Source organism: Neofelis nebulosa, chromosome 3 (genome assembly GCF_028018385.1).
Source record: "Neofelis nebulosa isolate mNeoNeb1 chromosome 3, mNeoNeb1.pri, whole genome shotgun sequence".
Lineage (NCBI taxonomy): Eukaryota > Metazoa > Chordata > Mammalia > Carnivora > Felidae > Neofelis > Neofelis nebulosa.
In genome coordinates this window covers 50,092,670-50,218,516 of record NC_080784.1, presented here as the reverse complement: position 1 = coordinate 50,218,516, position 125,847 = coordinate 50,092,670, and the positions used below count along the sequence as shown (strand labels likewise).

The following is a 125,847-nucleotide window of genomic DNA, read 5'->3' as shown; positions in this document are numbered from 1 at the left end:
TGAGTTGTTAAGAGCTCCTCACATACCATGGATATTATCCTTTTATGAGATAGGAGATTAGCATATAAGTTTCTTGAGGTCAGAAACCTGTCTTAATGTTCTCTTAATCCCCCCAAGCACCTGACACCTACTGGATGTTCCATGAATGCTCACAAAAGAATGATCACAAAGTGTGGTAGGTCAGAGGCAAGTTGAAACTAAGTTTGCAAAAGGAATGGGAAGGACATTTTCCAGGCAGGCTCAAGACCCATGAGCTCTGGAGGGAAGCCAGGAAATTAGGGAGCCTCCTGTTACCTGGAGATGAAGAGGAGGGCGCAGAGAGTGAATCAATTCTTGGTCTTTATTTAAAAGAAGGCAAGGAGAGTCCCACTCCCCAAACATCCCCTGAAGCAGCCATGCTTGAAGGTCAGGCGATGGGAGGTCAGGGGGACGGGGAGAAACTGGGAGAGGGCAGTCCCAGGGCAGGTGGGCACGCACCTGGGCATCTGAAAAACCCTCAAGGGTGACAGGAGGCAGGACACAGTACACAGGACTGCTGTGCCCAGACACACGTTAACGGGGGCCCTGGAGTCACAGACAACTAGCCGGCAGGTGGAAGCTGTGAATGACCGAAGGCCTGCCCTCTTCAAGAAACATAACATTTCAGGGTTTCTCTATTTCCTGGGAAAGAATGTGGTGACTGTAGGTTCGGGGAAGAGGGCTGCCGCAAGGAGATGTAGAGATTTGCGTGCTCTTCCTTGCATGGGGTTGTTGCAGGGATAAAGGAAGGAAGAGAGTGGGGAGCCCTGCCTAGATCCAGGCTCACGGCTGTGGGTGGGAGCAGCTGTGGGTGCCGTGGCAGAGGGCCCGCGGAAAGAGGTCTGCTCCCCATCGGGCCAGTGGGGACATTGAGCCTTCAACCTCCTGGAGGTGGACCTGAGGGATGGGATGGGGTTCGCTCAATTTATTCTGTTTCTGCTTCAGTAGAACACCTTCTCCAGATACGCATTCAGGAACATCCCAGTAGGGTCCAGCTTTTCTCGGATGGCACAGAACTTTGTAAAGGCTGGATACATTTTCTCAAAGTCCTTCCGGGTACAGTTGTGGGCCTGTGGAAGCAACCAGACACAACAGACCTTGTTCCCTAGAGCTGACGTTTCAGTGGGGCTGCAAACAGGCAGCCTTGTGTCTGTATGCCTGCACACGTGACCCTCCCACCCCCAGGCACACACACGCGTGAATGCGCACACATGTATCCACTTAACCGCACATGCGTGCATGCATACAAAATGCATGTACCCATACCTACACATGCATGTGTATGTGTGCACACATATGCTTGCACACACAAGCATGCATGCAAGTACACACATAATGTAAAGACCCAAACAGAAGAGAGGAAGTTCTTGGAAGGTAAAGACGGAAGGTGTTACAGCATTAACATTAAACTCTGGATTCCCTTTACCACCCCACAGCGTGACAGTGGAGAGGGCTCTGCCCCCAATTTTATTGCTAACTAGTAAGTCCCATCACTTCTGAAGACTCTCAGTTTCCCTATCTGTTAAAGAGGCTCACTGACTCCTGCCTTACTCTTCTCACAGAGGTTTCCATGAGAATCGAAAAAAATGAGAGATGAGAAATTTCTCTGAAAACTCTCAGGGAGACTTCATGGAGTACAATCACTGAGCTATTGGAACATGAATGTTGGGGGAAGCTGGGCCCGGGTCAGCTTCCTTCCTGTGACTTGCTTAGCCCTTGGATCCCAACTTCTGAGCCTTGGTCAGGCAGACGAACAGGGAAGAGAGGCGCCCTCTGGTGGGCCCCAAGCTCACAGCAGCTGCCAGGCTGATGGCCCTGTGAGCCACTCCCTGGCAAATCTTACCTTGGCCCAGTGGGGCCTGCCCCCGACCTTCTTCATGATGGTCTCGTAGGCCAGCCAGTAGTCCAGCCGTGGTATGTCCTTGCCATAGGGCCTGGTGGGGAGCAGAAGGAGGTAAGGCCCTGGCCCTGCCCTGAGCCCAACACAGGGCTCAAACTCACGAACCATGAGATCACGACCTGAGCCGAAATCAAGAGTCAGGTGCTTAACTGACTGAGCCACCCAGGGGCCCCCTTCTCTGCTTAACTTAAACCCGGCTTCAGAATCCTTCTCAACACAGCATTTCAGGCTGTCAGAACCATCAACTAGGGTAGGCACATGAGACGGCATGCAATTGCCGTTGCATGACATCCATCTCACAAAGGGTGGCTATTCACATGAACGTTACCTATTGATTAATATGAATTATTGTAGTACTACGGGGAGGAAGTGGGAGTTGTAGGAACGCAAGGAAGAGAGACTATTTTCTGCTGCCAGGATCAAGGAAGTCTCGCTAGAGAGGGCAGCATCTGAACTGGCCTTGAAGGAGGGTCTTTCTCAGCTGAGGGGCTGCCTCCCCCAGCCCCACCACTCCCAGCGAGCCAGTCACCTGTACATGATGATGTTCATGTAGCAGCTGTCCCTCTGGAAGCAGGGGCTCAGCAGGATATCATCCCCCCGGGTGAAGCGCACCTCCACGGGAAAGTGGGCCACCATCTTGGGGTGGGTCTCCAGCACGGCCTTCAGTTCCAGCAGTGCCTCCTTGGTCTTCTCTCTGCACGCAGCCCAGGGGGGCAGAACCCGGGCCTCGGGAAAGGGCCTCTGGGAGCCATCACACGAGGCTCTGCATGCCTGCCCCCCTCCCCCAGGAACGGGGGGCTCCCGGCTTCTAGGAGGCCCACGCTTAGCAGTTGCTCTCAAAGTCCTCCGCGTGGAAATGGAGCCTGTGAGTGTCTCTGCTGGAGAACTGCCTCCTGCTCCTGGTCCTGCCCTGAGCCCCCCACCCAGTCAGGGGCTCCTCTCAGGTGTCCGGCCCCAGCTGCCCCACACCCCTGGCCTCTTCCTTTTCTGACAGAGTAAAATCAGTCTGATTGCAACACTTGCGCGTGTTCTAATATTCCCGCTGGGAGAGTGGTGCCCCAGCCCTTGAACACTGTAACAGAGGTCTCGCCTAAGCCCTGGGCACCGCTTCCCCCCTGTTCCTGGAGAGAGACAGAGAGGGGACCATTCAGAGAGAAAGCTGGGGCTACAGACCTCACCTAGGTTCTTACCTGGGCTGCCGCCCAAGGCAGAGTCCCAGCCCCTGGCATGCTAGGTGGGCGCTGCCCCTCGAGGGACTGAATGTAGGGGACAGCTCTCCAGAGCAACAAGAAGCCGGGCAGGAAGCCCCACACTCCGCGCCCGAGCCTGCCGTGACCCACCTCCGGGTTGCTGTCCCCGCAGAGGTAGAACAGCTTGGCACAAGGGTGCCGGAAGGGGACTCAGCCTCCAGTTTGCCCCCTACTCATAATGGATAGGTAGGACCAGGAGCCTGGTTGGCAGAGTACGCATCAGGGCTGCGTGGGGCACCCTTGAAGGGGGTCCCTTGGACACTGACCACCCCCCCTGCAGCCCAGCCGGCGCGGCCCCTACCTGGGGATGGCCCAGTCCTGGACGTGCTGCTTGAAGCGGCACTCATAGGTGAAGATCTCGTGGCTGAGGTTGCTGCTTTCCCTCTTCCTCGTGAACAGGAGCCAGAAGAAGAAGCGATTGATCCAGCCCACGAGGCCTGGCAGGAAGGAACTGGAGGGGGCAGGGCAGAGGGATGTCAGTAATCACACAATCCAGCATTTAGTGAGTGCCGCCTGTGTGCTTACAAACCTTGTGGCAGGGCGGGGGGAGGGGGGGAGGTTCCGTCCAAACCTCTGCCACTCCCGCTTACCTGCGGCTTGGAAACCTTCCTGGGGATGCAGATAGCATTCCAAATCACCCTCCCAACACTTCCAGAAGCCACTTCTGGATCGCCCCCATGCATGCCACTACCCTCCTAGTGAGGGCTAGCTGGTTTTCAGTGTTTGGGGTTTTTTCCTTCTTAATTGTGGTAAAAAAAATTGCCTAACATTAAATTTGCCGTCTTAGCCATTTTTAAGTACGAGGTTTAGCACTAAGTGTTACGTATATTCACATTGTTGTGCAAGGAATCCCCAGAATCTCACAAAGCAAAACTCTGTCCCCAGTAAACAAGTCCCCAATTCCCCTGCTCCCCCTGCCAGCCCCTGGCGACCCCGATTCTACTATCTGTCTCTATAAATGTGACTGCTCTGGGGGCCTCACGTAAGTGGAATCATACAGTATTTGCCTTTTGTGACTGGCTTATGTCACTTAGCATAATGGCCTTAAGGTTCATCCATGTTGTAACCTGTGCCAGAATTTCCTTCCTTTTTAAGGCCAAGTAAGATGCCATTATAAGTGTAGACCTCATTTGGTTTATCCACTCCTGCACTGGACACTTGGGTTTGCCTCCACCTTTTGGCTATTAAGAATAATGCTGCTGTGAACATGGGTGTGTAAAAATGTCTTTAAGACCCTGCTTTTTTTTATATATTCAATATAATTTATTGTCAAATTGGTTTCCATACAACACCCAGTGCTCATCCCAACAGGTGTCCTCCTCTGTGCCCAGCACCCACTTTCCCTGCCCTCCCACCCCCCCCGTCAACCCTCAGTTTGTTCTCAGTTTTTAAGAGTCTCTTATGGTTTGCCTCCTTCCCTCTCTGTAACTTTTTTTCCCCCTTCCCCTCCCTCATGGTCTTCTGTTAAGTTTCTCAGGATCCACATAAGAGTGAAAACATATGGTATCTTTCTCTGCCTGACTTATTTCACTTAGCATCACACCCTCCAGTTCCATCCACGTTGCTACAAATGGCCAGATTTCATTCTTTCTCATTGCCAAGTAGTATTCCATTGTATATATAAACCACGATTTCTTTATCCGTTCATCAGTTGATGGACATTTAGGCTCTTTCCATAATTTGGCTATTGTTGAGAGTGCTGCTGTAAACATTGGGGTACAAGTGCCCCTATGCATCAGCACTCCTGTAGCCCTTGGGTAAATTCCTAGCAGTGCTATTGCTGGGTCCTAGGGTAGGTCTATTTTTAATTTTGTGAGGAACCTCCACACTGTTTTCCAGAGTGACTGCACCGTTTGCATTCCCGCCAACAGTGCAAGAGGGCCGCCATTAAGACCCTGCTTTCATGGGGCACCTGGGTGGCTCAGCCAGGTGAGTGTCTGACTCCCGGTTTCTGCTCAGGTCATGATCCCAGGGTCAAGGGATCGAGCCTCATGTCAGACTCTGCACTGAGCGTGGAGCCTGCTTGGGATTCTCTTTCTCTCCCTCTACCCCTCTCTTGCTGTTGCTCACATTTTGTCTAAAAACAAAAGAAAACAAAACAAAACAAAAAAACAAAAACCAGAGAGAGAGAGAGAGAGAGAGACCCTGCTTTCAATTCTTTTAGAGACGCACCTGAAGAGGACATCAGCCCCGAGGCTGGTTATAGGGGCCTGTCCAGTCATCCCACTCACGAACCCAGCTCCTGCCAGCTCGGGGTCCTGGGAGCTGAACTGGCTCTAATCATGCCAGCTGTAGCGTGTGCCTCTCCTGGAGTCACTCAAGACTCCTGGTAACGAGGCTTAGTTTGACTTCTCCCTCCCGGCGGGTAGCCTCTTGTTAGAGCCACGCTCCCCAGAGGCCTGTCCCTGGTCTCATCCCGGCCGCCTCATTGTCTGTCAAAAATCCTTTCCAGGTGCTCAGAGCACCTCATGGGGGTTACAGAGAACAGCAGACCCAGACCCTTGCATCTTGCCACGTAGTGTGGGCACCAGGAGCCTTTGTGAGAAGGGAGGGAAGTGATGTCTAGTCAACAACCCAATTGTTGCTAGCGGCTCTACTTTATGTACTTGCAAACCACAGCTCAGAGAGGCTGAGCGATTTACCCAGAGTCACACAGCAGGGAAGTGAAGGTATGGATCAGAGTCCAGGGCCCCTTGAGTCCAAAACTCATGCTCTTTCCATGGCCCCAAGCTGCCGAGTTTCCGGGGACTCAGAAAGGGTACATGGGTACTTGCTTCAGGGGCGGGGTAGGAGACGGATGCCGTCTGTCTCAAGGCAGATGCTCTCTGGCGTCTTAGAGGCCAGCTGGCTGTGGTGGGGCTTCCACTGGCCCCCAGGAGTAGGGCTGTTCTAACCACAGGAGCTGAGCTTGGCCTAGGCCCTGGGTCACCCCCAGGGACCTGTTCCCAACCGACAGCCTGCCTTTCTGTCCTGGTCAGCTATGGCCACCGTCATCACTCCCACAGTGGACCACTACTAAACTCCTCAAAGACAGGCACCAAGCCTTTAATGTGGCATTTCTTACACAAATATCTAGGGGCCTCCTCTAGGTGCCAGGCATTGCTTGGGGCACTGGGGATCAAGTGTGACAGGACAGGCAGGGTTCCTGACCTTGCAGGGACACAGTGAGTCTTACTGTGAAGTAGCCGTTAAACCACCAAGTACAATCTGTTATTCACCATTCATTCCCGCACCTCCGGCACACGGCTGAGCGTGCACCCCAGAGCTGCGGGGATGAGTCTGGGTGGATACGGTTTCCAGAAGCAGCTAAGCCAAAGCCCCACGGGCTGAACTCAGAGGCTGTGGAGCTCTCACAGAGCACCCACTCGGGCCAGGAAGTGGCAGCGGTGATTTAGAGCCCAATTTATTTGCACGCTCACTGGGATCGGGCTCCACAGGCACACGCACATAAAGCTGCCGAGAGGCTGTGATAGAAGCTAGAGGGAAAGCCTGGTGGGGCATTTTCCACTCTCACTCTCACCCATAATCTGCTGGATCGTGGTCCCCAGGCCGGCTTCCTCCTTGTCCTTTGCCTGCCCAGATGCATTAAGTCCTGTGTTGAGTTTCTCTCTCCTAACACCTTCCAGGCAGTTAGTCACTCCAATGTGAGTCCCATCCGTGCACCTGTAGCTCCCCTACCCTGAGGAGACCCGATGCCAGGTGCCAAAGGTCTCAGCCACGTCCAGGACCGACAAGAACTCCAGCTAGTTTCCCAGGTCCTGTCATCAGTGCCACCTTTGATGGGCTCTTATGCCCTTTCAGTAGGCAAGGATTTCTTATGAAGACACCGTCCCAAAGGTAAAACAACAAACAGCTAAATTTCACTATACTAACATTAAATACATCTAACACTAACATTTTTTTAAAAGCCATAAAAGTGAAAGACAGAACAAACAGGGAGGTATTGCAGCCCAGAAACAGAGTGCTCAAAATATATACATAGAACCCTACAGCACAATAAGAAAAAAATACCCACCCAATTTTTAAAAAGAGCAAAATACATGAACAGGTGCTTCATAGAAGAGAAATCTAAAGGATCAATATACTAAAAAACCACACAACCTTAAAGGTAAGCATGGAAATAAGAATTAAAAACCACAGTGAGATACTATTTAATACACGTCACATGAAAATGTAAAATTTCGATCTCGACCAGCTTGTGGGGCACAGAGAATCTTACAGTGTGTGGTGAGGTCACTGGGTATAGCCACTTGGGAGAAAAATTTGATCTGATAAGCCTGAAGATACTCATGCTCGATGACCCAGGAATTCCACTCATGAGTATACTCAAGACAAAAAAAAAAAAAAAAAAAAAAAAAAAAAGCATCAGGAGCAGTGGTTGAGAATCCTCACAGCAATTTGGTTTGTAATGGCAAAAGAAAGAAAGAAAGAAAGAAAGAAAGAAAGAAAGAAAGAAAGAAAGAAAGAAAGAAGAAAAGAAAGGAAAAGAAAAGAAAAATGAAAAAAAATCTTGGAAATAACCCAAATACCCATTATTAGGAATATGGATTAAAAAAAAAAGAATATGGATAAACGCATTGTGATAAATGCATACAGTGAAAAATGACTAATCATTATTCATCACAGCTATCCATATCAACATGGATAATTATCACTATCGAAGCTGAATTACAAATTTCTGATTTCAGGATTCATAAAACTAAAATATAAATAAAAGCAAGGGAGTGATAAACATAAAGTTCAGGGTAGTGATTACTTCTTGGTTACCCCTTGGAGAGTATGGTCTGGGACTTCATAAGTCCATTCCTGGGGTGCCTGGGTGGCTTAGTCGGTTGAGTGTCTGACTTTGGCTCAGGTCATGATCTCGCAGTTCGTGGGTTCGAACCCCGTGTCGGGCTCTGTGCTGCCAGCTCAGAGCCTGGAGCCTACTTCAGATACTGTGTTTCCCTCTCTCTCTGCCCCTTCCCCGCTCATACTCTGTACTCTCTGTCTCTCAAAAATGAATAAAAGTTAAAAAAATTGTAACATAAAGACCATTCCAATTGTACTCATGTTGTTTCATTTCTTAAGCTGGTGTGGTGGTAACCACGTGGATGCTTATTACATTACTCTTTTTTTTTTTTTTTTAAGAGAGAGAGAGAAAGAGTGAGTGGGGGAGAGGGGCAGAGGGAGAGGGGCAGAGGGAGAGAGAGAGAGAGAGAGAGAGAGAGAGAGAGAGAGAATCTTAGGCAAGCTCCACACTCAGCACAGAGCCCAATATAGGGCTTGATCCCACGACCCTGGGACCATGACCTGAGCCGAAATCAAGTCAGACACTCAGCTGACTGAGCTACCCAGTCACCCCACGTTATTCTTTATATTTTAATATGTTTTCTATATTATTTTGTATGTATAAAACATTTCAAAAAATTTTTATATCATGTCATTCCATGTCTTGGCTGGATATAAAGTTACCATTCAAGAACCCATGAAACCTTCCCCATCACTGAGAGTTACGTATCTACCAGCAGACATGGAGTCTGAGCATAAGCCTAGATGTCAGGCTGGGAAGGGGGTAGAAAACAGGACATTATGAGATTTACATCACTTGGGGGCCAAAGAGTGGGACGCGGGCACTGGCATTTTATAAAAAGCTCCCCAGGTGATTTGAATGTGTAGGCAGGGTTGAAAATTCACTGCCCTAGACCCTAATTTACATGCATAAAGGCCAGGGTGTTATTCTTTTGGTGGACCGCATCCTCAACAGCACATGGCAGATGCTGGAAGAAGGTACCTTGCATTCCTACCTGATCCAGAGCAGGAACTCCAGTAAATAGAATCCAATGGCATAGTCCCAAAACCAGTTGGCTGAAGAGGAGGGGGGCTGGGGAGAAGAATCTGTAATCAGTTCAGGGCCAGAGCTCAGCTGCTTTCTGACCTATTATCATAGTGTCCCCCTACAGGGAGATGTGTCCAAGAGTGGCTGCATGTGTGTGTAGAGGGGGTGACCCACCTGCCAGGACAATCGAAAGCCTCACTTCTTGGTGACCCAGCCAATTTGCATGCCCCACCCCTTTCGTTTCCTGCATATTTATGTCTTTAGGTATGTTTTTATTTTGCACAAGATGACGATGTGCATCTGTCCCTCCCCTTCTGAGCCCCGGAGGCAGGTGTCCAGCGATCACCATTTACAAACCCCATGCCAGCCCTGTAACACACAGTAAGTGTCATCGCTTTTGCCTGACGTGGCCCATCTATGTTCATCCTAGGTGATGGTTTTGTGTTTTTCTGCTGAGAAGTAGCTCGTTGGCTAAGGACATGGAGGAGAGACAAAACTGTTGCTTTCCTCACCTGTCCAGGTGGGGGTGGGCAAGACAGGGGCGTTGGAGGGAAGGTGGAGGTGGTCTGAGGGATAGCCCAGCTGCCTGGTACTCTACCTCATCCTATCCTGGCCTCCCCACACCTCTGCTCCCCTCTCCCGCATCTAGGCTGTCCCCTGACCTCACTCCTGCACATCCCTACCTGTGGTCACATTAGACCTTTACTGGGCCAACTCTCCTTCCTCCTTCTACCCTGCCGCCTCGCCTGCTTCTGTCCTCACACTCAGTGATGCCCACCTTCGTTTTCCCTCTCACACCTCACTGACCACCTGGGACAAGGACAAAGGTCAGCCACCCTGGGTTCTGCAGGCTGTGCATGAGGACGGGAATGATGCTGTCACTACCTTGTTGGTGTGGTCCTGGTAGATGACGCTGACATTCTCGCTGTGCGGGAACCAGAGGAAGCGGAAGTATTCGGATTTCTTCAGGTGGCTGTCCAGGTTGTCGAGAACCTGACCTCGGCAGAAGGCAAAGGGAAAGACGGCGTGGGTCCAGGCTGATGGCAGGAAAGTACTGGAAGTCAGGGCCTGCGGGTGCCTCAGTTTCTCCCCAGCAAGAGAAAATACTTAAAATTGTCCTAGCATCGTCAAATGGCATGGAATGTGGCTTGTAATAGGCTGGACATCAGTGGTCCTTTTGCATGGTGACTTCCCCCAGCAGCTTAGAGGATAGAGATGGCTTCTTATTTGTCCCGGCTTGAACAATTCCTAGCGGTATGAGTTTGGGCAAGGTACCTGACACCTCTGTGCCTCAGTTTCCTCATCTGTAAAAGAGGACTAATAATAGTACCCCTGTCAGGACTGGTATGAAGATAAAATGCGCTAATGCCTAGAAAGTGCTCACGATGGTGCCACGAACATGGTAGGCACCGCATAGGCATAAGCTGTTGCTGCTGCTACTGCTATTATTACCCTTCCATTGTCATTCACTGTCACCATCATCGTCCTTTATCTCCATACTGCCTAATACATCACAGGTCCTTAAAGAAATGAACAGGAGAGGGGCGCCTGGGTGGCTCAGTCGATTGAGCGTCCGACTTCAGCTCAGGTCATGATCTCACGTTCCGTGAGCTCGAGCCCCGCGTCGGGCCCTGTGCTGACAGCTCGGAGCTTGGAGCCTGCTTCGGATTCTGTGTCTCCCTCTGTCTCTGCCCCTCCCCTGCTCATGTTCTGTGTCTCTCTGTCTCAAAAATAAATAAAAACATTAAAAAAAAAAAAGAAATGAACAGGAGAATCTTGCTCTAATATGGCTCATTATTGCACTCCTAGAGATGAGATCACGGAGCAAATCATGTCTCCCTAAAACCCATCAAGCAGATACAGGACAATTTCTGAGCCAAAGGGTAGACAGATTTGGTATTTGATGGGAGCTGGGGGTTGGGGAAAAGCACCACCGGTCTTGGGGTGAGTTCCGGGTTCGAGTCCTGGTCTGCAGCTTACCAAGCTGCACAACCTAGGAGGAGCCATGTACCTGAGCTTTGGTCTTCCCGTCAATAACATGTGGGCACTGGTGCAATGAAATAGATAATCTACATCAAAGCCCCCAGGACAGTGACTGTCATGTGGCATGTGCCTGAAGAACAGTATTGGTTCTGGATTTGACCAACGCTAGCACACACACATCTAGTGTTCCTGTCCTATCCCCCCGAAGTCCCTAGCTGTGACTTCCAGAAAGTCCTTTGAGGCCTCTGGGTAGCATCTCTCCATCTGTAGAATGAAGACAGTAATACCTCTCCTTCCTTCCTTCCTTCCTTCCTTCCTTCCTTCCTTCCTTCCTTCCTTCCAGGGCTGTTGTGAGGAGCAGGGGAAATCAGGGGTTTGAAAGCACTGTAAACGCAACATGTGAGGGAGGGAGCAGGAAAGACAGAGGAAAAACAACAATAACACAGCAGCTTACTGACCAAATGCACTGTGGGGAATTGGGCACCCAGCAGAGAAAAATGGCCGGATCCAATCACGGGTCAAGACGGTGTCCAAAGAGGTTGGTACGCTTGAGGGAGAACGGCCATTTCCACTGTCTGGCCAGGAAGGAAGGTGAAGCCAACATGAAGCACTGAGATGAGCCCCTCTAGAACTTACATGTGGGGTGTCTGAGAGCAGCAGAACTTTGGAATTCTGGGTCTCTGCCACGACTGTCGGGGAGGCCCCCTGACCAGCTCACCAGGGCATGGTGTAGCCGGGGATATGGAGACGGGTGGATGATTGTTGCATTCCAGTGATCTGCCTGTCGTCTTCCCCCTCTCCCACCCCACTCCAATCTGTTGGTCACCCTGTTGTATTTCTGCAAATGCCTCCCCAGTCTTCTCCTGAGACCCATTGCTGCTGCTGTGAGATAGTCCACACCCTTCTTACCCATCACCCGTACTCCTGCATTCGCCTCATAATATGCCCCCTTTCTCATCTCTCCAGACAACTTCTACAGAGCATATGCAAAACACAGCTCAGAAATCCCCAGCAGCTCTCTACTGCCTAAAGAATAAAGCTCACACCACTTAGTTCAGCATCCGGGACCTCCGTCCACAAACACTGTCTGATACAACAGCCCCTGTCCACAAGTGGCCATTGAGCACCTGAAAAGTGACTTATCCAAACTGAGATGGATGTAACTTAAATGCTCCTCATAAAGCCATCTCCTCCCCTTCTAAGTGGCTTCTAATTATATTGCATCCATCCCAAAATGACACTGCAGCTCTTGAAGCATCCGTCTCTGAAATTGGTCAATAGTCTCTTATAGGTCAGGGACTATCTCGTCCATCTTTGGTCCCTGCCAGCACAGAGATCAGCAAAATTTTTCTGTAAAGAACCAGACAATAAATATTTTAGACTTTGGGGGCCCTATGGTCTCTGTGGCAACTATTTAACTCTGCCACGGTAGCATGAAAGCAGCCATAGACAATACATTAGCAATGAGTGTGGCTGTGTGCTAATAAAACTTTATTTACAAAAACAGGCAGTGAGCCAGAGTCTGCCTGCAGGCTCTAGTTTCCCTTGCCTTAGAGCTGCTGGCACAATGCCTTGTACAGAGAATGCCGGAGGACACTATCATTCCTTATTTGAAGAGAAAGGCCTTTCGTGCCATGCTGGAGGCTCAGGAAAGGTTGAGGAAGAAACTCCAGAGCCCCTGTCACTATCACTTCCATCCTGACAGGGCAATGGACCCATGGTCCACAGGACTCTCCCGTGAGAAGCCTCTGGGCAGAGCTGACGTTCCCCTGGGAGAGCCAGGAATACAGCCTGGTGACTTGGCCTGGAGGGTGGGGCTGGGACACTGGAAAGGAGAAAACCCCCATCTCCTCACGTTTAGCATCCTGGGCCATCCCACTCTATTGCCCAGAATCCAGCAGCAAATGTAATGGCGCCCTTCTCAGCTCTAAGAGGTTTATGTCCAGCCTTCTTTTACCTAGAATGGAGTGACGAGAGTCACGAGAGTCACCCCATTACATTTTGTGCCTCTGTCCTGACACTGGTCATTCTTTTCCTCCCACAGTAAAGAAACAAGGCATGTCTCCCCCCCCCCCCCACCCCCGCCACCACACACACAAAATTATAAGCTTCTACAGGCACGAACTATGCACGATTGAGCTCTGGACTCTCCATTACCCCTAACTTAGCACCAGGTTGGCCGCTGGATGGTGGAACAACCTTGGGCCCCACCCCACTGTGGATTAAACTCCTTCAGCACCCACAAACCACCCTAACTGGAGGAGGACTGTTCCTAGGATCCTTGATATGACTTGTGTCTCCTGGGAGCACCATCATAGACCTTTGGGTCCCAGAGGAGTCTCTTCCTTGACACATTACTGGCATGAAGGGTTCTGGCAGGTTCTGTCCCTCCAGATTTAGTCCTTGTGGCACTGCTGAGTTGGCTCCCGGGAACTGGCTCTCAGGCTTGTGAGCAGAGGGTTTCCAGTGTGATAGCCGGGGATTACCTGGCATCAGCTGACGGCCACCCCAGACAGTGGTCGGCATCTGGAAGCTGCTGACAAGGACGGTGACACACTGGGACCAATACTGCTTCCTGGGGCGCTGCAGGAGGGCTGAGGCAACAGCCAGCTGCACTCATCACATCTCATTATGGTTTGGGTGACATAAAGGGCAAAAGGTTGACAATAATTTCTAAAATCTTCATGCCTTCTAACCGGTTGTGATTCCATGCCGACCCAGCTGCAAGAGTCAGAAATGCTGAGACTTTGTCAGAAGAGCTGTGAGGGTGGCCTCTTTCTAGGCACCACAAAACTGGACAAGACTTCTTTCCAGCTCTAGAAACTGGATTCAGTTCTAGAACTGGATTCCAGTTCTAGAAACACTGATTCCAACTCTCCCTGGGGTCCGGGAATGACCCCTTCCCCTCATGTGGCTTTGAACAGCCTTCAGAAATCATGAGGCGATGTATTTAAGAGAATCAGTAATGGGAAGCACAGACTTGACAGACCACCGCACAGCACAGGTGGGAGGAGTTGGTGAAAATCCCAGAAAAAGATGGATTTTTAATACATTGCCAACCAACCGACCTTGAGTAACCTTGTATTGAGCACTGCCATGTGTTCTGTGGATGCTGGGGAGCCGGAGGCCTCAGATAAAATCCCTGCCCTCCAGAATGCTAATCATCGAGTAGCAAAAGGGAGGGGGACCGTTTCAAGAGACGGTGGCAAATGGTCATGAGCAAAACAGAGTAACCAGCACCTGTCACCTGGAAAGTCAAGCAGTGACTCAGATTCTGGGATCTACTCACAGAAGAGGTGTCAGGAGGTAGCATTCTCTAGAAATAAAGCCAGTGGGGGTTCCTCTCACTAAGGCCATTAAGAAAGCAAGGGCAGGGGGTTCACCTGCTGTGTTGCCTTGAGTCCTGGCAACAATCCCATGGGGCCAGTCAAGCTCTTATCCTCACCACACACTCAAGGAATCCAAGCTCAGGGGAGTGAGGAGATTTGTCCAAACTCATAGAAGGCCAGTGAAGAAACTGGGCTTCAAACCTGGTGGTCTGACTTGGGAGATATGTTCCAGCTTCTACACCGCACCCCTCATGATGGGTCCACTTGGGTTCTGTTCCCAAGTTCAGGGCTGGAAGGCCCATGATGGGGATTTCATAAACACACGCCACACAGAAGGCAGGATATAGGAAAGGAAAGAGGAGAAAAGGAAAGGAAAGAAATGTAAGGGAAGGAAAAATGGTGGCCCCACTAGCTTTTCACACCTAACTTTATGTACAAGAAGCAATTGTCCTTCTTTGTCCTGGCTTCCTAACTCTCACTTCTCGAATGCTCCTCAGGAGCCCGGGATCAGCCAACCTGGAGGGCGTGGCCATCAGGGAAAAGCCCATGCCCAGAGAGGACACGATGCTGGGGAGCTGTGTGCAGGCCCGATGTAGATGCAAACACTCAGGGCAGCATGGTTTGCACCCCCAGGGGAGGTGGGGCAACTTCCTATGAACCCGAATGGTAAGAAGCCACGAGCAGGTACCCCGATGCAGGAACAGGAGGGTGCGCTGTCTTCCTAATGGTTGTCAAAATCGTCATGCCTCCTGAAGGCTACATCCAATTATTGTTCCTTTTAGAGTTCAGGAATCCTTTTAGATTAAAAGCTTAATCTAAATCCTTTTAGCTTTAGATTAGATCCCAGGCCAAGCAAGAGTGGGGAGAAGTTGATCTAATGATGAGTTTCTGATCCTTCCTCCTCCTCCGTGGGCTTGTTTCCTTCAAGGGGAGCAAGGCAGCAGGCCCGTGTTGTGGATGTGCACATCCTCTTAGCTTTTCCTCCTCAGTATTCACAGCCTCTCGAAGGTGCCCTTTATTAAAGGCTACTTTGCATGGAGAGAGCAAAAGCAAATGGCAGAGGAGGCCATTTATTGCCCACACCCTTTGGAATAAATCACAGGGCTGCAAATGCCACCAACCCTCTGTCCTTGTTTATGGCCTGCAACTGTGGCGAAGGCTGTCGGCAGGGCATGACAGAAGCTGCTGGGCCTCTCGGGGAGCCGAAAGGGAGGGATCCACAGAGCGCTTGCTGACTCACAGCGTCCTGCTCCGTGAGCCCTCTTGGGGTGAGCTGGGGTCTATGTCGGAGCAGTGGGGGTGTTCCCACAGGGCTCATGCCTCTCCTCACGGATGATGCCAGAGGTGACCCTCTGCCTTCAGGGTGTGGCGAGGAGGTGGGACAGCTTTGTGTCCAAGCTCTGCACTCACTTCCGGAATGTCAGAGCTGAAGAAGACCTTGGGGGCCACCAACTTTGACCCTACTTTTAAAAAATAAAGAAAATGGCTCCCCCCAAATGGGAGGGATTTGCTCAAGGTCACACAGGGTAGCAGCCCAGCCAGCCTCGGGGGCCCTGCCTCCCTCCCTGGAGCCTTTTCATTACATCTTGTTGAGTGTTTATTGCTGTGTAATTGTGTGTGTGTGTGTGTGTGTGTGTCTACTTTGTCTTTTAGGGGAGGAAACTGCAATTGCTACCTTCAGGTGTCATCACAGCCTTTCAAAATCAAAGAAGTTGAGGGGGTGCGTGGGTGGCTCAATCGGTTGAGCGTCTGACCCTTGATTTCGGCTCAGATCATAATCTCATGGTTCATGAGATCTAGCCCTGCGTCAGGTTCTGAGCTGACAGTGCATAGTCTGCTTGGGATTCTCTCTCTCCCTCTGTCTCTACCCCTGCCATGCTCGCTCTCTCTCTCTCTCTCTCTCTCCCTCCCTCTCAAAATAAATAAATGAACATTAAAGAAAGAAAAAAGTTGGAAGCTTTGAGAAGAATGTGGCGCATTGGCTAGAGTCACCTGGAATTTTCAAGGATGTCACATCCAAGTTAGAAGTCTCCGTGTTGAGATAAGTTGGAGGCAAAAAAAACTCTTGAGCTCTGGACAGACACAGAGGCCAGCCAGAGTGTGTGCGTGCACGCACATGCCTGTGTGAGTGTGTAGGGGGAGGATGGCCTGAGATCAGCCTCCACTGGAACCAGGACTTGGCCATAATCAGTCTCAGTCAATCTCAGCTGGGTCAAAGGAAGAGCCGAAAGAGGACAGACCAGGTCTTACGAGACCATCCATCCACTCAGCCACACTATCCTGGTAGGAACCTGGGGGCCAACCCTACTGGCAAAAAAGAAGCAATCTCTTTATCTCTGGGTCAAAACCTTCAGCTTAACAAGTTCTGCCCTACATGAGAGGCAGAAGAATAAATTCAACAAAAAAGCACATTACAGCCCCTTTCTGCTTGAAAGTGCTCTGTCCTGCCCATCTCCCCTCCTCGTTGGTGATGCTCACCTGTCCCTCAAGCTGCCTCACACTCCACTGAACCATCCTCACCAAGGTCAGCTACAGCCTTCCGATGACCAGACCAGTCAACACCCTGATTCCCCATGGCATTGAACCTTGTTGACCTCTCCATCCTGGACACCCAGTATCCCTTGCCTCTGTAGCCCTCTCTAACCCATCCTCCTAGGTCTCCTTCTTGGCACCCTTTCCATCCTCTCATCCACTCCCTTCTCACCCAAGCCCACTCTCTCTGGGTGACCTTGCCACCCTGCGACCAATCACTTAGGGGACTGATGACCCTCACTTTGGGCTGAATTGTACCCATTCACATTCACATACTGAAGTCCTAACTCCCGGGACCTCAGAATGTGACGACATTTGGAGACAGGGACGTAAAACAGGTAATTAAGGTTAAATGAGGTCATTGGGTGAGCCCTGATGCAATATGACCAGTGTCCTTAGAAGAAGAGATTAAGACACAGATATGCACAGACAGGAGACATGGCAAGAAGACAGCCATCTATAATCCAAGGCGAGAGTCCCCACAAGGAACCAACCCTGTAGACCTCTTGATCCAGTCTGTGCTATTTGTTACTGCAACCCTAGCAAATTAATACAACCCCTCAATCTGTATCTCCAGCCTCCGCCTCCCGCCTGAGTGCCAAACCTGCAAAGCCAGCTGCCCTCCAACACCTCCACCTGAGGCACCTCAAACTCGAGTTCCCACCCCAAATTCATCATCTTGTTCCCCACACCTGCTGTGCCTCCTGGACTCTCCACCCCGGTGGTAGGGCCACCATTTTTGCCTCCTGCCTCCCACTCCACCACTCCGCGCTCAGCTGCCAAGTCGTATTGGTCCCTCATCTCAAACATCGCTTGAGGGGCACCTGGGTGGATCAGTCAGTTAAGCACCCTACCCTTGATTTTGGCCCAGGTCATGAGCTCGTGGTTGGTGGGACCGAACCCTGTGTCGGGCTCCATGCTAACAGTGTGGAGCCTGCTTGGGATTCTCTCTCTCCCTCTCTCTCTGCCCCTCCCCACTACTCTCTCTCTCTCTCTCTCTTTCAAAATAAATAAATAAACTTTAAATATCGCTTGAATTTGTGCCCTAAAAAAGTGGACTTGGCTCTGTATTTCAGTCCCTTGGGTATCTCTCCAGGCTACGCCTACTCTACGTCATTCTCTTCTGAATCTCCCTCACAGTACTGACTCTGGTCAAACATCTCTCTGCCAGGTTCCCTTTGGACTTGATGGTTGTTCTGAACTATTTCTTTGGCTCCTGGCCAGGCCATCTGTCCTGGATAATGTCTTCAGTTTCAAGCCCTGGAGCAGGCTGCCTAGTCTGTCACTCCTGGAGCCCCAGCTCCAAGCTTCATTAGCCATGTCAGCATATATGGTTAACCTCAGAGTGGAGACCAAAATGGTCTCTCTTTGTAACTTATCCCTGCATGCATTTCTATAATTCTCTGTCTGTTAAAAACGCTTTAACTGAGGAGGGCTGGAATGCTTGGTTCAGAAGCAGTAGGGATAAGGGAAGTTGGGGGCTCTGTTTTCTCTTCTCAGCCAGTCTAGGGGCAAGAGAACCTTGAGGGGTACAGAGGACAGAAGGTGGGAGCTGCCAAGGGGGGAAGAAGCAGGCTGTCTCAGAGTCTGCTGAGGAGAAGAAAGGGCTACCCGGCCTGCCCAACTGCAGCCGGAGAAGAATGCTTGAGCTGTATCTCCGTGGGGGTCCCTGCCACATCCTGCTGCGGGACCAGGATGGAGTGGTCACCCCACTAAGAGGTACAGAAGGGAAAGGCCGAGAAGATGAGAGTGCAGTGGGTGCTCAGAATGTTATTCCATGGCCTTAGGAGTTAGCCCTAGAGTCATACAGGTCTCAAATGCCGACCCCACAGCAGGCCTCAACCAACATGCCTGGCATTGGCCAGAACGTAGAACACTTTTGAACCCTACTTGGAGTGAACAACAGGTCTAGATCTGCCATTTAGCACTGGTCTGGGAGAGATTGTAGCTGTTTGAGGCAGGCCAAGATGGCCCCAAAGAGCTCAGAGTCTGGGCTGGTTCCAGGCAGAGTCGTGTGGGCAGGCCAGACCCTTGTGGGGCTCCCTGGCTTAGCCATAACTTGTCCCTGTCACACAACTCCATGAATGTCCTTGTCCAGAACTAGCCCTACTTTCTTGGGCCATGGCTTCTTGCAGTTCACTTGCCAATTTTGTCCCATTAGGCTCAGTATTGGTACTCCAGGTGTCCATGCTATACCCCCTTAGAGCCATGGAAGCACTTTCTCACCAACCAGGAGTTCTGGGGATAAATTTCCACCAAACACCATGCCTCTGAGTAGGGGGCCTTCTGGATTTAAGGCCTTTTCCTGGTCTTCATGCATTAGACATTTTGGTTCTAGAGAGCAATGTTTCCCTTTTATCATTGACTAGGTGCCGTGGGGGGAATATTTTAATACTGAACTAGACACTTTACATGTGTTACCTGATTTAATCATCAGATTCAATACTTTAAGGTAGATATTATTAACTCTCTTTTTGGATGAAGAAATCAGGGCTTAACAAGGTTACATGGCTGGCTAAGGTCGCAGCTTAGAAGTGGCAGAGCCAACGCTCAAGGCCAGGTCAATTTGATCACAAATCCCACCTTAACCATGTTGGATCAGTACTGCTTACATCACTGACTGTTCCATCTGTACAGAGGGTCTACTCATATCAAATGATAAGGTGACCATAGAGGAACTCAAAGACCAAGGAACTCGGACCTGTAGATTTGAGTCCTTTAGTGACTACCAGGCATAGATCCTGCCCACAGGCATTTCACAGGACTGCTGCATGTTATCCATTCATCCATGCATCCATCCATCCATGCATCCACCATCTATCCATCCATGCACCTGTCCATGCATCCGTCCACCCACCCATCCATGCACCTGTCAATCCATCCGTCCATCCATCCATCTGTCCGTCCATCCGTTCATCCATCCATCCTTCCACCCATCCATGCATCCATCCATCCATGCATCCGTCCAATCCAGTCATCCAGCTAGCCAACCAAGCATGCTTTTCATGCATTTATAAAAGATTGCTATCGATCAGAAGCCATTCTTTCTGCCCTCCATCATCTAGATCCACATCCCCTGCATGTGATGACCTTAGGCACCCAGCCAGACTGAAAGTTAGCCCACCCACTTTGCTGGGAAGAAGCCATTATAAAGGGAATCCTGGGCACATTTCATGGCTCAGTGTATTTGAGAGTCAATGCCTTCCCAGGGGCAGTCAGCACCCTATCTCCTGTGGCAATTCTCTACCTAACCTCCTTTCTCGCCCGTACCTCTGTCACCCCTTGCAGTTCCTCTGAGCTTCACCGATCTGCTCAGAAAGGGTTCTGGCCACAGTATCCTTGGGCCAAGGAAGAGCTGGCAAGGTCAGCCCACTCCCCCATTCAGGGGGCCTGCAGAGCCACAGGGGGTCATCAGTGGAACACGGCCCACCTGTCCACATCCTCCATTTATTTCCTGAGGTTGAGCGGTGGCGAATAAGAAAGCAGTACCTCGTCCAGGGTTGAGGGGAAGGAGATCTCCTGCAAGTGGAACTGAGGCACACACTGCAGGGTGATGGTGAGGATGACTCCCAGGCAGCCCAGGTGCACCCGCGCGGCCTGGAACACCTCCGCGTTGCTGGACTCGGAGCATTCAAGAATGGTCCCATCAGCCGTCAGCAGGGTCAGCGCCACCACCTGGCGGTGGGAGAAGAGTCACTCTTCAGAATCTGGGTGGGTATTTCCTGGAGACTTCGGGTGAGGCCCTCCCTTCCCTGTTTGTCCTTGGAAGTGAGGCCAGGTATCACTTATCCCCTGAAGGCCAATGCCACCTGGCCACAGGGGACTGGGGAAAAGAAGGCTAGGTCTGGGCAGCATCGGCCCTCAGCAGGGAGGGGCATCCATTCCATGAGATTCCACGGGAACTCACCACTGCCTTGCCTGTTTGCTGTGGGGATGCAGCAAGGCTCCCCTCTGTGCAGAGGACATCAAAGGTGAGACAGGGCCCCAGTGAGCCGTGAGGTGCTGGTTAACGGTGCCTCGCAGGGCACCTGGGTGTCTCAGTCGGTTAAGTGCCAGACTCTTGCTTTCAGCCCGTGTTTCGTGAGTTCGAGCCCCGCTTTGGGCTCTGTGCTGACAGTGTGGAGCCTGCTTGGGATTCTCTGCCTCCCTCTCTCTCTGCCCCTCCCCTGCTCACTGTCTCTCAAAATAAATAAACATTAAAAAAAAAGAAGAAGAAGACGTTAAGAGCCATTAAAAGAAAGGTGCCTTGCAAAGGAAGGGAGGATATGTGTGCATCTGGGCTAGGGCTGTCCCCGCTGTCCCAGCACAGCCCAGGGGCCAGGGGCCCTTGCAGCCTCTCTCTGCCTGTTGCTCCTCTCGGGCACCATCTCAGCCGAGCTGAGAGTTCATCCTCTCTTTCGGGGACCCACTCATCTCAGGAACAGATTCTTGGCCACAGTCAGAAACGTCAGTTTCTGCAAAGGGTGGGATACTCAGCAAGAAACGGATGATTAACTCCAGTCTCTCACCCTTGGCCCCATTTCCAAAGGAACCCTCTTTCATTGCTGTTTAAGTACTTCTCCACACTCTGCTACCTGCTAATTTGAGTGGAAATTGCTTTCGACATGTGTGGCTCGGGGTGAGAGAACAGAGAAAGCCGAACTAATTCTAATTAGCAGAGACTGTGGCCAGAGGGGAGAAATTGGCAGAAATGGGGCGCGTTGGCCATCGGTAGGCGTGAGGACGTCAGAATGATTTCTATAAACACCAGATTTTGTCTAAGACCCAGAGCCGTAAATGACAACTGGCTAGTGAAACCCCTCAGCAGGGTCCAGCATCAAACAAAGACAGGCACTGCTTTACCAGCTGTGTGACCCTGGGCATGTGATTCAACCTCTGTTTCCTTACCTGTAAAATGAGGGCAATAACTATCTCAGAGAGACTGTGTGAAGTTTCCAGCCGAGCGTCTGGTATACAGTGGACATTAAAGATGTCAATCCCCTCCCCCGACCCATGCCATCGGCATAATGCATAAAAGAAAACAGCAGCATTCTCCCACTGCTTTTCCTGGGGCTGGTCCTGCTCAGCTGAGCTTCCCAAGAGAAGGAGCCAGTAAATCTCACGCGCATCTTGATTTGTGGCCACTAAGAATTATTCCATACTGTGCTGACCATTTTTTAGAAACTGCCATCAGCCCTGGATAGCAGACCACGACTGTGGCCTAATCTGGGGCGGGGGGTTGGCTGTTGTGCTGCCTGTCACACCCCATTACCACTGGGCTCTCCTGGGCATGGAACCCAGCTTTCGGGGGGAGAGGTCATGGCATGTCCACGGAAGGCTCCAAGCACCTGGGAATCGAGTCCCACCAAACCCAGTATGCTTTGCTGCAGCAGCTCTTACCGATGGGAAGAGAGCAGCATGATTACCACAGGGCGCTCAGTGTTTCCCCTTCCCTGGCTCACGCCCTTCCCTCCGGATGCCCCTATCCTGCCTGGGGAGTCTCTGGGGCTCTTGTGGTAGAAAGAGGGAGCAGAGAAGGAAAAAAGCAACCAGAACCAGTGCACAATGGTGATGAGAAAGCCAAGTGATGTTTTAAGGAAAACCATGAACTAGGTTTCCCTCGCGGAGTTGGAGAAAACAAATACAAAGGAAAGTGAATCCCTTAGAAATTGCTTTGGGCTGTTTTCTTCTGATCTCAGACCTGCTCTGAGACTGGAGCACAGGGGACCCAGCTCCCAGAAGTCACATTCAGACAGTGCTTGCTGGGGTGTCCGTCTACCTCAGCACGTCGTACAGGAGAGAGCCATACACCTGGCTAGCTGACTTAAGCGATCTGTGTGGTCCAACCCCCAGCCATGCTGAAATTTCTTTTATAGCACAGAGGGTGAGCTCCAGAAAGAGCCCTGTCCTACAGGCAAAACCCACCACTGACATTTATTGAGCACTAACTGTGTACCCTCTGCTAAGCACCCCAGATGCATTGCTGTTGTGACCTTCCCCATTTTCCAGGTGAGCAAACTGAGGTAGCCTGAGACAGAGACTTCACCCAGGCCACACAGACAGTAGTGGTAGACTGGGATACAAAACCCAAGCCCTAGTGTTTAGCCATAATGCTCCAGTGGCCAGAGGCCCCATGGCCCCTGGGGCGGATGAGCCCTTGCAGGTGAAAACACATGGTGAGCTACCCGCCCCCCCCCCCCCCCGGGGCACAGGGGATCTCCTTCACCCCTGACGGGGAGCAACCAGCCTCCATGCTTCATGGCACTTCACAGCCTGTTTCATGGCACACAGCCGGGCTTGTTGGGAAGTCCCTCTAAATACTGAAAGTTAAAAAAGTTTGTCCTCCAAACGGCGGCTTCTGACACAAATCACGAACTGTCCTTGGCTCGGCCGTGTATTTAACTTCTGCTATCTCATATCCTCCTCCTGGGTTGAGGATTATTCTCTCCAGATTACAGATGAAAACAGGGATGTCCAGAGGAGCAAAGAGCTTGCCTCCCTGCACATACCGAGCACATACTGGAGGCAGGTTTTGAACGCAGACCTGAGTCGACAATCTGTATTCATAACCAGTTCCCCAAACCAGATTCTTGTAAAGTTTAAACACTGCTTTTCAGGGGCGACTGGGTGGCTCTGTCGGTTAAGAATCCGACTTCGGCTCAGGTCATGATCTCGCGGTCTGTGAGTTCGAGCCCCGCATCGGGCTCTGTGCGACAGCTGAGAGGCTGGAGCCTGCTTCAGATTCTGTGACTCCCTCTCTCTCTGCCCCTCCCCTGCTCGCACTCTGTCTCTGTCTTTCTCAAAAACAAATAAAACGTTAAAACTTTTTTTTAAAAAAGAAAAAACCCTGCTTTTCAGTGAAGGTCAGGTACAGATCCAGGCCCACATGTGCTGGACCCCACCCCAGGTGGCCTCGGTCCCTGTCCCGGCCCCTCCTGATTTGCTAACCTGGAAAGACCTCTTGCCCTGTCTGGCTCCTGGCTCAGACTTTCAGGGGGGATGGAACCTCTTGCCCTGCTTGCCCTTTTCCACAGGGTGGCCAGGAGGCTCCTGAGAGGCAGGGGTGCCCCAACATGCATTGTGCCTCCTTCATCACTTGTGTCTGTGGGGGATGAATGAGATTTAGAGGAGATACTGTGGCTGGAGGGCACCTGCCAAATCTGTCAGAGGGGGAGAGCTGGGGTGGCTCTGAGGCTTACAAGGAGCAGAGCAACACTGCCCATGAAGCCCCTGATTTCCCAGGAGCTTCGGTGAAGAGGCCCCATCCCATCCCCCATCTCCCCCCCACCCCTCCACCCCCCACCCCCTGCCCCCGTCCCCGGCAGTCAGTGGAGCAGAGAAGCAGGGGACTTACCAGGGTGGGTAGGATGCCATGTTTGATCCCTGTGTTGTGTGTTCCGGACCCAATGACGCCCCCTGCAGTCACGTCTGACACGGCTCCCAGGCTGGGCTCAACAGGAGGGGCAAAAGGGACACAAGGAACCAGTCAGGCTCCCTTGAGATAATTCCCACCCCCTCCACTGGGTTGCCGTGGGACGCTCCTCAGAGCAGAAGAATAGATGCATCTCTTGCCCGGGTTCTCGCTCCGAATGTACCATGACTTAGCTTGTCTGACTTGTTGGCCTTTCTCTTCTCTGAGCCTCAGTTTTCTCATCACAGTGACCTATTAGAGAAACTGGTAGGAGCGTGGCTCACTCAGCTCTGCCTGCCTGGCTCTGGGGTTTCCGCAGCATAGAACATCCCCTTCCTCTGTCCCCCATCTGCCAACAAGATCTTCACCAACCAAAGGCCCAAATGCACCTGCTAACACCTCTCTAGACCCAGACTGTCAAGGCCTGCGAAGTCCCTGAGGGAGTGAGCTGGTTCAAACAGCTCACACAGCTGTCCCAGGAAAGTGTGAGCATCCCTGAGCCGTCAGGAAAGGAGGGGGAGGAGACTGTATCACCTCCAGGCTCAGAAACTGTCAGTGGTGGGGGGATGGGGGGGCGTCTGGGTGGCTCAGTCAGTTAAAGCCTCCAGACTCTTGATTTCAGCTCAGGTCATGAGTTCGAGCCCCACTTTGGGCTGTGTGCTGACAGTGCAGAACCTGCTTGGGATTCTGTCTCTCTCTCTCTCTGCCCCTCCCCTGCTCGCTCTCTATCTCTCTCTTTCAACAATAAATAAACATTAAAAAAGAAAGAAAGACGGGGCGCCCGGGTGGCTCAGTCGGTTGAGTGTCCGACTTCAGCTCAGGTCATGATCTCGCGGTCCGTGAGTTCGAGCCCCGCGTCGGGCTCTGTGCTGATAACTCAGAGCCTGGAGCCTGCTTCGGATTCTGTGTCTCCCTCTCTCTGTGCCAGTCCCCTGCTCGCTCTCTATCTCTCTCTCTCTCTCAAAAATAAATAAAACATTTTTTAAAAAATTAAAGAAAGAAAGAAACAAAGAAAGAGAGAAACAAAGAAACAAAGAAAGAAAGAAAAGAGTCAGGGGCTCCTCGGGGCCCCCATGATAAACCCACATCTCTCAGCCCGGACTTCTGGGCCTTGGAAGGAATAATACCAGAACTGTGCATGCACAGGAAGGACCAGGGTCCTGAAGGGGAGCAGGACCGCTCTGGAGACCTGTGCTCTGGGGGCAGGAATTAGAAAGATGTGCCCAGATCTCGGGGTGAAGGAAAAAGAGTGGCTCAGGAGTTCAAAACTCTTAGTTCTTAAGAGTGTTCTCTGAGACATCCCAGCCCTAGCTTAAAGGAGAAGGCAACTGATGTTTACTGAGGGCCCCCTGGGTGCCCAGGCAATGGGTGCCTTGTATGCTGAACGATATATCTTCACAATAGCCCAGCCCCCCTCAGTTTATACTGAAGGCCTGGCTCTTCAAGGTAAAGCAATGTGCCCACCCTCTCGCAGACACAAAATGGGAGGCTGAGGATTTGACACGCCCTGGCTCTCAGCACAGACCTGGGGCCCCTGAGGCAGGCTGGGCCCTGCCTCCCAAAGACGCTGGAGGACACCTGCTGTTAATGATTAGAAAGTCTAGTCTCAGACCTTCCTGTGGATGAGACCTGGGGGCTGTCCTGGCAGAACAGGAAGAGGACAAAAACAAAACAAAACAAAACAAAAAAACACAAAAAAATCCTTTCCAGCCTACCCGTACCCACCCACCTCCACCACCTTTGTGTCTAGTCTTGTCTCTTTGTCCACATTAGTTGGGTTACTTCTGAAAATACCAGAATCTTAAAGAGGACCATAGAATCCTGCCCTAGGGACATCTTCCAACGTGTGGAAAGGCATAGCTCAAAGATGTTCATCACAGCATTAGGTAGACCAGTGAAAAACTGAGAACAATGCCCAGCAAGGGGGTGGTTAATCGAATTGCAACGTGTCTTCTCTTCCCCATGAACTTTACCGGACAAAAAAGCAGTTCGGAAACAGGCTCGTGACCCCTGTGTTAAGAGAAATAAACTGGATAAAAGTGAGGCCCTCAGGGAGAAGGGTCAAGGAAGGAAGGATTAGACTCTGACCTCTGAGGGGCTGGAGATAACAAGCCAAGGGGAAAGGTCACCTCCAGAATCTGTGGAGCCAGATGACAAAGCCAGGTGAACAAGAACTGCCATTTAGTGAGCTCCTTATGTGGGGCATCTTTCACTCATCCAGTCCTCCGAGCACCCTGCTTTAAGACCCATTTTCTAGATGAGAACACTGAGGCCCAGACGGGTCAAGGAACTTGAAGCAAGATGTATGCCCAGGCGACCTGCTTCTAGAGCTGGGGTCTCCACCTTGCTGCTGTCCTGCCTCCTCTGGTTCACCACACAGTGGAATGTTCCAGAGCCTTCCAGCTATGTAAGCCACTTTGCCTCAGACCCCGGTTTCTTCATCTGTAAAAGGGTTATATTCCTCATCTGTCGAGCACCCAGCGTGCAGCCTGATAGTGTGGGGCTTCCCTTCACCCCCCGGCCACAGACACTCCTGAAGTTCCCACAGCACCCTTACAGCTGTCGACCTAGGCTCCCCTGAGGCACGCAGGATAGGACATCCTGACTCCTGAGTGGCAGAAGGGCCCATGCGGGCAGTACTGGAGGAGGACTGGGTCCCCAGGGAGGACAGGGACATATTATAAGCAGGGCGCAGAGATGCTTCAGAGTCCAGAAGCTAAAGCCCGTAGTTGATAGACCATGTCTCTTCCTGTGGTCCTTGTCACAGATTCTGTCCCACCATCTGCTCATAGGTCCCTGCACGCCCCCCACACTCTCCCCCTTTTGGACTTCTCTCTCTTTAAGTGCTACCTGTTTTCTTTCTTTTCTTTTTCTTTTTTTTTAACTTTATTTATTTTGAGAGAGAGAGAAAGAGAGCAGGGGAGGGGCAGAGAGAGAGGGAGAGAGAGAGAATTCCAAGCAGGCTCTGCATTGTCAGCACAGAGCCCGATGTGGGCCTTGAACTCACAAACTGTGAGATCATGACCTGAGCCGAAATCAAGAGTCAGACCCTTAACCGGCTCAGCCACCCAGGCGCCCCTCCCGCTCCTGCTCACAACGTTCCCTCTGCCTGAGTCCCTCCTCTCCTCTTTCTTTCTGGTTTCTTCCTGATCATCGTTTAGGACTCAGTCCAGGGGCCCCTCCTACAAGCTTGCTGATTCCCATCCCTCACAGCGTCCTCTGCCTGCCGAGGCTGAACCCAGGGCCCCCTGAGAGCCCTGAAGTGTCCCAAACACCTCTCTGACATTGCACCTATCGTCCTGCATTATGCTTAACACTTTGTGTGTCTGTGTGCCCCTCGCCAGCAGCTCCTTGCAAGTGGGATCTGGGTTTTATTCATCTTTGCCTCTTCAGGGCCTGAGCAAGACCTGCACATGCTAGACGCTCCATAAATGTTTGAGTTGCCATGATCTTTGGAGAAGCAGAAACAGGATGGTTTCCGGAGTAAAAGAGGTGTAGCGATGCCTCAGGGCCTGTGATAAGAGAGCTAAGGCAAACGGATCACCCCCCCCCCACCCCCGCTCCAAGACAAACCACAGGCTTCCATGCGTGCAGTTTCCGGTTGCAAAGAAAGTATATCCAAAATACAGTCACCTTTTTCCAATGGTTGAAGTTCTACACTTAGACATTCAATCCTTTGGCTTTGTTTGCCACCTGTTTCAATGGAAAGCCCCTGATCTTAAACCTGAGCCATCGCCGACTCCTCGTCCGGACGGAGAGAGGAGTGCAGCCACAGGGAGGTGCCCCAGGAAGTCAGCATGCCCTCCCATTCCTCCACGCTTTTTGCACATTCTTCTGTCTGGGTCCATACTGTTGTTCGTTGCAAGTTTTAAGAAAAATTTAATCCAGGGGCACCTGGGTGCCTCAGTCAGTTAAGCATCGACACTTGGTTTGGGCTCAGGTCATGATCTCATGGTTCATCAGTTCGAGTCCTGCTTGGAGCTCTATGCTGACAGTGTGGAGCCTGCTTAGGATTCTCTCTCTCTCCCTCTCTCACTGCCCCTTCCCCACTCGTGCTGTCTTTCTCTCAAAATAAATAAATAAACTTAAAAAAAAAAAAAAAAAAGCAGCTCTTTCTGCCCACACATCCTGGCCCCGTGCTTTAATAAATTCACCTTTTTTGCTCTCCCCTCCCCCACCCCCCACCAAAAAAAAATTTAATCCATGGTTTTCGTGCCCCTTTACAAGACTGTTGCTTAATGCTTGGCCCATCTTTGGCTTGTTTCTTTCTATTCTCACATGAGTCCCTGACCTCATGGGGGATGAGGAGACAGAAACCCCCTGGGGGAGGAACAGGGGTCCAGAGGAAGAGGATGCGCCCTGGGAAGTGTTTCTCTCTCTCCTGCCAGATCCTTGAGTGTCCGGCCAAGGCCAGGGCAAGGGGTGGTGGGCAGTGTTGGCCCACCAGGAATGGAAGAGCCGTTCTTACTTGGACAAGGCCAGGCCATGCTTGCCCAGCTGTGGGTGCAGGTCAGACAGGAGAATGCCGGCCTCCACAGTCACCTGCTGCTTCTCTGTGTCCACCTGCAAGAGACCAGCACAGGCTGGGATGAGCTAGGCTATCGCCCAACCTTCACCCAGCAACCACATTCCCGTGAATATGAGCACGTCTGTCCCTGCCTGTGGTCAGCTCAAGTCACCTCTTGCTGCAGGCAGCTGAAGGGGGCGTGGGCAGAGCCCTGGAGTGCTGGGGCTGTGGGAATACAGTCATCCCCCCTTATCTACAGGGGATAATACGTTCCAAGACCCCCAGTGGATGACTGAAGCCACATCTAACACTGAACTTTCCATATACCATATTTTCCCCATATGTTTACCTATGATAAAGTTCAATTTATAAATTATGCACAGTAAGAGAGTAACAACAATAACTAAAGATAAAATAGAACAATTATGACAATATATTGTAAAAAACATTACGTGAATGTGGCTTCTGTCTCTCTTAAAATCTTTTTGTACTGTCCTCAGCCTTTTTTGTCTTGTAAGGATGTGAGATGATACAATGCCTCCGTGATGATGAGATTAAGTGAGATAAAGGACTTAGGAATTGTGACCTAGGATTAGGTGACTGTTGGCTTCTGATAATATGTAAAAAGGCAGATCATCTGCTTTCAGAGGGTGGTTGACCTCTGAAACCGCGGAAAAAGAAACCACAGATAATGGGGGGACTAGTGTATTCTGTGTAACCCCTTCTTCCCACAGGGGAGGAAGTAAAGAGCAGGGAAAAGAAGGGGTTCACTCAAGGTCACTGCCATAACTCCACTTACTCCCAACCCTGCCCCACCTGGACCAGAAGGTAGGATTCCTGGATGGTCGTGCATAATCACCAACTAAGGAGGGCCTATTCCTACAAGGGCTTGATTCTACCAGATGGAGTCCCAATTCTCCACTTCTTCTCACCGGGGAGGTCTGAGGCAAAGACTGAGGACTGGAAGGGGACAGAAGTTCCCTGCCACGCACAAGAAGGGTTCTAGAAGACCCCTGGCAGCCCAGGGAAGTGGGAGCAGACTCTGCTTTCCCAGGGAGGAGACTGAAGTTCAGGGACTTTAAGTTGCTCACCCAAGGTGACACAAACATCGGTGGCACTGAAAGGAGAATTTACATCTGTGGGACTCCAAATCCCAAGCTCATTCGACTGACCCTGAACACAGAGCTGGGCAAAATCAATTGTTGGAGCCCAATCCTCACTAATTAGCAATCAGAGTTCATTACTGCCATGACTGACATCTTGACCAGAACATTTTCTATGGGGTGGAGACTGTCAGCCTGAGCAAAGAAATAAATAATAGAGAGAAACCTAGAACTTCGGCCAGCAGGGCTGGGGGGCAGCGGGGGGCGGGGAGGGGCGGAGGTTATTTGGCAAAAACTACAGCTCAGGGGAGCTGGCCCTGTCAGGAGAGAAGAGGAGTCCTGCTGATGTGCAGGGTACCTGTCTGGCCTCCACTTCCTGGCAGGTGCCTGACAAGTGCTGGCCGAAATGCATGGACAGCATCCCAGCACAGCGCTGGTGTCAGACCCCTGAGTTTGTGCCCAGCTCTGCTACTGATTGGCCGTGTAACCCTAGGCAAGTCACTTGCCCTCCCTGATCTTGTTTCCCCATATGTAAAACTAGCTAGATGTAAATCCTTCCGGTCTGGGACTGTGAGTCCACCTTTGGGGATCTGATTTGCCATTTTTGTTCTAGAGAAGCAGAGAGGAGGCACTGGCAGGAGGAAGGAGACGGACGTTCTCTCTGTGGCCACAAGGAGGCGCATACAGCTGCCGAGAAGCCTGAGCAAGCCCAGGGAGGGCTCCGGGGAGGGGTGATGGTGGGCAGGTCAGAAATTGGGGTGTCACTTTGGACTCAGGGGCAGGGAGGGGATCGGGCCTGGGGGCAGAGGCTAAGGAGTTTCCGCCCGAGGTCTGGGAGGGAGGCTGAGGCTGGGGGAAGCCGAGGGCTCTGAGTACCTGCAGCACCCGGTTCATCTTGCCCATGTGGATCATGAAGCCATCGGTGCAGGCGATGTCCGAGGGTGAGTGGCCACCTCCCACCACCTTCACCCGCTTGTTCTGCTGCCTGGCCAGGGCCAGCACCTGCCGAGGCAATGCTGGAGTCAGCCGGGGGCCAGAGACCTGGCAGGGCCTGCAGGGGTGTGGGCCGCCCAGGCTGCCAAGGCCCCTGCCCGGCTGGAGGCCGCTGTGCGGTCCAGTCCGGGAAAGAGAGCCAGGGTGAAGAGCCAGGAAGTGAGCGGCACGCAGAGCGGAATCATGCTAAGGTGGGACTCCCATGCCCCTTCCCTGCTGCGGCTGGGAGCTCCTCGGTGGGCATACCCGATCGCACTCTTTGCCGGCACGAAGCTTTCTGAGGGCGCCCCAGTGCCTTCAGAGTAAGGTCCCAGCTCCTCATCCTGGCCTACACGGGCTCAGCAGCCTCCCGGGCTGGAATGAAGGCTGCTGGGGTGGAAGTGGCTTCCTTTGACTTTGTAACCGTGTCTCTCCCGGGCCCAGCCCTCGTCTCTAGTGATCACGGAATGAATAAATTAATTAACAAATGCATGGTATCACTTACATGAATCCATTCCCTTTTACCCTCACATCCCTGCTCCAAAACCTCACATCTGCTACCCGGAACACTGGCCTTACTCACAGCGTGTACCACAAGGGGTTCCATGAGCAAGTGACACTGGGAAGGGTTCTGTCCTCCCTAGCTCCTTTCTCCACCCACCGCGTACATGACATGTTTAAGACTACAAGCTCTACAGTAAAGAAATCTGTTTAACACCATCTTCTGTGAGCTCCCTTGGCCACACCACCAATTTTTATTTTCACCTGACCCTACTAGCCCTCCGGGGAAATGTCAGCCTGCAGCGGCCTCAGCCTGTTAGGAATTCACAGTTGTGTGGGCCAGCACAGCTTAGAACGGCCTTGATTTATGGCCATATCAGCATACCTCCAACATTTCCCTCAGCTCAGAGGAAAGCCAGTTGCCTCGGCATTCAAGGTCCTCTAATCCTGCCTTCCCAGCCTTGCTCTTCTGCCCTCCGCCCACTCATCCCCTCCAGGCACTTGGGTCCCCGTCTCTGAAGCTTCTGATGGCTCCCCGGGCAGGTTCTTCACTTTCTCTTGCTCAGTGCTCTTCCCCTGCATGAGAAGCTGGAGGCTTTGAATCAGACAATCCCTGTGGGACTCCTGGCTCTGATGTTTATTAATATGGGAAAACGACAAAACCTCTGGTAGCCTCAGTCTATCCATCTGTGAAATGGAGATAATAATCACCATGTCTCAGAAGAGCATGGAATTGAAGAGAGACTAGATATGCAGCACAGCGTTCTGACTTAGGGTCACTTCACGGGGACTGTATCGTCCAGACTGCTGTTCTCCGAGTGCGCTCCCACACACACGCCCGTGCACACACTCGCACACACGCGCACGCAGAGTGAACTCCTCCCTCCTCGGTACCCTACTGGCGCTGGTGGAGCGGCACCTGCGTCCTCTGGAGCTAGTTGCATGCATGCTTGACTGAGGTGCAAGCCTTTAAAGGGTCTCTACGGTTTGGGTCTGGTCCATTCATTCATTCATTCATTCAACAATGATTTAAGTGCTTTCTGTGGCAAGGGACAGTGCCGGGTGCTGAGGATACAATGGGAAACAAGCCAAGCATGGTCGTACATCCTTATGAGAAGGAGAGCCAGAAGCATGAACATGTTCAAGTCAACAAAGTAATTGCAAGTTAGGAATATGCAACGAAGGAAAGAAACAAGGGGTTGAGACAGAGACCGCTGGGGACAGTGGTGAGGTGGTCTTGGAATCCACTGAGGAGCTGAAGTTTACCCTGAGCCCTAAAGGAGGAAAAGGAGTTAGTCATGTGAAAAGTGAAGGGATAGGCATTCTGGCAGTGGGAACAGCAAGTGCAAAGGCCCTGGGGTAGGAAAAAGTTCGATTTGTCTTATGAACAAAGAATGAACCAAGGCCAGGTGATGCATGGCCTTGGGGAGTCAAGTTAGGCTTTTACTCCACAAATAATAGAGAGCCTGTGGGGGCTCCTGGGTGGCTCAGTTGGTTAAGCATCCAGCTTTGGCTCAGATCATGAGCTCAGGGTTCATGGGTTTGAGCCCTGCTTCAGGCCCTGTTCTGACAGCTCAGAGCCTGAAGTCTGCTTCGGATTCTGTGTGTCCCTTTCTCTCTCCCCCTCTCCCACTTGTGTTCTCCCTCTCTCTCAAAAATAAATAAATAAACATTAACCAGTGAGCCTGTGAAGGGATTTAAGCAGAGAGTAGCCCAGTCCAACTTACATTTTAAGAAAATTACTTCTGCTGAGGTGGAAAGTGCATTCAAAGGACGTGAGAATTGAGGCAGGGAGACGGGGGCCATGGCCGCTGCAGGTCATGGTGAGTGAGGAAGGGATGGCGGAGTGGGCATGGAGATTGGCAATGGTGCTGAAGAGAAGGGGATGGGTTCTGGAAGCTTCTGGGGCAAGACTTGCTGACTGTGGATAAGGGTAAAGAAAAGACAGTGACCCACTTCCTGGCTTCCCAGGCGCCCCATGCAGAGACAGGGGTAGAAGAGGGTGGAGTCAACAACACAAGAGACTCAAAGCACTGGAAATGTAGTCTGGGGCACGTAAGCCTGTGATGACCTTGAGACACACAACGAGAGAAGTCACATGTGAGTCTGCGGCCAGAGAAGAGATCTGAGCTGGAAATGAAATGCTGGCAGCCATTGGTGGCATGGGAAGGTGTAACGTGGAGCTGTAGCAGGGGAGTGGGGGCCAGGAGCCCGGAAATTTTCAGGCTTCATGGAGCTGTCTCCTGGCCGGCAGCTCTGAGGTGGGGGTGGGGGAAGGGCGACCCAACTTCCTGTCTGGGGCAGGGACACTCACCTCTCTGACCTCCTCCACGGACGTGGGCTGGTAGTACATTTCTGGGCAACAGCCGTAGGTCCTAGCCCAGTTTTGGAACTTGACTCCTTTGTACCCATGGACCTGCGACAGGAAAAGAGCTGGGTCATCACAGACATGTGGCCGCGCGCTGCCCCGACGGCCATCCCGGGCTCCCGCCAATGCAGGATGGGAGGCCGGGGCCGGGGCGCTGAGCCAGGGGCCGGTGGGAAGATTAAACGGACGTCGGAAGCTCTGAAGCTGCGGGACTTCCTGTTTGTTCTCTCCCTTGACCCCTCATGGCCACGTGGGCAGAGCACACAGAGGACGCTGTCCATTCTTAGCAGAAACGATGGGGCTCGGGGGTGGAGCCCGAAAAAGCAGGACTCAGGGCCCCTGCTCCTCCCCCCACTCCGTCCCGGGCACCTCTCTGAGGAACCCGGCAGAAGGCGTACTCCGGTCCAGCAGGGACGCTGGGGAAGGGGTTGCGCGAGTGGGCCTGGTGGCCCAAGAAGGACTTGGAGCTGGCCTTCAGCTCTCCTATGAGGCTTCTCCCACCAAGAAGGGCCAAGTCTGGGGGACTCCACTGCAGCCTTTCTGGCCTCTAAACCAAAGCAGGGAGCTCTGGGGATAAGACTCCCACATGTTGGATATGAGCTGTGTCCCGAGCACTGTACAAGATCCGTACACGTGGTACCTTATTTAGATCTTACAATAATGCCACAAAATCGGTAATACTACTCCTATTTTCAGGAGCAGAAACTGAAGCCCAGAGAGGTGAGGTAACTTCCCCAAACACACACAGCAATCAAATGAAGACACTAGAGTCCGACCCAGGCCTCCGTCTCTTCCATGCTTTCCCCAAGACCCCAGTGCCGCCCCTAGAGCCTCAAGTCCAATGCAAGAGGGTCCCCATGGCCTCCCCCAGGCCCTAGACTTGACCTAATTCTGTCCTCCCTCGTCTGGCCCGTGGGCCCAGCCTGAACGCAGCCCTGCTGGGCTGACGGGCTGTGCCGTGCGATCCTACCATGGCTCTGGCGGTGGGTCGGTGGCCTTGGCAGACTGAGGCTCCCTCCGGGAACAGAGCACGGGGCAGCAGTGTGCAGAGACGAGGTGGGGCGATGGTCCGGAGCGGAAAGCACAGCGGCCTCCGAGCACAGGGCTGACTCTGTATCTACTGCATACCGAGGGGCTTCGGGCGGCAAAGGTGGGTAAACAGTGTTGCGACAAGCTCCACCCGGACAGATAGCCAGATAGCAGCGCAGGCCCTGCCCCCTGCCCCCTGCCCCGGGGGCCCTTCTCAGGCAGCGAGGTGGAAGAGAGGAGTTTAAGAGGCAGCTGTTCTGTCCCTGGACGCTGCTTGAGCTCTGACCCCAGCTCTGGGCATTCTGGACCCAAAGGACCCTACAGCTTCCAAACGGGATCCTTAATTCCATAGGTCAGCAGAGGCTGTGACGTGGAGGGTCTGTGGGGGTCTTCATGCAGGGGCTGCCTTGGTGTCCCCTTGGAGGAGGACACACGTGGCACCCCAGGGCAGGTGCAGTCAGGATCTGTGTTAGCTCATCTGTCCGACTTGGGGGATGAATACACCGAGCCCCCCATCACTACAGAGACAGGACAGGAGGCTGGTGGCTGTAGCACCGGGTGAGGAAGGGAGATGAGGGACCCTCTGCTCAGGCACTCTTCCAGCAGAGGCCTTTCCCAGGCTTTATGGGTTCCTCCTCCAGGCTCTGCCTGTTAACCTCTGGGAACCTCATTTTCCTCCCCAATAAAGTTGGGGCACTTTTGCCGAATTCTCTGCGTCGATATAAAGGTGAGAACAGATCTATGAGGAGCATGGGACCCAACGGGAGCTTGAGATGACAGCAAGCTCTTGCATCTGCCCCGACCATGAGCTTGCTAGTGGCAGGATTCTCCGGACACGCCAGCCCGAGCTGGTGCCTGGCACGGAGCCAGCGCCCCAAGAGCATTTGTGCAACAAACAATCCTGGCCTGTCAGATCTCTCCAAGCCAAGGGCTGGTGTCTGGTGCGAAAGCAGGGGAGGAGGAAAGGGCAGGCTGAAGGAGCGGAGCTAGGTCAGAGATGCGCCCAAAAAGTCCTAGCAAGGGGGAGGGTCAGAGGCACACCCGTATCCCCCGGAGCAGGATTTCCGCGAAGCTACGTAGTGCGTGTGCGTGCGTGTGTGTGTGTGTGTGTGTGTGTATGATTGTACCCCCACCCCAGATGCAAATGTACAAGTATGAGGTAGGGGTGCAGCGTGTGCTCTTTACAGGGAAAGCCTGGCTCAGGAGGTACCCCTGTTTACGGTGACTCGGCAGCTCAGTCATGGAGAGGGGAGTCCCAGGGCCACAGACCTGATCCTTTGGGGAAGGGCTGTGTTATAGGCTGAACTGTGTTCCTCCCAAATTCCTATGTTGAAGCCTTAGCCCCCAGCACCTCAGGATGTGACTGTATTTGGAGAGAGGGCCTTTAAAGAGGTCATGAAGCTAAAGTGAGGTTGTCAGGATGGGCCCTGATCTAATATGACCGGTGTCCTAATAAGAGGAGCACACAGAGGAGAGGCCATGAGAAGACTCTGGAAAAGGCAGCCGTCTGCAAGCCAAGGAGAGAAGCCTCAGGAGAAGCCACCCCTGCCGACAACTGCTTGATCTCAGGCTTCCAGCCTCCAGAACTGGGAGAAAATAAATCTCCGCTGTTGAAGACACTCAGTCCGTGGTAGTTTGTTAGGGTGGCCCGAGAAAATTAATGCCTGGTGTCTACAAGCTCCTGAGGCTGAGATCTCCACGGGGGCCTTCGCGCGAGAGAAGAGCGAGGCCTGGCTCTTGCCTCTGAGCCCGGTTCACTTGGGCTGTCCCTGATGGGAGACGCAGGTCCTGTGCCCTCCGACGCTGCCGGCTCCACTGTCTGAGAGGAGGGAGCCTGGGGGACCTCCCCATAGGGTCTCAGACAACCTGGCTGGGAAGGGCAGGGCTTGGTGAGGGAGAGAGTGGTTGGAGGCCTTGGGGCTGAGGGGTGGAGAAAGCACCTGGTTGGCCACTGTCCCAAAGCCCTGGAAGGAGGCCCATGGCAGGGAGGGGAGGCGAGCATGGAGGTTCACCCCAAATACATAACTTGTTTCCCACTCACCCACAGTCAGACCCAAGGTCTCTCCTTTTGGAGAACGCATTCTATGCTGAGACCTCCTGGAAGCCAGGCGCTGTGGGGTGTGGGTGGGCCTGGGCTGTGCCCTGGAACTGCCCGAGGGGCTCCCTTCCCTCCTCTGTTGGAAGATTTCCCAGCCTGGAATCACGCACCATTTTCTCTTTGCCTCTTGCTACTGCCCTTGAATGGAACGCTTTCTCCCCTATCCCCGCCAAGCCAGTCACATCAATTTTGCCAGTTGCCTTTATGGAGAAACAGAAAATGACATGAGAAAAATATAAACATCAGCAAAAAGTATCAGTTAATTTAATGTGCAATGCCACCATCCCGTGATTAAGGTGGATGGGTTTATTGCTTATTCTTTCTTGCGTGAAGGACTCAGCTGGTTCAGTAACTGCTGAGTCTTAATTTTTTCTAACGTTTGTGGACAAGGGAAATTAATGCTGCTGTTTCAGTGGTCATTGAAGCTTTTTTGACCTTTTCCCCTCCCATACTTGATAATCAGTCAGAGTGAGGTCCTTAATATACAACTTACATGTGGTAACTTAACACTTCTTTGAAATAGTGTGAATATCTGGGAGAGTGTTTAATGACTTCTGATCTGCAGATATTACTTTCTTGTGCTACTAATTCAAGTTCACTCAATACACACGGCAAAGAAGGATGACACAGTCTAAAACGCCCCCTGCTTCTCAGAGTTGAATCCAGGATAATTGATGGAGACAAAGACCAAATATCCATCTCCTCAATCTATTCAAATGGCAAAAAAGATGACAGTTTGGCGGCTTCTCTGGAATTTTCTTGAGTTACATAAGCCAAGAATTGTTTCTGTCTTTGAAATTCTGACACAAGCCAGTCACACCGACTCTCCCATGCTGATACATTCTGCCCCATTCTGGGGGGTTTGGCATGAATATCATGGAAAACAGTGACGAAGTGCCTAAGAAACACAAGGTAGGTCTTAGCCAAGGTCTTTAAGCTAGGAAGTTATTTTTTAATTGATTAAAAATGAGTTTACAAGGGGCACCTGGGTGGCTTAGTTGGTTAAGCATCTGACTCCTGATCTCAGCTCAGGTCTTGATCTCAGGGTCATGGGTTAAAGCCCTGCATTGGGCTCTATGCTGGGCATGAAGCCTACTTAAAAAAAATATAAATAAATAAATAAATAAATAAATAAATAAATAAATAAATAAAATAGAATGAGTTTATGACCCATGGGAGAAAATATCTGTAAATCATATATCTTACATGGGATTAATATCCACAATATATAAAGAAGTCATGCAACTCAACATGAAAGCAAATATTAATTAAAAATGGGCAAAGAAGGGGTGCCTGGCTGGCTTAGTTGGTTAAGCATCCAACTTTGGCTCAGGTCATGATCTCGCAGCTAGTGAGTAGTTAGAGCCCCACAGCAGGCTCTCTGCTGTCAGCACAGAGCCCGCTTCAGATCTTCTGTCCTCTCCTCTCTCTGCCCCTCCCTCAAAATATGCCCACTCTCTCAAAAATAAATAAAATTAAAAAAAAAAAATGAAACCTTCTGCATTGCCGATGGGAATGCTGTTTCGTGTTTGGTGCAGCCACTGTGGAAAACAGTATGGTGGAGCCTCAAAAAATTAAACACAGAAGGACCACATGATCCAGTAATTCTACCTCTGGGTATATACTCAGAAGAACAGAAAGCAGAGACTCGAAGGGATATCTGTACACCATGTTCATGGCAGCATTTATCCACAGTAGCCAAAAAGGTAGAAGCAATCAAGTGTCAATCAACAGATGAACGGATACACAAAATGTGGCATCTCCACAGACTGGAATATTGCTCAGCCTTAAAAAGGAAGGGATATCTGACTCACGCTACAACATACATGCGCCTGGAGGATCTTCTACTGAGTGAAATAAGCCAGTCACAAAAAGACAAATACTGTATGATTCCACTTATATGAATTAGCTAGAGTAGTCAAACTCATAGAGACCCAAAGTAATGGGTTGCCATGGGTTGGGGAGAGGGAGAAGTAGGGGTTCGTGTTTAATGGGTAGGGTCTCAGTTTGGGACAATGAAAAAGATCTGGAGGTGAGTGGAGGTGAGGATGGCAAACAGAGTGAGTGTATTTAATGTCACCGAACTGTGTACTTGAAAGTAGTTAAAATGGCAAATTTTAATGTATATTTTACCACAGTGAAAGTGAAAAGAAAAGTGAGCTCACAGGAGGAGTATAAATGTCATTGATATTCTTTCAAAAGTAGGTACCAGACTCAAAACCCTTATATGTACATACGACAAAATGTACTTAAGTAAACCAACAAAGTGATCCCACTCATACCTCATAAATACCAAAGCTGGAAGCCTCCACGGTAACTGTAAATCCTTCAGCTGTGTTATTAAAAAAAGTATTGCATTTCTATTTTACGCAGCAGACACCCACTGAATGCTAACAAAGATTCATAGATGACTAGAACCGGGAGGGCTTCTCCTTCTGAATTTAGTTCTATTAGCAGATATTCCAGGAGTCTTGAAGAAGAGTCCCCTTCCTTCTTCCTCCCTCCCTCCCTCACTCCCTCCCTGCCTTCCTGTCTCTTTTATAGGTTCCACACCCAACATGGGGCTTGAACTTATGACCCTGAGATCAACAGTCACATGCTCTGAGTCAGCCAGGCACCCCCAGTCTTATTCCATCAAGTCTTGGCATGGTGATAACAGTCATGCAATTGGCCATCCGTGTCACCCAGTAGGGCATCAAAGTCAAGAATCTGAAATCCACTCATTTATCCATCCATTCATCTGTGCTTCCATTCTGTGATTCACTCAGCAAACATCGAATGGGCATCTACAAAATGCCAGGCATCTGCTGGGTTAGGATCAAGGATGAGCACCTAGCTAGGTAGTTGCCCATCCTAAAGGCCTTACAGTCTCATGGGGCAGACAGTTCACAACTGGGTGCAGTAGCCAACACTTGGGAGAAACTTCTACAACTGCTAAGAAAATATTTTATCATTTGTTGCCAGATGGGATTCCTTTGAATCGTGAGGCATGGTATTTCCCACCCAACTCCTGTTGCATAAACCTTTGAGGTTCTGACCTAGATATTCTAGCGATCTGTTTTGTATTTGTGCTTATGGTATTGTTGATGTGAACAACATGCAGACTGGCTTAGAGTTACTTCAAGGCCTAACACCAGGGGTTCATTGGACCCCAAGAGAGACAGAAGTAGTTTTTTGTCCCATCTGTTCTAACAGACTCAGAAGACATTTCTCCTGGGAACCTTGGATACTGCTAGTTGACAGCCACTAAGGGTGAGGACAGAATTTGTGAGCGACCATAATCCCCTCCGGAGAGAGCTCCATCACCCCACTGATACGTGGGTCTAACAGAGAATATGGGGTCTGCTGTGCCTCTTTTTGAGAAGGCTAGTTCCCTTAGCAGAGGTCAATACATTTGTTATTTAAGTCCTTTGCAGTCATGAAATGAAAGTAACATTGTATAATTAAAAGAACTTGAACACACTCCCAGCAAGTTGTACTTAAACCGGCATCTGAAAAATCTGTCTTAATGAGGTCAGTCCCCTTTGCTGCCAGAGCTACAAGCAGCTGATTGATGCGTGGGCCAAAGCTCTCCAAGGCAGTGGGGAAACACGTTTCTAGTGTTTTCGTGAATAAACTGAAGACTCTTCCAGTCTAGGGTCCTTTATGACCCTCTATCTTGCATGACTGGTTATATTTTTGTTGCAAATCTATGGACCTGAGTCATTTGACCCTTATTTGAGATTGAACATACTGTTTTAGTAACATATCTGGCTTACATGGTCATTTCCCCAGGTCACGAATTTGCCATTTATTTTATTATTAAAAAAAAAAATTTAATGTTTATTTATCCATTCTTGAGAGAGAGCACAAGCAGGGGAGGGGCAGAGAGAGAGAGGGAGACACAGAATCACAAGCAGGTTCCAGGCTCTGAGCTGTCACAGGGCTTGAATCCACGAACTACGAGATCATGACCTGAGCTGAAGTCTGATGCTCAACTGACTGGGCCACCCAGGCGGCCCACTAATTTGCGTTTTAAATGGGCCCTTTAACTTTCAGATCCAAAAGGAAGGAGGTGGTGGTGGTGTGGCTGGAAATTTAAAGCCCACATAGGCCTTGTCCTAGGATAAACTGGAAAGCTTACAGCTAAAACTTCCACAGCGTTTCCTCGTGCCGGGTGCAGTTCCAGGTCCCTGCATCCATTAACTGATTTGGTACTCACAATCACCTAAGAGTCTGGTACTATTCATGTACCCTTTACAGCTGAGGAAACTGAGGCACAGGAAAACCTTTCTTTTTTTTTTTTTTTTTTTTTTTAACATTTATTTATTTTTGGGACAGAGAGAGACAGAGCATGAACGGGGCAGGGGCAGAGAGAGAGGGAGACACAGAATCGGAAACAGGCTCCAGGCTCCGAGCCATCAGCCCAGAGCCTGACGCGGGGCTCGAACTCACGGACCGCGAGATCGTGACCTGGCTGAAGTCGGACGCCCAACCGACTGTGCCACCCAGGCGCCCCAGGAAAACCTTTCTTGAGGTGACACAGTAGAAAGTGACGTATCGGGAGTCTCATCCAGGGAATCTGACTCCAGATTCAGAAAGGAGATTTTTGGTAGGAACTCAGCCTTTGGGACCAGAGTGAGCCTGAATCTAGGCTCTGCCTCCAACCAGCCAAGTGACCTCGGGCAAGCTATCGGAACCTCAGCCTTCCCATCTGTTAAATGGGAAGAAGAGGTGATATATAGAAGGCTCTAAGGCACCAGACATACTTAATGATAGCAGCTAATGTTTCTAACCTTTCCCTTGCCTTCTACACACACAGACACACCCTTTTTTGCCAGGTTAATTTATACTCCACATAGTTCAGCTTAAAGATACCACCTCTGCCCTCAAGCCCTCCCTATAGAATGGACAGCGAGGGAGGTGCACAGACACCTGTGAGCACACCGGTCTCTGGGGAAGGGAGAAAAGGCACACCGGCCACTCCGGGGACTTGCTGGAGGAGGTGGCAGGCGGGAGTCCTGCAGGCAAAAAGACCCATACACCGGGGTGCAGGGTCAAGGAGAATTGGCAGGGTGCATGCAGAGACTTGAGGGGCAGTGACTTTGGAGAGCATTTAGGAATCTGGGAGTGATTAGGGCAGGCTGGGGGTGAGGGGCCTTTATTTGGGGACAGTGGGAGGCCCTGATACGTTCAGATCAGACTTTGTGCAGGGAGACCAGTTAGGAGGCTGTGCTGCAGGGCTCTGAGCCAGAGGCTCTGGGCTTGGAGCCGGTCAGTGGGAGGGGCAGGGGGGCACAACTGGAGGGGACAGATCCAGTGAGATGCAGCTTCTGGATGTGGCTGAGGAAGGTACAGCCGGAGGGAAGTTCTGGGTCTGCTCTGAGACGCATGGCAGCTGCTGCCAGACATGACCATTCAAGTTTATACTAATTACAATTAAAGGAGAAATTCACTTCCTCGTGCTCATTTTCCACATTCAAGGGCTCAGGCCACGTGCATGTATGTGAGCATACTGTGTCGAGGGCACGTGGCTGCTGCACGTGGCCGACGGCTTCTCCGTCCAACAGCACAGAACAGACCATTTCTCTCATGTCAGAAAGTTCCACTGCACAGGGGCGTCTGGGTGGCTCAGTTGGTTCAGCAGCTGACGCTTGATCTCAGCTCAGGTCACGATCTCGAGGTTCGTGAGTTCAGGCCCCGCATCGAGCTCTGTACTCACAGCGTGGAGGCTGCTTGGGATCCTCTGTCACCTCTCTGCCCCTCCCTCACTTGTGCTCACGCTCTTTCTCTCAAAAATAAGTAAATGTTAAAAAAAGTGTTTTAAATAAAAGAAAAAGAGAACGTTTCACTGGACACCGCTGCTCTAGATCATGCAGTGCCTCAGAGACTCAAGAACAGAAGGACACACACTCAAAGGCGACAGACAGGACTACCACCCTCGCTCTGCCTTCCTCCCAGAACACAAACGCCAGCCTCACGGAATGTTTGAGCTTTTATTAGACCAACGAGTTCCAATCTCAGCTGATGTGCTTCAAAATTAACGGATTTTGCTGCCGAACCGTGATTGGTCAAAGAGAAATCACCCCTGGCCATCCCGCGTTGTCCCCTATAGAACACTGTAAGCCACTTTTTTTTTTTTTTTAATTTTTTTTTAACGTTTATTTATTTTTGAGACAGAGAGAGACAGAGCATGAACAGGGGAGGGGCAGAGAGAGAGGGAGACACAGAATCTGAAACAGGCTCCAGGCTCTGAGCTGTCAGCACAGAGCCCGATGCGGGGCTCGAACTCACGGACCGTGAGATCATGACCTGAGCCGAAGTCGGCCGCTTAACTGACTGAGCCACCCAGGCGCCCCTGTAAGCCACTCTTAAGAGAGAAAGTAACACCTTTATACCTGGAGAATGAATCAGATGTGATTTTTCCTGTATCTAAAATTATGTCAGATTTGACTCTCTTCATTTAAAGGAAACCACTCTGCAGAGTAAACCCCCTTGGAATGATGCTGCCGGTTACAAGAGGTGCCGGAAAGACTTCCTCTGGGTTCCAAGCCCAGCAGAGGAAGGGCTTGCAGGCCTGCTGGGGGGCTGGTACACGCCATGCCCTAAAGCTTCGAGACCACTGGTGGGTCCCTGGCATCCGTCTCCAGCCACTCAATGAGGATCCGATTCACCTCGGTGGGCCTGTAAAGGAAATAGAGGGCAATTCACACCTGTCAGGACCCACTCACCGCAGGCATGTGAGAGCAGAGGTGATGAAGTGAATGGCAAGGCCAGGAAAACCCTTATTGGAGGTAAACAGGAAGTCCCGGTCTCCCCGACCCAGGGGTCTCCCCACCCCCGCCACATCTCCTTACTTCTCCATCTGTGTCCAGTGTCCGCAATCCATAATGTGTCCCCTTTTCAGGTAGGGGATCTGGAAGAAACCCCCTCCCCCCCCCCCCGAAAAGTAAGTGGCAGAACACAGGTGGCTCTCGTTTTAGGTTAGTGCTCCCCACAGGCCACCCTCCCCGAAAATCCTTGCATTATTTAAGAAAGGAATGGGCATTCACTGAACTCCTACTATGTGCCAGGTAGTCTACGTGCATCGCCTTCTCTAACCTTGACTGTGATCCTATGGGGTAAGATGAAGGCTCAGAGAAGCTAGGTAACCTATCCAAGGTCACACAGAGTGGCTGAGTGAAGATTCAAATTCAGGGCTGACTTGTTTGTACTCATCGAAAATAAGTTGCTTCTCTTTAGAATTATCAGGACACAGCTTGTTCACTGTCTGGAAAACGCCTGGTTGTTCGGCTCTCGCCACACAGACATGACTGAGTCCCCCTCTTTTGGACCCTGAACCCCCACAGTGGGTCACCGTAGCAAGCCCCAAAGAGGGAGAGGGCGCAGCAGCACCGCCCTTGGCACATGCAGGCTCCCTCCCGACACGAGCCTTGAACTGTGCAACCCGATGCAGAAAATGCTGGGGGGGGAATGCGGCTTTCCTCCCAGAGGCGAGGACGGCCCCTTCCGGGCCTAAGCCTCAGCAAGGTTAGCAGTCAGTGGCCAGGGCGGGAAAGGGCCAGGCGAAGAACTGGAAATTCTACAGAAATCTTCAAGGGTTGGTGCTAGAGAAAACGAGCCCCGCCCGCCCCGTGGGCTCAGCCCCTCCGTCAGCTGGGTCCAGGGCCCACCAGAAGCATGTCCTTGGCAGCGTCCCACTCTACACACTGTCTGCTGTGCCTGATGATGCCAACGAAGCCACAGCCGAGTGCGGACGGACCGCTCCAGGCAGCTAGCTAGGCAGGATCCGATGAGCCAGCCCAGCCACCCCACCTGCAAGCCTCCCCAGTCCCTACCAACCTCCACGCTTGTGGCAGAGTGAGCTTCCAAACTGCAGGTTTGTCACCTGTCAATCCCCTTCAATGGCTCACGCCTATGGGCCTACAAAGCTCGGTCTGGCCCGGTGGGCTCAGCAGAATCTTCCAGTCTTACAGGGCTCCTACCATTCTCTCAGTAAGCCCTGCATGCTTCTTGCCTCTCACCCTGTCTTCTGTTCTCTCTGCGGGGCAAGCATCAGTCGTTCGCTAAGGCCAGACGCAGTGGTCAGCACCTGTGAAGACCTCCTTCCCTACCGAGCCCTCTTCACCTCTCTCCTGCGTCTGGGATGAACTGCAGGACAGCGAGCTCCCCAAGGGTGGGGTCTGCATCTCATTCACCCTTACCTTCCCAGAATCTAGCACTGTGCTAACACAAGTGCCCAGTAAAAGCCCATGAAATGAATGAGTGAATGAATGAATGCATGAGTGAGTAAAGCACGAGTGAGTAAATGACACGCTACATCAGTGTAGGGGAAAGAACGCATCAGTCAGGACTGCTGCTCCTATGAGGTGGCAGGGATCCTACTGACGAAGAACCAAGTGCTTTACCGGATCTCTGGCTTGTCCCCAGCTGCCATCTTTCCTCCGTGAGGCCTGCGACCTCTCCCGGGAAGCACCGATGACCCCAGTGCAGGACTGTTGGCTTACCCAGTCCTCCATATGCTTGGACATCTCCGGAGTGAGCACGACGTCCTTCTCCGCGGTCACCATCAGAGCCGGAATCAGGATCTAGGGGAGGGTACCAGGAAGCAGAGGCAGGCAGAGAAGGGACGGAACAGTCCCTTCTTGTGCCCCTCCATAGCTGAGGCCTTCCCTCTCCCAGGACAAGGACAGGGTACTTCATTTCCCTGCTTTGTGGCTTCCCCCACGATTAACATCCCCCAGAAAGACCCCCTGTGGTGCTGCTGTGGTCCTGGCTTTGTTTCCCCAGGTTTTGCACTATTACTGGGGATCTAAGATGATGGTGTAAGATGACAGAAAATACATAGGTTTGTCTCTGCCCCTGTTCCTGGCACAGGGCTCCTGAAACCCTTGTACTTTTCTAGGGGATAAGAATGATAGGAGCATCTCTTGTTCTAATATTTGGTCTTTTGATCCTATCCTTGCCTGACACAGGGTTCCTCAAACCCTTGTAAGTTCCAAAGTGATAAGAGCACCAGGGGTATCTTTTGTTCTACTGAGGGGACTCTGGGTGGGCTCCTGGGTGGGGACTGGATGGGGCTGGTCACCACAAAGACGAAGCCGTGATCAGAAGCTTAGGCTTCTCAGCCCCACCCCCCATTCTCTAGAGAGGACAGAGGGGCTGGAAATGGAGTTAATAATTGATCGTGCCTACATGAGTAAGCCTCCATTAAAATCCATAAAACCCCAATAGGATGGGGTTTGGGGAGCTTCCACACTGGCAAACACATCTACAGTGGGAGGGGTGATGTACCCCAACTCCACAGGGACAGAAGCCCAAGAAGTGCTTGGGCCCCTCCCAGACCTCACTCTATGTATCTCTCCATCTGGCTGTTCATCTGAATCCTTTGTCATCTACTTTAACAAACTGGCAAACGTGTCTCCCTGAGTTGTGGGAGCCACCCTAGCAAATGAATCGAACCTGAGGAGGGAGGCATGGGAACCTCAGAAGCAGAGGTAACCACCTGGACTTGTGATTGGCATCTCAAGCGGGGCGGCAGGAGGGTGGGGGCAGTCCTGCAGGACCCAGCCCTTACCTGTGGGATCCCATGCTATCTCCAGGGAGACAGTGTCAGAACGGAATTGAATTTTGGTGATGCAGAGAATTGCTCGGTGGAGGAAAACCCTCATACATCTGGTGACCAGAAGCGTGAAGTGTTTTGTGTTAAGAGACACACAGGAGGGTAAGACTAGGTTTTTCTAAGACGAGTAGAGTCAGCAGTGTCGTGACCCACACGGGTTTTGTGTGCATGTGTGCGTAGAAGTAAGAACACTTCTACTGGCCCACTCTTGTGTGTCTGGTATTTACAGAACTGTAAGAAGAAAACCATAGGTGTCACTTGGGCCAGGCCAAGTCATTAAACTGGAGCTTAATACCTAATTGCAGTTTCAACCTCCCCCAGAAATGTCTTAGCTGGTTAGGCAGGAATTTATTGATTAGCACCAAGGAGGTAATCTGTCACATGGGTTCTCCCCTTACCCCATAGGAAGCTGAGGGAATGTGCATAAGACCCCTGCTCTTTCCCCTAAGGGAACGTGACCTTGCCTGAAAAAATGGTCTTTTTTCTTTTGCTTATACCTTTCTCACCCCACCCCTCCTTCCGAAAAACCCTTTCGCTTTGAGCACCCCTCTACTTGCTAGAAAGGATGCTGCCTAATTTCATGAGCCATTTAATAAGGCCAATTGGATCTTCAGATTTACTCAGTTGAATTTTGGTTTTTGACAGAATGGAATAGATGGCACCAGAAAGGAGGAAAGATGCCTTGGATAGAGATCAATATTCCTTTTCTTTGAATTAAGTGGATGCTTTAAAAGGTCAGCCAAGAATCCAGGAAGTGAATGGGTCAGCCACAGCTGTTATCAGCCCAACATGAGCGGCAGCAGAAAGGACTTCACTTTCATCTACTGACAGATAGGACACTGTGGGGTGGAGAAAGCCTCCATTTATCCTCTTTGTTCTCCCTCCACCATTATAATTGTCAAACAGCTTCGATTTGTCCCTGGTTAAGGGACTTTTACTGGTTTTTACCAATGTACAGAACTGCATGCTTCTCACTGCCAAATGATAAAGGACCAGCGATGTTCAAAAGTGATTTTGTTGCTACATGATGGAACTAGAGTGTATTACGCGGAGCGAAAGAAGTCAGAGAAAGACAATCCTATGATTTCACTCATTTGTGGAATTTAAGAAAACACATGAACATAGGGGAAGGGAAGCAAAAGTAAGAGAAAAACAGAGATGGAGACAACCCATAAGAGACTCTTAAACACAGAGAACTGAGGGTTGCTGCTGGGGTGTTGGGTGGGGGGATGGGCTAAACAGGTGATGGGCATTCAGGAGGGCACTTGTGATGAGCACTGGGTGTTATACAGAAGTGATCAATCACTAAGTTCTACTCCTGAAACCATGATTATACTACGTGTTCACGAACTTGGATTAAATTCAATAAATAAATAAATAAATAAGAAAAAAAAAAGGGAATAGGTTGAATGAACACCAACAAAAAAGTGGTTTTATTGCTGAAACTAATCCTAAGACTGCTATAAACTCCAGAATATTCCCAGGCAAAATGTAAACTGGTTGTGGGGGCATGAGAGGAGGTGGGGGAGAAGGAAGATCTGAAAGGTATCTGTAGAAGAATGGGTTTCCAACGTTAGCACCATTGGGGTTCACCTTCCCAAAGACTCTGCCATTATGCACCTGCATGTTGCAAGAGATTTTGCCTACCAACGCATGGCTTTGTCATTTTTGTCAGTCACAGGTGAGGGAGTCAAAGATAATGGGCCTTCATTGAACTACTACTATGTGCTAGGAACTATTCCTGTCATTCCCGTAAGTGGCAATGGAGAACAGAGTGGTTAAGTGCCTTACCCAAGGGCACACAGGGATTAGATCCCAGGCCAACCTGCTGCCCAATGTGCTCTTAACTATGTTCCATGCTCTACTGCCTGACCCCATGAGGTCAGCACCTCATCTGTTTTTAGTCTTGTTTTCTTTTGTTTTGAGTGAGTGAGTGAGAGAGAGAGAGAGAGAGAGAGAATTTTAAGCAGGCTCCACCCTCCATGCGGAGCCCAACATGGGGCTCGATCCCAAGACCCTGGGATCATGACCTGAGCTGAAATCAAGTCAGACATTCAACTGACTAAGCCACCCAGGCACCCGATGGGCCTCATGTATTTTATCTGCCATCGTATCCCTAAGGTCCACCATAGTGCCTAGCACGTAGAGGGTGTTCACATTCCAGTGAATTGATGAGAAAACTAGGGCTACTGAGTGAACTGAGGAATGCAAAAATGCAATTTCCCATAGGTTCTTAACTTTTTAAGTTTATTTATTTTGAGAGAGTGTGCATGGGAAGGGCAGAGAGGGAGAGAGAGGGGGAGAGAGAAAGGAAGAGAGAGAGGGAGAGAGAGAATCCCAAGCAGCCTCCACACCATTAGTGTGAGGAGGCCGACATGGGGTTCGAACCCACGAACCTGTGAGATCATGACCTGAGCTGCAATCAAGAGTCAGACGCTTAACCGACTGAGCCACCCAGGCTCCCGGGTTTTCAATGTTTTGAATGTAAACTATGGATGCCGTTACAGGTTTCCCCGGCTATCCAAAGGTGGAGCACTCCTGTGAAAACTCCCGTAAGCCAAAGTGACGTAAAGTGAAGAAGCAATCACCACTAATGTATAAGGAAAAGTGTTTGAACACTCCCAGACCCTCCAAATAACCTCTCAGGCATTTCTGATGGAAACATCTTGCTAACAGATACACAAAACAGACCAACATAAAGCCCAGATGCTCAGAGACACGGTTCAAGGCTATGGCGGCCTGATGCTGAGATGCTGAGGGGAGTTCCTGGAGAAGGGGCTTGGCGGGGCCGCTCTCGCTTGCGCACTGCCTCTAAAATGAGTCGTTGCAAAAGAGATGCTGGATGCCTTTTTTCCCACAGGTGAAAATCCTCTTTGGATTTCTTTCAGTTAGCGAAAACAGCTCCGAATGGAGGTCTTTCGTAAAAGCGATCTTTCAAAAAAGTGGGGCACACCTGTATTCCCTCTGCACATGAACCCAGAGATTGGAAACCCACCTTCTGCTTGACTCAGGTGGACTTGGACAAAGGTGACACAGCCAGAGGCTAAAGCCTGTGTCTCTGAAAGTGCCTCAGGCTCCTTCTGTGAAATGGGGGCTCTGTGTGACCCTCCTCACCTCTGGGAGTCATCCTGGACCATCTGCCCTGACCTGGGGCGCCATCAGGAGACGTGGGCCTTCCACATGGATGCCGCGGGCACCCGGAAAGTCCCCTGCTTTGCCCGCATGACACCCTCTACCATTCCAGGGAAAGCATCAGTGAAAGCCCTAGTCGAGGCACTCACTTCCCCCTTGAGTGGAGGGAGGGGAAGGGCAGAAAGGAGGACAGCAAGTCAGTGTGTCCTGCCCATCCCCCCAACTCTGACCAAAGGGCAGATTAACTGGGCCAATGAGAAGCCCAGGGGCGGGGCCGGGTGGGGGGGCAACCACCCTGAACCAGCACTTACCTTTCGTCCCAAACCTGTGCAGCCCCACTGCCAGTTTACTTCCACGTTTCGATACCAGTTTAGGGGACCCCTGGGGGTGGGGACGATCAGGGGAACAAAAACAGGAAGGCTTTTAGTAGATGACTATGGTACAGACCCCACCGGGAGCCAGCTCTGAACAGAGGGTCTTCCCAGTGGGAGCAAAGGTTTCTGCAGGGGAGGGGAGAGGACGGAGCCCAGGGGTCACATCTGGTGGCCCAACGCACTTGCCATGTTTTAACGAGCAAGGCCTAGTGCCAGCATTCAGGGCTCGGCTGAGAGGGCTGCCAGCCTCCGAAGTGGGCTTCCGGAAACATGCAGAAACTGGCCCACATTCTCGGGGGGGGGGGGGGGAGGGGGGCTGCTGGGTTAGATCACGGGGAGCTCTGTTTAGTGCTCTCACCATCCAGAAGCCGCTCCCTTGCCCCGGGGAACCTACTGAAAAGAAACTTCGGGAGGTGCCCTCCTTCCAATGGGACGTAGAGAGATGGCTCAATGATGCCTCTCTGGACAGGTAAGGATGGCCAGGGGCTGTCCCTGAACACTCTCCCAATCCTCAATACAAACGCAAAACCCAACAACCTGAGAGAGGTCTATAACCCTCCTCTGAAGATGTATGCAACGTCTGGCTTTTGTGTTTTTCTGAAGAAAGAACCCAGAGCTGTCAGCTGCTTCTCTCAGGGCTCATGATGGAAAAAAAAAAAAAAATGTTTTTAACTGTCTGTTCTGAGGGGGCCCATAAGCACAAGAGGGAGGAAACTGAGTTATCCCAAACTAGAGCAGGTGGCGTATTTTCAGGAGTGAGCCTCCCGACACTGGAGGGGTTCAAGCAGAAACTGGCCGAGCATTCGCAGGGGGATGGCTGGTCTCACCCTGTAACCCTCTTTGCTGATCATGTCTCTTCGCTGGTTGGGGCCCCATTCTCTTTACCTGAAACCAGACTTCTTGAACTGCTGCACATAGAACTGGATGTCCTCCTCGGTGACGATGTGGCTGAGGCTGGGCTCCTCTGGGGTTCTCACAAAGAGTCCTCCTGCAAAAAGCCACTTGTCTGCTCTCGGAGCTCTGGGCCAGGCACCTGAGTTCTAACTCCAGCGTGTTCCCAGCTGACGTTGGGCACCCAACTGCCTCTCATGTCATATCTGAACTCACAGGGAAGGTTCTCATGCTCCTTCGTTCACTCTTTCTCTCCTCCTTCTCCACAGTGAGTCCATCTCCTCCCAAGCTCTAAATCCATGCCCTGTCATCTTGGAACCCAATATTATCACACACAGACCTCCCCTTCCAGGACAAACCATGTCCCTCTCCTTCAGAAACTCACAATGTAACTCCAAGATGACCCTATTTCTCGTTTACCCAGGCCCTACCAGCCCTTCCAGCTACCCTCTCCCCCAGACTACACCTTTTCTAAATAGTTTAACTTTAGATACCCCCACTGACTCTCAGAACTCTCGTAAATGTGTGCTGATTTTGCTCTCAGCCCAGAGGAAGATCCAGGGCAGGCAGCAGGCATTCTGTTGCCTTCTGCGCGCTCACGGTCCTTTGCAGCATGGAATCCTATCTTGTTTTCAGAGGTGTGCACTGTGTCCTGGCAGTCCCCGGTCCCCATGACGGTGACCTTGTGGCGACCACGGGCATCCCAGGGGCCACTGCTATTTCACAGAGGACAGTCACAAGGGCTATTAACTTTGGCACTTGAAGAGGGATGACTCACTATTTTCAGGCTCTTGAAGCCTCCAAGGGATAGGAACTGGGCGAGGCAGGCTTTTGCGAGATGTATCACAGGGGTACGTGATCAGAGTGCCTCCCCCGCAAGGCTGGCGCTTCTGGCTCGTTCAGCATCTCCGGAAGAGCCCCCACCTGCTCCCCTCACTTTACTAGTGCTATCTGCTGCCCTAAGAGACTGTGGGCTCCCTGAGAGCAGTGATCATGCTCTGTGCGTCTGGATATCTGCCCTGCCTCACATCAAGCGTGGGCTCCCAATGCTTGGGGAATGAAGGCATGAACAGGTGCATGAAAGAGGAAAGAGAGAGAGGGAGGGAGAGTGGGAGGGGGAAGGTGTTCTTGAACAGTGAGAAGACCTTGGCCTTCAGGGTAGGAGGACTTTAAGCCCAGCCTAGCCACTCTGAACGAGTTCCTTAACTCTTCTGAGCTCCATTCTCCTCATCTGTAGAACAGTGATAACAAGGGGATTTTTAAAGGATGTCCTGAGGACCATAAATATCTAAAGGGGGCTGGGCCAGTGTTGGATGCACACAGTAGGTGCTCAAACAAGTGGCAACGATCATCATCGTTAATGAAAATATAGGTGCATACTGGCAAGGCAAGGTTCTGTGGGAGCAGGGCTGGATCTGGGAGCCGCAGGATGAGCTCCAGACGGTTCTGGGCTCTGACTCTTCACTTACATACAGCCAGGAGGGAGAACAAGGATGGTCGTCATGTGGGGGTACTGGAAATGACAGCAACACTGTACAGGGATGGAGGGAGGGCCAGTGGATTATGACAGAGGGGTTCTGGCTTGGGGGGTCCAGCCTGACTCCAGCCCCAGCCCTGTGTGCACCAGGTGATCCTGCAAAGGTCAGTTCTTATCTTAGGTCTTGGTTCCTTATCAGCAGAAGTGGGATTACCCTGATGAGCTTTAAGAGTCCTCTAAGCTCTTGCTGTTTAAGACCTTGGGCCCAAAGTCCCCTGGGGGAAAGGAACCAAGGCCCAAGGCTGTGTGGTCAGCCCAGGGCTAGGGTGAGCGCTAGTCACCAGTGGGGACCCATGTTAAGCAAGTCACCGTTCAGAGCTAGTGGGTGGCTGCGTCTGCTCATAGAGGTCAGATGGACACTCGTGTCACGTTTAACTGATTCCTGCCGTGATCCTCCCATCCCCCTTCCCTCCTAAGAACCTCTCTTACCCATTTCGCGGACTCTGCTCACGGAGAGAAAAGCCTGTATGGAGGAGAGTTAGAAATGTCATCGTGGGGGAAGAAAGGAAATATGCTGGAACGGGTCATCTGTAAACCCGGTCACAACCAAAGACCTACAAGTGCCATCAGGTTACACAAACATACTAAACTCCCAGGAGAGCGAGACACATCCTCAGGGGTCAAAGCAGAGGTGGCTAACGGCCACGGCTCTGTGCCAAGGCTGCCCCTGGGTGCCTGCAGGTCTTGGTAGTGTAAGAACTTGGGTTGACACAACCAATGGGAACAAGAGATGAGACCTGAGATCTATGATGGGCGGGAAGTTAAAAATGAGACACTCTCTGGGGCGCCTGGGTGGCTCAGTTGGTTAAGCGTCTGACTCTTGATTTCAGCTCAGGTCATGATCTCATGGTTCGTGAGATCAGGCTCCGAGTCGGGCTCTGCACTGACAGCGTGGAGCTTGCTCAGGATTCTGTCTGTCTCTCTCTCTCTCTCTGCCCTTCCCCCTCCCCAAATAAATAAATAAACATTAAACAAAATTAAAAAGAGAGATACTCCCTGCCCCTCCACTATGAATCCAGTAAATCTGCAGTCTTCAGTTAAGGGGTGGACTAGAAAAAAACCCACCCATCATGCAGAGCAAACGTGAAGGGCGTTGTTCCATTTCAGTTTGGTTCTAAGAGGAAACCATGAAAAGGTCTCCGAGGAACTCATGGCTGTAGGCCTGCCTTCAGAGGTGTCTGGATTTGAGTTTGCTCTATCTGCGTGATCTGGAAACCCCCAAGACACAAAGTAAACAACAAGAAAAGTGAGCCTAGGCTGGTAATGCCACCAGGATGCCAGGCAGAAGCAGCAAATGTGAAAGCACAGGACAGTCTTTTCTCAATCCCAGCTGAAGCAGACTGGTGCAGATTCAGTGCTGCTGAAGATGAGCTCACAAAGCAAAATGGTAAAACTCTCTCTCTCTCTCACACGCCCCATTGCAAGAGACAGCAAACATAGCAAACGGTAAAATAAGAGTCTTCAAGAATATCAAATAATAGAACTTGAAGAGAGAGAGAGAGAGAGAGAGAGAATGAAAAAGTGAGTATACTTAATGTTAAGCACTAAAGACATAAAAGAAGGAACTAGACAAGAATAGAATAAGACTGTATCATAAGAGATCAGAATGATTTGAAAAAGAACGACATACAACTTTCATACAAAAAAAACAAAACAAAAACCCCGTTCATCGACATTAAAAAGAAAACTTCAAAGATGTATTCAACTACACATCAGATACCACTGAATACAAGAGGGCAGACCTCAGGCTGATTTTTCATAAGCAATGACAGAAGCTTCTACCTGGTGCTGGAAGCCGAGCTATCCCAGCCTGACGGCAGGGCCCCGGGCTGTGGACGGATTGGTGATTGCAAGGCGGCCCAAAGCTTCTTGTAATCCCGCTTTTAGGTAATTTGGCCTTAAAACTACCTGGGGTATTGTCTGTTGGGGAATTGCCCTCGGCAGGGCCCCTGGGAAAAGAACCATTAGGGAAGAAAATAAGGTTCTGCAAGAAATTGTGCTGCCTTACGTTTAGCCCTTGCCATCCCCTATGGAGACTCCTCTACTTACAGGAAGGATAGCCTCATACATTTGCCAGCAAAGAGGGCCTGTAAAGGAGAGATATATGGGTTTTGAAAGCCTCACTCGGGCAACTAAGGAGTGTATCTCTGGGCACAGGTGACTTCAACCCCTAGGCCCACCTGGCCCCCGGAGGCATTCCAGATGACGACTGAAGCTAGTTGGTTAAGGTACCTAATGGTTCATTAGTTCCTAGGTGCATTGTCTCTCTGAGAATGTATGAGGCATGGGTTTCTAAAGCTTTTTCAGCCCCTTTTTTGGCACCTCGGACGGAGGCAAACACATTGTTCTTCTGGCCTCATGTGCTTAGGTCATGTCCCTAACATCACCTTCGACTTGAGGTGTTGAGAAATGGAGGGCCTTTCATGAGAACAGCAAAGCAAATGCTTTGTAGATTACAGATAAATGCAGATGCATAATGGAATAATGTAAGAAATTAACCTATAATCAAAGGGCATGTGGGAAAGTTAGAGGAAAATCACCGTGTTATTTCTTAAAGGTTGTTTACACATAGGAACATTTTCAAAATTAGGTAATGTTAGAAAAACATAGAAGACGTATGCCAGAAGGAAATCACTAGCATATATAATGCCACGTTTACTACAATAAATCGGCCGGTTCAACACACTGCTGTTGTCTGTGCCCATTTTTACTTTTTGTTTTTATGTTAGTTTTTTATTTTGGTTTTAGTTTTTTATTTTAGTTTTGTTTTATTTTCACCAACGTCGTTCTTCCTTCGGGAACCCCTGGTTGCTGGAGCTGGTCTCCGGCAACCCGGAATTCTATATTTGCATGAACTATTCTACAAGACTGAAAAGCAAAACAGAAATATTCTCAGGCCAAAAAATCGTTTACTATCAACAGACTCTTACAGAGACAACTACCAAAGAAGGTCCTTCAGGAAGGAAGAAGTTGAACTAAATGTAAAGGGGCAAGATGCCAGCGGGGACCAGCAGAGGAGCCGGCAAACGTGGGGACGTCTCAAGGCACTGACTGAACGACGGTGGAGACAGTGACAGCAGACATGAGACAGCAGGTGGGGATTATGGAGTTAAAGCATTCTGGGCCCCTTTCCAAGACAAGGGTTAGTGATGTCAAGTGATTTGGGACTTTGATAAACAGTTGTGCATGTGAAGCCGGTAGCGGCAGGTCATGGCACAATTTCTGAACTGTTGCCATTATAGCCCTTCTTTGATCTTTAGTCTCAAAGCCCTACCTGTGTGTGACAGGGAGGACGTAACATTTCCCAGTGATGAGGGGAGCGATAGAGTGAGGACCTCGGTCACCCTGACTACACCTGGTGGAAGGCTGGGGAGCCTGGGTAGCTCAGTCTGTTAGGCACCCAACTCTTGATTTCGGCTCAGATCACGATCTCATAGTTCGTGAGTTCAAGACCCGTGTGGGGCTTTGCACTGACAATGGGGAGCCTGCTTGGGATTTTCTCTCTGTCCCTCCCCACTTGCACTGTGTCTCTTGCAAAATGAATAAACTTAAAAAAAAAAAAAAAAAAAGGAAAGAAGGCCAAGTTGCTCATTTCCAGACCCTGCCATACCCCAGAACCCCGCCCCCTCCCAGGGTTACATTCCAGAGGCCTTTGTACCTCTGCAGCTCCCAGCTCCACCCCCATCCCCACCCAACCCTCACCTCATCACTTGCTCTGAAGAAGCTTTTGAAAGTCCGGCTGAGGTTCTGTTCCAGTTCAGCCTCAGCCACTCCCTAAAACAAACAAGAAATCAAAAGGAAGGACTCTGCAGAAATCCTGAACCCGAGCCCTCCCCCATCCGATTGACAGCCAGAAGCCCCCAGCCTCTGTCCCATCCAGCCCAAGTTTCATCAGAAGTGCATTAGTTTGGGTTTTCACATTGAAACACGTGTTTAAAACAAAAAAAAAAAAAAAAAAAAAAAAAAGCAAGCTTGAAATAGAATACAAGATGCTCACAGTGGTTTCCCTGGGAGGTGGGTTTATGGATGTTGCTTTCTTTTCTTTTTACGTTTTTAAAAATTCCTACAATGAGAACGTCTTACTTGTTACACGTCCTTTTATGGGAATGGGGGAGGGCTGGACAGGAGTAGGCTGGGGGTGAGAAGGGACCGGTTCCAAGGATTCCAAGAAGCCAAAAATTGTTCCATTCATCCATTCATGCATCTCATTTTGCTGTGGCAACTTCAGAACCAACTTCCTTGAGGTGGGCCTAAATTATTACAGACTGACTGTTATTCCATGCCCACGGACTGTCTCCCAAAGGACAGGACAGCAAGGTTGCCTTGTTAAGAGCCAGGACATATAGCCCTTGTGGTGACAAATTACCAGGTATCCCCGTTCATGGGAGTGTTGTCACACAGAATGCCTCACCTAACACGGTGCTCTGGTCGTTTCCAGGTCTCTGGCTTGTGCACAATTGGATTAGTTCTGACTTGAACTTGCTTCATCAGTTCCACAGATATTGGGCCCCTTCCCCAGCAAACAGGGCTAAGAGATGCTAATGTACAAAATAGAGGTCCCAAGGGCGGAGGCGAGGGTGGGGCATAGACTAAGGTAGATGCTGGAGGTGCCAATACATGCTGGGGTCGGGGGAAGACATTCTTGCTGGGAACTCTGGGCCTGCATCCCTGTCTCCCCACCTCCCCTTCCTTCTGACCCAAATCCCCCACCCGGGGGCATGTCCAGACACTAAGACGGCGTGGCAAGGGGCTTTAAGATCCATCAGTAGATGCTGATCTGCTAGCTAGTCTCTCAGGACATGATTTTCTTAGGGCATAAAAGGAAAATTTTCATCCAGTCTTTCTTTTCCGGAAATTGAAAGCCCTTGGACCTGAAAGCTCTTATAAAGCCTGTGTCAAGAAAGACAGCTGTCCCTGAGGCAGGGATCCACCGGGGGCAACTGCTCCGAAGGAACAAAGATCCTTCCCCACACGGTTCTGAGGAGACCATGTGGCAGGACACGGAGAAAGAGTGTGGTGGGGTGTCTCCATCCATTCAGGCTGCCCTAACAGAACACCATAAATCAGGGAGCTTATAAACACAGACATTTATTTCTCGATGTGGAGACTGGGAAGTCTGGGATCAAGGTGCCTGCAGATTCAGTCTTTCTGGCTCATACCCGGCCATCTTCTGTTTGTGCCCCCACATGGCGGAAAGGGCGAGGGTACTCTCTCTGGAGAGGGGGCTCATCCTATTCATGAGGGTGCCATCCTCCTGACCCAATCACCTCCCAAAGGCCCCACCTCCTAATTCCCTCCCACTGAAGATCAGGATTTCAATCTGAGAATTCGGGGGGAACACATTCTGTCTACAGCACAGTGCCAATCTACTTTCTCCTCTTCCTTCCCAACTGCTCACCTGAATGTACCCATACACCATCTGAAATGGACTACAGAGTGTTTCTGAATGGGTGCCCTTACCTTCTCACCTCCCTGGTTTAACACACTGAAAATTCCACCAAGAACACATCGTTCTCTCAGTGTGGCCTTCAAAGAGCCTTCAACACCTGTACCCAAAACTGCCTCTTCCAGGAAGTCCCACCTCCTGCCATCCCAATAAAAGAACTCTATTCTTGTTGGATCCCACAGAGCTTTAACATGCCCCCCTTGGGCCACTTTGAGGCAGGGAAGCATCCACTTGGGAGCATCTGTCACTGTTCCCAGAAAGGAGGGTGCCGTAAGCCGGGTCTCTAAAGCCTTCCAGTGACCAGCAGCCCTCCGTCCTGCACACCGTAGAGGCCCCGCTACAGAGCGCTTCATTTCTTCTGCACGGCAACCTCGTGAGAGCTCCCAATTTGTGAGAAGGCAGCACACACGGAAGGAAACATTTATCATCTGCAGCACTAGGTCTGCGGTTTGAGATTTTCTGATGCCAGCAATGCCAACGTGTTCATTACAATCCCCTCACATTTGTAAGATTCGATCACGACGACGAGTCAGTCGTGACCTTCTGCTCCGCTGATGAAGGCCAAGGCAAGAATCAGCCGTGGAAGTGCATTTTAAGGGTGGCTAAAAGCCCTGCTCAGCCCCACATGTCACACGGATCATTTTTATTTATTGGGAGCCGCTCTCATCCCAGAAAGAGCTGCTGTTCAGGAGCCCACGGTTGGGGCAGAGTCTCCACAGGCGCAGAGCTCTGGACAAGGCTCTGGCCCGCAAATGGCCCTGAAAAGAGCAAATGGATGCCAAATGGGTCAATAAAAAATCAAAGGGATCAAAAAGGTAAATAAGTCTGTCAACCCACATGAAAGTAAATCAGATCAACAGAGAGTGAGGACAAAGGTGAGGGCCAGAAAAGGGGAGAGGACAGTAACATTTGTACTCGGGTTATGTGCCCTGCTGATACCACCTGACTCTGATTTATAAAAGGTGACACTGTATTTTTAAGTCCCACGGACCAATGACAAGATTCCCGCCTGCCCGCTGGATGGGGCTCCTCCCTCTGTGCTCCTGAGCAGAGGTTAAAGGATGGACTCTGGAACCCAGCAAACAAGGCTTCACGCGCCAGTCCTGATACTTAACTAACTGGGCAACTTAATCTTCCAGAGCCTCAATTTCCTTATCTACAAGTTGGGAGTTTTGTAAGGATTATACGAGATCATAATGCCTGTTTTTTTACAAAGTCTGACACACAGGAGAAACGCCAGTGAATGGTAATTTTCATTATTATTAGTATCTCCATCAAAAAAATGATTGGATTGCATCAGCAATGTCTGTTTTTGAGTGCCTGGGTGGCTCAGTCAGTTGAGCAACTGATTCTTGATTTCAGCTAAGGTCATGACAGCGTGGAGCCTGCTTGGAATTCTCTCTGTCTGCCCCTTCCCGGCTCCTACTCTCTCGTCTCTCAAAATAAAACATTAAAAAAGAAAGAAAGAAAGAAATGTCTAGTTTTGGATCTGGTCTGCTCATGAACCTGTGAGTTTCTTCTAGACACACAAGGTATCGTCTTCATGTTTTTGGTCCCATGGCCACAACATGGTTAACAGTAGGTACCCAGCAAAGGCTGGGTTGGGTGGGAAGGAGAAAAAGAAGAGCGGAGAAAGAAGAGGGGCAGGAATAGGAGAGAAAGACTTTGGTGGGAGTGTCTTCTAAATGATCGTGGCTTTTATTTTTCTGCCCTGCACTGGGAGTTCACCCTCACCGAACAAGGTAAGTCAGCCCCAGCTGGAGGGAGAGCTGAACTGTAAGCTACTGAACGAAGTCAAACGACAGAATCAGATCTCTTGTGACCCAAAGTTACCTCGGGGGCAGGAGAACTGATGACCACTCGGGGTTCTAAAAGAAGCTCCTAGAACAAAGCCTTTGGAACTCCGTGCAGCCTGGAGCTCTGGCTCAGAGAACTATGAGGCTGTTCAAGGCCGACCTCTTATGGTGTGGGTGGTGAAACCCACCTTGGAGAATGCATCAGAATTTCTTGGCCTTTCTTACTAACCACCTCCCCCTCCTCCCCTCTCTTTATTTTAAAGAAATCACAGAAAGTCACAACTACGAGGAAACTTCTAATTCTCTTCTCCCTGCTTTCTGTGCCTTCATATCAGTATCCTTGGCTTTGTCCTTTCTCCTGAGATGTATTTCCAACTGTCAGATAAACACATCTGTGAGGCTATATCTTGTCATACTCTTCAATGTGATCATTAAAATTAATCTGAAGAACCAATGAAGGAAATGTAATCTCTGGTGAAATATATTTTTTATTCGTACCCCAGTGTTATCGCCCCCGTCCCCCCCGCCCCCCGCCAGCCCCCTATAGCAGGTTGAAGAGTGGCCCGTAAGAAGGTTATGCCCAAGATCTAATGCCTTGTACCTGCGAATGTGACCTTGTTTGGCAATGGAGTCTCTGTGGATGAAACCATCAGGATGTCAGATGAGTGACAGTTACAAGTCAGGGGCGCCAAGGGTTCCTGGCACCACCAGAAGTGAGGAGAGAGGCACGGAACAGATTCCCCCTCACAGCCTTCAGAAGAAACCAAACCCAGTAGCACCTTGATTTCGCACTTTAGCCTCCAGAACCATAAGAGCATATTTCTGTCGTTTCAAGCCACCAAGTTTGCGGTAATTTATAACAGTTAGCCCTGGAAAAATAATACACTACTTCAGGAAGTCTCTTGATTTGGGGGGTGGGTAAGGAGGTAAAGGGACTAGGGCCTACGTAACCTCTGGCTTCATGGGGGCGGACGCCCCGCCCCCCCCACCCAGTGGCAGGATGACAGGTGTGCGTTGGGATCTGGCTCCCGAGATCTCTTCACCTGCCTCCACCCCCAGTTTCCTCTCCGTGCACGTGTTTCACTCGCTGTGAGAGGAACCCCAGAAATGGAGGTTACAATGAAGAAGACCCAAGTTTAGTCTAGACTTTTCTCCCGAGTGTTGGCAGGGGAGCAATTCTCAACCACCTCGTGGGCCAGGGAGGTTCCTACAGCTGGCCACGGCAGCCGTTGTCTTGAACTCAGATGTCCTCACAGAGACATCCTCCCCTTGCTTCACGACCCAGTGGGATTCCTCCTCTCTAATCTCCCCGTTTGTTCCTTCCAAGGGGTCCAACAGGTCTTCCTCGGAAGATGCACTTAATTGGGTCTATTGTTTCATTGCTGAGACAGTGGATACAGCCACTTAAATCAAATGGCAAGCCCTCAAAGCCTGAGCTCAGGCAGCCTCTGTCCCCACTCCAGTCAACACTAGAAGCTGCATGTTGTCGTGCCTCTGGCCTTTTGATTTTTTATTTCTTTTTTAATGTTTATCTACTTTTGAGAGAGAGAGAGCATGAGCAGGGGAGGGGCAGAGAGAGAGGGAGACACAGAATCCAAAGCAGGCTCCAGGCTCCAAGCTGTCAGCACAGAGCCCAACGCGGGGCTCAAACTCATGAACCGCGAGATCATGACCTGAGCTGAAGTCGGACGCTTAACCGACTGAGCCACCCAGGCGCCCCTAGAAGCCGCGTCTTGGAGGGAAGAGGGGAGCCAGCATTTCTCCCATCAGGGGCTGGGGCCGGCAACTCTGCTTCACATTCTACCTCGGTAATAATTGCGCAGATTCCCCTGAAACTCTGGGGCAGGGTTTTCTCAAAGTAAGCCAGAACACACGGCCGGCTGGGGTGGTTGTCCCTGAGGTGCAAAATGCCACCCGAAACCTGGGCAAAAAGAGAAAAGGGTTACTTTTCATGTTCAGCCAGGCACACAGGAGAGAGAGGGGGTCAGGCCCCAGAAGGTCCGTGAGAAGAGCCGAGGCAACTCTGAAGCCACTTCCCCCCCGGGTGGGTTCCTCTACTCTTTGTCGAGCCCAGAAGAGGCCATCTTACAGACGAAGACCCTCAGGTTGGAGCGGGACCTCCTGCAAAGCCAGGCCCGTCATGAATGGCCGAGCTGGGGATGAGAACTCCAGACTTCAGACCCTCAGTGTTTAGCTCCTCTTACTATAACAGAACACTACCCATTTAGGAAAACGAAAATAAGGGGCGCCTGGGTGGCTCAGTCGGCTAAGCGGCCGACCTTGGCTCAGGTCACGATCTCGCGGTCCGTGAGTTCAAGCTCCGCGTCGGGCTCTGTGCTGACAGCTCGCAGCCTGGAGCCTGTTTCAGATTCTGTGTCTCCCTCTCTCTGACCCTCCCCCGTTCATGCTCTGTCTCTCTCTGTCTCAAAAATAAATAAACGTTAAAAAAGAAAGAAAGAAAGAAAACGAAAATAAAATGCGAATAGTTTCTTCCACGGAAGGCACAAGTACTAAAACCACGACAGCAAAGGCTTGGCGAGTAAGGCAGCACAGAGTGACACTTTCTTTTAAACGTATTGCTCAAGGGGCATCTGGGTGGCTTCGTCAGTTGAGCATCCGACTCTTGATTCCAGCTCAGGTCATGATCTCAAGGTTTGTGGGTTTGAGCCCTGCACTGGGCTCCGCGCTGGCATCACAGAGCCTGCTTGGGGTTCTCTCTCCCTCTCTCTCTCTCTGTCCCCCCACCAGAATAAGTAAATAAACTTTAAAAAAAAAATGTATTATTCAGGGGCACCTGGGTGGCTCAGTTGGTTAAGTATCCAACTCTTGGTCTTGGCTCAGGTCATGATCTCACGGTTTGCGGGTTTGAGTCCCACGTTGGGCTCTGTACTGATAGCATGGAGCGTATTTGACATTCTCTCTCCCTCAAAAAGAATAAACAAACTTAAAAAATTAAAAAAAAAAAGTATTATTCAGCTGTGAAAAACAACCAAAATAATGTCCTTCCATGGGGGATAAGTTAAATAAATGATGGTCCACCCGGACTGTGAAGCACAAAGCAGCCTTTACAACGAATGAGGTAAATCTGTATGTACCGGCAGGAAAATCTGCCCACGATCTAGTAAATGAAAAAGCAGCACGATTCCACTTATACAAAAATTACATGCGCACTCATATGCGCCCATGCGTGCTCCCTCCCCGCCCCCACACTTAAAAGCATATTTAAAAAAAAAAAAGTCTGGGAAATACTCACGAAACTATTCATAGTCGCTACTTCTAGATGAGTGAAAAGGGATTTAACTCTTTATTTTACACAACTCAGTACTTTTTTTAAAGTACTAAGCATAAATTATCCAAAAAAGAAATGCAGGAACAAATCACCAGCTGTCCCTGGAGCCTGGCAGCCGGGGAGGGGGGTGGTGGTTACTATGTGTGTTCTGGGGATTAAGGGAGACTGGGGACACTGTGAGGGAGAAGAGGAATCCTTTGTGCATGTGGGGGTGCCTTTCCACCAGGCAAAACCATCTCTTCTCCACCGCTACCTGTAATTTCCTTTCCCTACATTTTCTCTCCATTACCTAGTTTCTCAGCTGGTTACAGACTTAAAAGTGGGCCCTGGTCTTTTGCTCCAGCTTCTACAGCCTCTTAGCTTGCTATCTGGTTCCAGACACCCACACCCTCGGTGGGAAACAAAGGCAGAAGGAAATGGCAGATAAAATTAAATTTCCTTCTAACCTGCAGCCCACTGGCAAATACTTGAGGCAGGCAGAGCAAAACACTTCTCCGGGAACTCCTTACGGTCTCAATGCTAAGGCTTTGCTAAAGGGCAAAACCACCTTAGCTTGACAATAGCTAGGCCTCCAGTATCCTGGGAGTCTTCTTTAGCATATGAAAATCTCCCTGGAAACTTCCTCTGGACTTCACCTCCCCCAACCCCATAGTATATACCCAGTCTCTCCTCAGGGTCCGGGGCAGCTCTTCCTGCCCACGGGTCCCGTCCCCGTGCTTTAATAAAATCACCTTTTTGCACCAAAGACGTCTTCAAGAATTCTTTCTTGGCCATCGGCTCTGGACCCCGTGATCCCCACTATCACCCCCCAAAAAACCTCATCAACACCCACAGGTGTCGCCACACACCCTTTTCCAAAGAAATAAAAATACATTCTACATTATACTGTTAAGGAGGAGTAAAGAGGGACCAGTGTTGGGAGGTGGAAGAGGTCATGCACTGACCATGTGCTGATTTCGGGGGCAGAGGGGCTATAAAATATTCCTAGGCTAAGAGAGGACCCAAAGAACCTTAAGGACTAAAACATGGAGCTTGTCACACTCAAATTACCCAGCCCATTCTATTTGTCTTTGCTGCCCAGAGCTGCCTCCCCCCCTTTCTAACTATACAAACGCAAAGCCTATCATCTCTTTGCTGAGAAAAAAAGAAAAGCACACCTTTTAATTTTAGTCTCCGCCAGACTTGACAAATTTGCAGGATTAGACAGAAAACACAATGGCTCAGGGTTCAAAGGGCCAGAGGAGCTGAATCTAAACTTGGAGTTTACCTAAGCCACACCCAGCAAGCCATTACAAGAGGTGGGAGGGATGGGCACCCTGTGGTCCACACTGTAGCCTTCCTTGGGCTGAATGCATCCAGAGTGACCTTGAGGGCTCATGGTGACTCCTCCTGGGCTGCCCAGTGGTGGGGACAGGTTTGGAAGGAGAGACGTAGGAAGGAGGGGGTTCTGGCACCCATCCCTGAATTAAACAGGCAGTCTACACATCATGCTTTATTTACTGGCCTAAATTCAGCTTAAGTTTGAAACCTATTTGAAAACCATCCAATGAGGCACTCCTTTTTCAGAGGAGGAAACTGAGGGCCAGAGGTATGAAGGGACTTGCCCCATTGCTGAATAGGCTTGGACACGCTGGCAGGACCCCCGGGCATGGTTTCTCCTTAAGACCCAGTGTTGTGCCTATCCAGTCCAGCCTCAGCAGCTGAATGTACCTCAAACCCACTTCCTGGGTGCCTTTCAGTAGCCAGATCACTGATTTATATTTAACATTTCCCTACCCGAGAGGCTTTGTTCTTAAGAACAAAACCATTCTCCAAACTCTTCCTACAGATTTTTTTTTTAAATGTTTATTTATTTTTGAGACAGAGAGACAGAGCATGAATGGGGGAGGGTCAGAGAGAGAGGGAGACACAGAATCTGAAACAGGCTCCAGGCTCTGAGCTGTCAGTATAGAGCCTGATGCGGGCCTCAAACTTACAGACGGCGAGATCATGACCTGAGCCGAAGTCGGATGCTTAACCAACTGAGCAACCCAGGCGCCCCTTTTCCTACAGATTTTAAACCCAGCAGCAACAACATAACAGTGGAAGTACTGATTTTTCCACAATGACTGTAAGAACCTTTGAAACCAAAAACTTTGCCCTACAAAGTCAGTAGGCATCTTTCCCCACCGAGGTCACTTTTGTCAATCAGGCCTTGGAGCTTATCTTGGTCTGCTGCTTCCCACTCTGTTGGGATGAGCGGGGCACACACAACAAAGTCCAAGCTCCCTCCCAGGGTGGCTTAGGGGGAGGCATGTAGGCTTTGAAGTCAAAGCTAGGTCAAACCCAGTCAGGACCTGGTCTTGGACCAGTCAGTGATCTCCCAGCGCCCCTGTCTGTTCAGCTGAAAGACAGGAGAACACATAGTGAGCTTGTGAACAGAACCGCTTGGCGGGGCGCCTGGGTGACTCAGTCGGTTGAGCGTCCGACTTCAGCTCAGGTCATGATCTCACGGTTCGTGGGTTCGAGCCCCGCGTCGGGCTCTGCTCTGACAGCTCAGAGCCTGGAGCCTGCTTCAGATTCTGTGTCTCCCTCTCTCTCTGCCCCTCCCACACTTGTGCTCTCTCTGCCTCTAAAATAAACATTAAAAAAATTTTTGAGAAAAGAACCACTTGGCATACGGAGCTTAAAAAAAAAAAAAAAAAAGGAATAACCACAACCAAAGTGTCCATGGAAGGATGAATGGTAAACAAAATGTGGTCTTACATGCACAATGGAGTATTATTCATTTTTAAAAAGGATGGAAATTCTGACAAGTGCTACAACACGGAATAATCCTGAGGACGTTGGGGCACCAGGGTGGCTTACTCGGCTAAGTATCCAACTCTTGATTTTGGCTCAGATCATGATCTTGTGACCGTGGGATCGAGCCCCACGTTGGGCCTCATGCTGAGCATGGAGCCTGCTTGGGATTCTGTCTCTCTCTCTCTCAATAAATAAATAAATAAACATTAAAAAAATAATAATCTTGAGAATGTTAAGCTGAAGTGAAATAATCCAGACACAAAAAGACAAATACTATAGGCCTCCGCTTCTATGAGGTACCCAGAGTAGTTAAATTCAGAGACAGAAAGTGGAATGTTGGTGCCAGGAGCTGGAGGGAAGAGGGAATAGGGAGGGAATCAGTGTTGCTTGGGTACAGAGTCTCGTATCTACAAGACGAAAAAGTTCTGGAAATGGACGGTGGTGACGGCTGCACAGCAAAGTGAATGTACTTAATGTCATTGATCTATACACTTGAAAAATGGTTAAGATGGTTAAGTTTTGGGTTACGTGTATTGTTAAGTAGCAAAAATTCAACCAAGTATATTCTGAGATCTAATTGGCTTTATTAATCGGTTCATGAATCGGGCAGTATCCCGTCTAGCAAGCAGAGGGGAGTTTCAAAGGGCAACAGAAAAGGAAAGGTTTTTAAAGGTAGAGAAGGATGGGGCGCCTGGGTGGCTCTGTCGGTTAAGCAGCCAACTTTGGCTCAGGTCATGATCTCACGGTCCATGAGTTCGAGCCCCACGTCGGGCTCTGTGCTGACAGCTCAGAACCTGGAGCCTGTTTCAGATTCTGTGTCTCCCTCTCTCTCTGACCCTCCCCCGTTCATGCTCTGTCTCTCTCTGTCTCAAAAATAAATAAACGTTAAAAAAAAAAATAAATAAAAAAGGTAGAGAGGGAGTGGAAAGCAAGCAATTAGTAGCAGAGAATCCATTGTTTTAGGCAAGGGGGCCCTTCTACGGGGAATAGAAGGGGACTCTCAGTGATTTCCTCGTGCTGACCAGGAAGTTCCCATGTTGACTAGTTAAAGGTTGAAACTGCAGTCAGGCTGGGTATTGAGTGTTGGTTTAATGACCTGGAGACTTCACCTAAGGGATGCCATTTTGGGCTCGTGGTTTTCTTTTAAACAGCATTTTACCACAATATTAAAATTAATGAAAGGGCGCTTGGGTGGTTCAATCGGTTAAGCGTTGGACTCTTGATTTCGGCTCAGGTCATGGTATCACGGTTCGTGACTTCGAGCCCCATGCTGGGCTCTTGGCTGACAGCACGGAACTTGCTTGGGATTCTCTCTCTCTACCTCTCTGCTCCTTCCCAGCTCATGCTCTTTCTCAAAACAAATAAACATTAAAAAAAGAAAATACAAAACAATGCTACTATTTTCACTAAAGTTTCTAAAGAAAATATTATAAAAAAATAAGTGTGTTACTTACATCAACATGGGCACATTATTTTTTTTAATGAAATAAATATTTTAAATATATATATATATATATATATATATATATATTTTTTTTTTTTTTTTTTTTTTTTTTAATGTTCCTTTATTTTTGAGAGAGAAACAGACCACGAGCAGGGAAGGGGCAGAGAGAGAGAGACACACAGAATCCAAAGCAGGCTCTAGGCTCCCGAGCAGAGAGACACAGAATCCAAAGCAGGCTCTAGGCTCCCGAGCTGTCAGCAGAGAGCCGGATGTCTGGCTCAAATCAACAAACCAGGGGATCATGATCTGAGCCGAAGTTGGACGCTTAACTGACTGAGCCACCCAGGCACCCCAGTTAAATATTTTAAAATTTCAATACCTAGTAGGGCAAATACCAATAGATGTAACCCACATTAACTAGAGCTCTTTGAGATCCTTAATAACTTTTAAGAGTGTAAAGGGGGCCTGGGACCAGAAAGTTGGAGAATCACTGCAGTGCAGGGAGCCTATCATCGGGAAGCCAGTCAGTGCCCTCCTTGATCCGCTCCAGCAATCCCAGACCTGAACAGCTGCCCAGAGGTCATTCACTGAGGAGGATGGCTATGAGTGCCTACCATCATCTGGAAAATGGCTAGATTAGCCCCTTCCCTGGACTGGCAGCATTAGCGTCACGTAAAATGATGCTTAGAAATGAGAATCCTTTGATGCCAACACAACCCACTGAATCAACACTCTGGGGGGTGTGGTCTGGCGATCTGTGTTTTAACTAGCTTTCCGGGGGATCCTGATGCAGGCTGACGTTTGAGAATCGCCAGGCTAGAGAATGACAGAACAGGAGCTGTCAAAGCTGGGATAACCTCCTGGGGCACTTGATGTACATGAATCACCTGTGGGACCTTGTTAAAAAGTGGAGTCTTGGGCGCGCCTGGGTGGCTCAGTCGGTTAAGCGGCCGACTTCGGCTTAGGTCATCATCTTGTGGTTCGTGAGTTCAAGCCCTGCATCGGGGTCTGTGCTGACAGCTCAGAGCCTGGAGCCTGCTTCGGATTCTGTGTCTCCCCTGCTCATGCTCTGTCTCTCTCTGTCTCAAAGATAAATAAACATAAAAAAATTTTTTTTTTTTTTTTTAAGTGGAGTCTTGTTGGGTAGATGGCAGAAGGGCCTGTGAGTCTGCATTTCTAGCAAGCGCTCGGGGGATGTCGATGCCGCTCCCTGTGCCTCACCTGAAACACCAAGCCCTTTGCTCCAGCAGCTCCTAGCTTGTACTCTATTCTGAAGGTTCTAATGGAAGCAAGGCAGGAACTCCTTCCCTGGGAAAGTGCATGCATACATTAAATTATGCGGGCAATTTCAAGGTGTTCCAGACCTTCTGAAACTCACCTTGAGGACCGCTGACTGCTTCATTAGGAAGTCTCTTACCTCAGGAAGTCTCTTATCTTGTATGATATTTATGGGAGATAAAGAACTTGCCTGGGTTAAGCACATCTCATATGCATCTTCAGCCATTTGTCCCCTCAGGCTGGTATGGGCCCCCCTCCCCCCTTCTCATATCCACCCACACAGATCCCATTTATCTTCCAGGTGCCAGTTCAAATGCCCCTCCTTTGGTAAAAAGTTAACTGTTTTCTTAGGAGTTCCCAGAGTAAGCTATGCCTCCATTACAGTCCTTTATGTCTGCCTTTTAAACGTTTATTTTTGAGAGAGAGAGAGAGAGAGAGAGAGAGAGCACGAGCAAGCACGAGTAGGGGAAGGTCAGAGAGAGGGAGACAGAGGATCCGAAGTAGGCTCTGCGCCGACAGCAGAGAGCCTGATGTGGGGCTCAAACTCTTGAAGATCATGACCTCGAGATCATGACCTGAGCCAAAGTCAGACGCTTAACCGACTGAGCCACCCAGGCACCCCTATGCCTGCCTTATGCTTCAGTTATTTGTTCACTTGCCGGTTTAACCCTGAGGTTGTTACTCGTCTCTGCAACTGGCACCTAACAGGAGATGCAGAAGCATTTGCTACATGAAATAATGCCTGTTGATTCTTCATCAGAAACACTAGCCGAAACATTTCTGACATTTACACATGTATGTAATGTTCGGGCCCTTCCCCCCACCACGGGGCACCTCTGTTTTACAGCAGACACAAGTCTTCTTATGCATGTTGCATTCAAAAGGAGGAGGAAGAAAAAGTTGAAAAGGTAGAAGAGAAAGAAGCGGGTGTGAAAGCCCATGTCCTCCTCCTCCCTCGGGATCCCCCATGTGGTGCAGCCTGGCAATTGGGGCCCGGGTGTCAAGGGTCTGGTGCCCACACCAGAGGCATGGGGTCTGGGTTAGGGAAGAAGGAAGAGGGTGAGAAGGAACTAGGAAGCATGGGGTGATGGCGATGGAAGGGCCTGTGGGGTGGGGTCCTCTGGGCACACAGAAGGCCACGGGAGGGGGTTGGGCTCTTGGGGGTGGGTGCCAGGCAGAGCCAGAGATTGAGAAAGGGTCAGATAAGAGACCAAAAAAAAAAAAAAAAATCCAGACACCAGCTTCCCAATTCTGGGTAGGGCCCTGTTCCCTCCCCAGTTCCCAAAGGCCATGGCAGCTGCCACCGAGGCAGCTGAAACCAACACTTTGTTTCTCTCCCCACCTCAAGATCCTTCTCCAGTGTGAGGTGCACAGGGGCCAAGCAAACACCTGGGAGAGGTGGCAGGCAGTACATCACACCTGAGACCAGAACTCGGTCGGACCTCTAGTCCAGCTGGAAGAATTTTCACGGGGCCATCTATGGCAATGAACCTACGAGGATTCTCTAAGACTTTCGACATCAGCTACAGGCTCCGGGCGTATTGGCCGGTGCACAAGGACACTTAAACCTCCTTCCTGTCCCACTTGCCCAAGTCTCCTTCCAAACAGGGCAATTCCCACAGTCCCCAACCTTCCCCTTCACTGTCTCCATCCTGTCCCCACCCTCCTGCTTCTCCCACCAAGGGGCACTGTTCCTGTTCCCCCTACCATCTGTCCCGGCCACACCATGTCTCCTCCTAATTCCTAGGAAATCCTAACCCCTAGTACCTCAGAAGGTAACAATATTTGGAGATGAGGTCTCTAAAAAGGTCATTAAAATGAGATCTTTGGAAGAGGCCCTCATCCACTGTGACTGGTGTCCTTATAAAAAGAGGAAATTTGAATGCAGAAACACATGTGCACAGAGGAAAGGCCATCTGAGGACACAGCAAGAAGAGGCCATCTACAAACCAAGGAGAGAGGCTTTAGAAGGAACCAACCATGTAGACACCTTGATCTTGGACTTCCAGCCTCCAGAACTGTGAGATAATCAATTCTATTGTTTATGCCCCCCAGTCTATATAGTACTTTGTTATGGCGGCCGTAGCTAATACACCATCTAATCCATCCTCCAGTCAAGACTTCGTCAAACTAATTAAAGACACTTTGATTCAATTTGAGCAGAAGGGAGCTCACCACTTCCCACACTCTGGGCACAGTAGGGCCTGGCCTCAATGAAGAATGTGATACACTGAGCATCTTTTCATGATGTTGCTGGAGGCTTCTGGTGTCTGTCTCACTGAATGAATCGGGTCATTGCCTGACTCGAAAAGTTCCTCTTCCAAGGCAGCATCTTATCAATTAAAATCATTCTTAAGAGAAGCGCTACTCGCCAAATTGAAGCCGGGATGTTTACGACCCTTGGTTGGAAATGGTACCTCCTGTGAGCAGCATAAGGGCAAGGGCTAGGTGAGAAAAATGGGGAGATGCTCTTGGTACTCCTTATTAATTCAATCCATCCTCTCTCTTGAGAGTGTCAAGGAAATGTCCTTTATCCTCTCTGGAAGTACCCAGATGTAGCTGGACATTGGGGTCCAGAGTCCACAGTGGATGAGATGCAGGTGTCCCCCCACCTCCCTAAGATGAGGCCAGATGATGCTGGCTCACAATGCTGCTGTCAGCGAAACCCCCTGAAAGGTGGCAGTGACACCCCATCACAGGTATCACCCAAGCTCCAGGGAGCATCTCTGAAAGGCACCTTGGGCTTGGTACACACGAGGTGATGCATAGAAACCTCCTCAAAGCACACTTGGGGCCTGGTGCAGGGATTTTAGGCTCTGGTGCTCCCTGTAATCACGAACCACACTCCTCAGCAAGTGAGGTATGAGGGCCCTGGCAAGAGTCCAGGAGCTGTCCCCAATAAGAGGAGGGCTTCAGCAGACTCTCAGGCACAGAACTAAGAGACGGCGCCTCCAGACCTGTGCTCAGCCCCCGACTCCACAATTTCAGAGAAATAGGAGAACCCACTGCGCCATCACCCCTACTCCCTGCCCCCCGCCACCCCAAACACACACACACAGAAACGTGTCATCACCTGGAAAGGACCCGCTGGGCTGTGGAACCAGTTTCACCTGAGCCCAGGTATAAAACCATTTCTAACTAATGCCATGGGAAATTATCCGGCACAGAGAAAATCAAGTCAATGGGGAGATGGAGAGAGAAAGGGGAAAGAAGAACAAAAACCTTGCTGGGATCACTGCTCTCAGGAGCCCGAACTTACTGGTTCTTGGAAGTAGAGCTGGTAATCAAAAATAGGATTGGCTTTGATTTTCTCCATCGTAGGTACGCTGGGATCGGCTGGTATGAAGGGAGTATTCAAACTGGCCACTGCCCTGTGGAAAGAAGATACCAAGATGTAGACGTTGTAAGAAGACAGTATGTAAAAACCGGAAAGGACCTTACATATCAACACGAAAGCTCAGAGCAGGAAAGGGAGATGCATGAGATCTCATACCAGCAGTGTGGGGGAGAATGGGGTCAGCAGTCCAATTGCTTGACTCCCAGCCCGGCGGTTTTTTTCCTCACTGAACTAAAGTATTTCTCACCTTCTTGTCTTAGACACAGACACACATACACACTGTGCGTGGCATGTCAACCTTGGTTAGATTATAGTTTCAAAAAATGCATTCATTTTGGGGCACCTGAATGGCTCGGCTGCTTAAGTGTCTGACTTCAGCTCAGGTCATGATCTCTGTTAGTGGGTTCGAGCCCCACGTCGGGCTCTGTGCTGACGGCTCAGAGCCTGGAGCCTCCTTCGGATTCTGTGTCTCCCTCTCTCTGTGCCCCTCCCCTACTCGCACCCTCTCTCTCAAAAATAGACGAGCTTAACTGACTGAACCACCCAGGTGCCCTAAAAAATAGACGAGCATTAAAAAAATTGTTTTCAAATGCATTCATTTTGCCTTCCTTCTTTTACTCCTTTAACTCTGTGCTAATTTTGTGCTGTGTACTAAGGGAGAGAAGATATAAAATCAATACTTGATGAGCTTATTATAATTTTAAAAGACTAGACAAATATACCCATGACTATACTACAAGATGGACTGTGATATGAGCCATAAGACTAGCACAAGCACCACGGGAGTTCAAGGAGAAGAAGAGTTTCTAAATTTGGGCATCATAGAAGATGTCATGCAAAAGTGAGCATTTGAACTTGGTTTTTAAGGGTCAGAGAGAGCAGGGGAGGGGAAATGATACTGTAAGGGAGACATCATGGGGTAGCATGAGCAAATTCTAGAAGGGGGCAAAGCTGGTGGCTGAGTTTGACAGGGCAAAGAATCTATGTGGCCAAAGGCAAGCATTTAATGGGGCATCTTGTGAAATAAAGCCACCAGGGCAACTGGGAGCCTAGACATGAAGGGCCCCGAATCTGGATTAGATGCTGCAGAAAACCAAGATAACCATGAGAGCTTCTGAGAAAAGGGGAGAGTAGACAAAAGTTGCAGTCAGGAAGTGATGGGTCAAGCAGGAATACATGACATGGATGCAGAGAGGGACACCAGAAAGCCAGGAGAGGGCCAGCACACTACACTATACACAAAGTCATCCGAGGGGAACGGGATGGCAGATGTGGGAATAAAAGAGATGGGTGGATTTGAGCGACCACAGGAAGGCAGGACTGACAAGTCGACCAGGACAGTTAGTCTGGTGAAGTGATCCTGTGCCCACTGTGATCCTAAGGAAACTCCTTCCCAAAAGAGAAGCAGAGAGGAGAGAATATGTGGGGGAGATAAAAACTAGAAGGAACAGGATAAGCAGGACAATTGAAATAATCAGGGAAAGCAGTGGTGAGGTTTTCCCAGTGCCAACAAACAGAAATACAATGTGAGCCACACATATAATTTAGAATTTTCTATTAGCCACTTAAAACAAGTAAAAAGAAACACATGAGATTAACTGAAAATATTTAAAATTTGAAATCTAATGCTGATTTAAATACTTAAATATTCAACCCAATATATTTAAAATATTAATCATTTCAACATGCCATCAATATAAAAATTATTAATAAGATATTTTACCTTTTCTTTTTTTGCTATCAAGTCTTTGAAATCTGGAAGGTATTTCCTACATAGAGTAATCTCAATTCGAACCAGCCACATTTCAAATGTTCAATAGCCACCAAAGACAGTGCAGGTTAGGCTACAAAATAAGTTACGCTGATGTCTAAAGGTTTCCAATGTTATCACAGTGAACCTATTTTAAGCATAACTTAAATCACAAGTCAAGAAATTCTAGCTTTTGCTTAAAATTCTGAGCTGAATAGGATTTTCTTTTCAATTGCCTTGACATACAGTTTATTCCATATATAAAAAAATTATCATCACATGAGATGTTAGCATATAAATGCTGCTGCCAACTGCATTAAGATTGGAAAAAGCTAAACCACAGCCTCCTTTTGGGAGCAGAGTCTCTAGATAATTGTCACAGAAAGGATGTAAAAAGGTATTCTTGCAAACAAGTGAAGCAACTCTTACATTAAATAGATCCCTGCAATTTATCTCAGTAGAATGCCAAAACTAAGGATTTAAAGAAATATTCCACACTAAAGGTGGGTTTTCCCTTTTCAAATTCATTATCTGGCTAGAAATGTGAAGATCAATGCCAAAGATTTTTTTTTAAATTTTTTTTTAAGTTTATTTATTTATTTGGAGAGAGAGAGAAAAAGCCCGGGCAGGTGAGGGGCAGAGAGAAGGAGAGACAGAATCTCAAGCAGGCTCTACGTCATCAACGCAGAGCCCGATGAGGGGCTCGAACTAATAAACTGTGAGATCATGACCTGACCTGCACCGAGATCGAGTGGGATGCTTAACCAACTGCGCCACCCAGGCACCACAATGCCAACAATATTCTTAAAAGCCAGCTCTGCCCCTGGAAGGGGGTCCTGGCTCCTTCCCTCTCCTCCAGGAATGCAGCAACAGGGCTGTTTTGATGAGCATAGATGGAAAAGGAGCAACTACTACCAAACTAATGACAGGATGGAAGCAGAACAATGAGAAGAGGAACAGGAATCCAGAGCATGCTTATGTATCCCAGACCTAATGTTCTTCTGGGCATAACTTTACTGGGCTCATGTTAAATATTTTCAAAGTCTCACAGGAGAGAGACAGAGACTACGTTTAATAAAACAACAAGAAGGTGTTTCACTTCCTTCAAGGTAGAGATCATAAGCTTGTTGCTCTAGCTCCTTTTACCCCTTTCAAGAAGCATCTAATACAGTCTACAGAGTAACTTTCTAGTGACCCAACTGCTAAGAACTGAGCTCTTATTTCAACTCTGAGTGAAAGAGAGGACAGAGAGAGAAGCTAATGAGATCAGAGGGACAAGAGTGCAAAAACTTTAAAAATATTTCAGGAAGTGTTTGATTCATGTTGGTCTTCGATATCATCCTACCACTTGAGCTGATGTTGAGCTGAACAAAGTTCTTCAGTGTTTCCATTATAAACTCAATGAAAGAAAAAGTGACTGGATTAGTTAGGGAAATACAGGTAGCTAAGGATGATGTTGATTTAATACGCTAAGATCCCAAGCTGAAATAGGAGGTCACACAACACGCTTTAACTACAGTTGCCAGCACAACTGGGGGATGGCTACAAAGACCACCTGGCTCTCTGGGTTGAAAATGTGTCCTTTGAAAGCTCCCGCCAGTGCTCTGATGCCATTCTAAGAATGACTGTGAACGATGTGATGGTGGTCACAAAATGCCATTCTAACCTGATACCTGCACAGCATTTTGCAGGTTATATAGTCAAAAGGAGTTACCATTACTATGCTATCATTGAGGAAACCAAGGCCTAATGGGTGAAATGATTCATCACACAGCCAGTCATGGCAAAACTGAAAGGCACGTTTCCTAACTCCTGGTCCAGGGCTGAAGTTTCTCCTGGCACTCAGCTCTATGACCCCACCACCCTTGCTGCCTCACCCACTCCCCCCAAACATCTACATTCCCCTACATTCCCACTGGCTACCCAGGCCCTGAGTTATCTGTCCCATTACTGGTAACTGGGACAGGCCTTGCTTCCTAAGACATTAACTCATCAATGGGCACTAAGAAGTTACATGTTGCCTTCCCAGATAATCTATTTGTTCTCAAAAAGTTGACTGCAGTTCAAGACCTGAGGAAGGATTCTAACAGGAATTCAAGTCCAAACTCTGGGCCAAATTCTGCGGCCTAATTACCTCACTCTCTCCGGGTAGAAGAGAGCCATGTTCCACACCAGCATGCCTCCCCAGTCGTGGCCAATGAACACTGCTTGAGTGATCCCCTGGTGAAGGATAAAGACATGAGCTGAATATGGGCAGGTTTCTGGGATGGGATGCTGAGAGCCCAACGCCTTGTGCTCCCTGGAGGCCCAAACCCTCGTCTGGCGATCCTTTCCTTCACTTTCTAGGACCTGTACTCCACTGACCACGCAGTAGCTCCCCCAACGTCCACCCTCTTCAGGCCTCCCTTCCCACACACCAGCCCCACAGAGCCTCTGCAGATGACTGGTCTCCTACATTTTCTTAGAACACTAAGGCCACTGGCCACAAATCCTCTCCCTCTCTACCTTCCCTCAAATCAAAGTGTGTTTCACCTCTTTCTCTACTTTTTGTCTTCAAGTTAGTATGACTTACCTGCCTGTGTTCCATGTTCACTTTTCACTGAGTGACTGTGATTCTCTCCCCATTCTTTTGGGATCTTCCCTCCCTTAACTAACCACTAAAACCTCAGAGACATCTTTAATCCCTCTCTCTCTACCTGCGTCTTCCTTTCTTCTTCTTCTGCTAACAATGGATGACAACAGCTCCCTTTTATTGAGGACCTCCTAAGACAGGCGCTGTGTGTAGCATATGTACCCATTGTCTGGAATTCTCCCAATAACCTTCGAATACACGTTTTACAAATAGGAAGACAGGCTCGCAGTTGTTAGGCCACTTGCCCAAGGCCACACGGATGGTAACTCAGACCCAAGCTTCCCCAACTTAAAATCAGGCTCACCCCTCCACCCAGCCCTGCTGGCCCCAGTCAGCCACATGAGGGCCCTTCATCTTGAAAAGCAGCTCCCTGCCTCAGCTGCCTTGCCACACTTTTGTCTTGTGTCCAACTTCCCAGTGATCCACGCCAGTCACCTGTCTGGCGACCTTCCTAAGGCCCCACAACTTGGCTTCTTCCCTGCTACCCCTGAGTCCACTGAAACTTCCCTCTTAAAGGCTATTAATCACTGGTAACAGTTTTTTGCCCTCTCAGCTCTCACTCTTCTGACTGTTCTGCAGCATCAGACATTTCCTTTAAAATGTTATTCCCTGGGCCTCTGTGACTCTATGCTTTCCAGATTCTTTTCTCACTCACTGAGTCTACCCCCTCCTCTTCCTCTCTCACAGGAGTTACTTCATGGCTCAGCTCTCAGGCCTGTCCTTGGGAACCCATCTACTACTCTAATGGCTTCAGCTTCTACCTCCAGGTGGCGGGTGACCTCCTCACCAGCAATGGGCCCAGCTTCCTTCCCGCGTGTCCCAGTAATGCCTGGGCCGGGGAGGGACATCCAGCCCAGCGGCCGACAGCCACCGGGGCTCTCTTCCAACAATCAGAGTAAGAGACTTTCTCAGCCGGATGGAAATCTTCTAGAGTTGGAACTGGGGTGGCCACACCGGGCCATGTCCTCTTACATGTCCCTCCCCCTCATTCTCAAAAGGTCCAAAGCTGATTCTGTGGCACTGAGAATCTGCAGAAGGCGAGGACAGTGACACCTTTGCCTCGTTTCCTACAGTGGCTGGCACCATGCCTTGCTGCCCAACTGGAACCCCTGGGTCATCTTGAATTCTCCTCCTGACTCTCTCTCATATCCAACAAACAGGCACTAAATGTGCCATTTTGGGGTTCTCTCTTCGCTACCCCTCCACGGTCACTGTCCTGGCTGAGCCCTTCTCCGCTTCAGTCTAGGTCCCGCTGTCCTCATCCTGCCACCGTGACCTAATTGAGGACAGGGAAAGCATACTACCTAACTGCGATCTCAAATTTACACAAGTAAAAAGCAGAAGCATGTCTCAGATCACCACCATTGATCTGCTTTGTGTTTGACATTCCACATGGTGTTAAATGAAGGAATTTGACTTCAGGTCTTTCCAAACGGATACACGGTTTTAAAAGTTGTGAAATATCAGCCTATAGGATATTTCCCAAACTTCTTGACACAAAGCTCTTGACCCTGGCTGAAGGCCAAAAGAAGTATCCTGGAAAATGCTTTTCATGAAACAAAAAACCAAAACAAGCTTGGCTCTACACTGTTCTCCACTCTGCCATCTCTGTGTCTATACTTCCTCCTGAGCACCTACCCTGCCTCCCACTGTCCCCGAAGTGTCATTCCTGCCCTTGCCACTCTCCTTGAGGGTTCTAACAGCTGACACCTTTGACAGTTCCGTCTTTGGGGCACCTGGGTGGCTCGGTCAGTTCAATGTCTGACTCTCGATTTTGGTTCAGGTAACGATCTCACCATTGTGGGATCAAGCCCCACGTCAGGCTCTGTGCTGGGTGTAGAGCCTACTTGAGAATCTCTCTCTCTCTCTGCCCCCCCACTTTCTCTCTGCCCCTTCCTCACTCTCTCTCTCTCAAAACACAAACAAAACAAAGGTACATCTTTAATTGCCCACACAAACAGAATTCTCCAGAGATCAATTTAAAATAATGACTTACCAACTTATCCAGGAAGGTTACCATCTCCTAAGAAAGAAAAGACAAAAAACCAGAAATTGTATACACCCACCTCAGCTGCTTCAATATTAGAATTACTGTATCTGCCTTTTTATGGGCTATATTGTGTCTTCCCCAAATTCACATGTTGAAGCCCTAACATCACCCTACCCCAGGACCTTGAAATGTGACTGTATTTGGAGATAGGGGCATTAAAGAGATAAGTTAAAATGAGGTCATCAGAGTAAGCCATGATCCAAGTTGGCCAGTGTCTTTATAAGAGCAAAAGGTCTCGGGGCGCCTGGGTGGCTCAGTCGGTTAATTGTCCAGCTTCAGCTCAGGTCATGATCTCACAGTCTGTGAGTTCGAGCCCTGCGTCGGGCTCTATGCTGACAGCTCAGAGCCTGGAGCCTGCTTCAGATTCTGTGTCTCCCTCTCTCTTTGCCCCTACCCTGCCCATGCTCTTGTCACTGTCTCAAAAATAAATAAAAACATTTTTAAAAATTAAAAAAAAAAAGAACAAAAGGTCTCGACACAGACACGCACAGAGGAAAGCCCAAGTGAAGACACAGGGAGAAACGGCCACCAACAAGCTTCAGATGAAACCCTGCGGACACCTTGATCTCGAGCTGGACGGGCTCCAGCCTCCAGAATGGCGAGAGAATAAATTTCTGTTGTTTAAGCCTCCCAGTCTGTGGTACTTGGTTATGGCAGCCTGAGCACACGAATACAACGTTCAGTCATTTCCCTCGCTTGTGAGTTCTCTCCCTTTCCCTTCCAGCATCCTCTCAGTAACCAGGCTGACCTCAGATGAGCACAGTGAATTATTCAGGGTATGTTGGTGCACATCCCTAACTGGGCAACATCCATCATAAGACAGAAATCATGCCTTCTTCCCGGGAGAAAGAAAGGGGAAGAAAACTGCTGTGCAGAGGGCTGGCTGCTTGCCTTGCCCCAGGACAGTGAGCTCCTGCCCCTTGTCCCGCAGCACACATGGGGGCTCCTGGCCACACCCGCCAGCAAGCTCGGGGTCTGGAAAAGGGGTCTAAGACGTGTGGAGGTGCTGGACATGAGGGTCATCCAGAATCAGGACTTGGGGATGCCATATTGGGCCAGGTACAAAATGAGCAAGCAGGGGAATCCTGCTGGGGATGGAGGGAGGGTAGGACAGAGCAGAGGTGTAGACAGAATGAATCAGAGACCTGACACGCCATTCAGCCCCTGCAGAAAGCCACACCACCTTCCGGCTTCCCCACCTCACTCCTCCTATATGATCCCGTCTAACTTGTCAACGCTACCCCCTATTTACCTGAGCCTGTGCTCTGCTTGCTATAATTAAAGAGTCCATGGAGCTCTATCTCTGGAGCCCTAGCTTGGCCACTCAATTCATGTCCTTTCCCCTCACACATCTGTATGTCCACTCTACAGATGAGGTAGCTGAGGCTCACAACGGCCAAATGGTCAAATGCAGCCAAGGCCAACATAGCTAGTCAGGCAGAACTGGGACTGATTCCAAGTCTATCTGATTTCAAAAATTTAACATCAAGGGGCGCCTAGGTGGCTCAGTCAGTTAAGTGTCTGACTCTTGATTTTAGCTCAGATCCTGATCTCACAGGTCATGGGTTTGAGCCCTGTGTCAGGCTCTGCTCTGACAGCACAGAGCTTGCTTGCAATTCTCTCCCTCCCTCCTTCTCTCTCTCTCTCCCTCTCCTGCTTGTGCTTCCACTCTCTCTCTCTCTCTCAAAGTAAATAAACATAAAAAAAAAATTCAACATCAAAGCCTTCAAAGCTATCCTGGTTTGCCCTGTGGACCAACAGCGGTATTTTAAATATTTTCTAGTCCCTTGATTACTCCCCCCTACCAATTGAGAAGTCCCTAATTTGTTTTTGATTCCCTAGATCACTGCCCTCACTGGAGGCTGTGGAGATTTGCACCATAAAAGTTTGAAGACTTAGAAGATAAATGTGATTGTATTTCCCTCCCCTCCTGTTTTAGGTGCTTCCAAAATGAAAGGCGAGCTTTTTTTCCTTCTCTGGGCAAGGCCTATCTTTTGTTCTTCTACACTAAGCAAGGAGATGGAAACTTCAGGATAGAAGGATAGCATGATAGAAGACAAAGGGTTTCCCACAGAGCCCTAAGAGCATTAAAAAGTGTTCAGTTATTCTCCACTGCGGCCTCAGTTCCGATGGGGACATCCACCAAATGGGAACATCCTTTTTGGCAGGGTTGGGGGACACACACAGAGTTCTGCCTACAGCCAGTGACAGTAACATTCTTTAAAGAGAAAGAATGTTAAAGGTTTTATGGCTCCTTTTGCAACCCCAGTTCCCAAGCCTGCCCAGAAATCCCGGGGTCACAGTAACAACCTCACTAGGTAGGGAACAGAGGGCAAACCCCTCCCTGCTCCCCTGAAGAACGTTGGAAAGCAAGTGCAGATGACAGGTTCCATTGGTTAAAATGTGCACAATTTGTTGTTGTTTTCTTTTAATGTAGATACTCAGTATTGATATAATTAGGTCATTAGTTTAATGGTTTTTATTTTCACCTTTCCCCCCAAAGACAGGGGAACGATTATTGGAAGGCACCATACTATGTTGTCAGAAAGTTTCGTTATGGACTGAATGTTTGTGTCCCTCAAAATTCACATGTTAAAGCCCTAATCCCCAGTGTGATTATATTTGAAGATAGTGTCTTTACAGAAGTAATTAAGGTTCAGTGAGGTCACGAGGGTAGGGTCCTGATCAGATAGGATCAGTGTTCTTATAAGAGACACCAGAGAGCTTCTTCTTACTTTGCAATTAACCACGGAGAGACTGAAGATTAGTTCAGTGTTATTTCCACATCCTACTCTTAAAAAGAAAATCAGACCTAAAATGGCATCACTTAGGTAAAGGCCCCAAGTCAGAAAACCAACACTCAATACACAGTCTGACTGCAGTTTCAACCTCCTATAAATGTAACCTTCTTTTTAAAAAACTTTTTTTTAATGTGTATTTTTGAGAGACAGAGAGAGCATGCGAGTGGTGAAGAACCAGAGAGAGAGGGAGACACAGAATCCGAAACAGGCTCCAGGCTCCGAGCCATCAGCACAGAGCCCCACAAGGGGCTCAAACCCAGGGACCACAAGATCATGACCTGAGCCGAAGTCGGTGCTTAACAGACTGAGCCACCCAGGCACCCCTAAATGTAACCTATAATCAATCAACATGGGAATTTCCTGGTCAGTACCCTTTCAGTTCCCCTTAGAAGGGCCACCTTGCCTAAAACAATGGATTCTCTGCTAATAATTACCTTCTTTCCACTCCCTCTCTACCTTTAACAATCTTTTCTGTAGCCCTTTGGAGTGAGTTCCCCTCTACTTGCTAGATGGAATACTGTCTGATTTATGAATCGATTCATAAAACCAATTAGATCTTTATAATTTACTTGGTTGAATTTTTACTATTTTAACACCACAAAACTAAGAATCACACTCAGATCAGGAGGGGTCTTGAGAACATGAAGTACATCCCTCTGACTGCATCTTATACTTGACAGCACGACCTGGAAAGGTTAAATGACTTACTCAAGGTCAAACACAATGAAAGGGGCAACTGGGTGTGGATAAGCCTCTCAATGTTATTGCTATGTTGCATTCCAACACCCCTAATTTGGAATCCTAAGACTACAGACACACAGAGAATACGTTCATGGTTCCCTAAAGGTACTTACTCGAAAAATTTTTTTTTAATGTTTATTTATTTTTTGAGAGAGAGAGAGAGAGGGAGGGAGGGAAGGAAGGGGGGAGGGAAGGAGAGGGGTAGGGTAGAGAGAGAGGGAGACACAGAACCTGAGCAGTCTCCAGGCTCTGAGCTGTCTGCACAGAGTCTGATGCAGGGCTCAAACCCATGAACCATGAGATCATGACCTGAGCCGAAGTTGGACACTTAACAGACTGAGCCACCCAGGCGCCCCCTAAAGATACTTATTCTAAAACAAATAGCAGTTGTATGATGAACTGGCACATAAATTTAAGGATTTGCGGTTGAGGAAAAAAAAAAGTTTTCAATATATTTGGGGGGGGTGTAGTTGAGAGAAGGATTTTTGTGGGCACTTGAGGATAAGCAGTATATGGCTCTTTATTCAGTTTCTTATATTTAAAGTTTATGCAGGTAATTTTTTTAAAAAGATTATATAGAGGGTTTTAAAAAAAATTTTACATTATAAATATTGTGCTGATAATTTTTCAAATGACAGCTTTATTGAACTATGACTCATATACCATAAAATTCACCTGTTTAAAATAAACAATTCAATGGAGTTTAGTGTAGTTACAGAGTTGTGAGATCACCACTGCTATCTAGTTACAGAACATTTCATCATGCCAAAAAGAAACCTTGTACCCATAAACAGTTAGTTCCCCATTTCCTCTAGCCCTTGGCAACCATTAATTTCATTTTTGACCTCTTCTGGAAATTTCTCCCAAATGGAATTATACAATACATGGCCATTTGTGACTGGCTTATCTTAGCATAATGTTTTTAAGGGTCATTCATGTTGAAGCATGCATCATGATCTCATGCCTGTTTATGGCTGAATACTATTCCATTGTATGGATATGTTACATATTTTTTATCCATTCATCAGTTATTGAACATTGGGGTCGTTTCCACTTTTTGGCTTTTGTGAATAATGCTGCTGTGAACATTCACATCCAGGTTTTTGGTGGACATATTTTTTTAAATTCTTTTGTGTGAATACCTAGTAGTGGACATACGAATGACTTTTAAAGGGTGGAGTTGGAGGACAGGAGCCTCACATTTTATCTTCTTTGTTTTAGTAAAAGAATTGCCTTCTTCTGGAAGGCAATTATGTCAAACGACCAGATCTATCTGTCTTAAGAACCAATTTTGACACAAAGAAGTAGGGGTCCAGTTAGGGGACATCAGGGGAATGGGGAGAACCCACCCCCCTCCCCACAGGGTCGCTGGGGAAATCTTGGCAGGATTTCGGGGGAGATATGAGCAAGATCAGAAGTGGCAGAGTGAAAGAGGTAAAGACTCAGAAACTGAGGAAGGAAGGACAACCCCAACTGGAAAGTAAGGTTTTATCAATGCTCCTCTTCTAAGGCACCAAAGCCTATGTGTGGGCCTGGTTGGGAGGAGATCCAAACAGAGCTATGACTCCTAGATGGAGCCTTCTTGTAATTTTAGCATCATCAGGGGCATCGCCAGCTTTCCGGCCAACCAAGAGGCTATTTCTTCCCCTTGGCTCGCCCAGCTAAGGCTCCCCGCCTTGCTTTTCCCAAGGGCTGATGGAGCCTTGGGGCACAGTCTCCTCACCTCAGCCTTGGCTTCCTCTTGCAAGCCCTGAAATGAGGGTCCCCTCCCTGATGGTGCTTACACTTCACCTAGAATAGGAGCGCCATTACAGTCACCAATCCACACGCTAACTCCCTAGGTCTGGCCAACAACATCTTTACCAACATAATTTTTAAAATCTTCAGGATGGAGGGTGCCTGGGTGGATCAGGCGTTATGCATCTGACTTCGGCTCAGGTCATGATCTCATGGTTTGTGAGTTCGAGTCCCATATCAGGTGAGCACGAGCCCACTTCTCTCTTTCTCTCCCTCCCTTTCTCTCTCTACCCCTCATGGGATTCTATCTCTGCCCCTCATTCACTTGTACCTCTCTCTCTCTAAAAAAAAATTTAAAAAATAGGGGTGCCTGGGTGGCTCAGTCGGTTAAGCATCCGGCTTAGGTCATGATCTCGCGGTTCATGAGTTCGAGCCCCACGTCGGGCTCTGTGCTGACAGCTCAGAGCCTGGAACCTGCTTGGGATTCTGTGTGTGTGTCTCTCTCTGTCCCTTCCCCACGGGTGCTCTGTCTCTCTCTCTCTCACAAATAAATAAACATTAAAAAACATTTTCTTTTAAATAAAGAATAAATAAAAATAAAAAATAAAATCCTCAGGATGGCAAGGTGAGTTGGGGAGTGGCTACGAGGAAGGCCGCGGGAGCTGTGGCAGAGGTCAGACCTGGCTTTACTAGCTGTGGACCTCAGGCAATTACTTCGCCTCCTGGTGACTCAGTTTCTTCTTCCATCAAATGTTTGGAAGTAAATGTTGGCTATCATTTTGAAATACCATCTTAACTGTAAGATTGTATACCCAAATGCTGTAAAATGCTTTCCTAGGGTTTAATGAATACCCATACCTCTATCTGGTATCAGTGAAAACACCAGGACAGAAAAGATGTTACAAATGTTACCCAAAGAGCTTCCTTACCTTGCATAACACTTCCAAGGAATATTCTTCTATTTCTGCCATTAAAAATAAAGACAATTAATTAACATACTTGAAAATTACCAACAAACTAAGAGGGCCCCTTTGCCAAAAAAAATATACCTTATTGAATCTTTAGATTGCTGTAGTCTACTTGTTTTTGGTTTTGTTTCCTGTGCTTTTGGGGTCACGTCCATGAAATCACTGTCAAGGTCAATGGCACAAAGCTTTTCATTTATGCTTTCCTCTAAGAGTTTTAGTTTCAGGTCTTACATTTAAGTCTTTAATCCATTTTGAGTTGATTTTTGTGTAGGGTGTAAGGTAAGGGTCCAATATCATTCTCTTGCATGTGGATATCCAATTTTCCCAGCATCACTGGTTGAAGAGACTGCCCTCTCCCCTAGGATATGTTCTAGACACCCTAGTCAAAGATCAGCTGACAGTTCAGGCGTGGATTTATTTCTGGGCTCTCTACTCAGTTCCACTGGCCATATGTCCGTCTTTATACCAATACCACCTTGTTTTGATTACTGTAGCTCTGTAATATATTTCAAAACCAGGAAGTATAAGTCTTCCAGCTTCGTTCTTTCTAAAGACTGATTTGACTATTACGGTTTTTTTGGTGGATCATATGAATTGTAGAATTGTTTTTTCTATTTCTGTAAAAAAATGCCATTGGGATTTTAAATAGGGATTCCACTGAATCTATAGATCACTTTGGGTAGTATGAACATTTTAATAATAATAGCAATTCCAGAAAGCAAAGAAGAAAAAAGAAAAAAAGAAGAGAAAACAGAAGAAAAAAACTATCGAAGAAACAATTCAAGAAAACTTCCAAGAACTAAAAGATATATGTACCCAGAAAAGTGGATGAAAAGAGACCCAGATCATGGTATATAACATCATAAAATTTTAGAACACAACAAGATAAATAAAAAGAGCCTAAAGGTATCAAGGGTGAAGAAAAAGAAAATGGTCACATAGAAAGCCTCACAGATCCGAATGGCATGGGACTTTTCAGTAGCAACAAGGGAAGAGAGAAAATAGCAGGATAACAGAGTCACGGTTTTAAAGGAAAATAATGTGTTATTTAAAATCTATTGCCAAATGATATGAAATTTACATACAAATGTTCTGCAATGTATTTGTATGCATTCCAGATCATCATGCTTGGCTTTAGAATTCACGTTGTGTATAATCTTTAGCAACGGTTAATGTGTAAATTATTATTTTCTTAAAAAAAGTTATAATTAGGGTGTGTATAAGTCCCAATTCATCCAGAACAGTTCAGTTTGTGTTTCTTTTAATAGTGTTCTAGCCTGAATGATAAATTAATTACTAAGTTACGCCTAGGGGATCAGGGAAGATCATAATAGAGATGAATAAAAATAAATATCTTAATAATTAAATTTGGGGAGGGGGAAACCCTTAAATGTCTTTCCTGGGTGTTTGGACTAGAAGCTTTCTTTTTGTCAAAAGTGCCTCTGCACCACTCAAGAGGCAGTGAGTAGCCGCTAAGTCGATACCATGACAATCAGGGAACAATCATGGAGGCACTTGCCTGCCACAGCAGGCTGAATGGTCTGACTGGTGGTCACCTGAGTGCCAGTTCATGTCAGCTGGCTTCAAACTCGACACAATAGGCTTGACGTGAACACGGGGGAGGCAGCTCAGGGAAGGGGTGGTGAGCAGCTTGTTTGGTTCACTGAGCTGCCATAGCTAACAGCACGGCTGGCACCGGGAGGGACAGGGATTCTGCCGCAGGCCTGGCTGTTAACACGTTCCTGTCCCCACCTGGGGAGCTTAACAGTTTGGGGCTGAGAACCCCTCTGAAACTGATAAAGCAGTAGACTCCCTCACCCCAGGCAAGTGTTCATAAATCCACACATAGACTCGGGTTCATAGGCCCCTGATGCCCATCCTTAGATAGGCCCATCTGGGATCCAGAGACCCTGGGTTAAGAATCTGGCCTACCAATTACCGTATGATCCAGCAGTTCCACTTCTGGGTATACACCCCAAAAAACTGAAAGGAGGAACTCAAGCAGATACTGCATACCCATATTTGTAGCAGCATTATTCAACATTAGCCAGAAAGTGGAGGCAACACAAATGTCCACTGATGAATAGATGGATAAACAAAATGTGATCTATAGTTACAATGAAGTATTATTCAGCCTCCAAAAGGAAGGAAATTGTGATATATGCCACAATGTGGATGAATCTTGAAGACATCATGCTAAGTGATATCAGCCAGTCACAAAAGGATAAATATTGTATGATCCACTTAGAGATGACTGGAGTAGTCAAATTCATAGATAGAGAGAAAGCTGGTTGCCAGGGGCTAGGGAAAGGGGAATGGGGAATTAGTGCTTAAGGAGTACAGAGTTCTGCAAGATGGAAAAAGTTCTATAGCTGTATGGTACATCCTATGCCCTATATCCTCCCAGACCAGTGGGAGACTTCCTCAGGGCATAGGCCATTGGGTTTCTTGTGTTCTTTCAGGTAATGCAGAGCAGGGATATCTGAGCCCAAAGTGCACAGACACAGATCACTGAAGGAGAGAGGAAGGGCAAAGTCAGACTCCCTTGAAGGGCTGCTTGCTCCAACGTGGGCCCAGGGAAAGTCAGTGCAGTTGGAGAGCTCAGGCAGAAGGCATAACCAACACAGGACAGCTGTGAGACAGCTAACCTACCAGGAGGAGCAGACGACTCTCCATAGCCTTTCATATCCAGAGCTAGCACCCGGAAACCCGCCTGAGCCAGAGCAGGGATCTAGAAAACAAACAATTCAGGTACACTCAAGTGCGGCCTCATCAGTCTTTTGCCGACACTCCTTCTTTCTTCCTTCTATCCCCGTTCTTGTAAACGGTTCAACTCAAAGCGCCATGTGACACTATCTGGAATCACCACCACGAGGCTGGAACAAGCCCACCTGGATAGGGCGGCCATGCACAGTGGTAGGACTCATATACTGCATCTAATGCTACATCTAAGCATTTTTCTTAGCATAGCACAGATCTTGCAGATTTCTATATTCATTACAAAGGTTTCCCAGCAGGTGGCATAAAGTGTCCGGAAGAATCTGCCTTTTTCTAATCTGCAAAAGTGGCATATGGGGCTAGCACAGCTCTGAGGTCTGGCCCCAACTCTGGCCCCAACACTTCTGAGGTATCACATGGTCACACGTTGAAGACAATGCTCCACTCTTAAGTTTTCAGCATCTTAAGGGCATTCTACTCTGGGCCATACCACCTAGACTTTCCCCTCCCTTCCCCTCCCCCTGGCTGGGGCGTACCTTCCCCCAGTTTCCTTTACCTGGTACCTCCAAGAGAACCAGCTCTCCGGAAATCCATGGCACAGGCACACGGCAGGACCGGAGCCCAGCTCCACAAAATGCATACGCACCCCAGGCTGTAGAAAAGAGAGGTGAGCGGGTAGAGACCACAGCACCAGGCTGGGCAGAACCAGGTACGCCTTCTGCAGGCTGCCCCAGGCCTTCTCAGTGTATTGCCATACCTCACATGGCCCAGTTTGCTCAGCTCAAGACCCCAGTGCTAGAAGATATTCAAGAAGACAACTGGCCAAAGTACATTAAAAACAGGCAGCTTTCCTAGGCACATAGGAAGCCTGAAAAGAAGGTTATAATGTTGGAAAGAAGAACAAAACAACTCGGCCTTCCTCCCTGAAAGGCCCTCATACCGTCAGAGTTTCTGGTACTGTTTGACAGGTCTTCTGTATTTTAAACTGGGCTGATTTTGTGCACACTGTAATATTCATGTTAACATACAGAATACCAGGATTGCTTTGTTAAAAATTGTTTATCTTTTTTTTTTTTTTTAATTTATTCATTTTGCAGGGAGGGGAAGAGAGAAGGAGATAGAGAATCCCAAGCAGGCTCGCGCTGTCACTGCAGAGCCTGACATGGGGCTTGAACCCATAAACCATGAGATCATGACCTGAGCCCAAACCAAGAGTTGGGCATTTGGGGCACCTGAGTGTCTCAGCTGGTTAAGCGTCCAACTTTGGCTTAGGTCATAATCTCACGGTTTGTGGGTTCATGCCCTGTGTCTGGTTTTGTGCTGATAGCTCAGAACCTGGAGCCTGCTTCGGATGCAGTGTCTCCAGCTCTCTGCCCCTCCCCTGCTCATGCTCTGTCCTTCTCTCTCCCTCTCAAAAATGAAAAAGTGTTAAAAAAAAAAAAAAAAAGAGTTGGGCATTTAACCAACAGAGTCACCTAGATGCCCCTAAAAATTATTTATCTCTTGAATATAAAGTCTTCTTCAAGCTTTGCTAACTTCTTGTCCTTTCTGGGCTCTGTGTGTCAGAGGCTGCTAGAGCTCTGTATCTGTGTTCTCTTCTTCCTGGCACCTGACAGCATCTTCCAGACCTCCCCCACTTCCTCGCAATGGATGTGGCCATGTGGCCGAGTTCTGGCCAAAGGTATATGAGTCAGAGAAGTATGTGCTACATCCTGGGCCCGTATAACCCTCCCACACTTGGTCCTCCTCCTTTTCCTATCTGCTCCTGGATAGTTAGGGCCTCAAGAAAGTGAGAGCTAGCAGAAAGAAGGAGCCTGGCTGCTTGAACAACTGCATGGAGAACACCCACTCCTACCCTACACTGGACTGCTCTGCAAGCAAGAAAACAAACTTGGTGTTGGGCCACTGAAACCTTGGGATTGTTTGTTTTAGTACTGAACCTACTTCAATCATTATCGTGTGGTCTAAGCACACGAACTAAAGCAATATGGAGTCAAAGTGCTCTATTTTCCCCCAAAGTATGTGTCTCCAACTTTCTAATGGAAAGAAATGAGAAAAATAAGCTTTGCATCTAGAAATTCACTTGGAGCAATTCTATTTAGCTGCATCTCCGATTACTCCAAACTCCGTGTTCCAAACCGGAAGTTTCACTCATGATTCCCAAGGAGTTATTTTGCTCGAGAAAGCATTTGGCTGGCATTTCACATACTCCTTCATGGTCTACAGTCTTATCAGAATATGTTCCATAGTGTTCCGGTTGGCACTTGGCAAAGGGAAGGATTTAACTTGAAATTCTATACTCCTTATATTGAAAAATGTTCTAGTACTGATGTCCAGTGAAATGATCTTTTTTTTTATATTATTTATATTTTATTTTTCCTCCCTTTATTTTTCCTCCCTTCCCCTCCCGCCATGGTCTTCTGTTAAGTTTCTCAAGATCCACATATGAGTGAAAACATGGGGTATCTTTCTCTGACTGACTTATTTCTCCAATAAAATGATTTTTTTTTAAACATTTATTTATTTGAGAGACAGAGCATGAACGGGGGAGGGTCAGAGAGAGAGGGAGACACAGAATCTGAAACAGGCTCCAGGCTCTGAGCTGTCAGCACAGAGCCCGACGCGGGGCTTGAACTCACAGACCGCGAGATCATGACCTCAGCTGAAGTCGGCCACTTAACCGACTGAGCCACCCAGGTGCCCCTAAAATGATCTTAATCTGCCTCTGTTGTAAGTGAAGCCTAACTCAAAGGCCCCCTCTCGCTGCTTCGTATTTGACTGAGTAGCCCAGCAAACGCACGTACTTTCCCATCCTTTACGTGGTATGTTAATAAAATTACCAGAAAGCCAGAAAATGAGAAAGATCGAACCCAGGCTGGACTGCACCAGCATTCAGGGAAGACAGAAGGAATAGCTCCGCCCCAGAAGTAGCCGCCCCAGGCCTTTAATTTGGAGCGAAGACAGAGGGGGTGATAAAGCAGCTCTGATCACACTCCTTCAAGGTCAAATGAGAAATGTATCGAAAGGGACTGGACCTTCAAGCCTCAGAGGAGAACAACCCTGTCCTTGGCATTGAAGCCACAAGGATACAGCCCAGACCCCAGGCCCCAGGGAAAGAGTCCCTAGCTCCTCAATACCGGAGATGAGGTGTGAGGGGACCTCATGAAACGCTCACCCCTTCAGGAGCCCCAAAGGTTACAGGAGGGGCGGCGCTGACGCTGACCAGTAGCTTCAGCCCTTTCTTTCTATCCGGCTTCCATTTATCCTTCCGTGCCTACCTCACCACGGCTGCTAGGCATTCACCGCGGCAGCCTCCGCCCTCACAGGGCCCATCCCAAGCACTCCAGGCACCACTATTATACAAGGACCTGTGAATGTTTATCTCAGTAGACTGGAAGATTCCTGAGGTCACAGAAGACCCTCCATTCATCTCGGTATTTCTCTCCGTGCCTGGCAAATAACAAATACCCAGTAAATATCGGAGGGGCTGTCCTCCAGGGCAGCAGGGGGTACTACGCCCTGTGGTCTGCATGCGGTATTTTAATTACCGTTGACCCTTGAACAAGGTGGGGACAAGGGGTACTGACCCCCACCCAGAGTCGAACATCTGCATGTAACTTTTGACTCCCCCAAAACTGGACTACTACTAGCTTGCTGTTGACCGGAAGCCTTACCGATAACAGTTGATTAACACGTATTTTGTGTTCTACGTCTCATATGCTGGAATCTTACAATAAAGTGAGCTAGAGGAAAGAAAACGTATCTGAGAAAATCATAAGGGAGAGAAAATGCATCTAGAGCACTGTTCTTACAAAATCCTCATATGAGTGGACCCATGCTATTCAAACCCGTGTTGTTCAAGGGTCAACTGTAATCCACACAAGAACGCTGAAGGCAGGTATTAGTATCACCTCATTATAAAGCTGCATACACTGAGATTCAGAGTGATAAAGAAATGTACCTGGGGGCACCTAGGTGACTCGGTCGGCTAAGCATCTGACTCTTGATTTAGGCTCAGGTCATGATCTTGCGGTTTTGTGAGTTTGAGCCCCATGTCAGGCTCTGTGCTGATTCTGCAGAGCCTGCTTGAGATTCTCTCTCTCTCTCTCTCTCTCTCTCTCTCTCTCTCTCTGCCCCTCCCCAGCTTGTACTCTCTCTCTCTCAAAATAAATAAATAAACTTAAAAAGAATTATTAAAAAAAGAAAAAAAGAAATGTACCTAAACTTGCAAACTTGGTGCCCATGCCAGGATTCAAACTGGTTCTGCCTGTCTCCAAAGCAACTATCCCATCTTGTTTAGTATACAAGCTGACCTGCAGCTTTGGGTCCCTTTTCATTTAAATGGGACCAATGACAAACTAAGAGAGATCCCAAAGTGAATCCACTGAATGGGGTTAGGACATTCTAACACCCTGCTCTGTATCCTGGCTGGCTCAGGAGTCGAGGCCCCTCTGCACATGGCCTTGGCTTTGCCATAGCCCTGACCGCCAGATGTTTTAATGACCACTTCTGTCCTTTGTCCTCACTCTGGGTTCCTTGAGAACGAGTCTGTCTTGTTCTCATACCTGGCCCTTGCTGACACCAAGGCAGTGGGTGATGAATATGTGTTGGAATAGAAACAAGTTCTCCCCAGAACACAGGCCAGACACACATGCCCTTTAGCACCTCTGGGCCACTCAGGGTCCCATATAACCTGTTGTTCCAAAGGAGTCTGACTACATCTGTCACACTGCTTTGCATATCCTAAGGCGTGGTGCCTTCCGACTTCTGTGGACTGCTACTCGTGGGAAGTACTATTTCCCTACAAGCAGCGGATGTTCGGCTACCCTTGGTATTTAACAAATGTCTCTGCAGGTCCGTGTAGGTGACCTATTTAGGGAGGGCGCGGCGGCCTGGGAGAGAGCGCTCACATACCTTTATTGGCACATAGCCATGGCTCACGTCCCTCGGATTGCATGCGATTGGCAGAGCGGTGGCAACTTGGAGAAGCTGGACGGAAAAGAGGTACAGTAAGAGAGGCGGCAGCCTCCTTCTGTGAGAAGTTCTGAGAGAGCTTCCAGAACTCCAGAGTGCTGGCCTGTGCCGTGGCCTCCTGGGTCCTCCGGGGATTTCCCAGCCCATGTCCCTCTCCTGCAGGCACACAGCTACATTTCTCTTCTCCCCTCTCTCTCAGGTCAGAGTAGCCCATGACTGAGTCCTCTGACAGAAGGGTAATGGCCTATCATCCTGACCCATTAAAATCCCCCTCGATTCTCTAAATTCTCTACCCCACCTCTCCCAGGTGAGAGCCTGGTGTAACCTAGGAAACTACCGGCGGAAGACAGTGGGTCCTCCATCAACCTGGGTCTTTGAATGGCTGCATGAAGCAAAGCCCCTGGCTGCCACCAACTGAACTTCACATAAGGAAAAAAAAACAACAAAAACCAACTGCTCTAAAACATTGAGATTTTGTACTTCAATTAATAGAATTCTTCTCTGTGGCAGTTCCTCAAGTGGTCACCCAGGCACCTCTTGGACAGCATTAGGGATGCAAAGTTCACTGTCCCATCACTGGATGGCTCTGCTGAAGGGATTCTCTCTCAAGATGGCCAAAATCAAACTCTCTTGGCCTCTGTATTCATCTGCTCGAGCTGCCATAACAATGTGCCACAGACAAGGTGACAGAAACAACAGACAGTTATGTCTCTCAGTTCTGGAAGCTGGGTTGGTTCTTCCTGAGGCCTCCCTCTTTGGCTTGCGATGGCCGCCTTCACCCTGGGTCCTCACATGGTCTTCCCTCTGTGTGTGTGTGTGTGTGTGTGTGTGTGTGTGTGTCCTAACTGCCTCTTCTCATAAGGACACAGTCATACAGGTTTAAGGCCTACCCCAATGACCTCATTTTACCTTAATCACCTCTTTTTAAAAAAAATTTTTTTTTTTAACATTTATTTATTTTTGAGACAGAGAGAGACAGAGCATGAACGGGGAAGGGTCAGAGAGAGAGGGAGACACAGAATCTGAAACGGGCTCCAGGCTCTGAGCAGTCAGCACAGAGCCCGACACGGGGCTCGAACTCACGGACCGTGAGATCGTGACCTGAGCCGAAGTCGGACGCTTAACCGACTGAGCCACCCAGGCGCCCCCTTAATCACCTCTTTAAAAGCCCTATCTCCAAATATAGTCACTTCTGAGGTCCTGGGGCTTTCACATGAATGAATTTGAGGTGGAAGGGGGCAGAGTTCAGCCTGCAGTCCCCAGGTCTGTCCTCTGGAGTCCCAGGAGGTCAGATAACCCATCTTTGTATGACATCTGGGTAAAGAAGAAAATTCCTGAACAAAGGGTGCATAAGGGGCTCCTTTGACTCATTTGTGTCAGGTATCTTGAGACAAATGATAAAGGACAGGATGCTGAGCACACCTAAGTGAATTTATTCATGACAAGTGACATATTAGTGACTTCTACTGCTAGATCTCTCATCTTTAGTCCCAAAGCTGTAACTGAGGAAGAAGTGGCTCCCATCAGCTATCCAGTTCTCTGACCTCTAAAGCGCAGGAAGTAAACTATGAAATCCACCTCCCTTTTAAACATGGAAGAGTCTGCCTGGGCATCCTCCGAGGGTGGGAAACAGAAGGCAAGCCCCCAACCTCTGTGGCATCTGGAGGGGATTCAGGGTGTGGCAGGAGGGATGGGCAGCTTGGTGGCCTCTGATGACAATGGGCCTTGTCGGGCCTGAGGAAGCCAAGACACTGACCATAGGCCAGTGTGCCTTGGGACTCTTCTTCTAAGGTATCCCTGACTTCCTAGGTCACACCCTACCAGATGTCCCACTGCTTCCAGGGCTGAGGGGGTGGGGGTTTCCTGTTCTTATAGTTCTCCCGCCATTTATACAATTTACAAAGCCTTCTCAGAACTGAGTCCCATAGCCTTCCTGAGAGATAAGGGGTAAGTCTCCTCCACTTAAAAAGGTGTAATTTTCATTTTCATTTCATTTTTCCTTTTATCTTGCCCATACTCTGGAGAAGGAGACAGGTGAGGCACAGTTTACTTTTCTGATTTTACAGGACAGGTATCTGTGGCTCATATATGACCAGGGGATACTAGTAAGTGGGGCAAGCAGGTGGCTGCTGGGATTCCACGTTTTCTTCTCTGCTGCACAAGACCTCCAGGCTTGTGGAAGGATAAATCAAGTCTGGGCAAGACGCTTTGAGGTTGTGAAGTCATTAGATACACATTTTGTATTTATTTGTTAAAGATGACAAATCAATTGTCCCTGTCATGGGGGCTAAATTTGTGTCCCCTCCAAATTCATCTGTTGACATCTTAATCCCCAGAGCCTCAGAATGGGACTGTGTTTGGAGATAAGGTCTTTAAAAAGGTCACTTACGTTAAACGAGGTCATTGTGGAGTGAGCCTACTAGAGTTAAACTATAATCTGGCTGGTGCCCTTGTAAGAGGAGGGCGTTTGGACACACACACAGGGCAAGACCATGTGAAGACAGAGAGAATGTGGCCATCCATCTACAAGCCAAGGAGAGAGGCCTCAGAAGAAACCGTCCCACCAACACCTTAATCTTGGACTTCTGGCCTCCTACCCAGACTGCCTTGGCCACCCAGTCTGTGTACTTTATGGCACCTCGGGAAATGAACGCAGTTCCCTTTGAGAAAATGGTTGGGATGGCTGTGACGTCCAGCTGGCTTAGCCAGGCATATGTCCCTCCCTTCTCTCGCATTATGCTGACACAAGCAAAGCAATGCATTCCTGCAAAAGGCTTGTATTAACTGTTCCGCCTGGGCTCAGCGGGCTCAGCCATCTCAGGTAGACTTCCCTAACAACAAAAGGTTCCTCAGCTCTGGCACAGAAGGCTAACCCCTAGGCCACCATCGGACATCATTAAGGGCATCCCATCCTCCTCTGTGAGGGATGGTTAACTAAACCACTCTGAGTGCCAGCAGTATGATCAGGCAGACCAGGTGAGGACTGTGCCCTGCACCCCCATGGGGTCAGGCCTGGCAGCTAAATTCTCAATATTTACTCTAAAAAGTCAAGGCTGGTGGGTTTGAAAGCCTCAATCTTATCTTGGGTCTTGGTTCTTCTGACTCTGACTAGTATGGATTCTCGTTCTCAGAGCAGTTTCTCTGTTCATGACTGCAAAGAAAGAAATACAAAGCTCTTCAAGGACATCATGCTGATTGCACAATAGGTACTGGCCTCCCACCCAGGAGGTTCAAGAACTCCCAGAACCGGTTCTCCCCTCCCTTGCTGTTTCTTGCACACCTAAGCACCGGTGACTGGCCAAAACCCAACCTGGTGCAGCCGTAAAGTTACCTGCACCCCAGTTACTTTCTCCAGTTCCCTCAGGGCTGTGTCTGTGTCACGGATGAGAATGGTGACCATCCCCAAGTCACGAGCTGGCTCCAGATTAGCCCCGATGTCATCCAAGAATACAACCTATATCCAAATAGCACAGATACTAGAATCACCACCGGCCAAAGCAAAACTCATGCGTGAGGGACAACACCGGAAAGAAACACATTAAAATGCAAACACTGGTTATTTTATGACAAGATGAAGAGTTACTTTTTCTCCATATAATTATTTACTCTTAAAGTTAAAAATATTTAGGGGTGCCTGGGTGGCTCAGTCGGTTAAGTGTCCGACTTCGGCTCAGGTCATGATCTCCCAGTCCATGAGTTTGAGCCCCGCATCAGGCTCTGTGCTAATAGCTCAGAGCCTGGAGACTGCTTCGGACTCTGAAGCTTCCTCTCTCTCTGCCCCTCTCCTGCTTGCACTCTATCTCAAAAACAGAAAAACATTTTTAAAAAAAAGTTAAAAACATTTAATTACATGAGCATACACATAAACATACAGATAGATACACTTATTCCCATGTGCACTTACGGGTTTCAGCCTGAATTCTGAAACTGTAAGACTATTAAGGAAGGATATAAACTTATCAGGGTGACATCAAAATAAATTAATCTAGGAAATCAACATGTATGAACAGACGAACAGACAAAAAAAGTGTAGAAAAGAACTGTAATAAGGGCAGATACTAAAACAAATTATCAAGCCACAGAAGGTAAAAAAAAAAAAAAGGGGGTGGTGGTGGTGAGGGGGTGTTAGAAGATAGACATGTTAGTGAAACAGAAGAGAGCTTAGGAATAAACCCAAATATAAACAATTCGTGTTGTCTGCCTGATGAGGAAAAATAGTATTTGAAAGATTATATAATTATTTTAACTGTTTTGGGGGAAAAAATGGATGCTTCCTTCACACCTCATCCCAAAATAAATTCTGAATGGAGCAAAGATTGACATTTTAAAGTGAAAAGAAAATCCTTAAAGTTGTAGAAGAAAGCGTAAGCGCATTCATCATCTTGGATTACGGCAGGTCTAGAATTCTAAGCAGCTCACACGACCCAAAAGTCAGAAATGAGAAGACGTTTATTTATACGCACACTAAAATTCAGAGCACTGTTACAAGGCTTAATCCAGGGACTAAGGGGAGCAAGAGCAAAGTATGAGAGGAGAGAGGAAGACTTCTGGGATTGAGCCTGATAAGGATTCCCCATGACAGAGTTCAGGGTTTCATCTGATGAGCTCGTGGACAAGGTGGGGCCAATGAGAAAGAGTCAGAAACATCAGTGAAAGGAATTTAATCTTGTTCTGATTGCCTTTTTTGAAAATTAGAGGTGGAGAATACAAGGAAAACAGTTTTAGAAATAGATAGAGACAATATAAAGACAGAATTTTAGGGGTGCCTAGAGAGACAGCTGTAATATTGGAGCCCAATTCTGCTCACCCTTTGGTGGGGTGACTCTTACCAGCCTTGTGGTCTTGGGAAAGTCTCCCAGGGTCTATGTTCCTTTATAGGTAAACTGAGGCAGCTGATCAGCAGTTTTGACAATACCTGTTTTGACCAATAAAAGCCACAGAGAGGGGCCAGATGCCCACATCTTGTAGACTGTTCTAGACTGAAGGGATGGGTAAAGTCCTTTGTAAGTCCTGGCCTGGGAGAACAGGACCCTGCCACTGGACCTAGAGGTCCTACCAGGCTCCAGATGTCCCCCACCTGCTCACTCCTCCACAGTTTTTCTTAATTGCAGTATCTCTAGAACATTCTTTTTCACTAAAAGGAAGTGTCTACATACCTCATTGGGGCTGGCGTTCAAGGTGTCCAGTACAAACTTGTAGATCCGAGGATCAGGCTTGGCCATTCTGATCCTGCATGACTCTACCAGGAAGTCAAAGTGTGGCCTCAGCTGACACACCAGCTGGGCCAGGATGCCCCTCTGAGCACTGTCATCCAGCCAGTTGTTGGTGAGGAGGCAGGTTGTATATCCTGAGAGAGAAGACACCAGTGACTGGACCAGATACAGGACTTTGCTCTGAGAAGTTCTGGGTACCCCACGGAGAAGGGGCCAAGCAGGGTTCTGTTTATTTACATCAACCTCTTGATGCCCAGCGTCTAAACTGACAGGTTGGAAAAGAAGCATCTTCACCCATTAGCACCTCCTGACACAGAGACCTGAGAGTGAGTTAACTGTGTACATTAAGGGCTTCCAGAAGCTTGGATAGAAACACTACATCCTTCAATTCCTTGCAACTGTAGAGCAAGAGGTTGTGACCTTCATCAGCTCATATGATCCTCACCACCTTCGGGGTAGGCGGGACAGATCTTACCATCCACTTTTACAGCAAACAGAAGCTCAGAAAAATTATGAGCTGCCCTGAGCCACACAGTGAAGGCAGAACCCAGCCGGCTCAGAATTGTGCCTTTGAACTGCCCTGCCAGCGCTTCGTCCAGTCTATAGTACTTAAGACTCGGCTCAACTATAGTTCGAAACACCTGCCTTAACTGTCAGAGACTGCATTCCCATTTCAAAACTAGAGGAATGTAAACAGAGACAGCATTATCCCCTGGAAGGGCAAGAACCAGGAGCTGCTGGGAACAAGATACTGATGAGTCAGTGGTGAGACCCTGTGCCTGTAACATGAGTGAGAGATACGGACATCGGATGGCTTAGCCGCGACCAGATAAGTCTACTGATGAGCGGGTAGAATGATTTCGAATATGCCTGTGACCAAAAGCTGGGTCCTGACACTGAATAAATGTCTATCGGATAAACATGATCTCACGTCTTAGACCATTTGACACCATCTGAATTCGTGTCAGCTAGCTCATAGCTCAGCCCCTTTGACATTCAAAGGTCAAGACAATCACAGTTGCTTAAAAGGCCTTGATTTTCAATCACTGTGGCAAGAAGTTGGGTCATTCTGGTCATTACTAGTGTCACTAGAGGGAGAGAATTTTGCTCACAAGGCAGTCTCTGGCACAAATTGCTTTATTAAATAAAATTCTTACATTTTCCCAGCTATTCTGATGGTGTTATTTTTTGCCATTTGATAAAACTTACTTTGGGGCTATGTTTTAAGAATGGCTTTCCATCGAGGTCCAGAAGACTTGTGATCTCAGAGCACATCTAAATGTCTTCTGACCTAACCTTTCCAAGGGTTCTGGTGTGGATGGTTCCGAGAACGGCCAGTATTGGATCCTTACCCTGCTTTTTGAGAGCAAGAGCCGCCTGAAGCATGGGGTGGTTGATCTTTGTTGCAGCCGCCTTGCCAAAGATTTGACTTACAGAGAAATTCTCAGGGAGGCAGATTCCAGAGTCCTGAGAACACTTCCTGCAGTTTTCTTCCATGAGTGGCACCCACTGTAAAAATGAATTCATAAGGGACTATCAATTCGTACAACCCTTTGTACAACTCCTTGCTGTGATCCAGCAACTCCACTCCTAGACACACACCCAACGGGAATGTCACCATTCCCAAAAGACATGTTCACCAAAAGACATGTACATACATGCACTATTCAAGGGCACTGTAGCAGCACTGTTCCTAAGTCCCACACTGCAAGCTACACAAATGCCCCTGTGATGGGCTGAATGGTGTTTCCCCCAAATTTATGTTGAAATCTTAACCCCTCATACTTCAGAATGTGACTACTCTTGGAGGTAGGGTCTTTAAAGAGGTGATTAAGATAAAATGAGGTCAGGAGTGGGCCCTAATCTAATCTGACTAGTATCCTGGTAAGAACAGGAGATTAGGACACACACACACACACACACACACAGGAAGGACTGAAGACACAGGAAGATGGCCACTACAAGTCAAGAAGAGAGACCTCAGAAAAAACCAACCCTGTCACACCTTGATCTTGGGCTTCAAGGCTCCAGAGCTTTGAGAAAATAAATTTCTATTGTTTAAACCACTAAGTCTGTGATATTTTGTTACAGTGGGCCTGTAACTAATAAATATAACTAATATACTTATTAAGAGCAAAATAGATTATGATACATTTACGCACTACGATAGCAGCCCTATTTGTAATAGCTCACATTGAAAACTACCTAAATACCCAATAGCAGAATGATAGGCCATAAATGAACCCATGCATATGTGCTCAAATAATTTACAACAAAAGAGCCGAGAATACACAATGGGAAAAGGACAATCTCTTCAATAAATGGTGTTGGGAAAATTGGACAGCAACATGCAAAACAATGAAATTTGACCCCTATCCTACATCATACACAAAAATTAACTCAAAATGGATGAAAGACTGAAACCATAAAACCCCTAGAAGATAACATAGGTGGTAAATTCCTTGACATAGGTTTTGGTGATGATTTTAGGAATCTGACAACAAAAGTAAAAGCAACAAAAGCAAAAACAAACAAGTGGGACTGCTTCAAACTAAAAAGCTTCTACACAGCAAAGGAAGACATCAACAAAATGCCAAAATTAAAAGGGAAACCTATGGAATGGAAAAAACATATCAGATATCACATATCTGATAAGGAGCTAATATCCAAAATACATAAAGAACTCACACAACCCAACAGCAAAAAAAGGCAAACAATGTGATTAAAAAACATATGGAAGATCTGAAAAGACATTTTTCCAAAGAAGACATACAGATGGCCCAGAGACACATGAAAAGATGCTCAACATGACCAACCATCAGGGATATGCAAATCAAAACCACAGTGAGATATCACCTCTCACCTATCAGAATGGCTTTTACCAAAAAGACAAGAAATAACAAATGTTTGTGAGGATGTAGAGAAAAGGGAACCCCTCCGCACTGTTGGTGGAATGTAAATTGGTACGGTCACTGTGGAAAATGATATGGAGGTTCTCCAAAAAATTAAAAATATAACTACCGTATGACCCAACATTCTACTTCTGGGTATTTATCCAAAGAAAACAAAAACACTAACTCGAAAAGATAGCTGTACCCCCATGTTCACTGCAGCATTATTTATAATAGCCAAGGTATGAAAACGAACCAGGTGCCCATCAATGGATGAATGAATGGATAAAGAAAATGGAATATATAAATACAATCGAATGTTATTCATCTATAAAGAAGAACAAAAATTTTGCCATTTGTGACAATATGAAGATCGAGGGCATTATGATAAGTGAAATAAGCATACAGAGAAAAAAAAATACCATATGATTTCTCTTACATGTGGAAACTAAATTAAAAACTGAAACCAAAACAAAACACACAAAAAAAGCCAAACTCATAGATACAGAGAATATGGCTGCTAGAGGCAGGTGGGGGTAGGAGTGGGAGCAATGAATGGGGGGGGGTTCAAATGATAAAAAATAAGGGGGTTGTTCCTGGGTGGCACAGTCAGTTGAACGTCTGACTCTTGATTTCGGCTCAGGTCATGATCTCACAGTTCATGAGACTGAGCCCCATGTCGGGGTCTGCACTAACAGCTCACAGCTTGCTTGGGATTCTGTCTCTCCGTCTCTTTTCCCCTCCCCTGCTCATGCACTCTCTTTCTCTTAAAATATTATTTCTCTCAAAATAAATAAATAAACTTAAAAAAAAAGACACAAATGCCAAAATGGATGCAAGATAAAATATAAAATGCAAATAGACCAAAGCCATTAAGGGAATTAAAAAAATAATGGAAGAATTCACCTTTCCATAAAAATAATAAAACTCTTCCAGGCTTAGACTATTATACAAGTAAAAAAATATATATAGTTAAGTGGGAGAGTTACGTAAGTAGATTTGCATTTTAGGGAGGTCATCCTGGAAACAGTGAAGAGGGTTGGAGGAAGGGAGAATAATTAGAATTTTCACAAGTTCCCACCATCACAAATATCCACCTACTGGCATCTGTGGCCAAGAACTCCATCTTCCCTTCCGTTGCCATAGATAATGGTCTATTGCTCTTATCAAGTTCAACCCCTCCATCCAGATTCCATTCCTTTGGGCTTCAAGAACATGGCTCCATCGGGTCTCCCTTCCTTATTCCTCTATCAGCAACCTTCCTTGCTAGTGGATCATTGTTATCAGCATACAAGCATGTTGTTTTCATAAAGGAAACCTCTTTCCCCTCCCACTACTGTCCTATTTTTCTGCCCCACTTTGCCTGAAAACTTCATGTAGTCTTCAACCCATTTTTCTCATTCTTTCTTGAACATGCTCTGATCAGGCTTTCACCTCCACATTCCAGAGGCTCCTCTAGGCAATGACCTCCATGTTGTGTTGCTGTATCTAATGGGCACTCGCCAGGCTTCTACCTGACCTAGCAGTTGCATTGATACAGATGACCACTCTCTTCATCTGAAACTTGATAACTTCTTGGCTTTGAGGTCTCCTCACTCTCCTGATTTTTCTCTTATTGATGAAGATTCATTCTCCATCCCTCATTGCTGGGTCTTCCACATCAACCTGACCTTTAACATCAGAGTACCTGGGGGTCTGGATGCTCCATTTATACTTCCTTTCTCCACAATCATACTGAGTCCAATGGCATTAAAAGTGCCATCTACATGCTGTGTGTGTGTGTGTATTCATATTCAGCCTGGACATCTTTATTCAACTCTGGGTTTGCATATCCAGCTGCCTATTCTACATTCCATTTGGAGATCATTAAGCATTTCAAATTAAAATATCCCAAACTGGGCACCTGATTTCCCAGCCCCACAGTGATGAACAGCAACTGATACTTCTGGTTTGTTCTGGCCAGAAACCTTTTATCCTTCATTCCTCTCTCATATTCACACTCGATCCATCAGGAAAACCTGTTGAATCTACGGGCAAACTATTCCAGACTCGGACCACTTTTTACCGATTCCGCCAACATTCCTTTAGTCCAAGCTACCCCCATCTCTCACCGAGTCAGGTTTTAAAAGTATCATTCAGGAGGTGGATCTGAGGTTTGTCCTCCCATCTTCTCATTTGGCTGCCTCTCGAATAAACCTTTTCCTTGCTGTAAATACATATATATATACTGTCACTTCACCACTCAAAATCTCCCAGTGCCTTTCCATCTCAGGGTGAAAAAAAAAGCAGAATGGATAAACAGATTGGAGTATATTCACACAATGGGATATCATGCAGCAATGAGAATAAAACTATCTATAACTATGCACAATAACATCTATGATTCTCCAAATATAAGGTGGAGGAAAAGACACCAGATACAAAAGAGTTCAGCTGCGTAGTGGTTCCATTTACATAAAGTACAAACAGTGATCTCTAAGGTTAGAAGTCCGGAAGCGTAGTTACTCTTGGAGAGGGGCGTGTCTAGAAGGGGCATAAGTGGGGTGTCTACAGTGTTGATCATGTTTTATTTCTGGATAAATAAAACGTGCTGTCAGTGAAAATTCATTAAGCTGTACACTTGGTGTACTTTTCTGTCTGTGTTGCACACACAAATGATTAATTAAAAGATGACATTCCTTCCCATGATATGACTTTTTAGAAGACAAATTGAACCTAAGTAGCATTGATCCTTGAACAATGTGGGGTTGGAGGCACTGACCCCCCGTGCAGTCGAAAATCCACATATAACCTTTGACTCCCCAAAAGCTTACTACTAATAACCTACTGTTGACCAGAAGACTTACTGATAACAGTTGATTACCACATACATGTTATATGTATTATATTCTGTATTCACACGATGAAGTAGGCTAGAGAAAAGAACACATTATTAAGAAAATCCTAAGGAAGAGAAAATGCATTTACAGCACTGTATGTGTATTTATTGAAAAAAATCCACGTAGGGGTGGGCCCATGCTGTTCAAACGCACGTTGTTCAAGGGCCAACTGCTATTTGGTTTTTCAGGCCTGCTACACACAGACTAAAGAAGTCTGAATGGGTGCAGGGTTTTTACAGCAATTACAAGATATTCACTCTAGTATGTTCACTGAAAACATGTTGCACTTCCCTCTTTCCTTATCTTTCAACAATATTACTGCAGATTTTTTATTGACTTAGCATTTATTCTCAACAGTATCATTACTTTTCACTCCCCAGTGGCCACAGTGTGTGTGTGTGTGTGTGTGTGTGTGTGTGTGTGTGTGTGAGATGTGCCTTCACAGAACAGGTATGCTTTTGCTTTCTACTACAGTGCGCCCTAAGTTCTCTGACAGACTAATAGGTAGCTGTAATCTGTAAAAAGTTTTTTTTTTAATTAATTTATTTTTTTTAACATTTATTCATTTTTGAGAGTGAGAGACAGAGCATGAGCGGGGGAGGGGCAGAGAGAGAGGGAGGCTCCAGGCTCCGAGCTGTCAGCCCAGAGCCCGACGCGGGGCTCAAACTCACAGACTGTGAGATCATGACCTAAGCCGAAGTCGGACACTCAATTGACTGAGCCACCCAGGCACCCCTAAAAAGTTTTAAAATATAGACTGTGTTCTCTGTGTGCTTATGAAATAGATTCTCAATAGCCTTTCTTCTTCCAGACACAAACAGAATTCAAGTGGTTTCAAATCCTGATTATTTTGTTAAAAAACAATTGGGGGGGGGGGCCCTGAGTGGCTCAGTTGGTTATGATCTTGTAGTCCGTGAGTTCGAGCCCCACATAGGGCTCTGTGCTGACAGCTCCTCCCCCACTCACACTCTGTCTCTCAAAAGTGAGTAAACATTAAAAAAAATAATAAAAATTAAAAAAAAAAAAAACAAGGTTGTAGTAACAATAACTACTATTTATTGAGCACCTACTATGTGCCAGGCACTGTGCTAGACACTCTCCAAGCTTCCTAACAGCCTATGAAATAGAGAGTATACCACTCTCATTTTGACTGAGACTTTGACAGGTTAAGCAACTTGTTGGGGGTCACAAAGTCTGTAAGTGGGAGCTGTGATTCAAATCCTGCGCTGATCTAGCAATCCCTTCTAAGGTATATATACCCAGAAGAATTGAAAGCAAGATGTCAAACAGATAATAATACACCCATGTTCACAGCACTATTATTCACAATAACCAAAAGGTAGAAACAACCCAATGTCCGTCGACAGATGAATGGATAAACAAAATGTGGTCTACCCACACAATGGAAAACGAACCATCCTTAAAAAGGAAAGAAATCCTTTCACATGCCACAGCACGGATGCACTTTGAAGACACCGTGCTAAGGGAAATAAGCCAGTCACAAAAGGACAAATACGGCATGATTCCACTTAGATGATGTAGCGAGAGCAGCTACATACATAGAGACAGAAAGTTCAGCAATGGTTGCTGGTAGCTGAGGAAAAAGAAGGATGGGGAGTTCTTGTTTAAGGAGTATAGAATCTCACTTTTGCAAGATGAAGAGTTCTGGAGATGCATGGTGATGATGCATTCACAATATGAATATACTTTACATTACAAAATTATATGCTTAAAGCAATCAAGATGGTAACTTTTCTACTATGTGTATTTTGCCACAATTTAAGGTAAAAACAAAACAAAACAAAACAAAACAAAAGGTACTCTGGCTGTTGTAATTCCCTGGCATAGATCTTCAAAGGGTTGGAAATTTTCCAGTCATGGGGTGCCTCCTGCTGGCTGGCCGAAAGAGACAATACACCAGTCTTAAATATCTCTTTGTGTGACTCTGGGCCTCCATACCAGTGTCAGGAGGGAAGTACTAGAAGGGGTAAATGGGTAAAGCAAACGTGAGTTTGCCCTCAGGGAGCTTTTAGTCAGTGCGGGAGAATGGGTGTGTGGGCACAGAATGCCTTCTCAGGGAGGTGGGGGGCGGTCTATGAAGTTTCCCCTTACCTGGGAATATGTGATCTCTCCCCTCATGAGGCGGGCACTGGGACCATCTGGGCCTCCTTTCTGGAAAGCTTCATTCAGAAAGCCTCTGGAAGACGCAAAGGAACAACATCACGAATGTTCTGATGACTTCATCATAGCACCACGTAGGGGACAGACGCTATTTATATCCACAAACTGCTGTTAGAAAGGCATTCTGCCATGAAGGGGGAAATGCAAAGTTCAAGTTGGAATCTTAGTCTGAAAGTGCAATCCAACTGTGACATGAGACCATAAACTAAATGATGAATATGCCCACAGGTGAAGCAGCTCATGGGCGACCACGTAGCAGAGACTCTTCAACTGGTCTTACTTAAGGGACAAAATCAGACCAGATATGCAGTCATTCCTGTTTTCAGCTCATTTGCACACGGCATCGCTCCCAATGACTGCTTTATTAGTACATATTCTTCAAAGGGAATGAAATATTTTTTCTGGTTTTGATTCTGAACATAGAGTTTCTTTCTTTCTTTCTTTCTTTCTTTCTTTCTTTCTTTCTTTCTCTCTCTCTCTCTCTCTCTCTCTCTTTCTTTCTTTCTTTTCTTTCTTTCTTTCTTCCTAAATAGACTCCACTCCCAATGTAGGGCTTGAACTCACAACCCTGAGACCAAGAGTCACACACTCTACCGACTGAGCCAGCCAGATGCCCCCAACCATATAGTTCCTATTTCATTTTAACCTTATTTAAGTTTTAAAAAGTTTTCTCATGTCATGAGCTAAATTGTGCCCTCCCCCAATTCATATGTTGGAAGTCCTAATCTCCAGTACTTCAGAATGTAACTGTATTTGGAGACAGGCCTTTAACAAGGGGATTAAGTTAAAATGGGGTCATTAAGGTGGGCCCTACGCCAATAACTAACTGGTGTCCCGAGGAGCAATCCAGGCACAGACATGGACAGAGAGAAGACCATGTGAAGACACAGGGAGAAGACAGCCATCTACAAGCCAAGGAGAGAGGCCTCGGGAGCAACCAGCCCTACCACCACCTTGATCTCAGACTTCTAGTCTCTGGAACTGTTGTGGAAGCCACCCGGTCTGCAGTACTTAATAATGGCAGCCCTAGTTATCTACCACACCTCAGTTCACATTCATCCCTTATACACAGACCCAAGGAATAGTAGACACAGAGGGAGAGAGGTCAGCTAATTACCTTTTCACTTCCCTATACTACAAAATATAAGTTTCCATTCCGATTTCCTGATAATTTCCTGCCCCCAGTGGTGGATGAGCTACCCTCACAGGGCTGGCTGGGCGACATCAGACAGATGAAGGATGGCACGTACGTGGCACGTACACACATCTCTGCTCCCCCGCCCCCCTGGCTGATGTGGATAGTCTATCACCACATCCTACTCCACTGAGTCCAAATACCAATGTGCAATCCTTCTTAATACAGTGCCCCAGGCAAAATATTTACAACGGACTGGAATTGGCAAACCAGTTAAAATTATTTGCCATGCGCAAGTAAGACAACAAACATCTCGAATCTGGGAGTTTCATTTCTGATAACAGTCAACCTACCTTTTATGCAACTAACCCTCTTGCAGGTAACAAGGATCAACTTTGCACAAAATGTACCCAGATAGATTTCTAGTACTTGCAGCCTTGTTCAACTTTCTAGTAATAACAATGGCGTTGCCACACCTTTGCTGTCAGTTGTCCTTTTTGTAATTTATTTTTCTTTTTTTTTTAAGATTGTGTTTTTAAGTAATCTCTGCACCCAACGTGAGGCCCCAACTTACAACCCTGAGATCAAGAGTGGCCTGCTGTACTGACTGAGCCAGACAGGCACCACCTACCCCAGTTGTCTTTTTTTTTTTTAAAACGCTGTTATTAAATGGCAATTACAATACCATCAAATTCACATTTTAAGTGTATGATTCAATGATTGGTAGTAAATTTACAAAGTTGTGCAAACATCAGCACATTCCAGTTTTAGAACATTTCCATCACCCCAAAAGACTCCTCTAGTTTAAGTTTATTTATTTTGAGTTGGGGGGAGAGAGAGAGATCCCAAGCAGGCTCCACAGTCAGCACAAAGCTTGATGCGGGGCTCGAACCCACAAACCATGAGATCATGACCTGAACAGAAACCAAGAGTTCAACCAAGAGTTTGTTTAAGCAACTGAGCCATCCAGGCACCCCTGCCTTCCAGTTTTAAGAATCAAGAGACAATTCAACTCAACAACCTTTTATTGAGCACCTAAGGTGTGTAAGACATCGTGCTGGGTGCTGTGATATAAACATGGAAAAACAGGATTGTATTCTTAAGGAGCTTATGGGGGAACAAGGGAGGCAACCTATATACAAATAACTAACACGCTGGATGAGTAGGATGGAAAGCAAAGGGAAAATTACTTTTGTGCCCGGAGAATGTGGGCTGATAAAAGAAAAGGAGCTGAGTGAAGAATATAATTGTAGACGAAGGAAGTACCAATGTATCTAAAACCACATCAGGCAATAATAATAATAATAGCAATTTGAGATAAGAACATTGTTGGATTTGAAACCATGATTTCCAAATTCTAAGGGTGGCTAATAAGAGCCATGAATGGTGAAATGGCCATTACAGAAAATGAAATTAGTGAATCAAAAGGCACGATACATTTTTCAAGGACAAATAGTAAAATGATGAATTAAAGTTAATGAGCAAAAAGATGAGACCTGAGAGGCCAAATGCCTTCCATAAACAAACAAGAATTCTAGAAGGATAGGGACGCCTGGGTGGTTCAGTCAGTTGAGTGTCAGACTTCAGCTCAGTCATGATGATCTCAGGGTCTGTGGGTTTGAGCCCCACGTGGGGCTCTGTGCTGACACCTCAGAGCCTGGAGCCTGTTTTGGATTTTGTGTCTCCCTCTCTCTCTGCCCCTCCCCTGCCTGCGCTCTGTCTCTCTGTCTCTATCTCTGTCTCAAAAATAAACATTAAAAAAAAATTTTTTTTAATTTAAAAGAATTCCAGAACGATAGATCTGAGAAGCAATACAGCAATAACAGGAGAGCATTTCTCAGTACTGAAGAAAGATTTGAATCCTCAGGTCAAAAGTATACCAATTACCAAGACAAAATTAATGAAAAATAAAAACACAAAAAGACCCCACAACAGGCATATGTTGGAGAACTATGTCAATTCCTAGGATAAAAAAAGGGTAACAACCTTTTTACAGAAAAACAGATTGACACAAAAGAAAAACAATTCAAGCTAACATTAGTTGTCTATCTGCAACTTTAAGTGTCAGAAGATTGTGGAGGAACCACTCACTAGACATTGAGATAAAAAGAAACAGCCCAAAAATTCTAGCCCCAGACAACTTTTTTTTTTTTTTAAGTTTATTTACTTTGAGAGAGAGAGACAGAGAAAGAGAGAGAGAATCCTAAGCAGGCTCTATACTGTCAACACAGAGCCCAACACAGGGCTCAATCTCACAACCGTGAGATCAGGACCCAAATCAAGAGTCAGACGCTTATCTGACTGAGCTACCTGGGGGCTTCTAGCTCCAGACAATTTATTATACATTTGTGAAGGCAACAGAAAATCTCAGCCATGTAAAAGTAATGTTTACCATCACATGCCTTGCCAGGACAAAAAAAAGAAAGAAAGAAAAAATTCAAGAGAGATTTCCAGTCAACTTAACATAGATCAAAGTAAAAAGTTGAGAACAGGACAAATGCGGTTTATAAGAAATTGGAAATTTAAGTTTTTAAAAATATCATTTGTCATAGCATTAGAAGAAAACAGAACTAAATCTGATGAAAGAAGTTTGAGACCTCTACACTGAAAACTACAAAACTAAGAGAAATTAAAGACCTCAACAGATGGAGAGATCTGTATCAAGTTCATGAATCAGGAGACTTAATATGGTTCAGGGAAAATTGTCACCAAACTGATATAAAGATTCAATTCACTCCAATCAAAATGCCAGCAGATTTTGTGTGTAAGTGTGAAAATTGACACACTCATTATAAAATTTATCTGGAAACACAAAGGACACAGAACAACCAAATAAATCTTCAAGAAGAGATATGAAGGATTTATATTATAAGATTTTAAGATTTGTTATAAAGCTATAATAATTATGACAATGTGGTATTATTGCAAACATAGACATATATATCAAATTAATATAACAGGGAGGCTAGAAATAGGCCTCCACATATATGGTCATTTGATTTTTCAACAAAGACACCACTAACATTTAATGTAGGAAAGATTTTTTTCATTAAATGGCATTACAGCAACTGAATATCCATGAGTGGGGGGCGGGGGGGACTTCACACCATTTACAAAATTTGTTTTGAAGTGGAACATAGACCTAAATGTGAAAGTTAAAACAATCCAGCTTCTAGAAGAAAAAGCAATATGGGCCGTCTGGGTGGCTCAGTCAGTTAAGTGTCTGACTCTTGATTTCAGCTCAGGTCATGGCCTCAGGGTTCATGAGTTCCAGCCCCACAACAGGTTCACGTTCTCTCTATGCCTCCCCCACGCATGCACACTCTCTCTCAAAATAAATAAGTAAACTTAAAAAAAAAAAGAAGAGCAACATCTTCATGACCTTTAAGTAAGCAAAAATTTCTTAAAAGGACACAAGAAGCACTAACATAAAACAAAACAATGATAAATCAGATGTCATTAAAATCAAGACTTTCTGTTCATCAAAGACATCATTGAGAAAGTGATGAGTAAACCATACACATGGAGATGTTTGCAATATATACATATGACAAAGGACTTCTATCAAGAACATAAAAAGAATCCTTAATCTTTTCTCAATAAGGGAAAGATGACCCTATTGAAAAATGTGCAAACAACTTAAAGAATTTCACTCAAGAGAATTACCAAACGGCCAATAAGCATATAAAAAGAAGCTCAACATCATTATTCATCAGGGAAATACAAATTAAAACCACAATGAAGGGCGCCTGGGTGGCTCAGTCAGTTGAGCTTCCGACTTTGGCTCAGGTCATGATCTCACGGCCTTTAGGTTGGAGCCCTGCATTGGGCTCTGTGCTGACAGCTCAGAGCCTGGAACCTGTTTCAGATTCTGTGTCTCCTTCTCTCTGACTCTCCCCCATTCATGCTTTCTCTCTGTCTCAAAAATAAATAAACATTAAAAAAAATTTTTTTTAAACCACAATGAGATGACACTATATACCCACCAGAACCACTAAATTTAAACACCCTGACAATGTCAAGGACTAATGACCTTGTGGAGAAAGTGAAACTCTCTTCCACTGTTGGTAGGAGTATAATTTGATAGCAGTTTAGAAAATAGCAGTTACTGGGGCGCCTGGGTGGCTTGTTGCTTAAGCATCCGATTTTGGCTCAGGTCATGATCTCGCAGCCCGTGAGTTCGAGCCCTGCATCGGGCTTTGTGCTGACACCTCAGAGCCTGGAGCCTGCTTTGGATTCTGTGTCTTCCTCTCTCTCTGCTCCTCCCCTGCTCATTCTCTCTCTCTCTCTCAAAAATAAATAAACACTAAAAAAAATAAGAAAGAAAGAAAATGGCAGTTCCTACTAAGCACTTTGATAACAACACAGGGCACATACCTCTATGCAATAAAGTTATAAGGCACACACACCTTTATGCAACGATTAAAATGGCATCGAAAAATGCAAAACTAAGAGAGTGGGGATGGTATCAGGACAGCACACTGAGCATGTATCTATTTCTCTTTCTGCCTAAAATCCCACTAAGAGTATACAAAACATACCCTTAAGAGATTTAAAAAGAAAAATAACTTCCATCATTAAGAAAAACAAGAAAACGTAAATTATCGGACTAAAAAGTATGAGAAAATCTGGAAGACGGATGTAGCTTGGAACACATGGACTAAAAAAAAGAGAGAAAGGAGGAAAACAAGAGCCTGAACATGTGAAAAGAAGTCTACTGTTGTTCTTTCCCCATGAAGTCCCAGGGCAGGTTCAAAGTCACTGTCAATAAACTCCGTGAGTAGAAAGTGGACTCGGGGACTTCTGACAGCTGAGCTGGTGCCTCCCCTCTCTGCTACCATTTCATTTATTCACTAACAAACACTCACTGAGCACCTTCTATGTGCCAGGCACTGTTAGAGGCAACATGGAAGGAGTGAACAAAAATCTCTCTCTTCGGGAGCTCACATTCTAGTGGGGGGAGAAAGAGAATAAACTGGTAAATTACACAGAGTATTAGTGATACTGAGAAAAATTAAGTTGTAAAGGAGGCAGACAGTGTTCTAGCCATTACTGCTACCTAAAACATCAGCCCCAAACCTGTGGCTTAAAACAGTCATTTTATTATCTCTCAAGGTTTCTGCAGGTCAGGAATTAGGGAAGGGCTCAGCTGGGAGGTTCTGGCTGGGGATCGCTCCTGTGTCTGCAGACAGCTAGAACTGGATGGGGGAAGGGAAGGGCTGAAGCAGCTGGGGGCTGACCAGGTATGTCTCTTTTCAAGCAGTCTCAGGGCCTCACCGAGCGGTCTCCCCAAGTCAGTTGGTGTTAAAAAGAAAACCACAGGCTCCAAACACAATTACTTTCCTTAAGGTCCCGCATCAGTAAGACTTCCTTCTTACCTAAATGGAGTTTCAGTCTCCACCCCAAAAATGGAGTTTCGGTCTCCACCCCAGTCACTCCATTGGCCTTCCTGGTGACCAGTCCCAACCATGAAGGTTTGTAAGCTACCCCCATGGGTCACCTCATTGCCTAGCAATGGCACTCCTTTCCCTCAGGAAATTCGGAGGGCTTTAGAAGCTCCGTGCTAGGAACCCAGGACAAACACCAGACAAATTCTTCATTATACAAAAAATAAAGACACCAATAAACATGCATTCTGATAGAAAAGGTTCTGTTAATGGAATAAATTACTATATATGCACATTAAAAAATCATAGGTAGGGGCGCCTGGGTGGCTCAGTCAGTTAAGCCTCCAACTGACACTCAGGTCATGATCTCATAATTCATGAGTTCAAGTCCCACATTGGGCTCTGCACTGACAACATGGAGCCTGCCTGGGATTCTCTCTCTCTCTCTCTCTCTCTCTCTCTCTCTGCTCCTCCCCACCTCATGCTTTCTCTCTCTCTCAAAATAAATAAACTTAAAGAATAAATAAAAATAAAATAATTACAGCTTACTTAAAGAGATGAGAAACAAAATGTACCCATAAGAAGACTAGAAATAAAATGTTTCCCCCCCGTTAAACTGGAGAAAAAGAAAACTTGGTCAACACAACTACAGACAGGAAAAAGAGGAATAAAGGAAGAAATAGCAGAAGCGGTGGTTAAGTAGAAACACAAAACATCATGGTAGGAATCAAAGTGACAAACAATCCAGGACAAAAATGGGAAAACAGCGTAACAGGTAAATACCAAAGGAAGAGCTACAAATGGCCAATTAAAATGAATAGTGAAGAGGAAAATGAAAACTTGCACAGCAGGGTGCTATTTTTCACCCATCTGCATGGCAAAAATTTAAAAGGGTCATCCCCGCTGCGGGGAGGCTCTGGGGCTGGGTTTCTGATACGCTGTCAGGAAAGGTGCAGTGTTTTTACAGAAGGCTTTGGCAGAATCCATCAATAACTTACATGTAAATGCACTTTCACCTGATGTTTTCCACTTTTAGCAAACTACCCTAGGGAGCTATTGCAGGGACACTGTTTGTAACATTGATGATTAAGAAATAACAAAATGTCCATCAAGAGGGAAAATGTTTAAATAAACGATGGCACTTCCACGTTGTGGAATACTATGGAGTGGTTAAAAAAAGAAAAAGTAGATATATATATAAATAGACACAGGAAGATGTCCAATTGTTAACTGAAGTAATTGAAACTAAGCAAATTAAGTAAAAAAAAAAAAAAAAATTAAGGCCTAGAACAGTACGTGTGCCACAATCCTATTTTTTTTTTAATCTTAGCTATCTACCAAACTATCTACCAAACTCCACACCCGAAAAACAAATAATCCAGTGAAGAAACGGACAGAAGACATGAATAGACACTTTTCTAAAGAAGACATCCAGACGGCCAACAGGCACATGAAAAGATGCTCAACGTCACTCCTCATCAGGGAAATACAAATCAAAACCACACTCAGGTACCACCTCAGGCCAATCAGAGTGGCTAAAATGAACAAATCAGGAGACTACAGATGCTAGCGAGGATGTGGAGAAATGGGAACCCTCTTGCACTGTTGGTGGGAATGCAAACGGTGCAGCCGCTCTGGAAAACAGTGTGGAGGTTCCTCAAAAAATTAAAAATAGATCTACCCTAGGACCCAGCAGTAGCACTGCTGGGAATTTACCCAAGGGATACAGGAGTGCTGATGCATAGGGGCACTTGTACCCCAATGTTTATAGCAGCACTCTCAACAATAGCCAAATTATGGAAAGAGCCTAAATGTCCATCAACTGAGGAATGGAAGAAGAAATTGTGGTTTATATACACAATGGAGTACTACGTGGCAATGAGAAAGAATGAAATCTGGCCATTTGCAGTAACGTGGATAGAACTGGAGGGTATTATGCTAAGTGAAATAAATCAGTCAAAGAAAGATACCCTATGTTTTCACTCATATGTGGATCTTGAGAAACTTAAGACCATGGGGGAGGAGAAGGGGAAAAAAAAGTTACAGAGAGGGAGGGAGGCAAACCATAAGAGACTCTTAAATACAGAGAACAAACTGAGGGTTGATGGGGGGTAGGGGAGAAGGGAAAGTGGGTGATGGGCACTGAGGAGGGCACCTGTTGGGATGAGCACTGGGTGTTGTATGGAAACCAATTTGACGATAAATTTCATATTAATAAAAATAAATAAATAAATAAACCTAGCTATCTACCAAACTACCTACCTACCATCGATGTGCCTGCAAATTCAGATAAGCAAGTGACAGACAGACAAGGCCTTATCTGAAACCTCAGAACCAGAGGAGTTTCAAAAGTCAGAACTGTTCAGACTGTAACGGTAAAGAACTGGGGGATATACCATGGTAAGTAACCCCTCCAGGAGGGTCTGGGGCAGCCCTCTTAATCAAAACCATTAGTATTTCTGTGGTGAAATGTGTGACTACTCACAGCAACGGGATAAAAATGAAAAATAGCCCCATACTTGTTCAGTTCGGATTTACTACCAAAACGAGGTCAGATTTTGTGGTCAAGTGAAGTTAGGCCCAGGTTTTGCTATAAAGAATTATGGGGTGGGGGGGTGGCGCCTGGGTGCTCAGTCAGTTAAGTGTCCAGCTTCAGCTCAAGTAATGCTCTCATGGTTGGTGGGTTTGAGTCCCGCGTCAGGCTCTCTGCTGTCAGCACAGCACAGTCTGTTTTGGATCCTGCGTCTCCCCCTCTCTCTGTTCCTCCCCCGCTTGTACTTTCTCTCAAAAATAAACAGACAAAAAAAAGAATTACGGGGGGGACCCTCTAAAACCCCCTTGGTTTTGGATTAAATGAACTAGGTATCAACCACGATTACAGGGATGGGGAGAGGAAGAGGAAGAAGAGGGACCTGCATTCCTTGTTGTTTTTTTTTTTTTAAGTTATTTCTTTTGAGAGAGAGAAAGAGAAAGCGAGCGAGCAAGGGCAGGGGAGGGCAGAAGGAGAGGGAGAGAGAGAGAGAGAGAGAGAGAGAGAATCCTGAGTAGGCTCCACATGGCCAGAGCAGAGCCCGATGCAGGGCTTGAACCCACAAACCATGAGATCATGACTCAAGCCAAAAATCCAGAGTCAGACATTTAACCGACTGAGCCATCCAGGCGCCCCAGGACTTGCATTACTGTTCTGTGCTATTCTGTTAGTTTGAAAATTTTCATAACAAGGATGCATCTGTGTATTAGTTGTGAAGTTAAAACCTATGTGTAAAAGAAAATAAAGAGAAAGATGCTTCAGAGATAATTTAAAATCCCAGAGGTAGTAAGTAACAGGCATAAAGCACTACAAATCTGGGAGCTGCCCCCGGAGCTCCTGGAGGCATTCAACAAATACTTCCTGATAGAGCACGCAGGATACAGATAAGAAGACCTGATTCTCAAATACCCTTTCTGTATTTGCTGACCCCTTGTTTCTCTTGCTAAAAAAAACATTTACTGAGCACTGCATACAACAAGCACCTCGGGTTCTAGCACATACATTTTTCTTTTTTGTGTGTTTATTTTTATTTATTTATCTAGAGGGGGTGGGGGGAGCACAAGCAGGGGAGGGGCAGAGAGCGAGGGAGACAGAATCCCAAGCAGGCTCCGTTCAGCTAGCACAGAGCCCGATGTGGGGCTCAAACTCGTGAACTGTGAGATCATGACCTGAGCCAAAGTGAAGAGCCAGACACAACCGACTGAGCTCTCCAGCGTCCCCTTGAACATACAGTTTTGAAAGGACCTGATACTCTCCCCATTCCTGGTGTTCAGGCCAAGTGCAGCAGGCGGACCTTCCACAACAAAGCTGTGTGCGAAGGTATTACGCAAAACGACTGTCTACACAGCAGATCCGGATCTCAGGGCGCCATCCTGGCTCCTCTAGATCATGTCAGCCTCAGCTGTCAAGGTGACCCCCATCTCTAGCACCCCGACCCTCACAGGACACTGGTCCGAGCGGGTCACCGCCAAGAGTGGAGTCTCCCCGTCCCTCCTCCTGCTGTGCGATGCCACCGATGCCCACCGGAAGAAGCTGCACCCTCCTGTTCCAGGCCAGGTATTCAGGCGTCTCCACTGCTGGAGTTCAGGATGGCCTCCCAGGCCGCCATCACCTTGTCCTCTGGCAGGGATGTACGGATGTCCAGGACCCTCCCGCCCTCTCCCCCTCACGGCTTCGGCACAAGGCTCTCGGGCCTCCCTGGATCCCCACTGGGCCCTTCAGCACAGCTTCCTCACCTTCCATGCCTGTGACCTCGCTCAGAGAAGGACTCGCTCACTTTGGCTCCAACCGCTACCGGGCTTCACCATCACCCCGCCTGCTCTACCAGCAAGCGCCCGAACTCCCGGGTCTCAAGTGAGCATCAGCCTCTTTCCTCTGACCGGTGTACCTGACCCATCACCCCAACAACCGGCTACCTTGCATTTGAGCACCTGTGATTTTACCTCCCCTCCACCCCAGCGCAAAACCCCTGAGACAGTCACCGGCTATCAAAGTAGGTACACGCTCAGCCTGACTTTCCTGTCTCACTACAGCTCAGGAACAAGCAACTCCCCTACTTGTCTCCCACGACGTCCCTCATCTCTGGCCACACTCAATCTTCTAGTGCACATTCCATGCTTTCCACCCCCCATCCCCCAAGCCTTTGCTCGTGCCGCTCCCTTCATCTGGAAGGTTCTCCCTTCACATCTCTCCCCATCAACCTCTTACCAGTCTTCTCAGGCTCTGCCTCCACTAAGGCTTTCCTGGTTCTCCAGCTTAGGCCTAATCTGTCCCTCTTTTGAACCACCCAAAAACTTTGTCCCTCTGATGGCACTGCCTTCATCTTGAGCTCTGGCCATCTGTGGATGCCTGAGTTTGCATACCGGATGCCAAGCACGTTGAAAAACGTACAGTGTAAGGCAGGCTCTTCAGGCTCACCTTCTTTTTTTTTTTTTCTTTCCATGTTTATTTATTTAAGAGCAAAAGAGAGTGAGAGAGCCCAAGGGAGTAGCAGAGAGAAAGAATCCCAAGTAGTCTCCGGGCTGTCAGTGCAGAGCCCGACACGGAGCTTGAATTCACGAACTGCATGCAAGATCATGGTCTGAGCCGAACTCAAGAGTCGGATGCTTAACCAACCGAGCCACCCAGGTGCCCCAGGCTTACCTGCTGAATGAATACCTTCACGGTTAGTTCCCAGACTCCAAAGGCTAAGAAGGTCAAGATTATGGACTCTGACCTCCTGGCACCAGCTAGCTTTGCTATGACCTGTTTTATGACTGCTGGGAATGATCTTAACCATGGTCACAGAGGGAGTCCAAGAGTCTTTGCAACTATAAACAGAATATGCCTAATGGAACACTTTACACATGCACGAGACTTTTATAAAGAAATGTGTCACAATACAGCCATCCATCCACTTTACACGTTACCTAATTTAACCCTCACAAAAATTTCTAGAAGGCATTTTCTTATTTTAACATGAAGACTAGGGTTATAGAGGAGTTGACTAAGACTAAAACAGATTAAACAAGGTTACCCAGCAGTACGTGTTAGAACTGAGATTTTTAATCTGGGCCTGACTCAGAGATGAGTGCTGTCTTCAATACTCCACATTTGTAAACTTGTATACTTGTATCCTCACAAGTCATGTTCACCCCCACATTGATGAGATCACAGGCACAAATATAGCTCGCAGCTTACTCTCTTTTCAGGCCTTTTAAAAATAAAATAAAATTTATGAGTCAAAAGGAAGCAAAACAACACTATGATTAAAAGGGTTTCTAAACTCATTAGGGAACCTGGGTGGCTCATTTGGTTAAGTGTCCAACTTGGGTTCAGGTGATGATCTTGTGGTTTGTGGGCTTGAGTCCCACGTCGGGCTCTGTGCTGACAGCTCAGAGCCTGGAGCCTATTTCAGATTCTGTGTCTCCCTCTCTCTGCCCCGCCCCCCACTCACGCTCTCCCTCAAAAATAAATGAATATTTAAAAAAATAATAAAAAAATAAAAATAAAAAATAAAACTCACTAATCCTCCCTCAGCTTCTTGCTCCTGTAAATGATCTGAATTGGACAAGCCTGGATCAAAGGTGGCCTTCCATTTTCAATCCTTCTCTCAAATCCTAATGACCTGGGATGTGATTATTCTGATTGTGGACTCTGTAGGCACAGAGTTTATTGTGTTATTTGTGTTTACTGACAACAAATAATTATTGACACACTTATTATTGATGTGACATATTGATATCAATTTATTATTGACATACTTATCAGTGTACTTACTCACCGCCTACAGACTGGTATCTTTCCCTGTACAATAGCCAAGGGAGTGGGAAGTCATGATGAACCAGAGAGGAAAGAATCCTAAACAGGGAGGCAGAAAAACTGGTTCCATGGCTGCCTGTGTCTAATTACTACAGAGATCAAGTGAATCCTCTGCTAAGCTTCAGTTTCCATACTGTAGGAATAAGGGCTGCTCTAGATTCTGAGACCCCTTTTGGCTTGGCATGCTTGCACTAACCAGTCTTTTATAATTGATACAACAGGACAGAAAGTCCTGCTGGTCTTTAGTATCACAAGAATTCTAGAATGGGGCATGTTTTGTACTGGTTTGATATGATTTCAAATCCACAACAAAGAGCCCCCCCCCAGCCCCCCAAAATGAAGTTGTTAGATGTGAAGCTGTTTTAAAAGGAGGGAAGCTGTAACAGAAAGTCAGTAACTGGTCTGGTCCTATGCCCTTGATAAGCACTCAGTAGCTCAACTGCTGACGGCCTCACTGGATGTCAATCAGTGAAAAAAACTGAAGAAGCCCTTCGGAGAGTCTGTGAGGACTCTCCAGAGTATTTGGTCAGTGCTGAGGGGCTCTGCTCGTCTAAATAGCTCTCCCAAGCCCTTGGGGCAATTAGCTTTTGCCCTGATAAAGGCTACTCTTTCAGGAATAGCCGCCAGCTGGGGAAGAAAGTCCTCCTGCCCACCAATGCTGGTGCCATCGTTCCCTAGCAACATGCTCTGGCAACAGGGGACTCTGACTTTTGCACCAGCAAGCTGGAGGGCAGCTCTCAATTAGCTACACCATCTCCCACAAGTGCAAACTCAAACAACTAAATTTGGACCTCATTTGGATCCAGTTCAGATCTCCTTAACTGGAACAAGAATGGGATTAATCAATCATTGTTTGCAAGTATGTTGTTTATTGGTTTATGAAGGGACATTATCCTGCATGCTATTGGCTTGTGAAATACCCACAGCGAACCAGTGTTAAATAAACTGCAGACAAAAACAAACTCAATCTCTGAGCATTAGTTTGCCATGAAACAAAATAGGGCACAATTCTCAAAGCTTCCACCCTCTACTTATTCTTGCACTAGTTCAGAATTTCGTTTTTGTGGGTGTTGCCAGAGTGATCTCTCTTTCTTCCTTTCTTTCTTAATGTCTTAAACAAACAGGCTTTCCTTCCTTCTCACTATAGGAGAAACACATGTTCATAAGCAGATATTTGCACTTAGAAAATGAAAAAAGTAGAAAAATGAAGGAAATAATTCATAATCTCACCTGGGATTAACAATCCCAAGGATATTCTGGAATACTTCTTTCAGACGTTTTTCGGCATATAGCTCTTCTTCCCCCATAACTGAAACCATATTGTATTAATTGTTTTACATTAATTATTGAATGTAATTGTTTACATTCTTTACAAAGAAAGACAACAGGTCTTTCTTTTCTGGTGTTACTGAAATCTCATTCTGAACATTTCTCTTCACAGGTGACGCTTCCTAGTCCATCATTTCCCAGCGATTCGGCTTTGGGGCTGTTTCTCTAGTTTGCTCTTCTAGTACGTGAACGGCAACGCACAGAACTTTTTTCTCTTGCAAACTTCAGCGCGTCTTTTAAGACCCATTCCATTACACAGACTTAGGGGACAGCAGATGGCGCGGCGAGCAGTTCCCCTCCCTTTGGGAAAAGCCTTCAATACACAGGGCAATTGTGGAGTCTTTAGAGAGATTTAATTACTCAGTATTCAGAAAGACAATGGGTCTACTGACATGCTCGGGTATTTTCGGGCCGGGTAATTGTTTTAACCTTTAGCAGGGCTCTCTCCCTAAGCAATGTGAAAGCACGGCCTGAGGTCCCCAGAGGCAGCTTCTCGGCAGGGTCCCGCCCCCTGCCGCACCGCCTCCCCCTCTCCCCCTACCCTTCGCCCGTAGTCCTTTTCTGGCCCGGCGCCGGCTCCCTTACCTGGGCAGCGCCAACTCCTCCTCCGCGCGGCCGAAGGCCCCGGCCAGCGAGGGCAGCGCCAAGACCCCGTACAGGTCGAACACGGCCGCGCGCAACGCCATGGCGGCCTGCGCCTCCACCTCCGGCCCCGCACAAAGCGCCCGGGGTGCGAGGAGGTCTAGGGTGGTATTGGAGCGGCAGGCCGCCGGGACCCCACCCACTTGTGGAGCGTGGCCCCGCCCCTGCCCCGCCCCCGCCCCGCCCCCTGTCCTGGTCGGGCCGGGGTCGCGTCCCAGGCGGAAAGAGGACCTGTGTCCGCCGCCTGTCGGGGCTGAGCGCTTCACGCCAATTTGCCAGACTTTCACCGGACCGAGCAGGCCTGAGACAGGGGACGTCTGAGAAAGAGCCAGGGGCCACAGACTTTAAAGTGCGCGCGTGTGTTGCCAAAAGCTGCGTTCAATATTTGGATCCTTTGATGTGCGTTTCCCTTGGCCTAGCCACTAAACTAATAGCTTTGTTGCCCTCCTTTCGGTGCATATATTTACAGACCCCTCACTATCCTGAGCACGCTCCCCTAGTCGCACACTTATCTGTCAAGGGAAAATGTGTTTCCAGAATAAAATATGCTCCGGGTATGGTATGCCAATTCAGAATACATCCATTCCAATCTCTTGTGGAACGAGGCTTACTTATTATTCCTTTGTACATGCTACTTGTACTAATGCTCCTAAAAGTGTTCCCGGCTTTGTTTTATTTAAAAAAATTTTTTTAACATTTATTTACTTTTGAGACAGGAAGAGACAGAGCATGAACGGGGGAGGGTCAGAGAGGGAGACACAGAATCTGAAACAGGCTCCAGGCGCTGAGCTGTCAGCACAGAGCCCGACCCGGGGCTTGAACTCATGGACCGCAAAATCATGACCTGAGCTGAAGTCAGACGTTTAACCGACTGAGCCACCCAGGCACCCCTCACTGCTTTGTTTTAAATCACAGACACCACACTCCTGGTTGGCTCCTTTGTTTCTGGACTTTGCTTAGGAGTGTCTGAGCTGTCCTCGCTGAAGGGGGGGGGGGGGGGGGGTCCTTGGATCCCTCCTGCGTCTGTAGTGTAGCTCTGTGAATTAAAACATGCTTTTGGCCTATGGGGCCCCTGAGTGCCTCAGTCAGTTAAGCATCTCTTTCTTTTTTTTTCTTTTTTTCTTTTTTTTTTAGTTTCAGAGTTTAGTTTATTTATTTTTTTATTATGAAATTTATTGTCAGACTCGTTTCCATACAACACCCAGTGCTCATCCCAACAGGTGCCCTCCTCAATGCCCATACCCACCCTCTCCTCCCTCCCACCCCCCATCAACCCTCAGTTTATTCTCAGTTTTTAAGACTCTCTTATGGTTTGGCTCCCTCCCTCTCTTAACTTTTTTTTTTTTTCCTTCCCCTCCCCCATCGTCTTCTGTTAAGTTTCTCAGGATCCACATAAGAGGGAAAACATATGGCATCTGTCTTTCTCTGTATGACTTATTTTACTTAGCATAACACTCTCCAGTTCCATCCACGTTGCTACAAAGGGCCATATTTCATTTTTTCTCATTGCGAAGTAGTATTCCATTGTATATATAAACTACAACTTCTTTATCCATTCATCAGTTGATGGACATTTAGGCTCTTTCCATAATTTGGCTATTGTTGAAAGTGCTGCTATAAACATTGGGGTACAAGTTTCTGAAAGCATCTGACTCTTGATTTAGGCTCAGGTCCTGAGAGATTCTCTCCTTCTCTCTCTGCCCCTCCCTCCTTCTCTAAATAAATAAATAGACATTTAAGAAAACAAAAACAGGGGCGCCTGGGTGCCTCAGTCGGTTAAGCATCCAACTTCAGCTCAGGTCATGATCTTGTGGTTTGTGAGTTCGAGCCCTGCATCGGGCTCTGTGCTGACAGCTCAGAGCCTGGAGCCTGCTTCCGATCCTGTGTCTCCTTCTCTCTCTGCCCCTCCCCTGTTCACACTCTGTCTCTTAATAATAAATAAATGTTAAAAAAAAAAATTTTTTTTTTAAAAACACAAAAACAAAAACCATGCTTTTGGCCTAGTTGTTCCAACTTGCCTACAGCTCGCCTCAAGACACGGACACTAGAGACCTCCCTGTTGAATGTGCCATTTGTGAATTTATCCAAGATATTCTCCCTCATTTGGCTAGAACAATATTGTGAAAGATCATCAGACTCCTTACTGAAATCAAGAGGTATTGACCGATACCATACTTTGCATCTACAAATCATCAATCTGGTGAAGAAGAACAACAAATTTGTTTGGGGTGTTTTGTTCTGGTGAACTATGACCATGCTTACTTCTCTTGTCTTATAACCTCTTCCAGGATCTGCTGTAATGCCCCCGATTTTGAATCCGAGAGACCACCAAGGAGCTGATACCGATGCAAACGCACGAGGGTTTATTTGCAAGCTCGAGCTTGGGCCCAAGTATACCCGACACAGCGGAGCAGGGACTTGGACCCCTAGGTTAAAAGGCATAGCAGTTTTATAGGGGCCAGTGGCCAATGAGATTGTAACACACACAGAAAGTTGCATAGTCATGTTAGTCCACATGCAGGTGGCCAATTGAATTACAATTTACCCTATAGTAACTGTTTGAACTAGCCTATCACTCTGGTCAGAATTGGCGCTCAAGTTTGGCGGGCAAACAGCGGGGTTTACATTCTTTGGCGGTTAGGGGTTCTGCATTCCTATTTGAGCCGGTTTCTAGTAAGGGCGTGCTCAGCGGCTTGACTAGGGTGGGGGAGTGTCTTAAGCAATAAGTAGGTCATGTGGGGGTTATGCATGAGATGGTGGGTGTAGCACAAAATGGAATTAGTCTTGCTCTGCTTGTCCAGGGGTAGGGGATTTTTGTTAAATTCCTTGGGTCCCACACTGCCTGAGACTGATAGTAGTGCTTTCTTCCTTTTTTTTTTTTTAAGTTTTATTTATTTATTTATTTTGAGAGAGAAAGAGAGAGACAGAGAGAGAGAGAGCAGGGGGCGGGGCAGAGAGAGAAGGGGACAGAGGATCCTAAGCAGGCTCTGTGATGACAGGCAGGGGCTCAAACTCAGCCTTGAGAGTGACCTGAGCCAAAGTTGGATGTTCAACCGTTCAACCGACTGAGCCATCCAGGGTTCATTTAAATGAACACACTTAAATTAAATCTCCAACTTAGACTTTACTTTGGTCTCTAAACTCACACATCCAACCTCTTACTGAACATCTCCCCTTGAATATCCAACAGGTATCTTGAATTTATCATGACCAAAACAGAACTCTTGGTACATTCTTACCTCTTAAGCCTGTTAATCCCAATACATTCTCAGTCTACTAAATGGCACCCCCATTCACTCAATCACTCAGCCCAAAGAACTCGGAGCTGCTTCTGGATTTCTGGCTCCCCACCAAGCTGTGTATTCTTGAACTCAGTCCCAGTGGTGTCCAGTTGAGTAGGGCAGAGGTAATAGCTTCTGGTTCAGTGGTGTTTTTTGGGAGTCTTTCTTAAAGGCTCACCCTGGATCTCACTTCCCCACTGCTTGCAAAGATTTTGTAGATTCCTAGTAGCCTGAATTACATCTCTTTCTATTTAAATTAACTAGAGTAATTTCTGCCATCTGCAGTACCATTTAGGAATACATATACATATATGTTTGTAAATGTAGCAAAGCAAAGAGGAAGGACACCCTGACAGAACTGGATTTTGTAAATCCCCCTTCTGAGAAGGAAAGTAAGAAACACAGAATCTGAGACTTCCTTTTAAGATGGGAATAATTGCTTGTTAATAGGAAGTTATGAAGCTATCACGGGCACCCTTGTTTATTCAGGGGCAGTAAAGTAGTAAATTGACGTGGTGTGGAATATTCTATAATACCTTGTGAGTTACAGAACACCCTGGCTGAATTGCTTAAGCAAGGTTTAGAGGTCTCAATGGCATTTTACTGTGCTCTGCTCTTTCTCTTGGGTAATACTTCCCCCATGTTTTCTGCTACCCACGGTGTAGGAAGGTAAGAGCTCACTCAGCTGGGCTATGGAAATCTTTACTGAAATGTAAATCCTACCCCTTATGTCTGCTAATTTTAATATTTATAAGGGGTGCCTGGGTAGCTCAGTCGGTTAAGTGTCCCACTTCTACTTCGGCTCAGGCCATGATCTTGTGGTCTGTGAGTTCGAGCTCTGCATTGGGCTCTGTGCTGACAGCTCAGAGCCTGGAGCTTGCTTGGGATTCTGTGTCTCCCTCTCTCTCTTTCTGCCCCTCCCCCTCTCGTGCTCTGCCTCTCTTGCTCTCAAAAATAAATAAAGCATAAAACCATGAGATCATGACCTGAGCCGAAACCCAGAGTCAGACACTTAACCAACTGAGCCACCCAGGCACCACAAGTTCTCTAAACCCACACTCCACCTGAAGCTTTGTCTTTCTTTAGTGCAGCAAATGAATTTCTTTAATTCATCAACAAATAATATATTAAGCACTTTCTGGCACTTGGGTTTCATTGGTAAATAAAACAGACAAAAATAGGGACTAAGAAGCTTCTATTGTAGTGGGATGATGAATTCAAGGAAATTCTAGTTGCTTCTGGAGCCATGAATGAGGACATTAGAAATATTTATGGTGGGGGCGCCTGGGTGGCGCAGTCGGTTAAGCGTCCGACTTCAGCCAGGTCACGATCTCGCGGTCTGTGAGTTCGAGCCCCGCGTCAGGCTCTGGGCTGATGGCTCGGAGCCTGGAGCCTGTTTCAGATTCTGTGTCTCCCTCTCTCTCTGCCCCTCCCCCGTTCATGCTCTGTCTCTCTCTGTCCCCCCACCCCAAAAAAAAGAAATATTTATGGTGGCTACTTGTCATTTTTCTTAGTTATTATTATTATTATTTTTTTACTTCCCAACATCTATAACCTCTTCCTACTTTTGAAGAATTCTACCCTGCAGTGGACATCTGTCATTTAGAGATGCACAGTGTCCTTTGAACATCATCTCTCTACTGTGATAGCTCTCGCGTTTTGAGTTCTTCCTTTTCAAGATAGACTCCACAAACACCCTGTTTCCTAGGCTCCCGTAATGTTGTTCATGTGACATGGGCTCTGCCCTTCAACCTTCTTGCCTGTGATTTGGGTATGAGAACAAGCAACTTGAAGCAACAGATATGTGAGCTGGAACTTTCTTCCAGCAATAGCAGTGGCAGAAGCATCTAGTGTTTCTTGGGAGGATAGTATAGAACTTCCCCAGTCTAATCCTATATACTTGGTGTGGACGAAGAGACACAAGGGTGGCTTCCTAAAAATTGTACCATGGTGTGGTTTGTTGTCACTACATTGTTCTTAGTTGTGCAGTTTCCTAGCCTGCTTCTCTTTTCCTCCCTCAGATTCTGTGAGCACACCTTGAACTAGGGTGAAGGTCTGTGAGTCAGGCTCAGCAGATTAGATGCACCCAGCCCAGGCTTTATAGCAGGAGGGAAGAGGGACAGAGGGTAGGGTTTTGGTTGGCAATTTTGGGGCAGCAGCAATATCCAAGGTCCTCAGCCATCAGGGACGATGCAGGCCATGTGACCCTCAGCATTCAGCAACAGAAGCAGCACTGTGTTTCCAAGTCTGGTCTGGGGTGATTTTGATGGTTGGCCTTCTCTACTACTAGTTTTCCAGGTTTGGTTCTCTAAGCTTCCAAAGGGCCTCACCAATAGCCTGTCATTAAATATATTCTCTGCCTAGATCAGCCAGTGTAGGCACCTCTTACTCCTCACCAATTCTCAAAACCCTTCTACTGTGCCTTCTGGAACCTTCTGGAACTCACCATGCCCTCTGGAACTTCAGGGTCATCATCAGCAAGATTCACTCCTTCCCCTAA

At 47.8% G+C, this 125,847-nt stretch overlaps 2 protein-coding genes across 3 annotated transcripts; both read right to left on the bottom strand.

Moving 5' to 3' along the window:
- Nucleotides 1–326: 326 nt before the first annotated feature.
- LOC131506777 (L-gulonolactone oxidase) lies at nt 327–35,004 on the bottom strand. The gene is made up of 12 exons (XM_058720750.1): nt 34,642–35,004; nt 33,618–33,719; nt 30,707–30,832; nt 28,689–28,783; nt 24,164–24,254; nt 20,320–20,505; nt 9,872–9,979; nt 8,955–9,031; nt 3,470–3,619; nt 2,448–2,612; nt 1,862–1,952; nt 327–1,088 (listed from the first exon to the last, which is right to left on the bottom strand). Exons 1-12 carry the CDS (start codon nt 34,642–34,644, stop codon nt 960–962), a joined length of 1,323 nt encoding a protein of 440 aa, XP_058576733.1. The 5' UTR covers nt 34,645–35,004; the 3' UTR covers nt 327–959.
- Nucleotides 35,005–42,754: 7,750 nt separating this feature from the next.
- EPHX2 (epoxide hydrolase 2) lies at nt 42,755–120,190 on the bottom strand. Of its 2 annotated transcripts, XM_058720745.1 has the most exons (21): nt 120,010–120,190; nt 105,174–105,258; nt 98,644–98,800; nt 97,235–97,425; nt 95,410–95,532; nt 92,019–92,093; nt 87,661–87,756; nt 87,039–87,117; nt 84,348–84,382; nt 78,086–78,112; nt 75,592–75,677; nt 71,630–71,741; nt 56,036–56,107; nt 52,763–52,796; nt 52,177–52,309; nt 50,791–50,893; nt 49,843–49,912; nt 45,285–45,365; nt 43,635–43,693; nt 43,126–43,461; nt 42,755–42,886 (listed from the first exon to the last, which is right to left on the bottom strand). In XM_058720745.1, the coding sequence occupies exons 1-20, from the start codon at nt 120,108–120,110 to the stop codon at nt 43,432–43,434; spliced, it is 1,749 nt and encodes a 582-aa protein (XP_058576728.1). In that variant the 5' UTR covers nt 120,111–120,190; the 3' UTR covers nt 42,755–42,886; nt 43,126–43,431. The 2 variants fall into 2 exon arrangements, with proteins under 2 accessions (XP_058576728.1, XP_058576729.1); XM_058720746.1 differs by lacking the exon at nt 52,177–52,309 and having other exon boundaries at nt 120,010–120,188.
- Between the last annotated feature and the right edge of the window lie 5,657 nt (nt 120,191–125,847).

Bases quoted from the DNA above. Each gene is read 5' to 3' on its own strand.
- EPHX2 (XM_058720745.1), bottom strand. From the start codon at position 120,110: ATGGCGTTGCGCGCGGCCGTGTTCGACCTGTACGGGGTCTTGGCGCTG. The intron at 105,259-120,009 runs GTAAGGGAGCCG...TGCGTCTTCCAG, and splicing joins GAGGAGTTGGCGCTGCCCAG to AGGCTTTCTGAATGAAGCTT. The intron at 43,462-43,634 runs GTAAGGAGATGT...TTTCCTTTACAG, and splicing joins CACTGGACACAGATGGAGAA to GCCCACCGAGGTGAATCGGA.
- LOC131506777 (XM_058720750.1), bottom strand. The intron at 24,255-28,688 runs GTAAGAACGGCT...TGTTGAGCCCAG, and splicing joins CATGGCCTGGCCTTGTCCAA to CCTGGGAGCCGTGTCAGACG. The intron at 1,953-2,447 runs GTGACTGGCTCG...GCTCCCCACCAG, and splicing joins ATGAACATCATCATGTACAG to GCCCTATGGCAAGGACATAC.